Source organism: Strix aluco, chromosome 1 (genome assembly GCF_031877795.1).
Source record: "Strix aluco isolate bStrAlu1 chromosome 1, bStrAlu1.hap1, whole genome shotgun sequence".
In the NCBI taxonomy this organism is placed as follows: Eukaryota; Metazoa; Chordata; class Aves; order Strigiformes; family Strigidae; genus Strix; species Strix aluco.
The window spans coordinates 8,348,919-8,493,097 of NC_133931.1; the positions used below are offsets into that span (position 1 = coordinate 8,348,919).

General features: G+C 43.6%; 1 protein-coding gene across 14 annotated transcripts; it reads left to right on the top strand.

Annotated features, from left to right (window-relative positions):
* The first annotated feature begins 26,431 nt into the window (after nt 1-26,431).
* ST3GAL1 (ST3 beta-galactoside alpha-2,3-sialyltransferase 1) lies at nt 26,432-111,136 on the top strand. 14 transcript variants are annotated; one of them, XM_074835083.1, is made up of 10 exons: nt 26,432-26,932; nt 47,748-48,008; nt 50,777-50,876; nt 52,826-60,563; nt 85,090-85,921; nt 94,860-95,056; nt 98,468-98,647; nt 103,283-103,328; nt 105,626-105,745; nt 107,589-111,136. In XM_074835083.1, exons 5-10 carry the CDS (start codon nt 85,610-85,612, stop codon nt 107,760-107,762), a joined length of 1,029 nt encoding a protein of 342 aa, XP_074691184.1. In that variant the 5' UTR covers nt 26,432-26,932; nt 47,748-48,008; nt 50,777-50,876; nt 52,826-60,563; nt 85,090-85,609; the 3' UTR covers nt 107,763-111,136. The 14 variants fall into 14 exon arrangements, with proteins under 14 accessions (XP_074691184.1, XP_074691348.1, XP_074691433.1 ...); XM_074835247.1 differs by lacking the exon at nt 47,748-48,008 and having other exon boundaries at nt 52,826-52,993; nt 53,276-60,563; XM_074835332.1 differs by lacking the exon at nt 47,748-48,008 and having other exon boundaries at nt 52,826-52,993; nt 53,360-60,563.
* Nucleotides 111,137-144,179: the final 33,043 nt, after the last annotated feature.

Genomic DNA, 144,179 nt, shown 5'->3' on the forward strand with positions numbered 1-144,179 from the left:
CCATTTACTCTGTAGTTCAGCTACCAAGAAAAGGAAGCCCATCAGGTCCTTGCCAAAGGGCACAATAGTTGCCTCTTTCTCATGATTCAGTATGGATCCTTTGCCCTGCATGAAGTCAGACACCAGAGCAGCAGTTTCCTTGGGATTCCTTTCCCCCCCCCCCCCTCCCCAAAGATGCAGAAAAAGAGCTGCATTCTAACAAGTGGTTGGTTGGTTTTTTCCCCCTCAGTAGTTCATCTGAGGTGGCTGGAAATAAAAATAGTCCTAGAATAGCAATCTAAGACTGGCTGATAGCTCTAGATTGGAAACAGGACTAGTAGTGGATCTCAAATTAGACACTGTAAGACACTTCTGTTCCTAGGGGATTCATAAATTCCTAGAAGATTCCCTAATTTTGCTAGTCACCTTGAACTTTCCATACCATAATGTAGACTTTAGAGGGATAAGGCTTAGGGTTGTAAACTGAGTACAACCAGGAGAGAATAAAGACGATGCAGTCTATAGAATTGAATTTTGCTAGAAAATGTTGATTTGAAATATCCATGGAAATGTATCAGTTGCAGCAATCTTTCATTAAACTGTAAACTTGCATGGTACCTTTGAGTTTGGAAACCACAGGAGGTCCCAGGGTCTCTACTGTATTAGGGGGTACTAAGGTCTTTACTCAAGTATCAGTTCCTAAGCAGTCCCAAATCCTTAAAAACTTCATCATCCAGTGAGACACTGGCACAGGTTGCCCAGAGAAGCTGCGGCTGCCCCCTCCCTGGCAGTGTTCAAGGCCAGGTTGGACGGGACTTTGAGCAGCCTGGTCTAGTGGAAGGTGTCCCTGCCCATGGCAGGGGGGTTGGGACTAGATGATCTTGAAGGTCCATTCTAACCCAAACTGTTATATGATTCTATGATTCATCTTGAATTTTGTCATCACTCCCAAGTCTACTGTAAAAGTTTGGAAAACTTGAGAGACCCAGGTTGACATGGGATTTTCATACCTTCTATGCTATCTGAGGTTGATGGAGGAATCTGGAGATTAAGAGACAAGATTCTGATGCTAGGAGCTCTGGAGAAAAAACGTCAGGTGTCCTTGTATAAGTGACATTAATTCTTCCCATGTTGCCTGACTTCAGGTTGAGACTTCCAGAAGCAGAGAAGGCCCATGTCCCCAGGCAGCCTGGGAGGATGAACTGCCCAAGGGTCACAAATGAACCTGACTGAAACTCATATGCTGGTCAGATCTGACCGGCTGACCATGGAAGATCTTCTCTTTCCAATACACCACCTGCCAGAGCTTTTGAAATTAAAATTTAGTAATATCAAAGCAATTAGAAATTCAGTTTCAACCAGAAGTATTTTTGACCTCACTTATGTTGAGAGAGTTATTCCTAACATTATGATTGGGGAATGATCAGCAACAAAATCCAATTAGGTTGGAGTTGATTAAGCTGAGTATTACCATGATAATTATATTTATTATGTAGCATAACATTGCTGAACCCTTATACTGGATTGCTAAATCCATCCTGTACATAAATTGGAGATATCAACAGTTTATTTTCATTTAGTAACAATATCTTTACTATGTTTCTAGTATGACTTTATGGGAGAAGATGCTGACAGGACAGTAAATGTCTGGTTGTAGAGGGAAAAGCAACAGATGTGACTCAGCAGGCTGCTGATCCCTTTTTCCACTCCTTGTTATCTTGCTCATGTCTCACAGCTCAGCAAAGGAGTCCCACACAGACAGGATGAAGCAGAATTTTACTGATGGCCAAACCTCTCTTATGCAGTGAAGAGGACTCAGAGACAGCTTTTTAAAGCCATGTTTTTCAGTGTGAGTTTAGTATCTAAACATCCTGAAAAAAATTGCCCTAAGTATTATTACCAAGCTAGTGTGAAAAATGAGTCTCGGTGAACCCAAGTGTTAACTCTGTCTTGTTGGAGCATATAAGAGGATAGTGTAGTCTCTAAATGCCAAATAATTTTAAAAGAAACAGTACTGCAGTCCCCAAACTTCATCTCTGCTCACGGTGTCCTCATTACTCCTGGGTTTCCCATTCTACTCATTTTCATGAATGATTTTCTCCATTCACTTCACAGCAGCAACACTTGCAAGCAGGATGGGAGGAAGCGTGTTTGCAACAGGCAACTCAGCACTGTAAAGGTAGACTTGAAAGCTGTTGTCATTTAAGATCAAATGAAAGTGTGGAAGCTGAACGGATTTGGGCTGTCAGACCCTTCCCTAAAGCCCTAATGCTTCATGCAAAAATTAAAAAACAGTGTGCAAGTATGATTTTTTTTGTCCCAGTTCAGGATAGATTACTTCAGCTTGGCTTTACCATTACAGTGACCCCTGAACTATTTAGAACTATCATTCAGGCTCACCCTATTCACTCCCTCTTCCACCCCCTCTTCATAATTGTTACATGACAAAAAGCTCATCTCCACACACACAAAGGAGCCCAGAGGCATGTGGGAAGTGGAGGAGCCCCATTACCCCAGTCAGAGACATGATCCCCTGCCTCAACACCTGCCAGGGCTGCCCAAGAGGAGTTCTGGCTCCATGGGATGAGGGTGGCACCCACCCTATGGGACAATGCGAGCAGCTCTCTGGGTCCCCTCACCAACTGAGAAGGGTCTCTGCCTGCGGTATGGGACACTGTGGGATGCAGGAGAAGAGCATCTTTCGATTGTACAAGGCTTATTAAGGGATGGTTAGGGGACTAACCAAAGGCAGGGAAAGGAAAGCATTAGCAAGGACTGGGGAGGAGAAAGCGTGGGAAAATAGAGGGATATGGGGATAAAGTGGCTGGTCAAGTGTAAACAGGTTGCTGGACAGTATGCTTGCCTGGCCATGGCCTGTGCCTCATGAGTGCTATCTGTCCTGTATTCTCATTAAACCCCATTTTAAACCTAATTTAAGCCCTTTTTTCCTGGATGAGAGATTCTCTGTGTGTCTACGGGGTAGGGGCTCTAAGTGCAGCAACTGACGTGGGACCAAAAGTCATGGGGCCCATGTGTCTGTGGTGCAGCAGCTGGAGTGAGTGGGGGTGTAGGAGTGAGCCTGTGATCTCTAGTGAAGATCAAGCTGGAACAGACAGCGAGAAGGTGACATGGCCTAGGAGCAAGTGGGTGGGTGAGTCTCTGAGGGCAAGACCAAAGGAGACTTGGAGAGATCAGGGGAGTCCCAGACAGCTTTCTGTGTGAGTGAGATGGTCTGTAATACCAACTGGGACTGTGACCTCAGGGGCTTGTGTCTCCAAGTGCCAGCAACTGGAGAGACTGGGATCCAGGGGCAGCTACTGGGCAGATGGAGTGTCTGAGCCCAGCTGTCGAAGAGATCCAAGTTGTGTATATATGCCTGTGTACATATTCCCACTAACTGACCGTTGTCCCGCTCAGACAGAGAGGGGAGCAGGATCAGGCCACTGGTGTTTTCTGTGTTTGATGAGTTCTCTGTGTGTCTGTAATCTGTGTGGCCAGCCATGTATGTATGTATATATGTGGTGCGTAGGTGTGCTCTGTGCATCTGTGCCTGCAGGGAACACAGGCTCAGCCTGGCTACTGGTGGGACCTGGGCCAGGGAGCTGCCCCAGTCTCACCTCCCTGGGGCTGCTGGATCCAGCCTCCCCTAACAGCAAGTGTCACCACTGACATGACAACATCTCTAGGTACAGATGGGAGCTGCTTGCCATCTCTGGCAGTCCAACGTCACTGCCCCAGAAGAAAAGGCCAAGGAAAGAATGAAAGGGAAATCACAGATATAAAACTCAAGCTGAGATAGCAGCTGCATCTCTCAGCCATGTGCCCATCTGATCTGTGGGTTTCATAGCCCCTCTTCCCTTCCTTTCTCCTCCATCTGCATCCTAGAAAGCTCCTGTCTTCATAAAGGAAAATGTGTAATTACTCCTCAAATCTAGCCAACACTTTACTCCCTCCCTTTTCCCTGCCTTCTCAAACCTAATCTGTGATCAAATCCACCCACCAAAGTCAGATGTCTTTCCAGGGATGAACTTTCACACAGTCTTGGAAGCAATTTTCTAGTTCTGTGGTTGGTGAGAATAAAAAATTAATGCGGCTTGTTCCGTGTAGAAGCATCGGTCACGCATTGTGTGTACACTAGATTCACAGGGTCATAGAAATTAGAGATTGGAAAGCCCAGGGGAGAGAGCTGCTCCAGCTAAGGAGCTGTGCAAAATTGTTCTCTGCATCGCATTAAAGCGAGGAAGGGCTTTGGGCATTCCTGAACTGTCATGTCATCCTTGTTTTCTTGTCACCTTCTTCCTGAAACATAGGTGTGGGTATTGTCTTCCCCAGAGAAAGTAGCTTATTAATTTTAATGAGCAAGCAAGATGTGTGCTGTTGAGGAGCAAGCTCGAATTAAAACATTATTATTACGTAATCAAACATGGGCCTTACACAGTGACATTTAAAGAGCCATGTCCTTATTTTTGGTTAAAACCTGCGTGGAGCTGGCTTAAAATCCATCAACATATTCTTGACCCAGGTTATATATATTTAATTCAATTCTCAGGTTATTATATACTCTTTCATTACAGATCTAGTCTTAATGCCAATCAAATGGTATTGGAAAAGCTCCAAATGGCTTCAGCTGAATAGAGCTGGGCCCGTTCAGACCATGTGCTTAAGGTTGGTGTCTTCTCCCAGGTATAAATCCAGTAGAGTGTCACTGAAATCAATTGAGATATAGCTGATTTATAAAGATGACATTGGCAGCAGCAATTGACTCACTGTAAGAATCTGTCTGTGGCCTCAACTCAGCCCAGAGCTCTTGGGATACTCACACAGGTGCTGAAATCAATGCACAACAGGACTTGTCTAGTCATCTTCTGACTCTTGATTGAGTTCTTTTTGGTTTAATTTTCTAATTTTCTAACAAAACAACCATTGGATGCACTGATTCTGGAGTGGAACATCATGATGTAACTAAAAAGCATCATGTTTGCTGTAAAATTATAGCCATATATTTGCCTAGCCCCGTGCAAGCAGCCAGCAGCAGGAAGAAAGTGTCCTCCTTCACTTTGTTTTCCCAGCCAAGGGTCAGTCAAAACACCTTTTCTGCATGAAAACCAAGACTTGCCTCGTGGCATGGCTGTGCTGTCCCCACCAACTCACACCCTCGTTTGCTCTTTTCAGAGATACCTCTGCATGACGCCTCCTCCAGACTTCCCAGTGTGGGGTAGGACCTTGCTGCTCACCTTGTTCATGTCCTGTATTCAGTCCCCCTTCGTGGAATTAAAAATTCAGCAAAGGGGCAGTCCCATGCAAGGATATAGAGGGTTTCTAAGCTGCTGCTGCAAAAAATCTTTCACTCCCACTCTATGTAGTGGAGGGCTGGACATGAGAAGAAATCTACAAGGAGCAAGAAAAAAACATATTCATTAGCAGTGACTTGCTGGTGATGTGATTTCTCTGTCAAAACCTGTAACCTGAATTATCACCACCTGTGCTGCCATAAGGATTATTGGAAAATGGATAGCTTTGCAAGGAAAAAAAATCAGACTGATGGGCAAAGCATTTATTAAAATAAAAGGAAAAAAACCACTACCTTATATTGCACATAAGCAAAGAGGACATGATCAGAACATCCTTAATGGTGGATCAGGCTGCAGAGTGCATCTGGTCCATGTGAACCACAGGTCAGGGATGCTGCAAACTGCCTTCATGCCCTCCTCAACTAAAGCCCTGAAAAATGCATTCCCCAACCTGCAGTTATTTGGATGCAGCTCTAGTTTCCAATAAGATGAAAAAAAAAACCTAAAACAAAAACAAAGAAGTGTCATAGTTGAGGGTTGTCTTCAGACCGTCTCCCATCTTTTCTGATCATTCTTCCAGTGGAGTTCTGTGGAGGTCTAAGGCTGGTGGCAGCCTGGAGTCCTCACTCAGATGATGTTTCTGAGTCACTGCTGAAATACCGGGTGTGGAGGAGCTTCTGCAGCAGCTGTGAGCATGACAGCCTGTGTCTTGCCCCACTTCTGGATGGATGCATTTTTAGGAGGACAGTTAACAGGCTCAGCCACACAATCCCGGGGGTCATCTGGAGGACAGACTTGGGTGACCTGCCAGTCCCATGGTATAAAAGCCATTTAAATCAGACCTGGAGAGCACCTTTGCAACCAGCAGCATAATTATCACTAATGCCGATTCTTCTGTTCATCATCATCTTCCTTCTTTTTAATGCTTTGCTTTTCTTCCTTCTGACACCAAAGTTTCTGGATTAGTCAGACTCTCCTTTTCTGACAATTCTTCAAACTTCTGACTAAAGGGGAAGTCAACATGCTGCCAGACATCAATACGTTTTGGGAATTAGAGTGACCAACGAGCCATGTGCTTGCCTGCTCTCCTCCCAGGAAGGCTACCTTTAAGTCAGCTCAGATGAACCAGAATTTCGTACCTCTTTTTGTCCCTGGTGAGTGCATTTGTTTCATTTTTTAAAGAAAAAAGGGTGGGCTTTTGGCAACGGCAACAGAATGAGGATCCCAGATCATCTTAGCTAGCTTCTTGTTTTCCCTGTAAAGAACAATTCAACTTGTCTTTATCAGTGTGTAAAAGATGCTAAGCAAACCTCACCAGTGAGAAGGGGAATTCTAAAACCTGCTAAATTCTTCTATCACAACCACAGTTTTTGAAAATCTGCCCAGTACTGTAGAGGCTTTTTCATACTTCTGATTGGTCTCAGTGCAGTGCTGTGCAGATATACCCAAGCCATATCTGAACACACCAGCTCAGGTATTGAAAGCAGGCTAACCATGTTAATGAAGTCTTCCAGCCAGGCAATTAGCCCTCCTGAAAAGCAGGATAAACCAGACAGGAAAGCCTGGCTGTATCATTCAGAACTGTTGCTGTTTCTTTATGTGCTGTTGCACTGCTCTGTGTAGATAGCCTTTGACTTACAAGCTTCATTTATTTTGCTGAAATTAATGCAATAGCATGCAGTTACTATGGTGATGTGGGCTACCTAACTATCTTAGGCTACATCCATACCCATGTGTGAGATAGTTCTTGCTGTGCCTGAAGTTTGCTGGCTTCTGACTACAAGCAGACTGCAAGCCAACATGTAAGAATGGCTGGATGATCAGAAAATTTGAGTATAGCTTAAACAGACATTTGCTCTTCATAGCTATGGACTTGTTTGGGTGTCTCTATGTACCTGTTTGCTCCATGTACATATAGGGGACAAGCACGAATGAGCTGTGATCTTTATGAAGAAAGCAGTGACACAACACTTGTCTCCCAGCCTCTTTGCTTGTGCACCAGTGTATGCTGCTTTCATTTTGCCAGGCTCCTGCCTTAAACACAGGAGATAAGGGTACTTCTGAGTTATTCTCTTGACTAGAAAAGGCAAGACTTCAGAGTAGGTGTAATGCACAAAGTGGCAAGATCCTCAAAGTCTTTGACATACCTTAGATGCTGGAACACCTTCTATCTCCAGGGCTTCAGGGGATTTAACAGATACACAGTACTTACATTGGTCTTCTACATAAAGGGCTCAATTTGTAATTACCATAAGCAAGTAGAGGATTCCCAAGAGCTTTAACAATTTGTCTGTGGCTAGGAAAAGGGTGAACTTAATCAAAACCATGATTTGCTGTGAGTTACCCACTCAGCTGTTGATGGTGTCTGGCTTTACCCTGTTGCTTGTTCATAATCTCTGGAGCCTCAGATACCTGAACATTGCCATGGCGATTTTATCTCACTCAGGCTTTTCTTCAGAAATAAATCTTTGCGTCCACTGATGTCTCAGTCAGCAGATTCACTTGCCTGGTCTAGCTCACCATGGCACACAAAGTTGTGCTGTAACCTATTATGAAAAAGAACAAAGTTGTTCTGATATACTGTAACAAGGATGTTCTCCCTCCTAAGGTGGCACAGAAATATTTACTCTGTTACAGAAATGAGAGAACATCTGTAGAGCTTTCTGCTGATAGGAGTGTGTTGCTTCACAGCAGGCTGTTTGCAGAAACACTTTATCATTACCCAAACTTCTCTGTCTGCAGCTGTGTGGTGCCCAGAGGAGGAAAGAGAGGTGGGGCCCATTGCATGGTTGCTATTGCAAAAAAGCAAAATAGGGTAAGTTCTGGGCAATGGTAGTGGTGATGGGGAGATGTTGAGTGTTCCTAGCAGATCTGCTTCGGATTTACCTGATGCTTGGAGCACTAATTAGTGTCAGACCAATACAGACTACCAGTCTGGAAACATATTTATGGGTAGATTTTGAAAAGTGACTGTAGATGCAGAAATTTTGCCAAAATTAGGAAAAAAAAAAAAAAAAAAAAAAAAAGGAAAGCAGGGGGATAATGGAAGTTGGATGCCTAAGTGGTAGGGGATCTTAAAAATCCCACTTTCTTTTTACATTTGTAGGTATTAAATAACTTTGAAAACCACAGCTGAGGTTTATGCATATATTTAAGGATTATATCTATGAAGAGTTTTATCTTTGGGTGTTCTTCCAGATCCCAATGAGTCTGAAGGTCTTCAGGTGCCCTCCGACACCCAGCACAGAGAATGCAGGGGGCTGTGAGCTGCAGAGACAGTTCTCCATGGAGACCTGTGAGGGTGACAGAATGCTCATCCTTGGTTATGGGAGGAAGAGGAATTAATGGCTTGAGATGTTTCAAAGATGTTTCCTGGAGATGCAACAGGGGTGAGAAAGGAGAAAGCCTGTGGAGAGGAGAGGCTTCAACACATCAAGTTCTCTAACAACATCAAGCCAGCAACTTTAGGATAAATTCACAGATTGTTTTAACCAGTCTAAAGAAGCGCAATGATCATGCAACAACAAGCCCGCTAGGACATGCACTGATGTAGTTGAGCTTTCAGCTCTGTCACACCTCTGCGTTTCAAAGTGAACCGTCTCCCATGAAACCTCCCCTTGCACAGGATGGAACAGACCCAGTTGGTTAATGCGCTGTGCTCCCTCACACAGGCTTTCCTCTTATTTTTCTTTGTTTTGTTTCTCCTTCAATGAAAGAATTTATTTGAATGCCATTTAAGCTGAAGGAGCCTGGTGGCTGTTGCTGTGCACTGTAAATCTGCTGCCCTCCCAGCACAGCACAGCCCTCCCCCACCCATGGCAGCAAAAGAAACTGAGAAGGAGGTGGGAATGAGATCTGAGCTACACTAGGAGGTGATTATTTTAAAAAAGCTTATTGAGCAGTCCATTTGGCAGTACAGGTGTCACCTGTCATTAAACCAGGAAAGGAATTTGTTCTTTTCTCTAGCACACAGCAGTGATTTTTGTCTCACTGAAATGTAATACAGGTAACTGCCCAGTTCGGGATGTACTTGCCTGCTTCCAACACTGCAGATTGGGAGTTACTGCCATATTTAACTGCTTAGGCAAAGAAAGATCAAAAAATGTTCCCCAAAATAAATAAGAAGCAGAAGACTGGACCTCCAGGCAAAAAACCATCCTGTGGCAAAAAACCACGCAATGCTTCTCCCCTTATCTCTGTATGTCTACATTATCTCAGTTTGAGTTGCACAATCACCAGTTCACATCACCAATGCAGCAAATTAGGTAGCTGTGACTCTTCATGTACACTGAACAGTCCAATCTACCCATGTCAGAGAAGAAACAAAGTGAGGGTTTGGTTCTTCAAAACACTTTATAGTCATGAGACCCTGAACTTAAATGGAAATGCTTATTTTTGAGGTGCAGGAACTAGGCTACAGCTAGAAGGCAAAGTATTTAAAACCCAGATCCAAACAGTCCTAAAGCTTTCTCAAGACTGATAGGACTGCGATGCTTGAGAAACCAAGAAGTTCTGAGAAGCCCCAAGTCAGTGAAAGCTTAGCTGGTAGTAAGCATTATGTAGGCAAAAGAGGAATAATAGTGGCGGAAAGGCCAGCAAGAGTCATCATAGTCATCTTTGCTGAACTTCTGAATAATGTTCACCCATGTCTCACCAATGCTTGCCACATCAAGCCCATGGCCCATGACTGAGCATGAGTCTCTTTAGGATGGCACAGAGCCAGCCTAAACTCTAAGCCTTGGGTAAAGATGTCAAGTGATGGATAACACCCCACTGCCCTCAGGAAGGAGATGTTAGAGGCTGGGCTTGGCTTTGGCCTAGAAAACCTCTCAACCCACTTCTCATGTCCTAACTAGGACTAACCACCTCTTGGCACAAAAATCAAAGCCATTCCTGTCTCAGAGGGAAGATGGTAGGCCTTGAACTTGTTGAGAAGTTATACTGTTAGTTGATGTCTCAGCCAAGAGAAAAGACTTCAAGTATATAATGCACCCCAACCCTAAGGAGTTAATCCTCCTTGAGGATGATGTTTCAGAGCAGAGGAACGAAGGGAAGTGAGGTCTCCATCCATCAGCCTTGCTAAGGGGCAGTAGCTAATGGCACTCTAACACGGCTGCTTGTTGCTGAGCGTTTGTGTGAGTCACTGTCCATATCAATGGTGGAACAAAACATTCTTGGTGACTACTTTGACTTCTTGGTGAGCCATTGTTCTCCTTTTTCTGAAGAATTTCCAAGTCTCACTAGGGCAAGATGGAACTATAACCAGCTTCAAAGATGATTAAACACTGAGTGACATGAGTCAGGATTCAGCCTCTGTCCCAAAGGCAGGTCTAGCTAGCAGCACACCTCCCTGATTTGTGCTACTTATTAGCCTTGTTGTGACAAACTTTCACCTTATTTATGTTCTAAATATGTTTACATTCACTTTCCAGACACTGGCCCTCACTGGGTACAGTGAAGTTGGGGTTGTACACGTGACGTATAAGGCAAGCTGTGACTCCAAAATGTACACCCATACTTCCATAAGGAGTGGTGCAAAAAGGGTGAGTTAAGGTGAATTCAAGAGTTCCAAGGCAAAATCTGGTTTGGCTGGCAGGATGCGTGCGCTACACAGAGCCCTGGACTTTGTCTGACATGGTTTCTGCTTCTCAACTGCAAGCTGAGCATCTAAAGTCTCTGCTTAGACCCTCGACGTGCTGTAATCTGCAGGCACAGAGCACTTCCCACTCCACATGAACTTTCTGCAGCACTGTGCGAGGCTACCAATCCGTCCACATGTCTTCAAAGCAGTAGAAAGGTTTGGGAATCAACCTGCACTGGGGCAGTCTTGCTGTGGGATGGGGAGGTAGCTTTCCTGTGTGTTGGTTTTTCTCTTGGGTTTAGTGTAGCCAAATACACTCAAGAGATTCTCACTGATTTCCACAATAATGCTAAATTCCAAACAGGTGAATTAAGTCATCCCAAAATCTCCAAATCAATGTTAAAATAACTCTGCATTCAATATTATAATAAATATCGGAGAGTTTTGGTTTGCCTTCTGTTTTTTGAACCTTCAGGGAACATTCAGTACGTGTTCTTATCAAAACTAGAAACAGCATATATAAATAAAAATACAATTAAAATACTTATATTATCTATAAGTATTATTATATAAATATAAAAAAATAGATGCATGAATATTAAGATAACTCATCAAAGCTAGAAATATTATTTTTCTAAATTATAAGGTATTTCCCTGTACTGATTTTTGCTGCGATAGTGTTAATTTTCTTCATAGCAGCTCATATGGTGCTGTGCTTTGGATTTGTGACCAAAACAGTTGATAACTCAGGGATGTTTTAGTTATCACTGAGCAGTGCTTAAACAGTGTCAAAGGCTTTTCTGCCTCTCACACTGTCCCACCAGTGAGTAGGCTGGGGGTGCACAAGCAGTTGGGAGGAGACACTGCTGGGACAGCTGACCCCAGCTGACCCAAGGGATGTTCCATACCATATGACGTCATGCACAGCAATAAAAGCTGGGGGAAGAAGGTGATGGGGGGACATTTGGAGTTACTGCATTTGTCTTCCCAAGGAAAGAGTGATGAAGCCCGTCTTTCCTGGAGATAGCTGCCCACTGATGGGAAGTAGTGACTGAATTTCTTATTTTACTTTGCTTGCATGCACAGCTTTTGCTTTACCTATTAAACTGTTCTTTACTCAACCCATGAGTTTTCTCACTTTTACCCTTCCAATTCTCTCCCTCATCCCACTGTGAGGGGCTGAGCTGCCTACCAGGGTTAAACCACAACACCCCCAAATCAGCTATTTGCAGAAATGGGGGATTTCAATGAAACATTGATGAGAAGCCCAAGATAGGCAGCAGTTCTATGCACTGTGTTTGCTCAAATACTGGCAGTGATTTTTCTCCCCTTCAGTTTTTGTTATATATGAAGCCATAGCACAGACCAGTTCTAAAACTGCCACACAAATATTGCATGTTACATCAGTAATTTAAATGCTGGGTATTCAGGAATGACAATTCAGCTTTCCTAAGCTGAGCATTAAAAAGTAAAAGCTATTTCCAAAAGTCCAGGCATAACTGATATATGCAATGACATTCACAAATCCAGTGTCAGAGTTAAAATTTGAACTCCATAGTTTTTAATTTGCAGAAACACACTCAGCCTCTGCATAGGCTACCTTGGGAGATGAAGATCCATCTGAAAATGTCTATAAATTTGAAAAATAACTCTCATAAAAACTAATGTGATTTATGTAAGCACATTAAGGGGAAAATACCCTGAACAGTAGGTTTAAGTGCTTAGACTTCCTAAACTTAATATTTCCATATGGCTACATTGTAATTTTAGATTTTTAGTGGCTTCGTATCCTTCTTTGTTAAATTTGAGAAACAAATCAAGGTACTGGCACAAAGAAATTAAGGAACAAAGATGCCTGCAATGAGTGTTTGATTGTTCCCACATGAAGCAATGATTCTTTCTACAAATTCCCCTAATCCTTTAGGAAACATTATTCTAATTGTCACAGGGTTGTTTGTGTGATGTTGTGAACAGATGATTATAAAAATCTTCTGATATAAGCAGCAGAAAAATAAGAGAAGAAATGAACACTCTACTTTTTTTTTTTTTTTTTTTTTTTTTTAATGCAGGATTATATTAACTAAGTAAAGATTAGTTTCAAAATACCAGACACGGTTTGAATTCTTACTGAATTATTTCATGCCTCTAACACTTTCACATTTATCCCACAAGATTTTCACTTTTGCCTAGTCTTTAAGCAAAAGTGCCCTGCGATGAACCACCACTAAAAATGTTTGTTTTATCTGTAGCTCTCAAACTGGTTTATGTGCCATTTTTTAACTAAAGGTACCAAACATTTTGAAAATGTTTTTTTAAACAGCACAACCCTTTGTGTGAATCTTCTCAAATCAGTGGAAGTCCACATTATATTGATTTAACTTAAGTTGATTCCTACCAACTAAAATAAATGGATACAAATCACTTTTAGAGGGAGCTGCAGGGGGGTTTTGTGGTCTCACCTGAATTGCCTCAGCCCACTGACCACAATAGTGTGCAGCAAAATTTAACAAGAAAAATCAATTCTTTGGAGGAATCACTTCTCCACCATTATTCATTCTTGCTTTCCCAAAAAGAAAGCCATGGTATGACCATGTGAGAAGGTAACATCATAAACAGTCAGTACAATCTGACTTCATTATCTGCATTGGACCAGTTTATAGGTAAAGATGAGGTCCATGTGAGATGATACAGCAAGTGTTGGCTGAAACTTGGTTGTCTAACATGGCCTGTACGTCTGTAGGAACACAGTCAGAGGTAAGAAAAAGTGGCAACACTTGTCCAAAAATGCTGTCCATTTCCTGAAGGCATCTGCAGTCAGAGCTAGTGATGAAGTGAGGAAGACAGGGATGGAGAGAGAGTGGGCAAGACAGAGGGGATAGAGGGACAGGCAGAGATAAGGCACGCCTGAGCTGTTCCTGCAGTTTGTGGTAGAAAACCCCCAAAGGGAATGGCAGGACTCTGATGGGAAAACTCCTTCTCATTTCTCCCAGCCAGAAAGACATGCAAGTTCCTACTCAGCCATGCCTGCTGCCCAGTCGATTAAGGAATATATAAATATATTATACTGATCATATTTATCACATGAGAGCATTACAACAAGCCATGTTTAAAACAGGGATAAGGTGTTGGGCAAGAGAAAGGGTTTTCATTACACTTCTTTGCTTCAGACCTAATAAACCACTATGGAGTGATGGTAAATACACCAACACTTAAACACATTTTGTATCAATTAAAGGGAACCTGCCCAGATATGTGAATCCTTTGTCTTTTGTTGCAGATTGTGTAATTCTTAGCTTGTCTTCTTCAAGTGGCAGACAAAAAAAAAAAAGCCATCAAGAATGGATTCATTGCTCTCTGCTTTATAACTTGACAGATGTAAGTATTTATTTAAAAATAAAACATCTGGCAGCTGTCTGGCTGGGCTAGTGGCTGAGCCTGGTACGATTAGATACAGCTGAATGGCTAATGCTGGAAACCAAGCTGTATGGAAGGAGCTGAAGTCTGTGATGCTGCAGGGGTTGTTAGTATCAGAAAAATGGAAAACAGATATGGAACAAAAATATCAAGATTGATAGTTACATAACCTGGTCTTTTTCCAAGGGGACCATTGCTTTTAAGGCATTTTCCCATCAGTGCCACATGCATCTCATTAAAAAGGTACAATCAATAGAAAGGACAGGCTATGGACAACATACATATTGAAATCCTGCTATATCTCCCTAACCATATTTTCAGTGAACTGCCCCAATGTGCACTCCCAGCACTTAAGAGCGAGGCCTCTTCATACACTAACATTAATGTCATGCATCTGCTGGAGATGCTGCAAAGTCTCATCAATGTGATGTGCAGAGGAGAAAGTCAAGGAAATGATTCAAAGCTGGGAAAATGACTTAGTCAAAGAGTCAAATTCATCTTGCCCAAATACAGAGGTCTATAATACAGGCAGTGACATGAGATGTAGTCAGGACAGGCTTCCTTGATTGTTGCTAGAGAGAAATAGGAATGCTGCGAGGAACATTTATCTGGTCTGTTTTAAACATCCACTTTAAGATGAGATGAACTTCACCCTGGAATGGCTTATTTCTCTGTGCTGACTCCAAAGGGATGGTGACTCGTGCTGTATAGCCATCTGTTGGGTAGAAGTTCACATCTGGTCAGTTATATCACATGAGAGATTGAAAAAGCTCAATCTACTTAATTCATCAGAAGCAGATCACAGTGCTAACTTCATTATAGCATGGGGGACCTTCGAACAAAGACAATTCTGTTTCCAACGGGCATTGTTATCCAGCAGAGAGAAACAAGAATTAACAGCCGTAGGCTGAAGTCAGATACATGTGAAGAAAATAGAGTGAGGTTTTTTGTACAATATGTGAGACAAACCATTGTCAAACAGCAGCAAGAGAAGAGGTGGCTTCTTGGTCTCTGGGACCCCCTGATGTCTTTCTAAACATCTGTTCAGACCAATGCTCCTTGTTCCACTTAATAAGCGTTAACTAAATAAACCCCTGTGGACTGTGTCATTCCAGAAATCAGATCAGATGACTTGTCCAGATCTTCTGGCTGATCCCTGTCTTAAAGTTATCTTAAAGCTTGAATACTTTTCTATACCTAAAAGTCCACATTATCCTCTGTTCTGCAGTGGAAATAAACAAATAAATAAATGTTGTTTACTAAAAAAGAGAGCTAATCCTTTTTGAACATAACTACATTCTACATAGTCATGGGAATGAGCACAAGGATTTGGTCTGCACAGATAGGAACAATTTTGCAAGCAAAATAGGATAAGTCTTCTTAGTTGCTGCCCTTGGAAGCAATGGATCTTCAGTCTTATACTCCTTCAAGTAACAAATGAAGATTAGAGAGATTGAGTTTGTTCAGCCCCTTTCAGGTGGTACCAGTGTCTATAACCTTATAGCTTCTGAGATAAAGAGAAATATTTGCCCTGAGCTCTGCATTTCAGGCTAAATTCAGATCTTAGAGAATTCAGTAGAACATGTTCTACTGCCTCATGTGAACTGCTGCCAACCAGCTCTTCTGACTCCTTTGTGGAGCAGAGTTAATCATGAGGGCAGCTGGAAGGTGATGTATGTGCTGTGTGCTCTGTCCTTGTGTCTTTAACATATTGTTTCCCTCTTTGCTCATTTTCCTTGGTGTAAAACAAGAAATAATTTTGCAGGAAGCTGCATCTCTCTTCTCAGTGCTCAGAGACATAAGAGCACCCCGTAAGGATGGTACCTCAGCTCCTAATTCAACTGCTCTTTGGGGAGGAGTGGCTGGAGTATAAGCCAGTTTCAGTAGGAAACGTGGGTTTGTACTAAATAGGTCCTTGACCCTTGATGGGGACTGCTAGGAATGATGACAGTGTAACTGATACAGATATCATCCAATGATGACAATACATAAGCTTTAATACACTATAGAGAAGGGAAGTGGGACAACAGAGAAACAGTATTTTATATGCATTAGGGTGGGTGTATTACTGAAGTAAAGAGAGGCAGAGTATATCACTGAGAAGATCTATGAAGATACCATGGGAAAAAAGGGAATGTAACAGCCCAGTGTTTTATTTCTTAGACAACTGTATATTTTCAGTTCCTAGTCTACAATCTATGTTCCTATGATGTATACTTTACATAGGGTTAATACTTGGAGGGAACTTTTAATGATGTGAATGGTAGAAGAAGGGAAGACATAATGAGTGTCCTACAAAATAAAAGGTGAAGGTAGATCCCTGGATGAAACAAATCATCATAGATGTATGGAAGGTGCCAAAACGCAGATTTATACTAGCTGAGTATGGAGCCCTTGTGTCTGAACTTATCGATAGATCAAGTTTCAATGCTCAGGCACACCATGTGGGAGAGTTTTCAACCAGGGAAAGATGTCCTCTTGAAGAAATAGTAGAAGACTGGGACAATTGCAAAGGCATTGCAACCTTGTATGCATTCATGAAGCTTACTTTGAAATGCGCCCTATTTAATTAACAGTGATGAAAACGGAATGTCAGGCTGTTTCATAGTATCTTTTTTCCCCCCTGTATCTTGATCAAACCTTATTCTGACTTCTTAAACAGCTCAAAGTACAATGTAAGTAAGGAAAAAGATAAAAAGTACATTTGATGACACATACTAGCAGTAGTGGAGGAAATGGAACAGTAGCCCATGTTATGCTGTGGAAACGCTACTGTTCTGTACCAGCTAGCTTATTTTTTTTAAAATGAAAAATCCTTCCTCCACCCAAAAGCAAACCCTAGAAACTGCATTTTGCAACAATTTATCTGTAGGAAACTTTAACGTTGTATAGCATGTGACTGCATGAACATAACAATATCAGATCTCAACAGCACTTCCTATGACAAGCAGCTCCCTATTTTCAGCCTTCCTTAGGCTGGTCACAACCTCAGTATTCCTGTAGGAGCAAATCAGGCATCCCTTTGTCCGTCAGAGAGCTTAGGAATGTGTCCTGGATGGTGGCCTTTGCTAGGACCGACAGAATCTCTGCCAGGCTGTTTAATGTCTTTTGTTTCTTACTCCTTTTAGCACAATATAACTGGTGCCACTTGCTAGTGATGTATACCTTTGAGCATATGCAAAATCAAGCTACATTTCCTTATATAAGGGGGTGTAGGTCTTATTCATTAAGGTAGGTTGTTTTCTTATACGGGAAACCATATAAAATATTCCCCAGCAATGCATCAAGCCCCACATGTAAACTTCAGAGAATTTGTTCTCCCTTCTCCACTGAAAGCTTTCTTACATCTTTTTGTCTTTTTGTATGATAGTTAGCAACATTATTTTAATTTACAGCCTGAATACATCCACCTGCAGCTGGTACTCATTCCTCCTTTAGCTGCTATACATTCCCCCCTTCCCTGACATTTACTTCCCAAGCAATTCACAGCAATAGGATTCCCCCTCAGCTTTCAGTTTGCAAGGCTGAGCAAATCTCATTTGCCCATTTCACAGCTTCATCCTGCTGGCAGCTGAGAGTAATCTTGTACACCACAATCTCTCCTCTCATTAACTGGAAGAAAGTAAAGAGCTCTTACCTCAAGGCAGATGGTTTTATTCATTCCTAAGGGTGAGGTTCACCTCACTTACCTTGGTCTAAAGTGCACCTTGACAACTCCCTCAAATTTGCTGACTGCTTTCTAGCCGTGAAGTAGGTAACCCTCCATCCCAGGTAACTCTTCCTACACACCCAAGTGCTTTAAGCTGCCTACCTCCTCTTCCTGAGTCATAGACTTATCTTTTAGCTTGACTTGGATGACAAGACACCCTTCTGCCTCTGTGATAGCATGGAGATGTGTTATGCAGCATTTTAAACTACACTGGACATAAACCCTGCTCCACAGCTTGGGAAGAGACCTGTTTCTGTACCCTGCAGCATGCAGAGCCTTCTAGATCAGTTGAGCTGCTCAGCGGTGAAGGCAAGCACCTCAACACCAGGCAGAACTGGCACATCCAATGAGATGGTAGGAGATTGGGAAAAATGCAAAAGTTGACATATCTCCTTAAGAAGCTATTTTGAATTCACTTTTACATAAATCACCAAAGGGTCTGTCCGTAACTTCTAATAGTTCATGCTCAGCACACATGGACTTTGGACCACCAATCTTGTTCCACCCTCAGCTTCCAAGAAAACAGCCAACTCTCTGAGTAGCATCATTTCATCTCTTTCATCAAAGACCAGTAAACACAATTTACAACATTAATCTTTTCCTGAGAATCATTTCTTGTCTTAAATAATCTTACAAATTAATCTTGTTTAACCTCTCTCTGTTAAACACAGGTTTGTCTTTTATTCCATTTTGTATTTATCTCCAGATCTTAAATTAATTTTTCCTTCTAAACTTACTCTAAGACTTAAATGACACTGTATTAAGCTTAGATTAATTATTATGACTTTTTTTTTTTTTTTCAATTTCTTAGATGTACTTAGATGGACTTGCTACTCACAAATTGAGAAAACCTGCTTTGTAATATCTTGGTTAGAGATAACCTTGGCTTCAGTGATCACAATATTGTAGAGTTTGAGAACCTGCTGAGCACACTGAAGGTTAGTACTAAGACAAAGGTTTTAGATTTTAGAAGAGCAAACTTCAGCTCACTCAGAGTTCACTTGGGAGGGATTCCATGGGAAGCTTCCATGGAGGATAAAGGAGTTAGCGAGTGCTGGAAGTTTTTCAAGAACACTCTTCTGGAAGAACAAAAACAGCTCATCCCCTTTAAAGGTAAGGGAAGTAGGCAGAGCAAGAGACCCCTTTGGCTTAACTGCAAGTTTCTGAATCTGCCCAAAACCAAAAGCGAAGTGTACTGGAGATGGAAAAGCAGATGAATACCCATTGAGAACTACAAGGGCAGTGCTGGGGCATGCAGAGATGCAGTTAGAAAAGCAAAAGTTCAACTCAAATTGAAATTGGCCAGGGATGTCAAAAACTACAAGAAAGGGTTCTTCGGGTACGTATCCAACAAGCAGAAAGAGAAGGAAACCTGGTATTCTGTGATTCTATGATTATGATTCTATGTTGGTTATGTTCTGAATGTAGCACCTGACTGGTTTACATAAATACCATTTTCAAGTCTTTGAAATCTTTTGTCCAGCCCTTGTCTCTAATCATTAAAGCAACTCCTTAGTTCACCCAACTTTGCTCTTCTGCAGTTGGGGAATTATATTTGTAGTCTTGTTTTTGTTTATCTTACCATGCAACTTAAGTGGAAAAAAGTCATGATCAATTACTCCAAAGCCGTCAGTGATGACAAGCTCTTCTCTAATTGCCGATTTGTTAATATCAGATCTAAAACAGCATTGCAGCTGACTTAGTGCTGCTTTAGCAAAGAATTCTGCTAGCTTTTGCACACAGAAATAATGCCACCTTGGTATTTTCCAGTCTACATCTGAGAAATTTATTTCTAGACCTATTTTTATCTCTAGTAACATCTCAGATACTCTGCCCTAGACTGAGCTCCAAGCTGTGGGTTAACGGCAGATCTTCAGCACTACTCACCTCCCACCCTGGAGGGACTACCTACTACTGATTCTGACCATACCATTTCTCCCTGCCAAGCCCATCCCACCAGCTGGAAAGAACTGTCAAATGTTATTTTAACATATATATCTGGCAAGAAAAAATCTTTCCTACCCTATCTAGCTTATTATATTCCTTTTCTACCATTCAACATAAATGCCTTTCCATACTAAATTAAGCTATGTGACTAACATCTGCCAGGTGTGTTTTATTGTTTTACTCATAATATTCCCAAGGGATGACTTCTGCATGCAATTAGTGTTTTGTTTTGTTAGTGTGTTTAACTTGATGCAGCATGTACAACCGTTGGTATGTGTGCGATGTCCTTTGAGGAAAAACATTTATCTTGAAAACTGCACAGTGGCACAGCTTGCGTGCTTCTGTGACATTCAAGAGAGATGAAACGGTTAGCTGGTGCTGATCAGACAAGCACATAAGCCTGACTTTGAAAAGGTTCTTCTGGGTTACTATATTTATTTTGTTTGAGCCACAGAAAAATGCATTTTTGTCAAAATGTGTTTTTAACAGGCTTTACTTGCTATTCTTCTTATGGGTTGAAAACTCAACCACAAGCCTAATAGACACTTCAACCTAATCAACAACATTTAGTTTCTGAGTCTAATTTCACCTTCCGGTTTATTCCTGACTATTCTGGAGGATAGCTGAAAAAATATAAAATGGAATGATGCTAAAAACTTCTCAATCAGTTAATGCACACATTTTCAAGTCTTTGCTTGGGAAAAGCTGAAGATTTTCGGCTGAAGCGGCTGGGAATAGATGGTACTCAAGACACTGTTAGATCAAGATGCACAAAGGTAAATCAGGTGAATTTTACAGAATCACAGAATCATCTAGGTTGGAAAAGACCTTGAAGATCATCCAGTCCAACCATTCACCTAACATTGACAGTTCTCAACTACACCATATCCCTCAGCGCTATGTCAACCCGACTCTTAAACACCTCCAGGGATGGGGACTCCACCACTGCCCTGGGCAGCCCATTCCAACGCCTAACAACCCGTTCTGTAAAGAAATGCTTCCTAATATCTAGTCTAAACCTTCCCTGGCACAACTTGAGGCCATTACCTCTTGTCTTATCACTTATTACTTGGTTGAAGAGACTCATCCCCAGTTCTCTGCAACCTCTTTACTGTTGGCCTGAATTAGAAAGAAGGGTCATTTATGTTGGGGAGATTGAACATGATACAGGTGTATGAAACACCTGAAAAGTATACCATATCTGTCTCTCTTTACCATATAGTTACTTAACTTTATCCTCATTTTATGTGCTTATGATATTCGTTTGTTCTGCAGTAAATTATTGATGGCCGATGAATGTTCCTACATGAGTTTAACTTCCTGTATCCTGACAGAGGTACTATGGTTTTATCTATTTTAATATCCTCACAGTGTTTTATTCTTATTTAGTGTTTATTATTCCTCTCAGGCTTTATATTGTCCTTATAGCAAAAATTGCATTTATCTAAGAGTACAAAAGCAAGGAAGTATGTCATAGCTCGGATTGTTTTTTATGTGAGTTTGCTTGAGCTCCAGATTTGCTGAATATTTCTGCACATCAAGCTTTTGGTGTTTACTGTGTGTTTTTATGTGCTGCAATACTGAAAGGTTTTTCTAACTTTCTCAGATATTTATTGAGAGCAGGTTGTGCCATATCACAACCTTCACCCACAGCCAACGCTTCCGTGTACAGCACTAATGAGTCCTAGAAGGTAAAAACATGTCTTTGTGCAATAGTTTGGCCTCAAAAGAAATCCCGCTCTGATGTCAAAGCTATCTCAGACACGGTCCTGCACCTAGGTGCTGCAAAGCAGATGCTGAGAGCACCAGCCATATGGCAGTACCACTGAGCTCTTGCAGCTCCTCACCGTTTGAACTCCAAGAGCAAGCACGAAAGGATGTTGGATGCTTTTTTGGTTTTTTTTTTTTTTCCTTTTTTTTTCTCTTTGCTTTTAATGCACCTCAATGCCAGAGTCTGATTCTGTGAAGTATGGAGGCTCAGGATGTGATCTAAAAGCCTGTTTTAAACCTCTGAGCTCTTACCAGTTGCTTTAGTAGGCTTTGGATCAGGGGACACTCTCACAGTTCTGTGACATCTGTCAGAAGTTCGGGGTGTTGTTTGCCAAAAAAAAGAAAGCGAAGACAACCAAACTGGCTGAAATAAACCTGACTATCAACTTTGGCAAATCAATTGCCACCAGACAGCATTAGAAATTTTGTTCTCACTACTGTAGCAAGTAATGCAAAATAAGGGCAGCGCCTCTTATACATTCAAATACAGAACATTTTATCCCTTCAGTGGAGATAAGATATATGTAGACCATCTGTCTCTCTTACCAATCAGAATAAACAAATTGTGTAGAGTCCATTTGTGGTCAATATTCTTAGCTTCACATTTATAAAGTTTCGTTGGAAGTATTTAATCTCACAGCTAGTCGAGCCAATCAATAGATGTGTGTCTGTACAACACATAATAAACATGAATGATTAGCTACATAAAAATATATAGATTTACCAGTAAATCACTTTGCCCTGTGAAAGGATCCACCTGCATGGAGCTTGGTCTTGGACTGGGGACATAACTGGCAAGGTCAGTAATCACACCTGCTATGTTAATGGAGACAGCAATTATCCAACACATTTTGGCCTGTGTGAAGAATGGTCCCCTTCAACAAAACTAGTGGGGGAAGCTGGGGATGGGGCATTAGTTGGCCACACTCCTGGATTCTCTCCTCTTGCCTCCCACTGGGGGCACGGTGCAGCGTTAGCACTTTGCACATCTTTTAGAGCAAGCCAACCATTTCTGAATGACAATTTATTTACACAGGCGAGGAGAAATAGCTTCTTGGCAACCGCGTACACACCAAATGCCGATTTTCTATTTTAACTTCTTCTTGGCCTAGACACAATGGCAATTGGCTTGTTTGAAAGATGACAGATTACCTACTGAAGGGAGAGCAAATGAAGGGAGAGCAAAGACAAGCCCAAATCTGCACTCTCCCAGTGTGGTGCCTAACCTTATGTCTTGCTGAAATACTTGAAATTGGTTTGGGGCCCAAAGAGCTTTTAAAATAATCAAAATTATTTCTTTTTAATTGCAAATCTGGAGTAACTATAAAATAGAAATGAAAAGCTGTACAATCCAGGAAAACAGGAAGAGTGTGGAAACTAGTCCATAAGGCTGAAACCTGGGCTGAATTTGAGCATCCTCAGAGTAGGTGCCTCCTCCCTCTGCTGTTGCAAGGAGTTAGGAAAGGACAAGAACTGAAATCCATAAAAGGTGAATCACTGGTTATTTACCAGCAATTAGCACTGCCTATTTAAACTGCCAAGAGTGACTAAGCTGGTGTTCCTAGCACTACATTGTTTAGGAAGTTAACAGGAGATCGGCAAAAAAATACTCCAGCCAACCTTCAAAAAATAGCCAAAAGCCAACATGTTGTGAGCATCACAGTCTCACGCTGCCTCCTCCGACACCACCTGGGTCCAACCCTTTTGTAGTTTTAGGTTAAACTAATTACAGCTCCTCTGTTTCTACCTTGGGATGAGGCTTTCTGAGATGGGAAAGCTACAGTTCTGCCCACACCTGGTTTACTGGTGTGTGTAAGAGGAAAAAGCGGTGAAATTGCTTCATTCCTCCTCTTTTCTGATCAGTGCTGGTGATAATGATTTCCTTGTTATGGCTTGTAGACTTCAGCACGCTGCTGTGTCAATGCATAGGAGGCCTCAAATCTGAGTCTTAAATAAAAAAGGATTTTGGTTCCAGCACAGCATGTTTGTAAAATATCTACTGACAAGACAAAAAAAACCTGTTCTACATGGCCTGTAAAACATATGTTAAAAATTCTGCATCATAGACCAGCTTTAAATTATTCATTTTTAATTCCTTCAGCCTTGAAGGGCCTTTAAACATTGACTACGGGAAACAATCCTACCACTGAGGGAACAGCCATAAAATAAAATACTGGTTACTTAAAAATATAGAGAAAAATGCTTTACTTAGACACAGTTTCTGAATTTTAAAATATGAATAATGGGTTGGATCCCCACTTGGTGAAAGCTGATATAGCTCCTTTGATGTCTCCCCCGTCAGCAGCTGAAAGCCCTGGCCCAGAGTTTAGAATAGATATCGTTTCTCTACATAAGAAGGCAAGAGAGATTTGCATGGTTAGTTCAAACTATTTCATATTCACTGAGCTGTTGAGGAAATACTGTCTGTGAAACAAATCCTGGATTCTTTCCCAAAACCAGCTAAATGACACTTGCTAGGGAAATGCTACAGTATAAAGGGGAGCTGTAATTACTGTGGCATTATCGGTGAGCACTTGCTACCTGCATGCTCATTGGGGTGCATCAGTGAAGTTGAGAGCATCCAAAGGAGTTAACTGAGTGTAACACTGACATAACAAAGAGAAATAGGTTCCACACTTGCTGTTTCAGGAGAATTTGGTCTTGTTCTCTGCTCTTGGCTCAGCCAGGCACTAGCAGAGACCTGAGCCACTTCTCCATACTCCAGCCATATTGCGGTGTTGTGCCTCCCTGAGGCACTCCTAGGGCAAGCACTCTCCTTTTCTGCCTTGCTCTACAGAAAGGAGCTTTTCTGACCAAAATCAGCCACTGCACAGCTCGTTTCCATATCTCCTCCTTGAAACTTGTAGCCAAGGCTGGTGTGGCTGGAGGGGTGCAGCATATCTTACCCCTTATGTACTTCAGAGAAACGGTGCAGGGATAGGACTGAAAATGCAGAAAAAACTTCATATTATTTGATGCTGCCTTTCTTCAGTCATAGAATCATAGAATCATAGAATGGTTTGGGTTGGAAGAGACCTTAAAGATCATCTGGTTCCAACCCCCCTGCCATGGGCAGGGACACTTTCCACTAGACCAGGTTACTCAAAGCCCCGTCCAACCTGGCCTTGAACACTGCCAGGGAGGGGGCAGCCACAGCTTCTCTGGGCAACTTATGCCAGTGTCATCTTGATTAACTATCATTAATTAGGACGCTCTTTACTGCAGGGCTCCTTCCTTGATACAACCTGTAGACACACTAATAAAACTTTATATACTGTATGATGAGAAATCACTTGTTTACTAGAACCATTCTTTTTCTCTGTCAAACTCATGGACAGACCAGATGTGGTACAACAGGGAGAGAAATGCAGAGTGCTCAGACTCTTCCTTCCCCAGGCACTGTTGCTTTCACAGGATATTCTTCAGAGCCCTCATCACCCTCTCACTCCATCACCTCGAAAAAGCTTGGGAGAGATCTCCAAACCTGACGCACAGCCTTTTTGCTGGTGAGCTGTTCCCCAGCGATTTTATCATAAACAGAACCGCTCACCCACAATCATCAGGAAGGAAATGAAGCAGCAAATTCAACTAGTTTGCCGGAAGGTATGAGAGTATCGAGTCGAGAGGGTTACAGAGACTGTCACAGGTGATCAAATCGGAGCTCCTCAAGGGCCCTATCCCACCTTCAACAAAGTGGCAAGCAGCTCCTGGGAAAAAGCAGTGAAAAGCTGTTTAATACACTGTTTCCCCACACAGTAATTCCTTGTCTTGATATATTCCCTGTAAAAGACGACTAGGTTTTTTTTACCCTCATTACTTTAGATTAAATCCCTTTCAAGCCCTGTTTATGAAGGATATAATACTATGTTGCTCTGCAGTACCCAGAGGCAGGATTCAGCGATGGGGTGAGCCCGGTGAAGGTTTTGTAGGGGTTTATGCTCCTAAGCAGAAAGCTCAGGTACTCACACCCGAATGCAAATATCTGCACAGCGCGGTACGCGATGTGACACCGGTCTAAATTCACACTTAAGCTTTTACTAATATAACTCTATGGAAACAAGCTCAGTGATGATTGATGACTTACAGCTCCTACATAGCACGTTACAATTTCCAATGGAAGTATGTTGTGCTGGATGTAATAAACCAACAACGTGGGCAGTTTCAGTAAGTAGATTAATAACCTACAAACTCATCCGCTTCACAAAGGGAGTTATGCACTGACTGTCCAGCGCTAAGGAACATATTTTCAGAGCTCAGGAACACGTTCACCCCTCTGACATGTGCTGTGGCTGTTCATTGTGCATGTTACACTGCCTATGGGGGGGGGGGGGAGGGGACTGGAGAGAAGACCAGAGAGATCATTTGCTTCTTTGGAGGTGCTATCACCTCCCCACTTCTCTGTCTTGGCTCCAGTCTTTACACATCGACAAGAAAAAAGCCAGCATTATGTTGTTAAATAGTTTTAGCAGACACTTTATCAGTTGAATGTCTCTGGGGGATTCTTTAATGATGCTGTATCCTTTTTAATTCTACGGCGTTTTATAGTCACCTTAAAAATGTCTGATGCTGGACCGAAAGAAGGTATTATTTACTATGTGCTAGTTTTTATTATTATTAACGATGTAACGTACGTTTTCTCCTCTGAGAAGCATGGAATTTCTCTCCGCTTTCCCTGCCGTGATCACCTTTGGGACCCACACAGCACAGGACTTGGGGGGGGGGGGGGGGGGGGGGGAGAATACAGGTATTTCTGGGTGGTGACCCCTGAGGGAGGTCACGTTGGGAGCAGGGAGCTCACCCCGGCGCCGCTCAGGGGGAAGTTTGCACTGGCGACCCTGAGCCCCCGCCAGCCCCGACGGGCGCGGCGCGGACCTCTCCGCCCCGCGGGCGCGCAGCCCCGCTCCGCGGCCCGGTGGGAGGGGGGGGACGGAAGGGAGGGGAGGGGAGGAGGGGAGGGAAGGGGAGGAGAGGAGGAGGGGGAGGCCGCCCCGTTACCGCCTTGCCCCGCGAGGAGGAGCCCCCCCCCCGCCGTCCACGTGGCTGGGGGCGCGTTGTATGAGCGGGTAGGAAGCCCTAGCGGGGGGGAAAGGGGAGGGACGGGGCGCCCGGAGAGGCTCCGCGGGCAGCGCAGGCAGACAGACAGACAGCGAGGCGGCGGCAGCAGCAGCAGCAGCAGCGACCGCCCCCCCGCCCTTCCCTGGCCATGGGGCTCGGCGGCCCGCCGGCTCCCCACGCCCCGCCGTGAGTACCGCGGGACCCCCCACCCGCCTCCTCCGCGTTCCTCCCCGCTTACCTGCGAATCCCCCCGCTCCCCCCTGCTGCAAAAGGCGCGGCGGGAACCTCCCCCTCCCTTCCAGCTCCTCGTTCGGCTGTTAAGTTGTTTTGGTTTTTAACTGTTATTCTTATTGAGAAGCAGGGGCTGTCCCCGGCGCTGGCGGAGCTTGCGGCATCCTCCGGCGGGTGCCCCGGCCGACCGGAGCGGGGAGGCTTCGCCCCATCCAGCCGGGATTCCCCCGCTGGAGAGGGGGGGGCAGAGGGGAGGCTGCGGGGGCCGAGCTGGGCTCCGGAGCGAGGCGATGCCCGTGGGGGGGCCGGCAGCGGGCAGCGGCGGCGGGGGGACGCCCCCCGCTCCTCCCCCACGCTGCCCCCCGGCATCCCCCGGTCCCCGGGGGACCGGTCCTGCCCCGTGCCCCGCGCGGAGCCGCTCTGCTGCAGGGTGGGCGCTGGCAGGCGGGGAGCAGCGGGAGGGAGCAGCCTGGCGGAGTCCTACACCCTGATTATTTTTTTTATCGTATTTGGTTTTCTTTTTTTTTTTTTTTTTTTTTTTTTCCCCTTGGGTAGGCTGTGCAGCGAGAGAGGAAAGCCGGTGTGACTCCGTTAGAGGGGAAAAAAAGCAGACTGGCTGTCTTAGGTACCCAGTCGCACATCTCTGCTTGCAGAATTAATTTCCAGTGGAGTATAAATAACTAATCTTCGAGGTCAGCAGTTTGGTTGTTAGGTGTGTTTTTATTGTACTTGGTATATTTATCTGTATAGCAACCATACATCCCAGGTCCTTACTGTGATTGCTTTTAGTCTTGGCATAAATGAAAACAAACAAAAAAAAATATGCCTTGATATTTACTCGTTTGAGACACAAGATTTTTTCAACTCTTTGTAACGGTTGGGCTTGTATGTATCCAATACACTGAAATAACTCATTGTATATGTAATTGTAAGTCTGAATTATATATTTGCCTGCTGGGCACACATGTTAAAGGAAAAACCTCCCTAATTATGGATCTTTCAGAGAGATTGGAAGGGTGACAAAGCCCTTGTAATCTTTTGGGTCAATTTTCATAAGCTCCAAAAGCTCTCTTTGGAAAGGAAATTAAATTTCAGTGTGGAAAAGGGACAGGAAATTCAAGGATATAAAAAAGAAAGTCCCTACTCTACTTTGATCCTGTCCTCAGGAGTTCATTTACGTTAGTGCTCTCCAGTGACATAAGTTAAAATGAAGAATTGCCTTTAACTGGAGTCTTCCTGCCTCTTGGCAGTTCAGAAGATACTCAAATAGCAGCATGCTCCTCCTGTATATTATTTACATGGTTTTACCTGGAGGGGGGGGCTCTGTGTGAAGCATATGCTTTGAAATATTTGGATCACTACATTCATAGTGTCCCATGCGACCCATGCCAGCCTGTGCCTTCCACTGCCAGTACGTTCACCCCTCAGTTTTTACAGCTCGATCCAAAGCCAGCAGTGCTCTGCCTACTGTTCATAATGTCTCCACAGAGCTGCTCTTATGTTAGGAAAAAGTTGGGGTTGACCTCGAGTCCTCTTTCCTGCTTTCGGCAACAGCACGATGGTTATCTGCAGAGCACAGCTGTACTTGAGCTTTCTGGGCTCATCTGGGAACCTGACAGTTTTTAATCTGTTTGAGCACATGTTCAGGCAGTGGCTGGAGGTGGAGGAGGGAATGGTTGGATGTGAATAAAAAAGGTGGATTTGTTTATTAAAGGCACTTGTTGTCTTGATTATCCTGGAAACAACAAAACCCCAGCGTAGGTCTACGGTGAACTTGGTGCTCTGTTCCTCTGCCAGTTTCTCACTTCATTTACTCTACTTTGGTGCTGCTGTAAGGTAACATTTCAGTGGCAGCAGGTTTAAATCCTGCGCCTCAACAAAGTCCCAGAGTATGGTCCTGCCAAACCAGCTTTAAAGCTATCACTAGATTTTTAAAGTACACTTCTGTCTAATACACATTTCTTTTACCTTTCTGCTCGTAGCATGTAAGAGCATATAGTCCCTGAAAGAGCAAAAGACGAGAAACATCCAATTCCTTATTCTTTTGGCTCACTCACTTGGTGCACAGTCTGACTGTGCAGTGGAGACAGCAAGTTGCCCTATTCCTATGAATTTTTCGCACATCCCAGCCAGAAAGGAACTTGTAGCCTTGTTTGCAGTTTTTCTTCCAAATTTGATGATATTAATAATGGTGATGGCATCTCGATTGACGAAGGTAGCTTTTAAAACTAAACATGATTTTATTATAGGACTTTGTATCTGCTTATCAGTTTACCTTTTTTTAAATGTAAAACTGGGAGTAAGTTGAGGGGAAATTAGGGTCGTGCAGATGGCGGTTCCATCTTCTGTGTTATAACAGCATCTTTTATGCCAAGTGCATTGCTGCTGTTAAATGATAGTAGTAATACGTTTTTATTAGGAGCTGCTTTTAGAACTATTTTCAAAAGTGTGGTGAAGCAGAAATGTGCTTTTAAAATCAAAGGGGTAAGAGCAAATCCAGCTCCATAGCATATTTCAAGTGCTGTTAATCCCACCACCTGGTGGAGCTTTTCATGGCACCGGCTGAGGGAACTCTGAATAGGATGCATTTTTTGTCTTGTTTCAACACTGGCAGACGCTACATGTAGAGTTTCTTTAACTTTTTTTTTTCTCATACCAGACTTAATTATTTTTCTGTATCTTCTATATATTCTATACTTTGCAGAAGGCAGCATAGCACTATCAATGCCTCATCTGAAACAGCACTCCTCTGTAGATAGATGAATCAGTGAAGTAGGAGATAAATTTCTTCCTTCCTGTCCTTGTCTTTCCCTTGCAGTGCACTTTTTTCTCTTTTTTTTTTTTTTTTTTTCAAAGGCAATACGATGCTGGCATAGAACATGACTGTAACCTGGGCATCCAGAAGCTATTTGTTTTCACCTAGGAGCACTTATTAAGCGAAAGAATTCTTTCTAATAGCCAGCCCCTCTTCCAAGATACTTTGAGGCATTTCAGTGCAAGTCCAGTTAGCTTTGTACTAGTAATTTTGATACAAATATTGCTATAAAATACTTGCTAAACAGCCTGTGTACAATCAAGCTTGCAAGGAGTAGAGAAGCAGCTGCATTTTTGACTGATCTGAGATTACTGATATAGTTTAAAACATGGGTGTAAATTCCACTGAATAAGGCAAAGTCTGGCAGAGATACCTTTGCCCCTCTCTGAAGTATGTAGTCCTGCCTAACTACATCAAAGCCTGTCTGTCATGGTCATGTTATGCCTGATAACTGCTAAATGAAAATCAGAGTAAGTCAGAGGTATGCAAGTTAAAAATAACTCTAGGACTAATCTGTCAGCTCACACCTCATAGTTGTCATGGTTTAACCCCAGCTGGCAACTAAGCCCCACACAGCTGCTCACTCACTCCCCACTGCTGGGATGGGGGAGAGAATTGGAAGAGTAAAAGTGAGAAAACTCGTGGGTTAAAATAAAGACAGTTTAACAGGTAAAGCAAAAGCTGAGCATGCACAAGCAAAGCAAAATAAGGAATTCATTCACCACTTCCCATCGGCAGGCAGGTGCTCAGCCACCTCCAGGAAAGCAGGGCTCCATCACGCGTAACGGTGACTTAGGAAGACAAACACCATAACTCCGAACATCCCCCACTTCATTCTTCTTCCCTCAACTTTATATGCTGAGCATGACATCATATGGTATGGAACATCCCTTTGGTCAGTTGGGGTCAGCTGTCCTGGCTGAGTACCCTCCCAACTTCTTGTGCACCCCCAGCTACTCACTGCTGGGGTGGTGTGAGGAGCAGAAAAGGCCTTGACGCTGTGTAAGCACTGCTCAGCAGTAACGAAAACATCCCTGAATTACCAACACTGTTTTCAGTACAAATCAAAAACATAGCCCCATACTAGCTACTATGAAGAAAATTAATTCTACCCCAGCCAAAACCAGCACAGAGTGGAATTACTTACAACAGTGAGAAATTTCCTTGTCCCATACAGATGTTTCCTGAGCATGACTAATGCAAGAAATGCAGACTTGCAGACAAATTGTTGTTGTAAATGTTGTGTAATGTTTGTAAATATTGCTCTTACTGCATAGCACCTGTGTCAGCAAACAACAGACTAACAGAGGCTTGAGCTAGCCTAGGAAGGTGGTAGCTCCCGTCTGCCTCTTGAGTCGTGGTAGGCATGACACGCCTGGTCCCACCGGTGAGATGGATAAATGCCTTTGCAGCCCATCCAGAGCAGGTCTGCATCCCTCTCTGGGCTAGGCTGCTGTTTGAAGATTGATTCAACTCATCACCCTGTAGGTATCTGCTCTGTATCGCCCAACAGGTTATCTGCTTCAGGGAGCTGTGAATCACATACTAGGCTTCAAGGATCTTTGCTTCTTAACCGTAATCACTTAGTGCCATTTGAACTGACCTGAACTATCTGTCCTGGTCTTCTGGAGCTGGGCCAGAAAGACGTGAGACTGACTCCTTGTGTCATATTTGAGATCCTAGGAAGGTGGCTTTGATATATCGGGTGTCTTCAGTGGCATCTGAAATCTGTGTTTGGCAGCTGAATTGACCCTGTAGGAGCCAGGTGTGCTTTCTGGTCACTAACCTTTAACTTATGAAATAGATAATGTTATCAATAAAATGGCTTCTATTTAGGAGGTAAGTTCATTAGAGAGGAGTTGACTCCTACCTCATATGACTCCTCTTGCTCTGATAAGGGCTCTGCACCACCCTGGCACTCATTAACAGCAGCCACAGAGGAACTACCATCACCCTTCTGGTCACCTTTTCCACCCTTACTCCAATCTCCTCTTTTCACTGGTTCTGAGCATCCTGTGCTCTGGTTTGTGACTCAAGTCACTTTGTGGAAAATGTCCTATAAGGCTTTAAAAGCTCTTGTAAGTCAAGGCTGCACAACACCCACAGCTGTGAAATAGCCGTGGAGTGTGGAAAACGTGGGGCCTTGGGGGACAGGGAGCTCTTTTTAAAAGAAACTCCCAATAACATCAGTAGAAGCTTGCTCTGAAGTGTAAATTGAGATTAGGGATGTTGTCAACTGTAAAGACTGTAGTAATTGTTGAAATGCAATTCTGGGGGGAAAGGAGGGTGAAAAGCAATTCGTTCCTGGATCTGCTGTGCTTTGAAGTGCTCTTGATTAAGTTGCTTCATCTGGACTGACATCCTTCCTCTGGGAGAAGAAGACTTGTGCCCTGTGTATGACATGACAAAGCCTTTGGGCAGAGAGGGGGTGTTTTATTTCAGGAAATCTGTAAACCTCATAAAACTCTTTCTGTTGGCCAATCTCAAGGTTTCACAGAGAGCAAAAGAGGCACAATGTAAATGGTTGTACCCTGCGTCTGGTGACAAATGTTTGAAGTGTAGCTTTTTTGCTCTGAGGACATCATCTCAATAGAGCCGTTGTTTTTTGTAGTAGCTTTTCCATTTCTTTGGAAGTCCTTTGTTCCAGCAGTAGTTTTCAATGCAGGCTCAGCCCTCCATAGCCTTCTGCCCCAAAGGGTTTGAGTGAACGAGGAGTGAGTGGCTGTGGTCAGATCCCACAGGGTCCAAATGTGACCTTCCCCGTCTTGCTGGTCCCTGACACAGGACTGCTGCTGGCATGGAGGTGACCACGCATACTCTGGGTATCCCTAAAACTCCCCTGAGTTGGATCAGTCCTTATCCATCCCTTTGGAGGATTGTTCTGCAGAGCAAAAACTGGCACAGTGAAGCTGAGGTATTAAATTTGATGCGGTTTTAAGTCTCTGGACTAGATAATTGCTACTGACATTTTCTCAAGATCAGTGGATTTTTTAAATTTTTTTCTTTTATTTTTTTTTAGCTGTGGTACATGAAGACAAAACAAAGGTTGTTCCTTTTAAAGGACACTATATTATTTCTAGAGGCTGGATCTTCAATCAATGACTTAATCTTACTTATCTGAAATGCTGTGTGTGCTGACACATCAGTGCTGTACCAGCTCGACAAAGAAATCTAATTCTATCAAATCTGCCAGCTCAGTTAATATGACCCTGCCAGGGAAGCATAAGGCGTCACCTCCAGGTTTTTTTAGGTATGAATCAGGTTCCCTATCTCCAGCTCAAATTCAATACATAACACATGTGGCCAGATTTGGATTTCTTTTTTAAGGTACCTGCTTGCATCCTGGCATACAAAACCGTAGATCAAACCGGAAGATGTCGTCTGAATATTTGGGTTGAAATATATCAGTTTGAGTCCTACTGACAGTCCTTTGGGGTTAGTCTTGAAGCAGAGACATATGTTACTTCATCGTGAGACTTCTACAAAGTCGTACTTAAAGAACGTGGTGTAGGGCTACCTGCAACTTTAATTGGATCTGACCTTACAGTATTTGTCTCTTTTATGACACCCTGTGTGCATCCAAAGCTGTCAGGGTGCAATAGGGGCATCCATGTTTATATCTTAAATTCCTTTATTCCGATGGGATATGGTGATGCCTTTTATGTGACCTGCCCTTGGGCAGGTATAGAGGCTGCAGCCTGCATTAGTGCGAGACTTTAGCTGCTAAGACTATTGCTCCATACGTCTAATGTTTTCTCTTATTAGACCTTGATTTAAATCAGTTTGTGTGGATATCTGACTTAGATTTTTTTTTTTTAGTGGCAAAACTGAGAAAAATATTGGTTTACACTGAATCAAAGCAAATCTTAATTAAACAAAGGCAGGTTAAGATAATCATCGTTTTGAGTGATTCTTGCTTTTTGGTTTACTTAATCTTAATTCCAGGTCCACTTCAAACTCTCAGGTAGTCAAAATTACTCATTTTGAAAAAGCCAAGAAGAAAGTTTGCTTTCAGAAATGTCAGAATGATTCCTCTGAATTTAATGTGACCTCCATTGACACAGTTTATGTTGGCCGATGGCAATACTGATATTATACCTGAATTTGGGTTTTTGTTTCTTGTCTCTTTGAAACTATTTTTGTATTGAAGTTGTTATTCTTCAAAAGGTTCACTCAGCTTTTCTCTTCAGGGGCAATTCTGTGCATTTCAAGTAAAGAAATGATCTCTCCTGCTTCTTGGCCTAATGCTTATTAGAAGAATTAGAAATCTTCCTTCTTGATCTCTCTCTTCTCTTTCCCTCTCCCACATCCTCAGATAAAATTTATTCTTGTTGAGAAGCAATGACTGCATGATCAGGTCTCCTGTGGCTTCACTGGATCTTACAAACAGACTTGCTACTCTTCCCAAACTGTTGGCTAAATTCTAGCCTAAAAATTCACCCTGAAAAGTAAAAATGAACTTTTGCTTGCCCTGTATCCCATTAACAAAAGTTCAGCATCAAACTTCAAATGTTAGTGCTGAGGGCTACTTAATATCTCTAGGTGATCGAGTAGTAGCACAGGTAGAAACACAAAGCAGGTAGATACGAAGTTTGCAGACAGGACATGGTGACACATATAGTTCAGCAGCTGAGAATGCCATAACCTTTGCAATGAAGCTATGCAAGTTATGATGAAGTTATCTCACATGCTCTGGAGATTATGCTGTAATGGTAACACAGAAATGCTTATCCTAAGTTAAGGATTTTTCAGTTTCCCATGCTCTGCCAGCGAGCAGGTGCACAAGAAGCTGGGAGGGAGCACGGCCAGGAGAGCTGACCTGAACTAGCCAAAGGGCTATTCCATACCATAGGACGTCATGCTCAGTTATAAACTGGGGGGAGTTGGCTGCGAGGGGCAGATCGCTGCTCAGGGACTGGCTGGGCACTGGTCAGTGAGTGGTGAGCAATTGCATTCTGCATCACTTTTCTTGGATTTTCTCTCTCTCTTTTTTTTACATTCCTTTTCATTATTATTATTATTATTATTATATTTTTCATTATTATTGTTATTTTATTTCATTCACCATCTGGGGTTAAACCAGGACACCTTTCTAAAAAGTTAGAAGTTAAACAGACCCTTGCAAAAACTTCTCTTGCTTAGGAAGGCGAGATTCAAATGTAAACTGGCTCTTATAAAATATCATATGGAAATCAAAGTCCTCTTTTATGGTGCTAAGAGGAGGAAAACAGTGTGAAAGGGTAGTGTGGGAGTGTTTTATAAACTCGGCAGAAGGCAGCTCTTTTCTTTTGGGCTGCCAGAAATGCCTGTGGTGTGACTTGCCCATGTACCTGGGGACTCGTAATGGGTTCACGGGGAGCGCCTAGGCAGGAGCTGCAGCTGTGGGGCCAAAGGATACAGCTTTGCTTCAACATCTCATCTCCAGACTTATCTCCACTGACGTTATTCTGATGGCTGCAATGTGGTGATGTGACGTGCCCACAGAAATACAAAACGTGTGTGAGATACTGAGAGCTTCTTCAGAGCTTCAGGGAGAGATTTCCTAGTTTTATCTCCATTCTCTCCTTCCTGAGTAGACACCAAAATGTCCTTCAGCCCTGCTGTTCTGGTACCCTTCTGTGGTTTTTGTCTCTTTTGCATGTGTTCTTCGTCTCATCAGCCCCGTTTCCACAACTGCTCCTTGCTAGAGGAGAACAGACTGTTTCAGTGGCTCCCACCACTCCCCTTCCTCTTCTTTGTTCTCTGCGGCCAAGGTCAGAGCAAACCAAGACATCAGGAGAGCCGGGGACACTTAAACTTTGCATCTGAGGACAAGTGCGTGGTGGTGGGAGGACACACTTGTGGCTGAGAACCTGGAGTCGGCTTGGAGAGCCAAACCCTGTCCTGTCTCAGTTCTCTGCTCCAGCCTTGCCAGCTGTAAACAACAGCAATTTGCTTTCCTGGAGGTTGAGTTCAGCCTGTAAAATGTCTAGAGACTCCAGTAAAGATATAAATGTTTCCCTTTTGACCAACAGCTTGATGTTGAATCAGGAAAGTAAAAGGAAATCTTCAACTGCATGGACAAAAGGGCTTTAGACATCAGATGCTGGCTTTAGCAATTCACTGTCTGCCAGTCTGTTGAGTAGTGCAATCATCAGAGATGTGCAAAAGCACTGCCGATGCAACAAAATTGTCTACTACAATGAGGTTATCATTGTAATACTGCAAGGATCATGCAGTTTGGTGCTTTTTCCATGTGGCTGTTGGTGCACTGCTTTAGCTTGCCTGGTTCCTAAGACCTTACATAGGAATGTAAAGTGTCATTGACTCATTGTGGCTGTCACAGCAGATTTTCTGTAAATATTGCAAAAATATGCAAAAATACATATGCAAAATTAAAAACTGCTTCAGACCAGAAATGATAAAGGAAAAGCCTCTATCGTGGTAGCAGGATGTGTGAAATAGCAGCAACTACACAAATCTGATAAAACTGTGGGGACGCTGGAGCATAGCTGTCCTGCCATCTCAAATGGCCGCTTCATTAGCTTGCTAGGGCAGGGAGATGTTTGTGTCATCTGGCAGACAACCTAATAAAGCAAACCCTTTAGAAAGCATACTGATTACAGACAAAGTTTGTGCCAGGCCACCAGATTAGGTTTGATAGGAGTTGTTTGACTGTATACATAGTTCTGTGAAATACTCAGGTGCTTTTGGGACCCTTTGTGAAACTGGAAGTGTTTCATTCACCTGTAGGATATGTTGCACTGTAAAACATTTGAGGACACTGGAGAACTGTGATATATATTCCAGACTGAGGAAAAATGGGGTGATTTAGGTCTCTTACAAGGGGGAATTTTACTTAAGTTACAGGAAATAAATGTGGTAGAAATTGAGACGCCTACTTCTATTTTTTTAATGGTCCTTTAAAATCATGGAAGTTTTCAGAAAAAAAAACCAAAAGATCATTATATATATTGGTCCTCCAAGTGTTGCTGTGATTTGACGTAATGCTCACAATTCAGACAGTTAAATTGCACCAACAAGAGTTGGGTGTAAGTGCCCAGTTAAGACACTGATTTGTGCCCTACCTAAGTTTCTCCAAAAGCACTGTAACTCTGCCGTGTAAAATGGCCAATGCTTCAAATAGAAATAAGCCTCGAGCAGCTACCTAAGTGGTTGTGAGGCCAAAGAGCGAAGGAGCAGGAGATGGATGCTGGCTGTTGAAAAAGTACAAGGTGGTTGAAAAATAAAGGTGATACAGTAATGGCAGAAGTGGCTAAAACATTTAATGAAACAAAGGGGTTTAGAGTAAGTTGCCTGTCTGCAAGCCGAGAAGCTCCTGTCAATACTGAGTTGAGTCTAAGTATTGGCAGAAGATGTTGCTATGTAATTGCAGTTCATTTTTGGATTTTTTTTTTAATGGGGACAAACTGGATGTTTGGATGGAAAAGAGTTGATAGGTTAGAATTACCATCTCAGCTCGTTCAGAGGGGGATGGCTGTTTCACCGGGCACCAGAAGAAGAGGCTTCTTGTTTCTTCCTCTGCTGCCATCTGACCTGCTGCTGGTGTAGGAGAGGGGCTTATTTGTTGTGCTTTTGTTTCTACTGGCTTAAAAGGAGGACACACACTTCCTTTACCTGTAAAAGCTCTGGATGAAGAATGCTATATAAAGCTGAAATTTTACCAGATTAAGCCAGAAATGCTCAGTGCAGTCACTGCCTCTATTAATAGTTTCTTGGAGAAGAGCTTCCCCCCACCCCAGTTTAGACAGTAGCCCTTTGTCCCTGTGGCTTAAAATACCCAAGTCCTGTCAGTGGGGACTGTCATCACACTAATTGACAAACAATCCTAAGAAGTTTGCCCCATTTAAAGTTATTATTTTGGAAAAAGGACAGTTGTCCTGTGAGAACAAGCCTGACCAAGATGTTAGTGCAGCAGAAAGCAGTCCTTAGATTCTCCTCAGGCGAGCTGTCAGGGTCTCACACATTCAACTTTTCTTCTTTTGCGTGTGTATGTGTGTGAATTCTTAAGGATGCTTTGCTCAAAATGTCATTTCCCTGATTTATCTTACCACACGCAAACTTGGAGGTTCTCTGTATTTTATGAAAAAAACCAAGCACAGCTTCATTTTGGAAAATGACATTTCATCAAGGAGTAACTCTCCCCTGAGGTTGTTCTCAGAACCACTAACCACACTTTTGGCATGTCTCTGAATTTGGAAAATAATATTCTGAGTCTGGCTGTTGTCTGCCAGTAAACATTTTATGCCCTTACTGTCTTAGTCGGAAATTTACTGGCTGTGATATGCAGAAGGTATCGGTGTGTGTCCTCAGTGAGGAGCTTCTGATGGAGCAGACTGGAGATGGAACAAGAGACCCTGAGGCAACCTGCTGTGCTTCCTATGGGAGTTTCAGGCTTGCTTGGCAGAGGAACACACACTGAGGGTGGGCTTACCAGGGTGGCGTGTAACCTTTCCCATTCTTGGAAGAAGCCAGCTGGCTTTGCAGGACAGCTCTTCTGTAGGGTGAAACTTGGTGCCGTTGAAATTGGTCCCACCTGCTCCTGCGCTGCTGGCATCCTTCTCTCTTAAATGGTGAAATGTGGCATTCTGCCATGGGTGCCTGAGGGTCAAGGTAAGGGTAAAACTAGGCAAGACTTGCTCGTTTTGAAAAGCACCTCCTTCACAGGCCCTCACTTCTACAAAGGGAACCATTCTGAATTTGTCAAAGCCCGGCTGCCTTTTTACTTTGTATCTAATCAGGTTTCATTTGACAAGTGTAGCTCCTAGAGACGGAAATTCTGTTATTAGGGTACTGACACTTTTCTGAATATTAAAAACCCTCTTGCTTTTATAGCTGTCAGAATCAATCTTTCAGATCTCCCTTTCCAGCTGCCATACTCTCTTCTGAGCTGATTGCTATTCCTGAGCAGGTATATGGCAGCATCGCTTTGGCTGGCACCAACAATATTGACTTCCAAGGAAATTAAGGTGTTTCCACATCTCAGACCAAGCGCTGTGTTTTGTTTTTAATCCTCTCTTCAAGTAACAAATGCTGCATGACGGTTTCACCTTTCTCCAAGAGAGAATAGGGTCGTGCACAGTAACCTTGAGTATAGACTTGTCATATCTAATGAGCTCATTAGGGCTTGATCTGCTCATTACCCAGAGCCTGTTGAAGGCAAGACCAAAATATCTCATGGAGACAGAGTGGGTAGCATGCTTCCCTCTGAGTCAGCACAGGGATGTTGCTCAGCACGTGTGTTCAGATTGATTGCTGAAGCTGTCATCTGCTTAATGAGACTTACAAAGCTTATGACTTCTCATAATCTTTAAAACACATGGCACTTGTATGAACAGGCTTGTTGATGATGGTTTCCTTACCCAAAGCCAACAGAACTCTTCAATCTGCATAGCAGAGTACTTTTCTTAGAGCCCTCGGTCATCACTGTCCAAGAATACAGCTGAAGGTAACTAAAGATAAAATTTTCTTCCTTACAGAGTTACCCTCCCCTTCCCAAAGGAAATTTTTGTGGGTGTGACAGCCCTTAACAGTCCACTTATAGCTCCTATTGAATTTCAACTTCCTGTTCAAAGTTGTTGGGACATGTGATTGTTACAAGACTTTTTTTCTTCCTCAAAGGCCATGGGATAAAAGATCTTTGTCAACAGTCCATGGTAAAAGATTTCAAACCTGATGAGTGATCTTAAAGGCATGTGGCAGGAACCTGCAGAGTGACTTGGGTGTGGGGAAAGTTAAAATTGTTTTTTTTTTTCAGGAGGTGCAGAGCAAAACAGCACAACTGGCATCTAGAATTAAAGGTGTCCTTCAGTCTGCTCAGTAGGCTATTTTGGGAGGCATAAATGATGTAAGCATCAAAGCATCATGTCAGAGAGACAAAACTACTCCACACCAAAAGAGAGTAGTAGTATTTATGCAGGCTCATGCTATCCCTCTCAGCGGGTAACTTCTGGTTCTGCGTCACTTCTGAGATTTGTATCTTGATCTAAATAGGATGGAGACTTATATCTTGGCCTCTTTCAGCAGGATTCTCTAGGTACACGCTCAGACTGGTATGTTAGCATGTATGTACCACAAGCACAATGAATGGCAAAAGTTATATCTTTTTGGTATAGTTGCACAGTGATGCTCAGTTTCATCAAGGTGGTGACTTGGTTTTTGATCTTACCTGAAAATAAGCAAGGTATTCACTGACTTGTTTGTCTTTTTATTGCCTGACCTTTCAAAGGAGACAGTGGCAGGGGAAGGACACAAATGACTTTCAGATGACATTGCATTCCTTTGTAACAATACCGGAATTCCTGCTGAGATGCTTCCTAAGGATGTTACATGCATCTGGCAAAAGCTGTGCTTATGTTTTCCTTAGATATATACCCAGAACCAGAGACAGATTCTGTAAGTCAAAATAATTGTGTTGGTTTCTTGTAAAAGATGATTCCTGTAGTTCATTTCATGGTTTGGGGATCAGGAAGCATTGTTAAACAAAACTTTGCTCTTCCTGTGTGATTTGAAGGGGTTTTTTTCATGTTTTGTTTGTTTGTTTGTTTTTTGTTTCTTTTTTTGCAAGGCTTATTAAATAGCTTTGTAGGCAAAAGTATTTTGCAATGACAAATGTCTTCTGTTGGGTGTTATCAGCAGCACTTCCTTTGCTCCTCATCTCACAGTGCTTTAGACAGGATGGGAGAGGGACATACTGAAGGAGAACTGCTTTGTATTTAGCAGAATTAGAATAAGCCCAGCAAGCACATGGTTTGTGCTTAATTCCAAGAGCCTGAATCTGATCTCGCTCCTACTAATCTCTAAACGGATTATTCCTGATTTACACCATGCTGAATGAAATCAGAATCTGGCCCTGAAAGCCTGTTTGTACTTCAGACGTTGTCTCAAGGCAGCTGACCTGCAAATATGAAAAAGAAGCTTGGCTTCCCACAGGTTAATTGTTTAAATTTGTCAAGCTAAGTGGACTATAGCTTGTTTAGCAGGGTTTATTTTAAACTAAAGACTCTTTATCCAGGAAGCTGCATTGCAAAAACTCAGACTGGAATCCATTTACCTCTATTGGACTAATAAGAGATAGTAAGCAGTGGACCCTCTTTGGTACAACACAGTGCTCTTTATTTGCGTAGTGCCTTTTGTCTGAGGATATTAAATAATTACTTCATTGCAATTCTGAAAGCTGTTCAGCCAGACAAGTCTCCTTAATGACCTGCAGTGACTCTAGTTGCTAGCAGTGAAGTAAAAATGAGCTACTACACTAGGGCCCTGGTCATGAGTGGCATCTGTAAGAACAGGTCTGCATCCTAGAACGGGGTGAAGCTGTTAGCTGGAATAAAGGCTGTGGCATACCTATCTGCTGTGAAGGAAATTGATCTTTATTAGCACAAGTTAAGCTAGTGTTCACTGAGAGAAGTACTGAAGGCAAACACAGTTTGCCTTTACATTGTCATGGCCAACTCCTTTACAGCCCCAAATTTATATACTTTTTGCTTACGTTTTGACTGTCTACATGCTCATTTTTAAAGGCTGTGTTTATATCGTATTTGTCTGTATCATGATAAAAGGAAAGTGGAATACCCCTTTTCATAGGGCTGCTCTAAAGGAAACTGGTATGTTATTATATACCCATGCATATTCTCAAATGAAAAAGTCACATTTGTCATGGCTGTAAAGCACAATTTTGGTGTAGTGACACACCTGCACAGTGTTTGAACTACTTAAATGCAGCCATATAATGTCAGGGAGCAAGACGGGTGGCCTCATGAAATGGACCACCCTATTCCCTTTGAAAATTTTATTATTGAATTCTGTTGTCAGCTTTGATTTCCCAATAACTGTCTCTTTGCCAAGACTGTTTGAGATGCTCCAAGCTTTAAACTACAGTAGTGTTATATAGCAACCAGGGTCGTTAATATTTATAAACACTAAAAGCATGGGGACATGAGTGACTGAATCAAATGTCTTAATTACTGTCTTTGAGAAGAGATGGTAGATGGCTGCCTCAGCAGACTAGCAGGGTGTATTCACAAAGGGAAGTGACAAGGCACATACAAGGTTGTTTAGATGACTACAGAGGATCCTGTGTTTATGGACCGTAGGATACCTACAGTCCATAATTCACCCGGTGTAGTGAAAAAACTGAATTCTGGGACACTGGTCAAAAAGGCATAGTACAGGAAGATTTTGCTCACGTTGGTTCAGTTATCCCAGATAAACATCTCCTATTGTGGAGCTGAGCCACCTTTTTCTGGCTGAAAGAGTGGCTACGACATTAAATATATTGAATCAAATTTGACATGCACAGCCGTTTGTCTGGAGAATACCCTTAATTTTCTTTACAATGAGTAAGGAAGTCTGCTACTTCATCAAAGGCGTAATTTAGCTTTATTGCTAGTTGCTCCAAGTTGTTAGCCATGACTAATGTAAGCCCTGCCTGTCTGTCAGCAGAGGCTGGAGGACCTAATGACTGTATTCCTGGAGAACAGACTTCATTGATTCAAACTGAAATAGCTGGTGAGCGATGCTCTGAGGAGCTTGCATTAAGAATAAAAACCCCAGATGGCATTGTGTCTATGGTTTTTATAAGGAACTCAGAAAACTGTAGTGAGCTCTCTGTATTTTTCTGTTTTCCACCAAAAAAAATCATTCTCCTCCTCCTCTCAGGTCCATACCTCTTTGCTTTTCTGTATTCTCTTGATATAAATCAGAATAAGTGGCCCAGCCACGTAAGCAAATGTACAATTTAGTGGGGGAATGAAAGCCCTTGCTAACCCTGCAGTGCTCAGCAAAGCTCTCCCCTCCTGCGTCCTCTCCTCTGCGTCCACGTGTGCACCAACCTGGGCCTGCTTCATCAAAAAGGAGCAGTGCTGGAGCTTCCTTTGGAGCTTTTGCTATTTGATTGAATCAAATTGCTCTAAAAATTCTCTCCATCTCTATCCCCACTGTAGGGTAAGAGACATTTTTTCCCTGTCTCTGCTCTCAGCTGGTCCCACTAAGGCTGTTGCCACAGCAGATGTAGAGGTGGAGAAACTTCCAAATACACCATGTGCCAGCTATAAACTATACTGCCTTACCGAACTGGTTAATGTTGTTTAGCTGATATTTCTGTAATGTTAGGAAAAGTTGAATATTATTGGCCAAGCACTTCATAATTTTCTGGTATTTCTAAAATGGATGCCAGCACTTGGAAATACTGAGTAATTTTTAATTGAAGGGATATGATCAGTAGGTGATTAGTTTATGAAGTGCCTTGGATGTATGCTGCATTGTAGAGACAAGCCATCTGGAGCGAGCCTGTGGTTTAGCTTCTGTAATGAGTACCCATGGACTGCAATGCCAAAATGACCAGCTTTATTACGTCGATGAAGATCTTGAGTAATTCATTTCATTTTCACAGATCTAAATGAACTAAAATGGGAACATAATTTGGCCCAAAGTTTAAGTTTGATGCTCTTAATTATTAAACCAGGATCCTCAATGCATTTTCCAGTATGCTTAATAAAACCAGCTACTGTAAATCAACTATTGAGTTCCTTTCTCTGTCTGAAGAGAAATTTTATCGAATTTGCTGTGGCCAGGATTTCACCCCATTTTGCCTGGAAGAGCAGCATGGTTCCTCTAGGTGTTTCTTGTATTTGCTGCTCCTCTAACCTGCAAGCATAGTCCTCTGCCTCTGATCTTGGGGGTAGGCTGGCAGGGTAGAATAATCACAGAATCATAGAATGGTTTGGGTTGGAAGGGACCTTTAAAGGTCATCTAGTCCAACCCCCCTGCATGGGCAGGGACACCTTCCACTAGACCAGGTTGCTCTGAGCCCCATCCAACCTGGCCTTGAATGTTTCCAGGGAGGGGGTATCTACCACCTCTCTGGGCAACCTGTTGCAGTAATACTGTTTCACTGGTGGGGGTTACTGGGCAGAGGAGTCCCATCATAAATCTGTCCTAGTTACAAAGCCCGTAGCTTGCACTGCTGCAGGGTACCTGGGCGGTACTGTTAGTGGGTTCCTTCAGCAGTAGTATCTGTGTTGCCAGTCTTGTAGCCGCTGCAATTAATTACTCTAAAATGAAGATTGATTTGCAGTATCACACCAAAATTAATCCTCCCTCTTTCTGAAATTATCGTTATAGTCTTTTTGCTGAAGTCTGATCAATCATGGTGATGTACAGCGTTAAAACTTAAAATCCTTAGTGCTGCCCTGTATCTGATATATCAAGGGGTGTAGGAAGGAGTGAAGGTGACTGAAAGTGGCTGAAAAACAAGTCCTTGAGAATGCTTTGATCTGAAGTTGAATATCTGTGCACCGACGGGGGCGGGGGGAGTGTACTTTTAGGAGAAGAGCACAGTCTGCATGTAAGTAGATGTATTCTGTTTGATGTGCTGAGATCAAGGTGTCAGAGCCTTTAACTGCTCATCTGGCCATCTTGTCTTGCATTTTCCCTCTTAATTTTTCCCTTGTGTTTGAGAATCGTTTTTCCCTCTTGTTCTAGGAAACATTCTTATGCAAAACCAAATCTCCTGCAACTCAAGCAAGCTGTTTGTAGCACAAAAGCAAAGAGGTACAGGAGTTTTGCCTTTGCATAAAAAACACATCACTTATTTTTCTTTTTTTTCTTTCTTTTTTTTTTTCTCCCCAAACTTGTTATTAAGTGAGCAGTACTTTAATGAAGCATTTCGTGGAGGAAAAAAAATATGCAACTGCTATATCCTTTAGATTGTTCCCAGATCCCTGAAGGAAAGACTATTTACAGATTAAAGCCCTTACTGTTTCCTGTGGCATTGCAAAGCAAATAATGAGCAGGACTTGAAAAGCTCTAGTATCTTCTGGTTTGGAGTACCAGCCCCTCTCAGAACATCAAACAACCATGCCAGCACTTTTTCATGGTACCAGATGACTAAATTTCATAGCAGATTCTCCCCCAATTTAATACTGCTAATGATTATGTGAATGAGACTTAAAATGTAGGCACAAGTTTAAAATCTCAGATTCAGTATTTGAACTTAAACAGATGTCTACAAGAAGAATCTGTTGGGAAGGGAAGCATCAGTTTAAAATTGTCAAGTATTCCAGTTTTTATTGTGATTTCCCCAAAGCCATGCAATCCATGGCAGACCCAGGAATAAATTGCAGGAATCAGGTTCTTGCTGTAAGCACGGACAAGTGGCATGTTCTGAACACTGGCATGTGATGGACAAGCTAGCAGTCTCTCTCTCAGCAAGAGGTGAGTCACTTGGGTAATTCCTTTTTTAAACAGCAAAACTGGATTTATGCTTCAAGCCGCCTCAGACAGCTGAAGAGGAATAAACTTCAGATTAAAACCTTGTGTTTCGTGTCATTACCACCTTCTTCCTTTTTCCCCTGCAGTGACAATGTGTCAGTGGATAACAACGGGAAGGGGAAGTATGCCACATGTGGGAATAATAAAAACTAGCAAGGTCTATATCGTGAGGTCCCAAACTACAACAAGAAAAATGGGAGCACCTCTCTTGCCTTCTAATGTACAGGAAAGAAAAATAGAGGCAAGGAGATGGAGCATTTGGGCAAGTTAAGCGCAGATGTTCCCTACACAAGGTACTTCTTGGAGAAGGTGTGAAGATAGAGGGAGAAAGAGAGTGAGAGAGAGAGATATGCACACACAACTATCTATCAATCCATCCTTGATCAAGGAAAACCACTTCTGGCTGACTGAAGTCTGTTTTTTATGAAAAATCCAGAATATGTCTGTAATGCATTCTGCTGATACAAGCCTGAATCACTACTCTCCCAACTGCACTTTCTGACAACATCTGGTAACACTTGGCCCTTCGATGTGCAGTGCTGCTATAGGCACTGCTTTGAAAAGATGGACTTCAGTGACAATATTGATCTGAGCTTATTCTTAACTACTGTATAATCACAGGCTGAGCACTGGTGACCTACAGTTTCAGGGAAACAAGATAACATTTATTTTTGTTCCAAAAAAAGTAGGTGATACGATCTCTGATTCCAGCCTTTGAAGGGGTCCTGTTTGTAGACATTAGGTAAATAGACACTCAGTTAATTTTTAAAGTGAGCAGAAGGGGATAGACTTTGGATAGGACACTGGATTGAAGACAAGGTTTCATTTCTATCTCTGCTGTAGAAGAGCTGGGAACTCCACTTTGGTGTGGTTTTGCCAGCTATAGACTGTAGCTGCTACTTTGCACCTCTTTCAGAGGTTGTCTGGTTTTAATTAATATTTATTCTCTATCCCTTTTTTAAATGTGCCATTACACTAAAAATTTTTGGAACAGAGCTGGATGGGTCTGCACAGTATACTGAAGTATTGACAATCCTTAGGCATCTACCACTGAAGAGATGAAATGCAGATGGCTTATTCCGTGGGGAAGTCACAGATGCCAAAAGTTTAAAGTAATGAAGACATATGGGGAACCTTTGAATTTGCAGTATAAGGAGACTCTGGTAGGATAAATAACACTATGGGCTTTTTTTCTCTTTAAGGGTTCTCCATATCCCACGTTGTGCAAACATGACTGATGAGATGTTAAAATGTGCTAGAGTAATATTCCTAGAGACTCTACTGTTTTGGATGGGGAAAGGAGAGTTTAATGCTTACTTGATCCTAAATATACCTATTTATAAAAAAAAAAAAAAAAAAAAAGTGTGCTTCCTTTTGCTGTACAGGTAGTTTATGATACCTGAGCGCTCAGTATATGAAAGTCTTAACTAAATGGTTTTGGTTTTGTAAGCTACAACCTTGTAACCCTTAATATACTAGATGAGAAGAATGAGTATGACTCACTTACTGCGAGGGTGGTGAGACACTGGCACAGATTGCCCAGAGAAACTGTGGCTGCCCCCTCCCTGGCAGTGTTCAAGGCCAGGTTGGACGGGGCTTTGAGCAACCTGGTCTAGTGGAAGGTGTCCCTGCCCATGTCGGGGGGGTTGGGACTAGATGATCTTTAAGGTCCCTTCCAACCCAAACCATTCCATGATTCTATGATTATTAGCTCTTGATAGGTAGCAGACATGGTGGCAACTGACAACATGTGGTTGTCAGTGTGTTGAGAGTAGGTGTGCCTCAGCAGGATTTGGTGGCCTTGCTTGGCAAAGAGGTGGAACATCCTTGGAGAGGCTATCAAAGTGGGATGCTGCTGGCTGCCTGCCCATGAAAGCAGAGGTGAAATCCAGCTATGATGACCCTTCAGCAGTGAAGGTTGCATGCGTATAAGAATGAATCTGTCCAGGTGCACAATAGTGCCCCATGGGACTGTAGTTGGGAGGGCTGCCAGGCCCAAAGTAGCTGCAAAGGTGTCAACCTTTCAAGCAGAAAACCTTGGTGGGCGCAGGAATTACTCATGCTCAGGCAACTCCGTAGTCTGAGGTGCCATATGGACTGCAATTACTCTGGTACCTACTCAGAGATGTTACTCTCATGCTTCTCTTGACATGCAGTGATGGAGAGTGGAAGGAGCTGCTACCACAACACTCATCTCTCTTTGGCAGGATGAAACCTGGAACAATGTTATCTCTGTCTCCTCTTGGTCACAGCGCTAGGAAGGGGGATGGAGATATGGTGACTGTACTCATGCCGGGGAAGGTGGTTTTGGGTTCACAGGGCTTCCCCACTGTGGCAGCTCCAGTACATTTTTTTTCCCAGACATGTCTTTATTCTTCATTTCTGTGGCTTTTCAGGTGAGGAAGTGCTAAGAGCGCTGTCCTCCTGGGTATCCTGGGCTGGCGGTGAGGACAGAAATGGGCAAGGGAAAGACGTCAAACAAAGTCAGTGCTCAGAGGAGCCGAGAAAACAAACAGCTAGGGAAAAAAGCCTGGCTTCTGGGACTCATTTCCTTAGGAAGTACAATGTGGAGCATAAACATGTGGGATGACTAAGATATGAAGGAAAACCACGTTCATGTTTGGCAATAAGCCCTGCCTTTCAGCACTGAGGGTAGGGCTTAGTTTCTATGTCTCTCTCCAGGTCTCACACATGTGTGGCTCTCACGGGGAAGACTCCCATTCCACGTGTCCCCTCCCAGTGCTGCCGGCTGACAGAGCTACAATCGATACTGGGAATAATATGCTGCTGTGACTTCATAATTTAAAAACAACCTTGCAGAAGGGAGTATGTTCTCTGGTGTTGCCAAGGGAATTGGAGCTTCATTTTCTTTTAAGAATATTCCGGTTTCTTTTAATTGGAAGAAAACTGCTGACCTTATGAAATGGAGTGCATGGAGGACAGGTATGGGGAGGGGGGAAGCAGTTTGTCCTCCTTCTGGAGCAGGGAGCATTTTCCTGTGCTGGGAATTTGCTTAGAGTGCAGGAGATCAGGGTGGGATTCATCCAACCAAGTACAAGCATCTGCAACGCATGCACTGCTGTCAGAGCTGGTTATCTGTCCTCCTTTTATAGACCGTAAAGAGAAATAGGTACTTTAGCATGTGATTCGTCACATTTTAGAGGAAACACCAAAAAAATAGGCTCTGGAGGTGGGAACATCCCTGTGACAGTTAAAGAAGCCTTGATGACTTGCTCAGGTGTTGAGGTGTGACAGATCAGATGGGTCTTTCCCCAGCATGGCTAAGAGTGACATCCCATTAACCTCTTTGCTAGGGATGCAAGTACCAGAGGGTAAAGGCTGGGGCATCTAAACTGAGGGAGCTAATACTGGTTTTGTGGTTTTCTTCTTCTGTGGAGAATTGAAGCCCTATGGCTGTGTCTGTCGAGTAAGTTGATGGGAGGCTTTCAGAGCCCAAACAGCACTGAGTTGTCTGCAACTTACTGAAAGTCAGTCAGAGCTGTGCCTACCTGCTTCTTTTATGCTGTTTAAAAAAACCAACCATACAAAACAAAACACAGTATTTTGGTGTCATCTATTGAAAAAAACATCCAGCACATAGGTGTTGTTCCTATGGAAGAGTGTGAAAGAGATGGAGAAGCTTCTTTATGGTCCAAAATTAACAGGATACGCTCCTCTTTCCATAGGAAGGAAAAAATTATTACTGGCCTGATTGACTCAGAGCTGCCCTGCAGACCCCAGCACCCAGACTCTTTTTCATAAAAGCTTATTATATATATTCAGACTCAAATCCCAAATAATCAATCATGCTAAGATGCATGGCTTAGCTGAACACTAACTCAGCTGGTGTCTTCTGCCTGCCTATACCACCTGTACCCTCTCATAGATGAGAGATCCAGACTGACCTGACCACAGGTACCCGCACATGCAGTGAGTGGAACCTTTTGCAAAGTGTTTGTTTATCACATGAGAAAACAACTTACGCAAGTATTTAATACTTGGCCTTGTCCGCTGCTTGAAAGGATGCTGTGAGCCCTCAGCCACAGGGCAAAGGTTAGCATTCTGTTTCTGAAATGAAGGAACAGCAACATTTAAGTTCCGGTGAGGCCCTGCTTTGTCAAAGTCTAGCTGACCCTGAAACTTGCCACTGGGCTGCAAGCCAGAAAAGCACAGTTTCTGATGTGCCAGATACTGTATCTCATGCTTTGGGCTGTATTGCTGTCTCCAAAAGGTTGAGGAGGTGATGGCTTTTCCTCTCTTAAAGAGCCTTTCACAACTTTCTGGTGGTCTTCTGAAGCACCAGTTGCTGGCAATAACCTGGGGATGGAATTTCTCCTGCGCAAATGTCTGATCAGTTGTAATTTGTCTGGCAATTTCCCTTTGTTCACACTGTTCAGATGATTTTGCCTCCTGTTTTGCAGCAGAGGATTCATGAGACCTATCTTCACTAGGGTAGCTCTGCTGTGTATGCAAGTCACTGTTGATATTATAACACATGTTTGCCTTTAATTTGATAGTCCATTGCTCTTACACGTATTCACTGTCACTGCAAAAAAAGTGGTTTTGTTGGCTTTTGTTAGGAAGGGATGAGGGAATGCAGAAGTGAAATTTCTTAGTAGAGAAATATAATTTCTGTTCTCTGCTAATAACTAAATATGTAAAAGAATAAAGCTAAAAATATCGGTCATTCTGTAGAGAAGTAAAAGGGCCACTGCCTTGCAAATGCAGCTGTGGGATGTGAAAACATGATCTTCATTCAGAAGATTTTGGATTGTAATTCTGCATCACACCTCTGCCCTTGGTGCTCCACTCTGTGTGTCTCTCTGTGTGTTCAACTCATATTTTGAGTATTTGTGACTAGCTGGACAGCTATCACCTTAGATATGATGTGATCTAAAATCCTCTGAGACACTGAAATACTTGGAGGCAAGGAAAAATGTTGCTTAAGAGCACATGATGTAACTGGAAAGTCTGACCACAGAAAGCCCAAATGTCTGCTAGAGGCACTATTTCCTTAATTACCTAATTTTGGACATTTAAGGAACTATGTTAAAAAAAAAAACAACTAAGTGTGGGCAGTTCTTTTGAGGTCTAAAATAACTGTGATGGATGATCCTTAGACTTTCACAATACAGATGATTCCAGAAAAACAAACGAACAAACCTTTACTGATTTTTAAAAATCAACAGGCTGATTTTTTAATTGTTTTTTAGATTTCGGTAGCTTTTAAATCAAAAGTTTCATTTCAGGTTGCTGGGAATGCCAAGTCTGCTTCACAGTGATACTTTCCTTATATCTAAGGTTTGTGCTGAACCATTCATGAATATCTGGTTTCGCACAGTCCCCCAAATTACTGTCTTCCCGTATGCAGCTTTGCACTGGGATGTCTCTCCGGTGCTCTGGCTGCTGCTGTTTCTCAATCCCGGACCTCAGGGAGTGACAGCTTCCCAGCACAAAGCACTTGCCCTGCAGCCCTGCTTTCGCATTGTCATATTCCAAATTTTTTTTCTCTTCTGACCTGCTGCTGCTGACCATGCTGAACTTGTGTCCTGATATGTATCTTATGCTACCCTGAAATCTCATGCACAGGAAGCATCTGGATGTTCCCCTGCTATATGGGGCATTCTTTCAGGGTTTATCTCAGTTTCATTCTGCTTCATTCTGGCACAAAGCCCTGAAAAAGTAATCTGACTAAGCCAAGCTCTCTGCAGATTCAGATCACCCATCTCTCGCCACTCTTGAGAAGCAAGTGATTCCGGCTGCGTCCACCTGCTCGGAGTTGGTTGTCTTGGGGACGTGCGCGTTTGTCAGGTTTGGTTTTCCCCCTTCTCTTTGCTTTATCATTCATATCCCCTAGAAGAGGAACTGCAATTACTAGGAGAAGGTGAATCAAAATATACTCAACTTCAGGAAGTGGAGTTTGGGATGGGGATGGGATTTTTAAACATTCACTTTAAGTATTCACAGTGTGGGGAGTGGTTTTCTCCCAAAGCTCTGCATTTGCAGGTTTTCCATTGAGAGAAAAGAGAAGTTAGCTTTGGTTTTGCAGGTGTAAGAGAAAATAAGTGTCTGTGTCTTCCTTCCGATTTCACACTGGCTTTTTTTTTTTCTCCAGTTCGCCTCAGCTGCTCTGTGCAGACTTGGCAGGTACTCAGCCCTGGGTGCTTTCTTTTGTTGAGTGAACAATAAATCCAACCAGAGGAGAACAGCTTAATGGTCTATAGTAATCATCTAGCCAAAATCCTGGCTAAAATATGCATCCCTCCAACCTGTGTAGCTCCTGGGTTTGCCTCCTTTCATCCTATTTATGTGTGTGCTGGGGTATTGGAGGCTCCTTGTGAGCAACCTGGTCTAGTGGAAGGTGTCCCTGCCCATGGCAGGGAGGTGGGAACTAGATGATCTTCCAACCCAAACCATTCTATGATTCTGTGATTCTATGCCATGAGTAGGGCAGGTGCTGTTGGTGAAGCAAGAAGTGACCAGGACCCCTGGGATCCCCACATCCCTGATAAAATACATGCCTAACATGGTCCCTCTAGGAGAATCAGGAGAGCCTTCAGTTGTGGTGTAGTACTTTTTCCCAAGGTAAAAAATAATCTAAGTTCCAGACAAATGGGTTTCACTTTGACATTGGAGATGCAGGTTTTAGTCTTGTGGATTATTGCTGTGTTGATAAGATTCATGATATTGTCATGGTTATCTTAATGGTGTTTCACCAAAACACCATTATGGGGAATGTGGGAATCTCTCGCTTCATGTTTTAAGTTGTTTTCTAACTTTCCTATTAGCAGGAGAATCTTTGAGGTGTGATTCCCAGTGCTGAGACCAAAAGGTCTATTCAAAGAATTCAAAATCTCATGATTTCCAAGGCCCAAGTGAAGGGTATTTAATGGTTGGGGCTGCTTGACATGCACCAAACCCCTCAGAGTATACCTGCAAGGAACACAAGCCTGTGAGAGACATACTTACTCATTACTGTGTACGCTCATACATTATAAAGCTTAATGTTTGCTTGAAGCCTGGGTGATAAGGACTCCATTTATGCTGTGTTTGGCTCTTAATCATTATGATGATTTATTATACATCATGTCTAAAAGGTAGATTAAGTCCAAGCATGACAAAACCTCCTACTGAGTTGCTGCTGAGATCTGCCCAATAAAACCAGCTTTGGGTTTATTTTAATTGTTTTGAAGCAAAATTCTTATTTACCTATTACCAAACCATGCAATTATTTAAAGACATTTTTCTGCTCAGTGATGAAATAAGCCCCGAAGTCATATCAGTGAGGTCACCCAGATACCTGCAAATAGGTCTCTGAGCTTAGCAGTGGTTTGCTAATTACTGTTGATACAGTGCCCTGTAAGCAGCAATCATTAGCAAGATGCTGTTTGGCTGCTGGCAGTTTCCAGGCTGGATGCACAGCACAGTGGTGGCTGTGTTGTTCTCAGCATCACGGAAATCCTGAAGTAAGTGATAACCCTGCCGTCAGCATGGGCGAGCATAAGCAGAGCGGACATCCTGATGGAGGCCAGGCAGCACTGCTCTAGTTCACAGTGCAATCTTTTCAAAGTGCAAGAATTTATTTTCCCGTTTGGGGCCCCTGGGCTTGACTTTCAAAATGAGAACCATATTCTGAGCTTTTTGTTCCAGCAGAAAATCAGTTTGCTTTTTTACGCTGAAGCTCTCCTGGTGCTGTGAAGGTATAAAAAGAAAGGTTCTGGCTCACAGCTTAAAGTTTTTTTTTTTTTTGCATTTCCCAGATCGGCTCTTTTGGTTAGCTCTGTGTTTCCTGTATGGGCTGTGGCTGTACAGGGAAGATCCCACGGTATTAGCACATGCTGCCAAATGCAGATCCGCTCCTCGTGTGCGGCTGCTCTCGCTGCCTACAACTGTTTCAGCTCTCTTTGTGTGAGATGTCTCTCTTCCAAGTGAGTAAACCACAGATGCGACTTCCCGCATGATTACCAACTTTTATGGAAAGCTTATGGCTCCCTATGAGGTCTCCTCCTCCGCTCCCACTGTGCTGCTGCTTTTCTGAAGGCAAATTAAACAGATCTATTCCTATCTGACTGAAGCCATTGAGTTACTTAAACAGATTGACCTGACTTAGTCTTATCAATTTCTTTAATGAGGTGTCCTTTGCAACTTCTGCTTGGCTTTTTGCCATCCTTCTCATTAAAAAAGTTTATTTTGGATTCTCTTTGTTCCAGGTGGAGTCATTGCCAGCTAGTTGGCTGGGTATATGCCTGACCCTTAGCCCCTAATAATGCTTCAATTTTCATTTTTAAATCTAGCAAAGACACTGAGAAATTACCTTGCTTATATTTGGAGAGCATGTTAACACTACCCAAGGAGCAGCAGTGGAGAGGGTGTTTCTTACCTCTGGCTCCATGGAAATAATCCTGCAGAACAGAAAGAGTTTCAAGATTAAGATGCCATTTCTTGCAGCCTGGGTGAGATGCCTTCTCACAATCGCCTTTTAAAATGACAACAGTGACAGATTCCACCCAGGCTGGAGGATAACCACCTCCCACTGCAACTTCTTTACAAAGTTGAACCTTCAGGATCAAATGGTGGGGATCTGTGAAGGGCTTACCCAAAGTGAAGGAAAAAATCATTATCCATGCATAGACAAACTGGTGTATTTCTCTGGGATGAGTATGCACAAAAAATGGCTGAATGTATCAGAGTAAATCTGGATTAAACTCTGCTCTGCCCTGGAGAATCTCTCCATGGCTCCATCTTTCCTGATGCTGATAGTCTATCTCCTAAAGCTATTAAATTGGCTAATATTAGGGGGCTGTTTTGATTTTTTTCCTTCACCCACTAAGTATCATTTATGTATTGTACATTAGTCAGGGCCAGACCCTCCATAGGACCCGTATGTGCATGAAGTCATGCCTTTTTGAAGGCCTTATTCAAGGCTACAAGGAGGCTACTTTTCTTGTGCTCCACTATCCTTCACCTTGAACCTTCACCCAGAAGTATCTCCCAAGCTCTTCCTGCCCTCCAAATAGTACTGTCTGTCTTCTTTCAGGCCACAGATTATTAATTGTGCAGATGAGATCCTGAGCAGAGCATTCAGTGGTGGGAAGGGAGGATGTCCCTCAGTATCCTCAGCAAAACTGATGCTTGTGGCTGACTTTTCTGCAAAAGCCCATATTGTCCACGTGTGTTGGGCACAACACATATGATGTGGAGACCCCAAGGGAGCACAGGCAGAGGAATGTCTGATTCTTGGGTGCTTGTTGCATGCAGCGATAAGATAGATGGCAAATACTCACTCCTGACAAGATGTGATGTGCAGGGACATCACCCAGGTACCTCTGGGAACTTTATTATTATTACTACTACTACTATTATTATTATTACATTTTTTTCCTTTAAGGCAAAGTCCTTGCAGAGTTTAGGTGCCAGTGTGGGAAGAGGGCTGCTAACCAGGAGTTAGATATGCAAGTTTGCACTCAGGCAAACAGAGAGGCTCTTCTTATCTCTCTGACTCTTTCCTAGAACAGAGTCTATCAGAGCTGACCAGCTTTAGCAGAGACCAGTTTTGCCTTCATCTTTGGCGTGCTTCATACTGTTAGTGGGGGCAGGTTCCCAACTTCAGTGAAGCCTCAGTTTGCTCTTTAATCCTGATAGAAATAAAACCAATTTAATAGAAAGCTGCTGCAGGAGAAAATCCTTCTGGTCTGGCAAATAAACCACCTCTGCTTCTGCCCCTCCTGCTTCAGACACCCAGCCCAGGCGCTGACAGTATTTTCATCTCGAATGCACAGTTAGAAGAGAGGGGCAGGGAAACCCAAGATAAATCTTGCATAATAGATAACTTCTATTTAGAGACATGTCTTATTCCCAGACAGAGAGAGGAGGAGGAGTGTGTGTGTGGCTCTTGGCCCAGGGAATAGAGGGGAATGTGGGGAAACGGAGGCAATCCCACAGCACTAGCAAGGACACTGCATTACGGATCTCAGCAGTGCACTCCAACCTCCTGGCTTCAGAGCAGAGATTGCTCTTGTATGTCACAGTATTTATTACTGACTGCTGTTGGATTTTTATAAGCCTGATTCAGCAGAGCATTTGCATCTGCATTATTTAAGTGAGTGGGAAACCCACTCTGTCTTTATAAAGTTCGATGTGTGCTTAAGTGTCTTGCTGAGCTGGGATTAATTTAGAGAAAATAAATAGCTGCTTCCTGGCTTGGATAGCAAGCAGTCTGGGGCCAGTGTTTGCAACCTGATTAGATTTAGGATGTTTCAGTTCTGAGTGCCTAACTTGAGATACCTCAGCACACAAGTTTATCAAAAAATACAAGCACCCTTGAGAAAAGCAGAACCTTAACCACATTGGACCACATTCAGCAGCCCGAACACTAATTTACAGAGTGTTTTCCAAAGTGTGTGGTCCTAATGAATGTAAAGCTGTCCAGAGGGCTGTGTATATTGGATTTGCAGACCGTATTATTGAGTTGTGGTCAAACTGACCACAGATAGACCTGTTCTGACTCAAATAATCAGGTATCAGTCTGTGTGTGAGCCACAACAGTTTGGAGAAGGTGTTTCTTGTGTCTTTGTGTGTGCCTGGTGGGCCTGAGCCTGCATTCCTGTACTGGCCTCTGAGAAATTGCCCATTAAAATGGAAGTGGTTTTTGAGTGAATAAGGAGTTCATACTATCACTGTGGATTTTAGTTCCTTCCATTCATTTTCTTTTGATTATTAGTACAACACTTTATTTTTGCACAGTGTAATATTTTATTAAAGGCACATTTGTAGCTAATAACATTTATGAAGAGGCAGCTTTGACTGAAACTGCATCTGAATGTCACTTAAATAATGAATGGAAATGCCATATATTCATTAAAATTTGAACAATGATAACTGTATGTCTGTTAGAGTCCCCTTTTTGATGGATATGGCCAGCAGCCATTAAAATACAGTGGGAATTCTTGTTCACAGGCTCACAATGTCTGATAATAACACTCTTGATAAGTATTTGCAGCTCAAGACACTGAATTTACAAAAGGGATTCATCGTAGCTAACAGTGGCTCTGAAGATTGAAATGTTACCATCATTCAGCTCTACTTTTTCTTGGGTTTGTTTTTTTTTTTTTTAAGTCTCATATGTGCAAAGAAATGATTTCACTTCCCTGTTAGTCTGTAAAGTTGGTTTTCTGCTAGCCTCTATGAGAAGCTACTCACTTTTTGAATTTAAATTATTAGCCAGTATCCCCAACTGGTGCAGACTGGTCCCAGCTCCACAATGGGAGAGGTGGTGTGTCAGTGTGATGAAGGTATGCACCTTTTGTAGGTTTTTCTGCCCTCCTTCCTTTCACAGGAAACCATGCGTAGACAGAAGAAAAGACAGCATGTAGGTTACATTGGGATGTTTCAAATGACTTGGCACCTGATTTCCAACCACTGTGACTAACATAGAATCATAAAATCACAGAATCGTTTAGGCTGGAAAAGATCTTTAAGATCATCAAGTCCAACCATTACCCTAGCACTGCCAAGTCCACCACTAAACCATGTCCTCAGGCATCACATCCACACATCTTTTAAATACCTCCAGGGATGGTGACTCCACCACTTCCCTGGGCAGCCTGTTCCAGTGTTTATGACCCTTTCTGTGAAGCAATTTTTCCTAATATCCAATCAAAACATACCCTGGTGCAACTTGAGGCTGTTTCCTCTCATCTTATCACTTGGTATCTGGGAGAAGAGACCAACACCCACCTTGCTACAACCTCTTTCAGGTAGTTGTAGAGCAAGAAATAAGGTCTCCCCCTCCAGCAGAACCTCCTTTTCTCCAGACTAAACAACCCAGTTTCCTCAGCTGCTCTTTGTAAGAGTTGTGCTCTAGACCCTTCACCAGCTTCGTTGCTCTCCTTTGGACATGATCTTTAATATAAAGCTGTCCAAGAGATCTTTAAAACATGCCCATCCTTGCCCTGAGGACAAGGCAGTGTTTAGCACCCTGTCCAGGACGCATTCTTTCTGCACAGGCAGAGCATATATAGTCATTTGTGACCCTCTAATTACTTGTGACCTTCTCAACCTATAACATAGCACTAATTTAAAGAAAAAAAAAATCTACTTTTCATCCTAATTTTAACCTAGAGGGTTTGTAGAATTTAGAAATGGAAGTGACGTACTGGGTTATCTAGTCCATTTTCTCCACCCCTCTGCTCTTTCTTCTAAGCTTTCATGTTTCAGGGCTTTTTAATGTTTACAGATGTATTGCTGCTGCCACTGTTTCCCCAGCTCAGTGATGTGGATGTCACTTGTCTCTAACAAGGACACTCACATGGTACTTTGAAGTCGGAGGAAAATATGGAAAAATCCTCTTAATAACATCTATCCCAGAAAGTGACTTTGCTTAGCTTACAGTAAAGATGATGTGCTTCAGAAAATTTATTAAGCACAGAGTCTTGTAACTCTTTGCTTAGACCTACAAAGCTGACCCAACAGAGGCAGTGTAGTACAGTGGCCAACTGACAGATTTATATTCTTCATTTTGACCTTGCAAAAATCACTTAATAGAGATTCTCCTTTCCACCCTTGTCCATTCTGCAGGGCAAGGTTTATCTGAGCAAAAAGTGCTTACTAAGCATCAGTAGAGCACTTCCTGTGCCAGGACCCTGAGCTTTATCTCTCAAGCCTGGTCAAATAAAAAATAATAAATTGGTCTTCTGAAGAAATAGATCTTTGAAAGAATCTTTTAGGGTGGGTTTTCAACTGGCACAAAGTGCTGGAGTTCTGAAAGATTTGGCAAGCTGTTTGAGTTTAGTTTTTCTTCTGTCATCAAGGATATAGTCTGTTGACTTTGTTGAATCTTTCCCCCATTCCTGTGTTCAGTTCTGATCTGGCAGCAGGAGCTGGAAGGCTCACATCCTTGTGCATTAAACAGGATGTAGTGCCTAATTATTATCTTGATTAAATTTTGTGATTAAGTGGTCTGTAATTGTCCGTAGGCTCAGACTTTCCAAGATATTACTCAGAGCTGTGTTGACTGATCATCTGGTCAGGGTTGAGGTGGCACTGTGTTGATTAAATCTTACTTTAAGGGGAAATGGCACACATCTCTGCATGCACTGAAGCTCTGTGGAATTTTGTTATATTTCTCTTTCCTAAGCAATATGTAAAAGTTTATCCAGTGCAAGGCTAGATAGGTAATAAATGTCAAGAAAGTATCTATAGAGGGATATATGTTTAAAATATATTAATGACTCCTTGTTTAATTTCAGAAGACAGAAAAATACCAGATTCCTGATAAATTTCCAAAGTATGTACAAAAACCAGAGAAAATAAGTATATGATAGCATCACAACTTCCCCTTGATGACTAAAGCTACAGCATTTTTCAAGCTAGGGAAGAAGCAATTTTAGGGTTGATTAAATTGAAATCTCTGTCTTTCCCTGTCCTCTCAGGAAAAAAAAAACCATCCATGCATTTTAAATTTTACTCCTTTAATGTGCTATGGCATATTGATAAATAATAATAATAATAATATGCTTCTTTTTAACAACAAAAGGCCAATCTGGTAGTCAAAGGTTGTTTTGCAAGCTCAGTGCAACTTGGACTTGAATATCACCCAGTAATAAGAGTGTGGAGATGAAATCCACTTGGATAAAAAATATAGAGCAATGCAACTTGACAGGCTGAGTCCTAAAGGACAGCAGTCTTGGATCCAATAGTCTCTCTCATTTTGAATAATTGCTGTGCAACACGGAATCAAACATTTATTGCTGAGTACAGGCACATTTGCTCTCCCTGGTGACCCTCTATAAGCAAATGTGCAATACGATTTTATTACCAGGAATGCATTTCACACAAACTGTTTGCTTTACAGAATTAAATAAACCCGGACAAAGGACAGTCAATACTATTGTTTTGCCTTCTTGCATTTAAATGCTGTCTCCTAGACAGTTCAATAGCAAGCCAGAAGAGAGAACGGTTCTGTCTAAATGATTCACATAGAGAAATTCACCTTTGAGGAAAAGCTCACAAGAGCACTAAAATCAAGGGGTTACTTCTCTGTAGACAGAGCATTCAGACTATTGCCTACATCTGAGCAGACCATTGCAATTGATGCTAGTGGGAATTAGGTTGACTGGAGAAATCTTAGCCAAAAAAATTGTTTCCAAACTGGAACGGCTGAGCAGTGGTGAATCTTTGATTTTGCTGCCAATGCAGCATTTGAAGAGTGAAACCATATTTGTGGCTGTGACTGAAAGAGCTTCTGGGAGACATTTGAACCCATGCCATGAATTTATGAACCAGAAACATTTTTCAGTGTTCAGGAAAAGGACATCTCAGAGCAGCATTTGCCTGGGGAGGGGCTGTGACCAGTCTTGCCTTTGGGCAGAGCCTGCAATGATGAGACCGGTATCTCTTCAGTGCAATTAAAAATAAAGGCATCTGGTGCCTGGCTTGTCATGATGACAGCACATTGCACTGTTGTGGAGGGACATTAGGAGCCACTTAAAGTGCCAACTAGTGCCTTATTTGTTGTGCTAATGTATTCCTGCAGTGTTGACTCTCCCTTGCTAGGGCAAAACTAGACTAAGCAGAGTCAGAAAGGTTAATGTGTTTGGTCTTTTTCTTTCTATCAGTTATCTGAGCACAAGAGGGCTAAGGCATCCCAAGGCATGGAGCAGGGGCTTTGTTGTCTTCATAAAAACTTGAGAACTCCATTCAGAGATACAGATCCAGCACAACACAACTCTGAAAACTTGTGATTGTTCATATTCAGGTACATGCTAGTGTTGTTCTCCACCCACAACACTATGCTTTGTACAATGATGTTAAGTCAAAGGGAAGTCTATTGGGTTTGCATGGAAAGGTTTTGGTAGGGAGTGGGGGGGCTACAGGAGTGGCTTCTGGGAGAAAATGCCAGAAGTTTCCTCTATGTCCAACAGAGCCAACGCCAGCCAGTTCCAAAACAGACCCACCGCTGGCCAAGGCCGAGCCCATCAGTGATGGTGGTAGCACCTCTGTGATAACATATTTAAGAAGGGGAGACGGTGTCAAAAATGGCAATTGCAGGCAGAGAGAGGAGTGAGAATATGTGAGAGAGAAAGCCCCGTAGACATCAAGGTCGATGAAGGAGGGGCAGGAGGTGCTTCAGGCTCCAGAGCAGAGACTCCCCTGCAGCCCATGGTGCAGCCCATGGTGAGGCAGCTGTGCCCTGCACCCATGGAGGTCCATGGTGAAGCACATCTCCACCTGCAGCCCGTGGAGGACCCTATGCCAGAGCAGGGGTATGCCTGAAGGAGGCTGTGACCCCGTGGGAAGCCCATGCTGGAGCAGGCTCCTGGCAGGACCTGTGGCCCCGTGGAGAGAGGAGCCCACGCTGGAGCAGGTTTGCTGGCAGGACTTGTGACCCCATGGGGGACCCACCCTGGAGCAGTCTGTGCCTGAAGAACAGCAGCCTGTGGGAGGGACCCACACTGGAGCAGGGGAAGAGTATGAGGAGTCCTCCCCCTGAGGAGGAAGGTACGACAGAGGCAATGTGTGATGAACTGACCACAACCCCTATTCCCTGTTCCCCTGTGCTGCTGGAGTGGAGGAGGTAGAGAAACTGAGAATAAATTTGAGCCTGCAAAAAAGGGAGGGATGAGGGGAAGGTGTTTTAAGATTTGGTTTTATTTCTCATTATCCTACTCTGATTTGATTGGTAATAAATTAAACTAATTTCCCCAAGTTGAGTCTCATTTGCCCATGATGGTAATTGGTGCGTGATCTCTCCCTGTCCTTATCTCAACCTACAAGCCTTTCGTTATATTTTCTCTCCCTTGTCCAGCTGAGGAGGGGAGTGCCAGAGCAGCTTTGGTGGGCACCTGGCATCCAGCCCGGGGTCAGCCCACCACAGGAAACACTATAAAATATATATTGGATGTGATTGATAGCACTGCATGGAAGCAAGAATAAATTCTGAAATGCTGATTTATCATTCCAAGACCAGCAATTGGGCTTTTTATGAGACTTGAACTAAGGAATATAAACACTGGATGACAGGCACAGTGGGACTGGCTATTCAGACTATACCACCGGTCTATCCCGTTATTGAGAGCCAGAACACAACAGCAGAGAGAAGCCATCAAAACGTTGCAGGAAGTCCTCAACTGTTGCAGATCTGTGGACAGTGCAGGAATGAGATGTCCTGGGGCCCAAGCCTATTCAAGGTATTCTGGGGGGTTCATCCTCTGCATGATCCAGGATCAAACAAACCTCCAGCTCCAGGGATCAGAACTGGCAGAGGGTGCAGGATGAATGCCATCATGGGCCATTTTCTGAGAGTCTAACCGGGCCTGGGTTTGGAGCAATAGGTCTTGTCCTGAGCAAAGAAAGGTGGGAGGAGTTGTGTCATCTCAGCACTCTGAGTGTGTGATCTGGCAGGAGTCCTCACCAAAATTTTTTTATAATAATTTGTGAGATAAATACACTGCAAGCATCACACACAGCCAAATGAAATGGAAGTTGTGGCAGAGCTGGTCAAGGGGATTTTTTAAGTCAAGAGACTTCATCTTTCAAAAAATTGTGTAATTGGTGACCCAGGCTTTCGGGATTTAATTTTTGGCAAGTGATTTTGATCTGAAAAAATTCTCTTATTCACTCAAAAGCTCCTGCCTCTTGCCAACTCAGTAATGTGCTGTTGGGACAGGTAGAAAGGGCTGCTTTCCAAAAATAAGCAGATATTATGCAATAAGCTTAGTTATGTTAATAACTAGAAGACAGATGTACTATTTATTATCTGCTTTCAAATCCAAGTAGGCAGTCATACTGATGATTGCTGATTTTTTTTCCTCTTATAAAGGGAAATGTGTGGGGAAGGGCAGAACTCGGTGTTTAGCATTCGACTTTTGATTCTACATTGCAGCTTGGTAATTGATGAAAGATCCTGGCACATGTTGCTTTGTGCTTTGACCCATGTCTGATAAGCCACATCAGGAGTCCTTCACAGGACCCTTACTCTAGCTAGAGTAAGATCCTTCTTGGAGGACATGCTTCTAGAATTCTCATTGAAGTGAATGGAGCAGATCTGGATAGAAATTGCCTGTCCCTGTTCCATTACTTTCCATCTTTTTGTCCTGATTCTGTTATGTGTAGGAGCTGTCCTACATGTAATGTCCACTGTTGTAAACAGGAGCAATCTTAAAATTCATCCTGGATTTTGAAAAAAGGAACTTTGGATAAAATGGCTGGTGGAAATAATTTGGAAGACTCAGCTGGCTTTGCATGAACTTGGAGCAGACTTAAAATACACTGACAAGTCCAGCAGTGAAAAAAATCTGTGTTTGTTGTCAGCTAATGTATCCTTCCCCTTCACTCTGGGTTATTCACGCTGCTTCTCCTTAGGCACTTAATTTTGATGTCTAAATTAGGAGCCCAGTAAATGGGAAGGCAAGGCTCCCCAGTTGCCAATGGAAGGGGTGAGCCCCAGCGCCATGGTTGCTCAGTAAAGGAATTTAACTTCAAAATTACCAGTGTGAGTTAAAAGTGTGAGATTGAGACGTGTGTCCCAGCACCAGGCTGGAGCTGCATGTCCTGGCTCTCATCTCAGCTGTTCGTGGGGAGTGACCCAAGAGCTTATCCACCTCCATTCACCTATTCCATCATCCACAAGTGACTAATACTACCCTCTGCAGGAGCACTACTGTCTGCGTAAGGAACTTGTGGGTAATATCACACTAAGCACCAGATTCACATCTCTGCCACCTCAGTGACCTAAAAGGGGTTGTGCAAATGTGAGTAGATGCATGTCTTCTCTGCCCCATAGAAAGGCAATGTGTAAAATTTGGGCTTGTATGCCTACAGGGAGATACATAGCTGGAAAACAAACAAATAAAAACCTTGAGTTGATAGTATTTACCCATGTCACACTCAAAAATGCTCTTGAATAGGGTGGGTGACAATAGCACGGTGTCTCCTACATGCAGGTGGAGGCAGCAGATAACCATGGTGGCTGGTGCCGGGCAAACCGTCTCGTGCTGCTGGGACCCAGCCTGGGACCCTGTGGCTCCTTTGCAGGCATCGCCGAGGGTCGCTGAATCGCAGCCAGCGAGCCAGCTGGTAGCGCTCGCTCTGTCTGCAGTTTACTTTATCCCATAAAGTGTTTCAAATGCTTTTTCCGCCCCCCTCCTCTCTCCTTGCTTTTTAACAGATGGCATTGAAGGACTTTTACCTTTTTTTTCCCTAGTCTTTTTTAGGCTCTCCCTGCCTCTCGTCATGTCACGGGTGATGCCCCTGACAGCTGACCGCTGACTTTTGCGCCAGCAAGCTTTTTTCTTGTCCAGAAACCAATCTGTTACAAGGCTGCCTAATAACCCCCTCCTCCTGCTGCAGGCACGAAGCCCTCAACCTGCCCCGAGCGGCTGCTCCATCCTTCTGCCGGCAGCACCAGGGATGGGGCACATAAAGGCCCTGGGAGCAGCAATCCCTGCCTCCCCACTCAGCTCTTGCAATGCTGCCTTTGCCAAGCAGCATGGCAATCTGGGCTAAATTACCGAAGAAAAGCCAGCTGAAGCGGTGCAATGTTACCCTCTTTGGAGACCGGCTGCTCTCACCTGGCATCTCACAGCTAATCATATTGACAGGAGCCATTGTTTATTTTCCTCCGTCCTTGTCTTCCTTGTTTTATGGTAAATTAGAGCAGGCAGGCAAGCCATCCATCAGCCTATAAATGCTGCAGAGTATTTTGGCTTTGTGCTAAATAATTGTGCATTTTATTACTATTTACACATTCATTTTCCTAGGCAATAAAATGCAAACTGCAGTCCCCAATACTTTTTATATTTTGTATCTGTATCGTGGCAGCCACACAGGCTTCAGCAGCAGCATGCAGCCTACTGCCGTAAATACACTCTTATTTTAGTAGGTCTAACATTTATTTATAATTAATGTCAGGGACCTTACACAGTAATACCAATTATTGATTTTATTTTTTTTTTTTTAGGAAAAAGAAATTACTTTTTTTCTTATTACTGCCATAGCAACACAATCAAGTTTCAGTGGCTAATCTTGTCCAGAACAGTGGAAGAAAAGGCTCTTAAAAACTGATTTGGTGGTAAAGTTATAAAAAGCAGCATGTGACCCCCTTACCTCTAGGGTTTGTATAGATGGCGATTATCCTATGCGGGGGTAGGGGACAGTAACTCAAATTAGCATCTCTGTTTGTGTCAGCAAAGGCGGGTGGTAATGGGAAAGCTCTGTAGCACGACCAGTTGTAGCCACTGCAAAATGGGCGCCTTTGGAAGTGGCAATATGGCTTAATGTCCCAGCACAGCTGGGGATGGGGGGTGCACAGGCTCTCTGGTGGATCCCCAAACTCCCATCATTAATGGCGGAGGAGTGACCACTGTGACTGCAGGTTGTGCAATGCTGGCAGAGCCCAATGGATTGCAACACTCCCTGTACAATGAATGTAAATGAAACTGAGCTTGACTCACTAAAAACACATGCACAAGGATGTGAATTGGACCAAATAAGACTTAAAATACTTTTTTATACTTTAAATCTCCTATTACCTTCTTGGTGTTAAGATGGCTAACCATGCATTTGTAAACTAAATTGCCCTTATCATAGAAACACAGAATACCAGGTTGGAAGGGACCTCAAGGATCATCTGGTCCAACCTTTCTTGGCAAAAGCACGGTCTAGACAAGATGGCCCAGCACCCTGTCCAGCTGAATCTTAAAAATGTCCAATGTTGGGCAATCCCACCACTGCCTTGGGGAGGCTATTCCAGTGGCCAATTGTTCTCATTGTGAAAAATTTTCCTTTTGTGTCCAATCAGAACCTCCCCAGGAGTAACTTGTACCCATTACCCCTCATCTTTTCCATGTGACTCCTTCTAAAAAGGGAGTCTCCGTGTTCTTTATAGCCACCCTTCAAATACTGGAACATCGTGATAAGGTCTCCCCTAATCCTTCTCTTCTCAAGGCTGAACAAACCTGGTTCTCTCAATCCTTCCTCATACGTCAGGCTTCCCAGTCCCTTGATCATCTTTGTGGCCCTGCTCTGGACCCTCTCCAGCCTGTCCACATCTTTTTTTTATAGCAGGGACCAAAACTGAACACAGTATTCCAGGTGTGGCCTGACAAGCACTGAGTAGAGTGGGATGATGACTTCTTTATCTCTGCTGGCCATGCCCTTGTTGATGTAGCCCAGCATCCCATTGGCTTTCTTTGTCACAGCAGCACCCTGTTTACTCACGTTGAGCTTGATCTGGCCAGGACCCCCAGGTCCCTTTCCACAGAGCTGCTTCCCAGCTGGGTAGATCCCAGTTTGTCCTGCACTCCTGGATTACGTTTTCCCAGGTGCAAGACCTTACACTTGTACTTGCTGACCTTCATAAGGTTCTTGTTATCCACTCTTCCAGCCTATCCGGGTCTTCCTCCAGGGTGGCTCTCCCTTCCAAAGTGTCTACTTCCCCACTCAGTTTGGTATCCTCAGCAAAATTCATCAAGGTACACTTGATCCCATCATCCAGATCACTTATGAAGATAGTAAACAGTGTTGGGCCCAATATCGATCCATGGGGGACCCCACTTGTGATAGGTTACCAGTTTGAAAAAGAGTTATTTGCCACCGCCCCTGGGTGCGGCCTGTCAGCCAGTTCCCCACCCACCACACAGACCACTTGTCTAGACCATAACACACCAGTTTCTCTAGGAGGAGACTGTGGGGAACCATACTGAAAGCCTTGGAGAAATCCAGGTAGACAACCTCCACCACTCACCCCACATCAACCGAGCAGGTTACTTTGTCATAGAAGGTGATCAGGTTTGCCAAGCACAATTTACCCTGTGCTGGCTTTTCCCAGTCATGTTCATTTGGCTTGTGATATTCCCCAGGAGGATGAATTCCAACTTTCCCAGGGGTTGAAGTAAGACTGATGGGCCTATAATTTCCTGGATCCTCCTTTAAGCCCTTCTTGTAGATGGAGGTGACATTAGCCTTCTTCCATTCTTTTGGGATGTTCCCTGATCTCCATGACACATTAGTCTTCTTCTAGTCTTCAATAGCCCTTACATGGTTTGTGCTTCTTTTTCAGTATGTATGTGGCCCATTGTGCCAGAAAATTTACTGAGGGCCACATCAGACTTGGCAAAGACCGATGCTAACAGCAGCCAACTCCATCTTAAACTAATTTTTACCCCTTAGAGGAACAGCTGCCCAACAAGTGCTTGGAGGACCTAGGCTGAAATATAGCCCTGAAAAAGCTGCGGGTGGAGGCATGAAGGGGGCTGCAGAGAACAAAGCAACATTTCTGTTACTGCTGCAGCTTCCCACTCCTAACGATTTACCTTTGAGATGGTGAGCAGCACTGGGAAAGGGAAGGAGCGGAGTCAGGAGCAGAGTTAGGACCCAGGGATGGATGTTGCATTTCTGCCTCAAGCTCTGCAAGGGTGAGAATAAGATGGAAGCCTACAGGCTCATTCATCCCTTCCCCATCTGTAAGTCAGAGCTGGCAGCAGCATGTCTTGTGCATGGCGTTATTTGGAGGAATCACAAAAAAAAAAAAAAGTGTTATCATGGGGGTTGAATAACTGGCTTGTTGTGTGCCACTTCCCCCTCCGAGAGTTTAGCCCCAGGTTAATTTTCCCATAGCAAACCAGCCTCAGTGGGTCAGGAGATGAAAACAGAGATGGTAAGTCTTTTTTGTAATACCTTTCCAATGTGCTTTGAAACTGGTAGCAAAGCCCTTTCTCAGCTAGGCTGTGTGTGATGCCTGTGTATGAGCGTGGGAGGAGATGCTGTCAGACCAAAGCTGGATTTTGCTGAAAACAGGGGTAAATTGGGGGTTTCTCAGTTTGAGGAACAGCAGTCCTGAGGGATTCTGTTCTGGCTTCTTGGGGGTGGTGAGTGGCTAAAATTGTGGAAGCCAGTGAGATGTGGATGCTCAGCATCTCTGGAAACTCAGCCCCCAAACATCTCAAGTGGACTACTCCAAATTAAATCAGTGAGTGCTTTGGCCATTACTTGTCATCATGTAGCCACAAATGCCACTCGGATTTTGTCACTTTAAGTCTGGCATTGCCAGGGATTTTATTTTTATTTTATTTTCTAGGACTATTTGGATTTTTCTTTTTTCATTTGCTCATCAGGAAGGCAGCTCTATTTTAATTTCTTAATTAGCTTGGCATTTCTACATTCCTTTAAAGATGTCTGGCCAACTTGAAGTAACGTGCAACACCTGTCAAGCCAAGGGCTTTACATATCAGGGCTAGATAGCCTGGAGTTAGGAGAACATGTACATCCTACGTGCTCTCACAAAGCCATGTTGTCTGGGCTTGGGGCAGGCATTGCCCGCAGGAACCTCACCTGCATGCAGGGGAACATTGCTGATGGGCATCTGGGCAGCAAAGGGGCTTTATTCCTCCCCAGTAGCACCGGTGGGGGCTGCAAAAACCTCTTCATTCCCTCCATCTGCTGTGACAATGCTGTGAATCCCAGTCACCAAACATGCAGCTCACCCCCATGGCTTTTGTAAAGCTGTTTTTGAAAGCAAATTCCATTTTTATCCTGCCTGTGTTGAGCTGTAAATCATATTTCATCCCGTGGATTCTCTGCAGCCCCAGCCCGGCTTTGCAGAGGATGAGTGGGACAGGGTACCAGCAGTACCCTAGGGCCTGTAGCAATAGGACAAGACATAATGGTTTTAAACTAAAAGAAGGGTGTTTCAAACTAGATATAAGGAAGAAACTTTTTATGATGAGGGTAGTGAAACATTGGAACAGGTTTCCCAGAGAGGTGGTAGATGTCCCATCCCTGGAAACATTCAAGGTCAGATTGGATGGGGCTTTGAGCAACCTGATCTAGTAGAAGATCATAGAATCATAGAAGGTTTGGGTTGGAAGGGACCTTCAAGATCATCTAGTTCCAACCCCCCCTGCCATGGGCAGGGACACCTTCCACTAGACCAGGTTGCTCAAAGCCCCGTCCAACCTGGCCTTAACACTTCCAGGGAGGAGGCATCCACCGCCTCTTTGGGCAACCTGTTCCACCTTCATAGTAAAGAATTTCCTCCTTATATCTAACCTAATTCTACCTTCTTTCAGTTTAAAACCCTTACCCCTCATCCTATCACTACACTCTCTGATAAAGAGTCCCTCCCCATCTTTCCTGTAGCCCCCTTTAAGTACTGGAAGGCTGCTATGAGGTCTTCTTGAGGTGTTCTCTTCTCTAGGCTGAACAACTCCAATGGCCTCAGCCTGTCTTCATAGGAGAGGTGCTCCAGTCCTCCAATCTTCTTCATGGCCTCCTCTGGACTCGCTCAAGCAGGTCTATGTCCTTCTTATGTTGGGGGTCCCAGAGCTGGACACAGCACTGCAGGTGGGGTCTCACGAGAGCAGAGTAGAGGGCAAGAATCACCTCCCTTGACCTGCTGGCCACACTTCTCTTGATGTAGCCCAGGACACAGTTGACTTTCTGGGCTGCGAGTACACATTGCTGGCTCACAGTCAGTTTTCCATCCATCAATACCCCCATGTCCTCCTCAGGACTGCTATCAATCCACTCATCACCCAGCCTGTATTTGCACTTGGAATTGCCTTGACCCACGTGCAGGACCTTGCGCTTGGCCTTTTTGAACTTCATGAGGTTTGCACAGGTCCACCTCTCAAGCCTGTCCAGGTTCCTCTGGATGCCATCCATTTCCTCCAACATGTCAACTGCACCACACAGCTTGGTGTCGTCGGCAAACTTGCTGAGGGTGCACTCAATCCCACTGTCCATGTTGCCAACAAAGATGTTAGTGTCAGTCCCAACACTGACCCCTGAGGAACACCACTCGTCATTGCTCTGCACTTGGACATTGAGCCATTGACCACAACTCTTTGAGTGCGACCATCCAGCCAATTTCTTATCCGCCAAGTGGTCCATCCCTCAAGTCCATGTCTCTCCTATTTAGAGACAAGGGTCAGTGGGACAGTGTCAAATGCTTTGCACAAGTCCAGGTAGATGCCATCCCTGTTCATTGCAGGGTGTTAGACTTGATGAGCTTTGAAGGTCCCAACCCAAACCATCCTATGATTCTTTGACTCTAGTACAAGGGGTGATGTCCCTCTCATTTGGTTCAGTCCTTGCTGTAGAAGAGGCTTTTTATCACGGTGGGAGGATGGTTTTGTTCAGACCACCAGAAATTTGGACAGTAGCTAGATCCTTGCATGCCCCACATCCTCCTTGCACACAGTTGTAGTACCTGTATAAAGGTTAATTACAGCTGTAAGCCCTGTCAGCCGGGCAGTAAACTCCCAGACCCTTCCTGCTCTTAGCTAATTCAGGCAAATCCTCTTTCCTTGTACCTTCTCCTTTTTCTTCCACTACCTTGGGGTAAAAAGGTGAGGACAAAGAAAAGTTATGGAAGCACACTTTAACCATTTTGGTATGTACGTGAGAGCAGTCAGTCTCCTCCAGGTACAGTGTAGCCCCCATTATGGGCTTGTCGCGGATGAAAGTATTGACACGGTAATGATTTAGTAAGGAGTCTAGGTTTATTAATAACTAACAGCAATTTATTATTACAAAATAATTCAGAAATGCTGAAAGAAAGAAAAGCGACTTATTCACAGATTCTAAAATGACAAGATTCACACTAGCTTACTTGACGATACCTTAATTTATACATATATACATGTGCATACACAAAATGGACATACACATACACAGAAACAAAGGTGTTTGGATTCAGTAGAATGAACACAAAATGGACAAACACACACAGAAACAAGGGTACGTACCCCCCCCCCACACACACACACCCCCCAATAAACAGAGAAAGAACAGGTGAAAGAAGCTAGCTTAAAGAAAATTTCCCTCTCGAGTTTAGAGCAAATACTCACAATGCCTCGGCATTCCTCAATGCGTGATAATTGAGACTCGAGCGGGTGGACTTTGCCCTGGCCTTCCGAGCAGACGACACCTTAAGGGTTTGGTACCTGAGAGGCGTCCCAGCTCAGGGGAGATGCTGGTCACAGGCCCACTGCGATCCAGAAGAGCTCAAAGGGTCTCCCTGGTGGTCGCAGTTTATAGGGTCCAAGATAACTGACTTTTGTCAAATACCTTCTGGTGCCTTCCAGCAATTACACAAGAACTTGATGAATGTGCAACTCTGTTATTGTTCCCATTTGACCATATGCCAGGCACAGGTGTGCCAGGCCGTTAGGAGATGATGGGCCATTATAACCCTTTCTGAGCAATCAGGAGGGGCAGGAGCCAGGCTCGTTAACGTTTCAGTTAACCTTATCAGTCCTTATCTCCACAGATGGTGTATAGCTCACGACATGTGGGTGGAATCACAGGTAGCACCAAGCAGCCCAACAAGGAGGGGCGGGGAGGGGTAAGAATTGCACCACCACAGAGCTGCTTTCATATGGCTTTGTACAGTCTGCTCAGCCTAGATGGTCCTCCCCAGCTGGCCATCTGTCCCACAGCATCCCAGGATTTTTCCTATTGTTCCCAGCATAGTGTCATGTCCTGTAAGTGAGGGATGAGATCACAGGCTGAAGCTGTTTCCCAGGATGCCTGTATCTGGAAGCACGGGGACATTCCTCCTAGGGCTGTTTAGTCTGTAGAAAAGGAGGCTGAAGGGAGACCTTATCTCTCTCTACAACTACCTGAAAGAGGTTGTAGCAAGGTGGGTGTTGGTCTCTTCTCCCAGATACCAAGTGACAAGATGAGAGGAAACAGCCTCAAGTTGCACCAGGGGATGTTTTGATTGGGTATTAGGAAAAATTTCTTCACAGAAAGGGTTGTCAAGCTCAGGCTGCCCAGGGAAGTGGTGGAGTCACCATCCCTGGAGATATTTCAAAGATGTGTAGGTGTGGCACTTAGGGACATGGTTTAGTGGAGGGCTTGGCAGTGTTAAGTTTATGGTTGGACTAGATGATCTTAAAGGTTTTTTCCAACCTAAATGATGCTATGATTCTTGCCCCCCAGCATTGCTGTCCAAGTCAGGGTCAGCAGCAGGTGGATACTCACAGATGCTATAGGGTGATGCTCTGAGGTGTTCCCAAAGATTGTGGTTTTGAGTCAGGTCTGAAAGGTTCACAGTGTAGTGTTTCGTCTGAAGTCTGGACTTCTTTCCATTTCTTTCTTTAAGACTGTTAACTCAAATGGGAGTTGGGGAAGGCTTTTTTTGCTGTTTGAGCCAGGGATGGTTTTGTACTGATAACAAATTGCTTGGAAGGCAGGAGATAGTCCTCTACTGGCTGTTTTCAGAAGGTGTTAGAGAAACTTCTATTAAAATAGTTACGTGTAACTGATTGGTGCTGCCTTTGCACAGGGGGAAACCTCTCAGCACCTCACCCAGCTGAGCCTCCTACAAGTCTATGAATGAATGTCCAGAATTAAAGCCGAACTGTCTCAGTTCCAGGTGTCAGCCAGGAGCTGCACCTCACTGAGTGGCTGCAAGGAGTAAGCAGTCCCCTCCTCGGCTGCCTTTCTGGATGATAGCCCTGTAAACAGAAATGGCTGCATATATTTGTAAAACTCAGACAAGATCGTTTTCCCTTCATATGCCATGTGCTGTCGCTGTGAATCCCATTGCCGTCTGTCTCCCAACACTTTCCTTGCTGATTCTCATACAAATCAGCGGTGCACCAAATCTGCCGTGCACATAAATCAGAGCAAGGTCAGTGAAACTCATAAGTAAGAAATACAGGAGGCTGTAAAATGAGAACAATTTCCATCAGCTGCAAGTTTGGAAACATCTCTGCAGCAGCGATGCTGGTCACTGGAAACTTTATCTTTTAAACAAAGATCTAGGAACAATCCAGCAACCTGTTGAGGCACAGGATCCCCTGGTATCCACTGTCTTTTCCTAAGGATGGGAACACCCCAGCAACAACATCTACCACGTACTGGATCAACACCTTGTAGCTGAGTGTGACAGCGCTTCTGGAGCTGGGGACTCTTGGACCCTTTTAGAGTAACTTGAAAACAATGATGCCCTTCAACCGATGCTACATCTCCTCCAGAAGAAATCATAGGTCAGTTCTCCTCTGGGAACACTTAAGCTCTATTCGTAATGACTTCCCTTTGGATGCAGTCATTATTTTTCAGCATTCACTTTTTTTTTTTGAACAGGAGAGACGCAATAAAAGAGATTAAAAACTCATCCTGTTTAAAACCAAGCCAAGCAGAAAAGCATATTTTCAAGAGTTTCTTGGTATACAGTTCCCAGCAAATCCTTGAGAGGTTTTAATTAAAGGTGAAATGACTTTTCTTTTTCCTTTGCTTAATAAAGGCAAAACACAAATAAAAATCCTCTAGCTCCCACTTGCAATGCAAACTTTTTGACACAAATCGGTGGCTCATTTAAAAGAAAACTCAAAGCCCCAGGGCTCTGCTGCCTGTGCTCACTGGGGACTGTTAGTTTTTAACACTGTGCCCATTAAAACTTGCTGGGAGCTTTATTGCTAGAGCAAGTGGTGATATTTTGTAAGCTCCATTTTAAAAGTTAACATGAAACTTTTCATCAGAGTGAGAATGAGATGCCACATTCATTGCAATAGTAATATTCACAAAAGCTTGCAACAGAAAGAAGAAAACTTCCCTGTGCCACCAAAAACAGATGGATGTTTTAGATTAGGAAAGGGTATTCCAATGAATGTGGGATCCCGTTGTTGGTGTTTGAATGGGAGATGTGATCTTGAACCCAAAGACAGGATTTAGGTTTAGCTGTTGCTCCTCTGTGGTGTTTGTGCTGACATAGTGCTGATACGGTTATGGTCACTTAAGGGTAGTGATCCTAAGGCTGAAACTGGGGTTTCTGACCAGCACCAAACTAGCCTGTGTAGGACTGGTGTTTATCTTTTGTTGATGCAGGAGAAAAAGTTCTTGGTTTTCTAATGCACCACCAACTGGGATGATGTTGGAAATGGTTGTTGGGGAAAAGTAAGCAGCAGGGGCTTCCCCATCCTGGTTCAATAATCAGAGCCCAAGGACAGAGTCTCCTCTCTTCCACTCTTTCTCATAGGTAAAAGAGTAAATCCAGGCTGATGTTTCCAGCATTTGGCCTGCTATGGCTTGATCTCTAGGTATGATGTGGTTTGTAGCACTGAAGAGGGCACGGCCAAAGCAATATTGAATTGATCACGACTTTCTTATGTTAAAATTTCTGCCTTTAAAAAATCGATGGATCATAGTATGATGCCATTTTATAATTTAAGATTTTAATACTAAATAAATTAAATCTTCCTCTGCTAATTATTTCTGTATGGATAAGTGATACTTTGAATTTCTCTTTGAACCAGAAAGGCCTTAAATCTTCAAGGATTGGTGGCTACCTTAGCAGATTCCTTTTTTATACTTTAACCATCTCAGTAAGACAAGTGGAAAGGATGCCATAGCTTTGTGCATGTCTGTGTGTGTTTCTCCAGCATTCAACTATCAGCATCCACATAATTCAGTATTAACATTTTGAATGCACTTCAGGATGCCCAGTCGAGCGGCTGTATGTGCAGCTCTGATGTATGCAAATCCATTTTGCATGCAGTTCTTGACATATTTTCATATTCAGGATTATGGGAAGCCTTTTCTGTGCCACTCTGATGTATGCTAATCTTTATTTCTCTAAAAACACTTTAAAAGTCCAGACAAAAAGACAAAATTTCTTCTTCACTGAAATCCTCTGTTTTTTCTGTACCCAGGCTACCACATAGCAAAGCTTCCACCAGTGGAGCACCAAAGGGCCATGTTCATATTGGCTGCTCTGAGCAGCTACTTCTATTCATCATGTATTAGAGACAACCTAAGATCTGGCAGTCCTCTGGGTAAAAGTCAGTCTGAATCATTCACTTCTTTCTTGACTATCAACACCATTGTAGATGTATGGCAAAAGCTGGAATGGGAACATCACCATATTCACAGAAGCTGGATGATGTCTGGGCTGGGAGCAAGAGCTCACAGTGCTTTTGGATCCAAATAGGTCAAGTAGTCTTATTAGGGATATATAAATGATCAATCAATTAAAGTAGCTGCCTAACGGCTTTGTAATTCTGGCTTGTAACACAGTATATTAATTATCAAATGTGTTAATTATATCTGTGATATATTTTTACTGTATTATTTATTGACTCCTTACTGTGGCTGCCAAACTCTCAAAAGTGTGCACAGTAAATGGAAAACTCAAAGTATTATTTTGTACTTGCTCCATAGCTTGCACTGACTGCCAGATCCAGACTATGCACAGATGCTAAAACACCTCTGAATTTAATTGTGGGCAGTTTGACACCTTCGTAGCACAAGAAAGGCTCGTAAATCCCAGGTTAATGAAGGAGAAAATCCCTGTGGTATCATTAAACCTTCTCCATAGTGAATTCAGTCTGTCTGATGAATTAATGTTTAATGCAGAATCGTATCGGTTGGTGTCATCGATTGTAAGAGAAACGCTGTTGGTTTAATGAGGATCCCATCAGTGTGATCATGGGTTAACAACTTCACAGTGCCAACAACTGCTTAGTATTGCTTCAAGGCAGGAATCCCAGTGAAGAGAGTCAGAAATGCTCACATTAGCATGGAAACATGTTTCCTAGATTTTAGGGATTATTGACAATACTGTCAATATTATCATTATCATCTAATCTTTCTCTGTATTTAGAATTATAACGCCATGAAGGGTCCCTGCAGTGTGTTAATCACTCTTTTGAGATCAGAAATCAGGGTTACTCACAACATATTCTTTGAAGTCTGTTCCATGTGAACAACTGTATTTATGGTCACATACATCTCCCCACAGTTTTGACCAAGAAATAGATTGGTGAATATTTTTGAGCTGGATACTCATAGTCTAGCAAAACACCTGCTGTCAATATGATTGAGTTCCACCTTTAGTTTAGAGTATCCTATAATCTGATATAATCCTGTATCCTTGCCTGTAATCCTATAAAACTAAAACTAATGCATGTATAGGAATTCACTTCTACAATACTTTTAGCTTGACTCTATTTCTACTACTGCTGTTGCCATTGTCAACCATCGAAAAGCCAAACAGAAGAGGTGATAATTTTTTTCACCCTTCTTCTAGCTTGACTGAAAATAGAGCTTTTTTTTTCATTTTTGAACTTTTAAATGTTTTCCTTTAATTACCATAAATTATACATTTTCTAAAATAAGTTTATTTGCAAAATTAAAACCAGAATTTTTCATTTAAAATGTCAAAGAGCCTTCTTTTTTGAAAGTTTCTTGAAACAGAAAATCAAGATAGAAAATAATTTTATCTGCAGAAAGATTCCATTTTGACAAACTGATCAAAAAAACCCCAACCCAAATCCAAAACTGCTTGAAAAACATGTTGGACCTTCTTCTTACCAACAGGGAGGGGCTGGTGGGGAATGTGAAACTCAAGGGTAGCCTTTGCTGCAGTGACCATGAAATGGTGGAGTTCAGGATCCTTAGGGCAATGAGGAGGGTGCACAGCAAGCTCACTACCCTGGACTTCAGGAGAGCAGACTTCAGCCTCTTCTTGGTGGAGTAACATGGGATAAAGACCTGGAGGGAAGAGGGGCCCAAGAAAGCTGGTTAATATATTCAAGGATCACCTCCTCCAAGCTCAGGACTGATGCATCCTGACAAAGAGGAAATCAGGCAAAAATGCCAGGAGGCCTGCATGGATGAACAAGGGCCTCCTGGACAAGCTCAAACACAAAAAGGAAGCCTACAGAGGGTGGAAGCAAGGACAGGTAGCCTGGGAAGAATACAGAGAAATTGTCCAAGCAGCCAGGCATCAGGTTAGGAAGGCTGAAGCCCTGATAGAATTAAATCTGGCCAGGGACATCAAGAGCAACAAGAGAAGTTTCTACAGATACATTGGTGATAAAAGGAAGAGTAGGGACAATGTGGGCCTTCTCTGGAAGGAAACAGGAGACCTGGTTACCCAGGATATGAAGAAGGCTGAGGTACTCAATGACGTTTTTGCCTTAGTCTTCACTGTTGAGGTCTCCAGCCACACCACCAAAATCACAGAAGGGAAACTCAGAGACTGGGAGAATGAAGACCCACTCACTGAAGAAGATCAGGTTCGAGACCATCTAAGGAACTTGAAGGTGCACAAATCCACGGGACCTGATGAGATGCATCCATGGCTCCTGAGGGAACTGGTGGATGAAGTGGCTAAGCCACTATCCATCATATTTGAGAAGTCATGGCAGTCCAGTGAAGTTCCTGCTGACTGGAAAAGGGGAAGCATAGCCCCCATTTTTAAAAAGAGAAAAAAGGAAGAGCTGGGGAACTACAGGCCAGTCAGTCTCACTTGGCACGTGCCTGTCAAGATCATGGAGCAGACCCTCCTGGAAACCATGCCAGGGCACATGGAAAATAAGGAGGTGATTGGTGGCAGACAACATGGCTTCACTAAGGGCAAATCATGCCTGATAAATCTGGTGGCCTTCTATGACAGGGTTATAGTGCTGGTGGATAAGGGAAGAGCAACTGATGTCATCTACCTGGACTTGTGCAAAGCATTTGACGCTGTCCCACATGATATCCTGGTCTCTAAAATGGAGAGACATGGATTTGACAGATGGACCATTCGGTGGATAAGGGATTGGCTGGATGGTCGCACTCAAAGACTTGCGGTCAACAGCTCCATGTCCAAGGGGAGAGCAGTGACAAGTGGCGTTCCTCAGGGGTCGGTGTTAGGACTGGTGCTGTTTAACATCTGTGTTGGTGACATGGACAGTGGGATTGAGTTCACCCTCAGCAAGTTTGGTGATGACACCAAACTCTATGGTGAGGTTGGCACGCTGGAGGGAAGCAATGCCATCCAGAGGGATCTGGACAGGCTGGAGAGGTGGGACTGTGCAAACCTCATGAAGTTCAACAAGGCCAAGCGCAAGGTCCTGTACATGGGTCAGGGCAATCCCAAGTACAAATACAGGCTGGGTGATGAGTGGGTTGAGAGCAGTCCTGAGGAGGACTTGGGGTTCTTGTGCACTCACAGTCCAGAAAGCCAACCGTATCCTGGACTTCATCAAAAGAAGCGTGACCAGCAGGTCAAGGAAGGCGATTCCCCCTCCCCCCCCTCTGCTCTGCACTCATGAGACCCCACCTGGAGCACTGTGTCCAGCTCTGGGACCCCCAACATAAGAAGAACATGGACCTGTTGGAGCAAGTCCAGATGCGAGCCATGAAGATGATCACAGGGCTGGAGCTCCTCTCCTATGGAGACAGGCTGAGGGAATTGGAGTTGTTCATACTGGAGAGGGAAGCTCTGGGGAGACCTTATAACAGCCTTCCGGTACCTAAAGGGGTCCTACAAGAAAGCTGAAGAGGGACTTTCTTCAAAGTCACGTAGTGATAGGACAAGGGGTAATGATTTTAAACTGAAAGAGGGTAGATTTAGATTAGATGTAGGGAAGAGTTCTTCACTGTGAGGGTGGTTGCCCAGAGAAGCTGTGGCTGCCCCCTCCCTGGCAGTGTTCAAGGCCAGGTTGGACGGGGCTTTGAGCAACCTGATCTAGTGGAAGGTGTCCCTGCCCATGGCAGGGGGGTTGTGACTAGGTGATCTTTAAGGTCCCTTCCAACCCAAACCTTCTATGATTCTGTGATTATCAGTGGGCTTTTTCACCAAGCCTGGCATGATACCAAGCCTGGCTGCAGTAACGAAGGGCTATTATATAAACAGTGATTTATTTACATTACACCTCTCACGGGAAAAAAATTGATCATGAATTGATCTCCACAGTCACAGTTATCCATGTGTATCCCAGTGATAAGTGGTTTCCAGGTGAATGTCGTCCTTTTATAGCTGGTGCCACCAAGGCGGGGACCTGCGCTCCCCACAGCCTTGCCCTTCACTCCAAACCCAGTTTTGCTCCTCTCTGAAGGCTGAAGATCAGGTGCTGTATGAAGAGCTGGCAGTAGGGGACACAGTGTTTATCAAAAAGGTGCCAGTTTGATTTGGATCCTGGGATGAATTTGCAGCATCAACAATTTTTGTTCGTAGAATCATAGAATAGTTTCTCAAAGAGCAGAGTGAACTTGTCCTCTAGCCCCACAGGTGGTTGGAGCATCTGCCTTTCTCCATACTCATAGACATGGTGGACAGGCGAGGGCAGAGATTTTGGAGCCAGACCATCTTTCATGGCACTTCCAGCCCCATTCCAAAGCAAAATCTCCCATTTGGCCTGAAGACATGAATAGTAGCCCATGGAGAACAGCACAATTAATCCTGGATATTAAGACTGATTTCTCTAGGCCAAACACCCCTTGCAGGAATTGACTGTTAATATGCAGGGGAGGAGGAAGCTTTGGCTGCTGCAAACTCCTCCTCAGCAGTGGAGGACAAAACATCTTCACCCCGGTGGGAGGAGGCAGGGATGGCAGCTCTCATCACCCAAGGGTATGAGCAGGCTCGTGACCCTTTCCAAGCCAGAGCCTCCAGCCCTTTCCTCAAGCATTGCAAGGGAGTTTTCATTTCCAGACCGCTCAGCAACATGCCTGATAAAGTCTGCCAAGATAAAGATTTATTTTGAGGCAACAGAATGCAAATTCCCCACCCAAGTTTCTGTTAATCTTGTACACATCTTGCACAAAAAGCTGTTTGCTTACCCTAACTGCACAGACCTGTTATGCATGTAGGCAGGGCAGGCTGTGTGAGGGTACCAGGGAGATCTATCTATCCGGCCAGACCAAGCCTGACAGCAAACCTGCTCACTGATAAGACACAAGTAGATAATGATTTTTTTTTTCAGATGGCTGGTACCTAAAATGCCGTGCAGTTATGCTCCATAAACCACCTTCAGTTTTTCTTCTATTCACTGTGATGGATGAAACGCTGCCCAGTATCTGGCTTCAAATTCAAGAAGCATGGAGTAGCTGCTGCCTTCAAATTTGTCTAAAGCTACTTTTTCTCATGGCTTAAATGTTCCTAAATGGTTTTGTTTTCTAGGCAGTGTTGACATGATTAGTTGGAGTTGCTTGGGGTTAGCATTTTAATAAATCCAAGAGCCATATACCAACTGGCTTGCCCGACTTCAATGCTACAACCCTGTTTGACAGTGGCAGTCAAACAGATTTATGCCTCGCAGCATGGTCAGAGATGGGGCAGAAGAGTTACAGGTCATTTTCTCCCTGATTAAATGGCAGGAGAGGCTTGGGGCTGTTTTTCCATGGCTGTGGGCACACAGGACAGCAGCACCTATGTCATCCCTGTGAGGATGTAATGATGGACAGGAGAGAGGAGCCAGTTAGCTCTGAGAAACAAAACACAGTCTGATTTTAATCAGGTTATGGATGGAAAAGGGGAAAGTCATGTGGCTGGTGCTTTTCCAGAATTGCATCCTGTGGTGGCTTTTGATGTCTGAGAAGGATGGGGCTCACCTTTGCCTGCCAGTGCCGTGGGGCCAGTGGCACGTGAGAAGTCACACCATGAACAGGCTGAAGTTATAGAGGTTGTGCTGGGGCACAGGCAGCACCCCCTCGTGTCTCCAGCCCTCGTGTGGCCTTCAGTGCTTGGTGAGATTGATCTTCTGGAGCTGGAGGAGACAGACCAGAGGTCTTGCACAGGCTCCTAGCATCATCTGGTTAAGGGAGATTCATGTTTCTGCCATGTGTTTAACTCTGATGGGCTGCCTGGCTGTCTCGTAATTGCACAATTCATCTCACGTAGCAAAAGCCTCATGCTCAGAGGTCTCTGGCAAGGTGTCAGACCAATGAAGTGTTTATTTCTAAATGTCAGCCAGCTCTGGGCAGTGGGAGGCAGCCAGCGATGAGCCGGGGCAGGGCAGACGAGCCTGTGGTTTGGAGTGAAACAGTCCCTTCCGTTGTTCCTCTCCAGGCCTAAGCACAGACCTGGGGCAGAAATTTATGTGTATTCTTCCAGGGATGGGCTTTTTGCTGCCCTGGGATGACATCTTCCAAGACTGCTCTGGGCCTTTGTGATTGCAGTAAAGCAAGATTTAACCTTCCATACTCTTCTCTTTGAGACTGACAGTTGCTCAAGTAGTTACTCACGAAAAGTGTGGATGGGAAGAAAGTCCCCAAACAGCAGGAAGGATGCTTGAGGACATACTGTTTGTGTTGCCAAAAGGCTTTATAACAATATAGCTGTCAGTGGCTTAGCTGGGAAACTAATTCATCTTTGGAGGTTTTACCGGGCGGGGATCTGAGCTGTGCTTCTGAAAATGGGCACTTGTAGTTCTGCTGCCAAGACCTTTCTGGCATAGCACAGTCTCTTGAAGTCGAATTGCAGCAAATCCTACTCCTTGAAGTATACAGTACTGTGGGTCATAGAAGGGTTGTGTGATGGCCACCATCAGTCATGAGAGAGCTGCAGCAAGTCGTGTTGTCCTTCCCCAGCTTGTGTCGGGGCAGGTGAGTATGTGGGTTTTGAGTCTAAAGGACTTTGAGACCTTTGAACTATTCAAACAGTGAACAGAAAACTGGAAATATCTCTGTACAGGGATGCTGTTCCCTGTTGCCTTTGTGCTGTTCTGCCTGACATGCTGTGTCTGGAAAAGGCTGGCAACTTCAAACTAGAGAAGTGCGTTTCACACTGGGGTTTTAAGGTAAGTTATGGACCAGAAGGCAAAAGCTGAATCCTGAACCATCAACATCTAATGCAAAGCTCTCCTCAGAGTGATGCTGGTACTAAGTACTTCTTTGCTAGCAAAGTAGGCATCAAGAAGAGGTCAATCTCTTAGTGTAAGAGAGTGTAAGAGATTTTATTTTTATACATTTACAACCGGGGGGATGAGAAGTGCGATGATTTTTTTTCTCAATGTTTTTTCATTATTATTTCCTACATGCTTTTTGTTTAAGACCCATGTTTAAAAAAAAAAAAAAAATCAAGAAATGAAGCATTCTGCTAATACCATGTAGCCAATCACACAGATCTTGTGCAATCCCCAAATGCTTTTCCCCCTCACCCCATAAAGTGTCCCATGCCCCCAGGCAGCAATCCATCTCAGTCCCAAAGGTGCTCTGATGTTGACTCATACGAGTGAGTTTCATGCCTGGGGCTGAGGCTGTCCCCTGGGAGGGGCCTGGGAGGGACCCAGACAGCATGTCCCTTCTTCTGAGTCCTTATTTCAGGTTCTCACCTGCCTTTGTGCTCCTGTGCTCCTCTGGGCTGGTGCAGAAGGGCCTTTGATGGGCTGATGGCTCCTGGTATGGGCCTGAGAGCCTTTAGGGAAGGGTGTTATTTGGGGTCCCCCTTCTGCTATTGTCTCTCTGTGTTCCTTTGTGGGTGTGTAGATGAGCTTTTATTACATAACCTAACAAGTGCAGTGAGAATACATTGCATCTGTAGGTGGATTTGGCAAAAAAAAAATTCCTGAAGGTGTTAAGAATTGTTTTATATTGGTCCTTGTCAGTTAATTGCCAAATTGGCAAGGGACCAGGGACATTCTTCAGATTGTGAGTTTACAATACAAAAAAGATCTACCCCAGGGGGAAAAAAAAAAAAAAAAAAGAGAAAAATAACAAAAAGAAAAAAACCACCTCTTTCTGTTCTTTCTAAAATGCGAGAAGACAATGAAAAGAAACAATCACAATTAATTGATCCCAGTAAATTTTATAATATGAAATGTAGACAAAAGATTAAGCTCTGCTCTCATTTATGAACATTTAATCACACTGGGCCCACTTGTACTCTCAGGACAGAGTTTGGAGGAACCTGCTCCCTCTTCTGAACCTGCCCCTCTCTGCTCTTGCCAGGGACATGTCATTTCATATTTTCCCTGCATTGCATGTCACTGGGTGTTGGCAGCGTAAATAAGCTATCCCGGGATGTACAAGGGTGCTTACATGGGGACATGGGTATATGTAGGAAGGAGGAGGAGGTGCCAAGGTAGTAGGAGAAATCCAGACCACAGGTAAGACCTTAAGCACCCAGTCACTTAAGGTAGCTTTAACCTGCCGGTTTCTTGAGCTGAGCTGGGATAGGTGCTTGCACAAACTGTACTTAAACTCTGGTTAACTCTCAGGGGACCATAGCTGGGACGAGGGCTGGGCACATAATTTAGATCTCCGTAGCTGAAGTCCCCAGATACTGTTTCTGGGTCTGAGGCCAAGTTAGCCTGTTCACAGATGTACTGATGCCAAGGTCACGCTGAGGTCTGTTGACAAGGACCGTGGCTGGCATCATGCTACTTACTTGTAATGGCTTAAATTAACTATTGCAAATAATGTCAGGAGGTAAAACATTCCCAACAGCTGGGGTTGGCAGCCCTGCATGGTTTCCTACACCAGCTGCTGCTTCGGCATTCTCCCTGCCCTTCCTGCTTCCCAGCACCTTGGTGAATCGTATGGAAACCCTTTTGTGAAGATTTATGAATATATGTGAGCAGAGGGAGATGCAGGGATGGTCTAAGATGTGGTGCAAGATGCTGGGAAGAGTGAAAGTACTGTTGTCTACGTTGGATCTAACATGTTTTTTAAGAAAGGAAAAGAAATGGTCCTAGTCCAAGTCACAGTGAATTCAACAAAAGCGTTTTCCATTCATTTCAGCCTTCAGCCTCAGGCTCTAAATCACATTTATAGTCCCCAGAGCCTTTCTGTCAGGTTATATATATATTTTTTTTCTATCATGAGTATCCATAAGAAACATGAGTATTCATAGGAAACTATAAGTAGTGAGAATTAAAATAGAGTAGCCAGTGTTTATTTCCACACTGGAAAAGGTATTTGGGAGTTCTTTTGGTTTCTCACCTTTCCATCACGTGCTATAAAAGACGGGATGATTAGGAGTTTGAAGACACTGCAGTCCACTGCATAAACACTGGTTTGGGCTTTTTTTTTTCAAATTCTAAATATAAGTTTAAACTTAGCTCAGTTACAAAAAAAAAAAAAAAAAAAAGGTCTGGTGAAATGACTGTTTGTTTTGGAGGCCAGAACTGTTTCTTTTATGAACAATACTCCATTTCACAGGCTTTTCCAAGAAAGGCTGGATAATCCCCCTCCCTCCTCCACTTAAAAAAAAATAATAGAAGAGCAGGAATTGTGTTTACAAATACTGAATTGGCCCAGCATTAACAGCAGTAGGGGTTCGACCCACCAGCATCGCAGCTCTTGAATTATCTGCTCCATAAATGGAGAATCAGTCTGCTTCTGGGATTTGGCATATTTGTGGGGGGTGGGGGGGGTGGGGGTGTTAGAGGCTGTGTTTTTGTTTAGACTAACAACTACATCCAGGCTAGTGAAGCAAATGTGATGGGGCTGCTCTCCGGCACAGAGGCCAGCTGCTGCGGATGGGGCCGTACACAGGGGCTGTGCTCTTAAGCTCCTTTTCTAACTCTCCAAGGCACAATGGCAGCATCCCCACCACCTTTTGGGTTACAATTCCTGATTTGTACCCAGGAATAGTTTGGAAAGTTTCTGATTGGCTCCAAAATTTTCCTCTAAAAACTTAAAGGGAGAGCAGGATTGTTCCCTGGTGCTGTTTAATTTACTGGTGCAGGCGAGCCTGAGCAGCCCGGGGTTAATAAAGCCTTTTGTTATCCAGCCTGACCCACTTGTCATCCCTTGAGCTCCTGTAAATGCATTTGTAGGGGCCAGACTTAAAATAAATCTCGAGGTATTTGGCAAACAGCAGCTAATTGTATGGCACACACTACCCATCACGTGCTGCAGATGAGAAACCTGAAGCAGAGCAAAGACTTAAGACCAGGGTCTGAGGCTCCTGCCTTCAGATTAGTCTTTACAGGACTTGGTAAATATTTACACACTGCCTCTAAAAACCAGGCCTGTGCTGTCTCTAAGACACTGTATCAAACCCCTTGGAAAAGCGGCTTGGCCTTGGGCAGCTCCTCGTGGATCCCCAGGAGAAAAGCCAGCAAGCAGCAAAGCTGGGGATGCTGTGCCCAGCCCTGACCTGTGGCCACCAGATGCACTTCCTCCATGTCTGGATAATCACTGGATTTGGGTGATGAAACGAGGGGGATCCTGCATCAATGTGGCACACAGGATGGGTTAAAATGGTGGGGTTTAATCGTAACAGTTGCAGTTTTGCTCTGTTTGCTGGCCTGAAGCCTACAGCTGAGCACTGAATGAAACTTCTTTTGGAGTTTTGCTTGTTCATAAATTGCACATAATCTGACACAGTTCCTTCTCTGACTTTTTTTCTTTTCTCCTTTTTTTTTTTTTTTTTTTTAGTTTTAATCAAAAGAGTGTTGTTTAAGCAATGGCACTTTTGGGGCTTTTTGCAAACATCCGAAGTTTTAAAAACCACAATACGTTTTTCTTCTCACAAAACAATTGCATTGTGGGAGGAAGGGTTCCATTTTTTGACTTTTAAAAACTTGTTTAAATCACTGCTGCCAGGCAGGGGACACCAGGAGAGGAACAGAGAGCAGCTCTGGGTCCCTTTGTATCCCCCAACTCACTGAGGCAAAGCAGCTCCCTGCCTCCTCTGCCTGTCTTGGGGTCTCATGGGAACTCTCTGAGATCACAGGCTGCCCTCACCTACCCTTCCTTGGCAAGAAAAATAGCAATAATCTGCTTGAAACAAAAGGCCATTTATACTTTGATTTCCCCTGTCTGTCCCAGGATGTATGAGCTGTTCTTGCTTGGTTTTCTCTGGATCACGAGTCCAGCCCTGATCCTTAAGAAATTAAGCCAGTTGTGGGGCAGGAAGAGAAAGGAACCGATTCCTCTTCCTCCCTGTCCTGCTCCTCCCTCCTTTGCCGAGTGCTTTTTGTTCAGCTGCTTTGAGTTATGAAAATGTCGCTGTGTATCTTGTGGCTATCAAGGTCAGCCTAAGGGAAGGAGGTGAGTCATTGCCATTCAAAGGGCTACAGACTGTAATTCAAATAAGGCCTGAACACCGGGGTTGATTCAATACAAAGGGGACTCAATGTCCACAGGTCGATGCTCTGTCCTTTTGGTAATTTCAGCCTGAAACTTCTCAGTTTGCAAATACAGCAGCAGAAATTGCAGCTGGTCCTGCTGTGTTGAGGGCTATGAGCTGATCAGAAGTTTTAGGATGGGCAGAGAAAAGCAGAGAAATTATGTTGGGAGGAATACAAAAAACTTTCTGACGATTTTTCTTTCTTTCTATGTGTGTGTGTGTCTCCAGGCTGCAAACTGCTCCTCACGGCTTAAATGGACATCATAGCACATCTCTCTGCTGGAATGTGCATCCCCAGATAATCTGATCCTTTGTGAACTAACTTCCAAGAAAAAAAACCCACACTCTTCTTTCTACAACTTGGTTTCTTTACTTTATGGCTTGCTCTCACACAGAAAACCTACATTTTAATGCTGATATTGCTCCGCTCTAAATCTTCTGTTACGTGGAAGGATAAGGGCCTGTCTTCATTGAACTTTCATCGGGAGGCGTTAACAGCAGGTCACCGAGAGGTGGGAATAGACTTAGAAACACTGCGAGAAGGTGAAAGGAAACACCCAGCTTTGCCTTTTTTAAGCCCATGTGGAGGAAACAAAGCTTCTTCCTTTACGGATGGAGGTAGTGGAGTCGGTATGTTCAGCCTAAGCCCAAGGTGGTAACTGGGAGGCGCCTGCAGCACCCTTTTTGCCTTACATTGGACCCTACATTCTACTTGGTCAGCAGTGACGGCAGAACCTCAGCGGGAAACATGGTTGTCGTAAGGAGGAGGAATGTGAAAGTGTTTACCTTCGCCTTTTTGCTCATCACAGTAACGTCGTTTCTGCTGAACTACACGCACCAGGTGACCACGACCACCTGGGATCTGAGACATCTCATCATGCAGTTTTCAGAGCAAGTCCAAAAACTCTTCAAGTACCCCGGGAGACCATGCAGCTGTCGCACGTGCATTTCTGAGCTGGGACATTCCCTCTGGTTCGATCAGAGATTTAATTCAACTATGCAACCTTTCCTGACCTCACAAAATGCCTTGATCCCAGAAGAGAGCTACAAGTGGTGGCTGGTAAGTGGGAGGTGTGGATACAGCCTGGCGTTCGTGCAACGGATGTGGTGTGAGGCTTCGAGCGATGCCAGGCAGATAGCGAGAGACGGTTTGCCGTCTCAGCTGACAAGGCAGAGGTGGAAGAAAGTGGGTGTTTGTGCTGCTGTTTAGCTCGCAGGCTCTCAGAGAGCACGTTCACTTGCACCAAGCTAGAAAAGTCCCTGGCGGAGTTAGGCAGCAAATCCAGAATTTGCAAATGTCTACATTGCCTTTGGAAGACTAGACTTTCATAAGCCGGCTTGTTTCATTTCAGATGGTTAAAAGGGCTTTTGCCGCTGGAGGTAGTAAAGCAAACTCGTGGTGAAGTGTGTAATTACCCAGGGGCTGTCCCTACCGTAAAACATATAAATCATGAGCAGGATTAAATGGAAAATGATTAACAGCCTCCGTTGTGGCCAATGATATAAAACGGGTCTGTAAAGCACACGGGCGGCCACGGGTCACTGGGAAGGAGCAGCCCCTGCGTATCCTTGAGCAGGGTGGTCCAGTGAGCCCAATCCAAGCATCACGGAAGCTAGCAGATACAGGGAAGAAGGTGTATCCTAATGTTTTGCCAAATTAAAGCCCCTTTTGTGTTCTTTTGAAACAAGGCATTGATTAAACGAATTGCTCACAGGCCGCAGAGCTGCTAAAGAACAGCCACCCCAGTAAAATAGCAGTTTCATTATAAGTGGCTTTGCCCGTCTTCAGAAAAGTAAGTCTCCCTGTGCCTTTTTTTGAACACACAACAGCCTGCAACTTGGTGTCCTGCCGTGAGCACAACCCTTGATGTTGGATTCGGGGCTTTTAGCCATTTCTTGGCACCCTGGGGAGGCCCCTCAGGCAGGCACCCACTTTGGAAGTGGGGGCATTTAGCTTCTGGAAGAGGCGTCAAGTGCTGTGGGAATGAGGCTGTATCTGATTTATCACTTCTCACTCCACTGGCTTTTGCATTTACTGGTGAAAAAGATGCCACTGAACTTCAACATCTTTTACTGTTGCATAAATGATTTCCTCATTTTATGATGAAACCCTCCTTTTTGCTATGAGTCTCACATACTCCAGGTGTTGCATCCTTTCACCTGCCCTTTGGCCATGACTCAGATTTCCCATTGTTAACTGTAAAAGCAAGACAGAAGAAAAGTGTTAGCAAGACGTTTTGGCTTACACCATCACTTTTTTTTTTTTTTTCCTTGCAGCCTTCCCTCTGGTCCCCACATTTCCTAGCTGGGCTTTGCTAGAGCCATGAGAAGGAAAGATGGGCAAGCTCAGGTCCTAGTTCTTGCCCTGGGGAGAGGTTTCACCAGGGAGCTGAGCTGATCTAAGGGCTGGCAGTTTTTGGGGGAGGGAGGATACCCCAAATCGAGGTCAATAAATGAGAGGATGAGGTTGTTCACGGACACCATGAGTGTTGAGGCTTGTTGTGAAGTGCCTCCTGATTGCCTCTGAATACAGGAACCAGGAGGTGCCGAGGAGAGGGTGGGATGATCAATCTTAAATCCTGTCCTCGGTGCAGGGGCTGCACTCCTGCATCAGCTGGGCTAAGACAAGGCTGAGTGGACAGGGTGCCTCTGCTAAGAGGGCTCTGCCTCCAAAGACTTGCACATCGCCCCCGAGGAAAGACACCCTGCATTCTGCACTCAGACCCCACTCTGATTTAAACGTGAGGTTTGAATACATTCTCTCTTTAAAAAAAAAAAAAAAATAAAGGAAGAAAAAGCTTGGGACTTTCAGTACAGAAGTCTGAATTTCTGACTCTCCATCTTGTAGTGAAACTGGAAAAAAAAAAGCGCACAAGTGTCTCACTTCAGCCCAACCTGAAACAGATTGGGGGGGGAGGATTGTTTCTTTTTCAGTTAAATCAAAAACAGTGACTTTCAGGACAGCCAAAAGTCTTCTTTTTCTTCCCTGCCAAGCCCAAATAATAGCTGTCCCTTAATTTTCGGGGCTGTGTAACCCTATTTTTAGTGTTTTCATTCAATACACCACTTCACAACACAAAATCAAAGCAGTTTTTTCTTAGATGGCAAAAATAAATCTTCTAATATTTCTATAGTTTTTCCACCATATTTTTTTTCAGCCAGAAGTTATCTTCAGCCAGAAGGTGTGAAATATTTTGGTGATCCCCAAAACTGCATTGTGTATTGGAAATTGGTTACCTCCTGAAAATACTTGTCCTAATCTGTGATAGATGGAGAAGGTGCCCTGACTACTCTGAAACATGCTTCTGGGTAAATCCAGGCATGATGTGGCCTCAGCTCCTCATTGCAACCTATTTCCTATACACGTTACTTTGGGTAAGCCTTTCCGAGACAGTCAGTGTCATTTCTACAGTAATTCATTCCCAGGTGCATCCTGACTGTGCTCCCTTTTTGCTGTTCATTTTTAAGCTCATCTTCAAAGTGATTCTGAGACTTCAGCTAGTCTTGAAGAAAACATTGCTCATGGCCATGTTTTACTCTCTCTTGCTTTGCCAAATCAATAATTTGTGACTTTTTACTATATTAGTACTTAAAAGATGAGGCATGAGGAGACCTGAGATTGCTTAAACTTAATTTCAGGGGATAAATGACTGTGCGTTCGCTCTCAGGAACTGACTTCAGACAACATGGTGGTTTCGTTATGCCGTAACTGAGACGATAACTGCACAGGAGTTATTTGTTACAAGGCTGTGACTTTCCTGTCACGGGGAGACCCATGTGATGTGCTTGGACTAAACACAGGCAGAGCCCTTGCCGGAGAGCTGTCTGTCTACCAAGCTCAGTCTGCCCTCCCTTCCCATTAACCCTGTGCTGTATATGTGAATAAGGATTATTCATCCAAATAGTCCTGTAGCATTAGTATCCCTCCACTTCTAGGAAAGCAAGGACTGATTTCAGAGCCTAATGACCAGTATTCGAGATGAGGTGACATCTGGGGCCAAAGGGTGGGGTGATTTCACTTGCTTGCAGCTCTTCACATGGCTGCCAGGCTGTTTCATGGTTTATTTGGAGAATATATTGTTTAAGTTCTTCCAGCTTGGTAGGATGTGGCCTTTTGGAAGGAAATATTCATGGCTGCTGTGAATAAAATTACATTGTACATACTGGAGTTAGCAGTACCACCCATGTGGGTGTGAAGACGCAGGGAACAAAAGGTCAGTGCCATGGTGCCTGCAGTGGCTTATCTTGCTTCACTGGGCAGGGCTGTTTCCGGAGAAGGCACCTGAAAATGTACCTGGCTGTTTCTGTGATCACAGAAACAAGGGAGCTGTTGTCAGGGCTGTTAATGACTCTTCATTTGCTTAAATCTACCCAGCTGATAAACTCTTCTTTGGTTACTTTAATCTGGTAAGAAATGATGGCCCAAATTTTCCTCCTGGGTACACCCCTGCAGCTGCTCTGTACTTTTTGTGACTTAAAGGTGAACTGGAGTCCTCTCTCAGAGATGATCTGGGCATTAACAATACTCCAGACTGTAACCAGCTTGTTAGAAATTCCTCTCCCTCTCCGCCTTCCCTCTTCTTACACTCAGGGACTGAGAGTCTCAGTGTTTTGGAATGTGGCACCTTATGTTACGTGATGCATTTCTTTCTGTTTATATTTTCTTACCCACCTTCCTGAGCTGGTTCACCTGCAAGGTTTTCATTGTTGTTCTATGACACAAATGCTGTGGACATTTCCACTAAATTTAGTAACCTGTATGTAAGGAAACAGGGCAAGAATTATATGCTGTAACACAGCATAGCATTTATTTATAGTTTTCTTGTTTTATTCTCGGGGGTTTTTGGCATTGTTTTTTGTGGTCAGAAAGTATCAAAAATATGCGATCAGAACCTGCTGTTCTAAATCCAAAATAACCCTGTTGAGGTTGATGGATTAAAGCTGTGATAAGTAAAATCAGGCTCAGAGTTCCCTGGCAATCTTATCTGTAGCACATTGTTCATAAACTACCATGTTATAACAATTTTTATCTTGAGTCTTATGATATTTGAGGGTTTTGCTTTCTTTTTTTTTCAGAAGAAAGCTCAGCTCTTGGGGCCATGTGATTAACATATCTAAAAGAAAATGTTAGCTTTTAGTCATTATGTTTGTAGGAAAAAACGTAATATATGGCTTAAAGATTTGCTAACCAGATGACAAACAAAAGGGCATCCCCAACACATGCACTGGGGAAGTCATGGAAGCTTCACTTATTTTTAAGACAGCAGCAGAGCTGTCTTGGCACCTGAGTCATGCATTTTGAATGCTCTTTGTAGAAAATTTGCCCAAATACTTTGATCACCAGAAGTCATCTTTCAAACTGGGACGCTGTCTGTGATTCTTTGAAAGCAATACAAAGAGCTCAGTGCTTTGAAGGTAGAGCGTTCACAGCAAAAGGTGGTACCAAATCCAGCCCAGGTCCCTGGCTTTAGTCCCTGTGCCTGCTAGATGCCCAGTCCCACCTGGTGTTGCACTGCTTGGATGCAAGCACAAGATCTGGACCAGACTTGGACATACTAGGAGAACCTGATGCTGGGCTACATCTGGCAGCCCCCACGTACATGCAGCTGGGCTGCAGCTCCAGCGAGCACAGATGGATCTGAAGGTGGTCCAAGCTCATGGGTCCCTCTAAGCATTGCAGTGCTCTCTGCCAAGTTGCAAGCATCCTGCAGCCAGAAATGAGGGCACACAGAGCTGGCAGAGGCAGGGTCTTTGCTCCTTAGAGTAGCATGGAGGTGACCTGTACCAGCCACGGAAGTCAGAAATAATACAATTTGGCATATGCATATTACTGTGTGTTATTTGCATAATATATGCACATTACAGTTATATTTGAGAATGCATATATTTGACAGACACAAATCATTAAACAAAGCCCGAACTCTTGAAAGCCCCTATGTTCTTCCCCTTAATCTCTTTGATGCATAGTAATTGCAGGACATTAAATATAACAATAATAATGCCATATTTTCCAGACCAAGGAGGCATTTTTCAAATTGATGGTTCCCTTTTAACCTCTCCTTCAGTCTGCAAAATGGAGATTACCTGGATTTGCCCCATCAGGCTGTTGCTAGGATTAATCTTTGTACAGTGTCTTATAGCTGGGAAGCGTTGCATGAGTATTAATGCCTCCGAACTGCTGCAGCTAGGCAATTAGTAGCCGTGCAAAAGAGATTCTCATGGGGCTTTATTCCCTCATTATCTTTTAAAAACAGTTTAAAAAAAATTAGAAAAGCCACAAAACCCAGCATTGCTACACCAACTTCCCCAGGCTGCCTGGCTGTGTGCTTGCAGAGCTGCCCCAGCAGTGCTGGCTGGTGCCAGACCCACAGTTATACCTGCCTGTCCACCACGAGGGTCGTATCTGGGTCCATGCTCCATCTGCATCCACATCACACCAATGATTACTGGTTAAGCAGGATATTTTCTACCTGCTAGTAAGTTGGAATTTTGAAGGTATGTTTAAAACACTGCCAAACTTGTCCATGGATGCAGGATGCACAGGCACCAGGAGAGCTTTCCTTTGAGGCTCTCCTGACTGTAGCTGTGTCCTCACCCCTCCAAGCTATTAGCTCTGAGCAGCCTTGGCTGAATTCACACCTCCCTTTGCATCCCCTTAGCTGAGTTTTGGGTATTGCTACTGGAGAGCCCAGGGAAGCCTTCCTAGAAGTTTATAACAGCGAAGTCCCTTGTCATCCTTAATAGAGGTGTGCATGCAGTAATGAAAGGAAGAGCAACAGGCTCTTCCTTGGAAAGCCATTCATGGATAAAGAAAGGAAGCACATAAACTTTGAGGGCTCTTTTTTCTTGTTTTTTTTTTTTTTTCCCTTGCTTTTTTTAAATAAGATCATGCAAAACTAGCTAGTAAACTTCTGTATGTGAAGTGGGGAGTTTCTAAGGCTAGGAGGACAGAGTAGTTTGTCTTCCCTGCGAAGGTGATTAGGAAACTTCTCAATCTGGACCCCCAATTGTAGTTTTTAACAACCTAAGGTGAAGAATTGACTCTCAAGTGCTAGACAAATATTTTATGGAGGGGAGCTGGAGTTTTAAGTGATCTAGTGATAATTTATATGTGGACACAAGGTGGGTTAAGATGCTTTTTGGACTTGGGCAACAGGTTAAGCTGCATCATTAGATACAGCTGTTGTTTGCATAGACTTCTGAGAAAAGCAGCCACTTCACTCAGGACACATGGGTCAGGTATTTCAGTGTATTTAGGCCCACTTCTAGCAGCTGTATCCATACACATATTCCTGGCACACATCTATGGCACTTGGAGGGAGAATGCTGTCCCAACAGAGGCATGTGGCACTGCTATGGGCCTGCCTTGCATGTCATGGACAGACTTTCACCCAGTGCTTCTGTTGATTTATGGGAAAGGCCAGACTGGTGGGAGTTTGTTAAAAAAAAAGACACTCAAAAAAAAGGACAAAAATTTGGTGTGGGAAAGTGAACTATAATTGGCTTGTAATTGTAATGCTATTAAAATTATCTTTTTCAAGAAGTCAAGTAAACATAGTACAGTAAGGAACTGGCTGCAGATTAAGTCTTGAACTTTTAAAAACTATCTGCCTTGAAGTTAATCAGTTTCATTGCCCGCTCTGCTCTGTTTTGCTGAAATGTCAAAGACTAACCAGTGCTGATTGAAGATTAGGCCTGAAAAGTATAGTCCGACCACATAATCACTGAGGAAATTAAAACAGAGCCATTTTAATGATGAATGTCTTATTTTATAGATGTTCAGCACATAGTGCAATAAGGTCATCATCCTATTTGAGGTCACTGAGGGAATCTAACATAAGTAATAATGTCTGCTGTAGAAGTTGTGTACAACTGAGGGATCGTAGGATGGTGGTGTCCTGCTTTCAGGCTGGTGTTGGTGACCATGTTTTAACTTAGTGGCAATAGAGTTACTCTAGACCAATAGCAGCATAACAGAAAGAAAAGGCAGATCCCTGTTCTGTGTAAATGAAAGTGTCTATCCACGATAATGTTTCTACCATTTTAATGCATCAAACAGAAGTCAATATTCCATGTCCTTTCCTTTCCTGATGCTATCATTCTGGCTGAAAAGGCAATTTACCTTAATAAGGGGGCTCAGGCACTTAGAATTTTCTGAAAATTACATTCCTCATATGAATTTTCTTAGGCAAAATCAGTTCAAGAACAGGTTTTTTGGTTTGTGTTTTTTTTTTCCCCAGAATAACTATATTCTTAAAAATGTTTTAGTAGTGCATGTTTGGTGGTTTTCCCTTTCATTTCTTAAAGACAGTTAAAGTCAGCTCACCTTTACAGAGAGACAGTATAAATGGGTGTATGCCCATACATGTTTAAATAACTCAAAATAAGTTCCTTTTTAAAGGAACACCTGATACTACACTCTAAGACATCTATGAGGTCTCCATTTATCTTGAAAGCTTTGGGCTTTCTAATATTAAGTGTTTTTCAAATATTTAGAGTAAAAACAGGTTTAGACTGGATTCATAAAGAATATACAAGAGTTTAGATATGTGACCATGTGTTCGTAGCATCAAATTTAGAAGAAGATAAGCTTTTTCACTTAAATAATTGAGCCATCCACTGAATAGTGACATATGTGGTAATAATGACGGTGCTTGTCTGGACATCCTAACTACCTTACATCCTAATAATCTTGTACCATCCATATATGAGTATATAGGCTAACAAGGATTAGCAGGAACATTAAGTCTATGTATGCAACATTTCTTTGTTTCAAGTTATTGGCCCCAATGTTATCTTGTAGCCTTTGAGCTCCACAGACTGTTGTTCAGTTCAGTGCAAATAAGGTTGCTTTACATAGTTCTGCAAACAAACAGCACAAAATTTAAACAAAAATTATAGTGATATAACTGTTTGTGTGTGAGAGAGAGAGAGAGATAGCAGGACAAATTAACAGTTCCTGGTTCAGTGGAGGGAAACGCATCAGAAACTAAGGCCAAATTGCCCCAGGCCGTTGCTGGGAGTCCTGGGAAAAGGTGTTTCTCCTCTCTCCCTCCCTGTCTCTCCTTGCCCTGGGCTGGCAGAGCAAGGGCAGAGCCTTTTGGCAGATTTTGTGTTAGGAGCCATTCTTCCTTTGTTAACTTGCAAGCAAGTGACACTACAAGGGTGGGCGATGATTTTTGTGAGCCTGCCAGCACTCCCAACCTCCTGGTAGCACTCAGAGAACAGAGCCCCAGAAAGGGAGTGTCTGACCATCACCTGCCCTTCACCTTGCCTGTACCTTCCCAATCTAGCCATTGTTTCCACCATGCACCACAGAGCTGCTACAAAAGAGTTTCCCTCCATGGCAACAGACACAATGACCAAGGTCCGGGTGGTTTTCTTCATCCTGGAGAATTTTTTAGATGATTTTACATCCTCAACCCTCAGGGCTAAATCTACTTTACTGTAGTTTCCTATTGCATTAGCAGCTGGTTCCTCCAGTTTAGAACAGCAGCAATAAGATCTCTCATTCTCACGTCTGTCATATGCCAAAATTTGTGGAGGAGTGTCAGCCACTTCTGTGCTCCTTAAGGTTCCCTGAGACTTCTGTCCTTCCTAGAAGGGTTAAAAGAAATCTTATACATGTCCTAACAGAAGATATCTGGCCCAAGGTGGGATTAAGTTTATAGATACCAGAGGAACATTCATTCTGCTAAGGTCAGCCTTGGGGAGAACACATAATCTGTTCCACCATGGCTAGATAGAGACTGAGGAGGTGTGGGGAACCAAGGAGAAGGAGAGGAAAAGGGGAAACAGGTTAAAAAAGTTAATGGAAAGTATTTATTACTTTTCTTTTTTCCACACTTCTGCTCCCAACCTGAAGCCTTGTAACGCATCCTGCAGGAGACAGTGTCTGCAGGTAGATGTAAGATTGGTCTTTGAGAAGACCAAGCTGTGTCTTGCTCGCAGAAAGACTAGCTGTATTGGTAACCTGGAGCGATTTTTCTCCCTGACAGAAATTACAAGGAGAGAAAACTCCGAAGAATATTAATGCTACTCTCAAGGAGTTTTTTGGGATCATTCCTGGGGTTGGGGATCCGCTGCAGGAGCGAGACACTTACACATGCAGACGATGTGCCGTCGTGGGCAACTCTGGGAACCTTCGGCAGTCTCAGTATGGCCAAGATATTGACTCCCATGACTTTGTACTCAGGTGAGTAGGCACCACCTCGGCTCCAGATGTCTCTGTTGTTTAAGATTCACTTGTCATTTTTGGGGACAAGTGAGCAAACAAGATTTCAGGGGCTATCTAGTGAAATCTGGTACTTAGGTCAAATCTAAGTTTCAGGGAAGTAAACTATGTGTGTTGGAGATATGATGTCATGTTTTATCTTGGGAAAAAAACGTGAATAGGTATTGATACCGTAGCTTATTCTGCACTATCCATAATTGCCTGTGTTAAAAAATATAGCTGAAAAAAATGCAGTTTTAAGTAAAAGTTATTTCTGCAGCTAGTACTCACAAGCGATCCTTTTCACACTTAATTGACTGTATCAGATTTGACATTCTTGCACCCAGCAACGGTGGGGTGGAAAACACAAAGTCACTTTGCAATGGACAGAAGACAACTGGTCGCATTGCCTCTTCCTTTCAAGGCAATGAAGGTTGGCAATTTTCTCCCACTGAAACACAAATGGGAACTAGGTAAGCAGAGCTAATCACCCAGAGGGCAGCCAAGATATCTGGGCTGACTAAGTTAATCTCCAGCATGTTGTCCAGCTTTCACACTGCAGCTGCAAGTACAGCACAATTTGGGAGGCAAAATAGGGCAGGTCAGAGGGCCTGGAAGGGAGGGACTGCTATTGAAAATACCACATGTGGGATTATACTCTCAGAAATAGCATAACTTTTAGTAGGAAGCTGTGCACTGAAGTCAATAGTGAATCAGCAGAAGATCACAGAATCACAGAATCATCTAGGTTGGAAGGGACCTTGAAGATCATCTAGTCCAACCATTAACCTAGCACTGACAGATCCCAACTACACCATGTCCCTAAGCGCTATGTCAGCCCTCCTCTCGAACACCTCCAGGGATGGGGACTCCACCACTGCCCTGGGCAGCCCATTCCAACACCTAACAACCCATTCCGTAAAGAAATACTTCCTAATATCTAGTCTAAACCTTCCCTGGTGCAACTTGAGGCCATTACCTCTTGTCCTAAACGCTATTACTAAAACCACTATTTGAACTGTTAAGCCACCTTAGGCCACTTCACTTCCAATGTCGCTTGGACATGTTGTAGAGTCTTCAGATGACATCTAAATGTGCATGGTAAATCATTTCAGGAGTTGCTTCCTTCAGTTGTGTATCTTGCCCTCTGCCAAAAGTAGCTCCGCAAAGGCAGAGGCAGCCAACCTGGTCTTCAGATCCATGAAGGGAAGTAAAGAGCCCTCAACGTTAGTCCTGCAGGTTGCAAATGTGAGGCAGTTGAGGTGCCTTTATGCTTAATTCCATGTTCCTCACTAGGAGACAGCCCCATTCCTGTGTGGACTTTCTTATCTTGTCTGGCCTGTGTCTCCAGATTCATGCAGAAAAGGCTTTGCTAGACTCAAAAGCTATTTTTTGGAGTAGTAACTAAAAAGTAACACACTCAGATACATGTTTCTGCTTTTAGGCCTTGCCCTTCTCCTAGCCGTGCATCCCTGGTAAGGGAGAAACTCTCTGTGACTTGGAATTGAACCTTCCAACCTCAGATTTATATTTGAGCAATCTCAAGCCAGATGTGAGGGTATGGCACAAGGTTTTAGGATTCACCATGGAAATTTGTGCAGAGAAGGTGACCCCTCTGTGTGTTAATCCAAAAAAATCTGATGACCTGGTATTCACTTGCAAATGCTCCAGCAATACAGCCAAGTGCAGGGAAGAGCCAGGGAATCTGAGGGGACATCTTTGCTCTCAAACACTGTTCCATCTCACTTTTATTTGTTTAACTGTCTACTTTCATGACAGAAGGAAATCGTTGCTCAGTCCTTCCTGCTGAGTCTGGGTGTGAATGCTGCCTTCTGCCATGTCACACAAGGCAGCCCCACCACAGATGGTGGGGAAAATACATAGACCTGAGGGCAGCTTGTGAGTAAGATAACTAAGATGCCACCCTTGGCTTTGTCCTGATGGAAAGAAAACCTCATATTTATACCTTAGACTGACTAATCTCATAGTAAACATAGTAAGTCTCATGCTTTATTAGTATTTCTACACAGTACAATGTGGGTCGCTGGCAGGGAAGAGGCTAACTCAGTAAGTCCACACAGGCTGACAGGCTGTTCTGCCTATGCTAATAACTCCCTTTGAGGGAGTTAGAAGAAACTTAACTAATTCACCTGGGGGAGCACTGCAGTAACACAGCCTGTCATAGACTTGTTAAACAGATTTTACCTCCCCCATTATTGATGACGGGGCAGCATGTTTTCTGGCAATATACGATGCTTCTCATCACTTCATCAGCCTCATCCTTCCTTGTCCTCCCTGCACTTCTGCCAGGAGCTGAGCTAATGTCTCTGCAGAAGACTCCACTGGACTTCAGAGAAACCCCATTCTCCTCAGAGCCAGCTTAGGGGTTTTTTCCATGGTGTTGCACAGCACTATGGATTCATGCAAGGTCAGTCAGAGCCACTTTGGGGATCTCTAATTTGTGTTATGCTGCACCACAGAAACATTCAAATCTCTACCAGTGGGGAGCTAATTTATCAGGGAAGGAATTACTGATGTGTCCCCAGATTTGCTTTCAGAAGTAAACACAAGTGTAGATGTATTTCTGCAATCCTGAGCTCAGAAACCCCCACTCTGTTCCCAGGTACACCCAACACAAGGTAACCCTGTTTGGCCAACATGTTTTGACTGAGCCCTGGTGGCCCCTGGACAGATCTCCATGCACTGACCCCAGAGTTACCTAAAGCACACCACGGTGTGCGGAGTGACCTAAGTAGATGTACTGAAATTGGAGGACATACTACGAAGTAAGGTTTGAGTAAATGATGTGTCAGCCACAGGTCACTGTGGCTTTGGCGCATTTTCATGGGAGGACCATAAAAAATATTTGCTGCTTCTTATCACACATAACATGATTTTGTTACCTTGACCCTAGACATTCAAATGCACCTGTACAGATGGGGGAGAATGAAACTGCAAGAAGTCAAGCTGATGGACTTCAGGGCAATGTTTTTCTCACCTACTGGAGGCTGCAGCTTTAGGATGAAAGGAGATGTGTTCCCATGGACTCACCACTTTTTTGACCAGCTCTCTGCTGACTGTAAAGGAAATGCAGGGATGTGCTCAGAGATACACCTGCTTGGTAGACACTCACATTCAGTCCAAGGAATACCACACTAAAGCTGAGCTTTCATTTACTGCTAGTTTATCCACATGGGTGGTGGACATTTCAGCCTGTTTGAGGACCCCTACACCCTGTCAAGGCTATCTGAAGAGCCTGCATGCAGCACTCAGATATGGGAGCATTTTCCTGCCACCTCAAGCAAATGATTTGGGGAAGATTTACATGTGTTTGTACCTACCTAATTCGTCTCCTTCTTCTTCACTCTCTTACTTCTTACATTTGGGCTGCAGAATGAACCGTGCCCCCACCGCTGGCTATGAATCAGATGTTGGGAGCAAGACCACTCACCACTTCATTTACCCCGAGAGCTACAAAGACCTGGAAGAAAATGTGAGCATGATCCTGATCCCCTTCAAAACCCTGGACCTGCGCTGGGTTGTCACTGCTCTCACCACAGGCACCATCAACTTGTGAGTAAGGGCAGGCTGAAGGGGTGGGAGCTCCTGCATCTCATGTTGCTGTAGGAGATAAAAGCCTATGCTGGGCAAATAATCCCTGCTTCTGATAAGGCCTGGGGAGGTTTACGGACCCTCTCAGGTCAGAGTTCAGTCCTGAACACTTGCTTTCTAGGAAAAGCTTAATGTTATGGTGCAGTGTTTGAGGCGAAGATCCAGCTCTTCACAGCCCCACACAGTGGTCTCAGAGAAATGAAAAAGGGAGTTTTTGCTGCTGGAGACAGCCAGTTTGAGCAGTGGTTTCCTGGGCTTTGGGGTTCAGTGCCTCATTTTGGGCTTCTGCTTATCCTTCCTCCTCTGTGGTCCCTTGGGAGTACAGTGAGCGCAGCCAGCATGCCTGTACCCAGGTGTACCCATCAGAAAGCCATCTGCAGAATCAGGTGTTTGGTGGTCCTAGACACCTGGATTAAACTACCTGAGACACTTGGGTGGCCAAGTAGTCCTCCAACATATGTTATCCCACTTGCAGAAGAGGACAAGGAGGCAGAGGGATGTGCGGGTTGCACACACAAGGCAGTGAGAGCAGAAACAGACTGCAGCATTTAGTGCCCCATCCACAGCATCATCCCCTGGACAGGTCAGTCAGGAGTTTGGTCTGTCTTTCCTGGTGGAATGTGATCAAGAGTCGTGCAGAAGAGACAGTATTGGTTTGTGAGTCACCTGTGTGCCTTAGCCTTAAATTCACGTGTCAATAATGTGCCATGCTGGTATTTATTCTCCATTTCATCTTTATAAGTGCTTTCAGAAGTAAATGTTGTCCAGCTTAATACATTTATGGCAGCACTAGAATTAGAAATGTGAACAAAACGCATGTTTCTTCTGGATGCCTGCTAGCAGATTTTCTCCCTTCCTTTAAGCTGGCTTTTCCTAATCCAGAGAATGAAATACGTGACATTTGTACCGTGTGTGAGGTTATCTACTAGATGTAAAACCACAGCCTTCTGGGATTGCTCAGTGGCACTCTGTTACACACAGACAACAAGAGTAGATCGGATTACTTTATTCCAGAGAGAAATATTTCAAGACTTTTCAACTTTTTTCCCAATTTCAGAGTCTCAGAAGATTAAAAATTTGGAAAAGTATGTCCCAGATAACTGGGCATAAGATCCACTTTGCATTTTTAAGGAAAATGTTTTGATGGGTCAACAAATGGAGTTTTATTTCTTCTTTTCTTTTTCTTTTCTCTCTTTACAAATGTGTTTTAGATTCTTTTCATTTCTTATTAAGATTCTCTTAACTTGTAACAAATCTGGTTTCATGTCTTTTTACCTTTTTTGCCACCAGCACTTAGTATATACAGTCATAAATTGTCTTGAAAAAATCCATCTTCAGGACACACTCGTAACTTGGAAAAATCATCCCACTTAGAAAACTGGCTAAAAAATATCACCTTTTTTGCAAGGCTTAGTTTTTTTCCTTTTAGAAGCTGTATTGATAAAAAAGGTTGAGAACCTCTGCCTTTAAGCCTGGATCCAAATCCTATCATAAGTGATGGAAAGCTCCCAGCTGCCCTCAATGTCATTTGAATGAAGCCCCTTGCTGCATCTTTGTTCTATGCGTGCCTGCACTAGGAAGAGGAGCCCACAGAGAGCCAGTTGCTGCTGTTGTCACCCATCTGTGTTTCTATCACTGTCACTGCTCTGTGCCCAGATTGCAAAGCTGTTTACTACTTTTCGTTGAGTATTTACCTTCAGAAGTGGCAGCAAGTGGGTTGCCACAGCAGAATGAGCCTTTAGCCTATCAAGGAGATAACTGGCTGACTACGAGGCAGTCACAGCACTGGAAAAGGAAAAACATCTTTGCTTAATAAATTACAGGATATATTATATATTTATAATTAGATTGTATACATGGGCTTGGTAAGCATCTGGTATAAATTAGCGTGTCAGTATTTCACCACATGGAAGAAATACCAGTATTTTAAGATTTTTTGCCATACTCAAAGCAGGGAAATTGCATAATTAATAAGCTGGTACATTCTGGAATAATAAACCCAGAAAATCATAAGCACACAAATCATAACAATATATGTAACATAATTTTTGGCTAGCAGAATAAACCTATGAGCACGCATTAAACACAATGTCAGATACAGCCTGGAAGGAAATTGTTGAGTGTACATTTGTAAAGGGGAGAAGGCATGAAATAAAAATAAAGCCTATCTGAAATTTGGAATTTTAGAAGAGAAGAAATACTCACCTTCTTACCCCGACCTGTGTGGCCATCGTGCCTTGTGCACAGGCTGCATAGTATCAACCGAGGTTAGGTTAACAAGAACCTAAGTGCACTCATGATTAAAAAAGATAAGCATCCTGTATTGGTTAGATTTTTACACAATGTTTAATTTTCTGTATCCCATTCAAATGAAGTAATAATCTCCTAAAACTCAAAACCTGTGAATTCATCATATTCTCCTCCCAGTAGTAGAATAATTCAAGCAATTTTTACAGTTCAAAACAAAAGCCAAACTACAGATGGCCTTAATATTAGATTGAATTGATAGCTGAATGATTCTCTCAGACATGTCCCATTTGACTGATGGATGTCCCATTTCAAAGTTGCTCTCTGAGACTGAGCATTATCCCGGAAAAGACCAAGAAAAGCCTTCTAGGACAGAAAACCTTCAGGCCCTCATCAGTCATATATATATAGCCTAGTTGCCTTAACTTACCTTCTGCAAGTCTTCTAGGAATCTCTGTAGTAAAAAAAAGCTCCATGTACCTCCACTTGGTTTGGCAAAGAACAATTTTTGTATTCCTTAAAGGTTCCACATCTTCCACTTGGGTCAAGGGTACAGTAAATATCCTGTACAAGGTCGCCAGTAATGATGGCAGACTTCACTAGAGCTCTGAAAAGTGGCTTATAGAAGATGTTTTCCAAATTGTATGTATTCCACCTGTAGCCACCTTCATGACAGGCTTCACTCTTTGTCCTGCTCCAGTGTGGTACTTACTCAGTCACTAACTCCCTGGCTGCTCTGTAGCCCAGGTTTTACATGATCATAACGGCATAGGTCTCCATTTGGTCTTAATCAGTGTGCAGTACTTTCTGTGCAGTTGTATGAAATTCTGCAGCCAAGTGACATCAGGACTTGGGTATTGCTTCTAAAAAAATGAAATATCTCATGATTAAAATGACTGTCATCTGACAAGAGCTACAGTAGTCTCCTGGTTGGATCAGAGTTGTCTGCAAATACTGTCTTGAACATTGCATACCATTCTCTTTGGTTTATTACTGTGCCTAGCTAGATGTCCATGTAATATGGTGCCCTTCTTTCCTCCACATCGCCTTTTTAGAAAAGATTGGCTGTTTATTTATATAATAATGAGATTTTACCAGCAAAGAAGCCGTTTTTGTCTTCATAACCACAAAAAGGACATGGGTTCACTGAGCCTGCCTCTACTGACTTTGCTAATCAAGGTGAGGTGTGGGAAGGAGATGCAAGGGCAGATTTGCTGAGAGCAGATTAAGAAGTCTGCATGGGTATCCCCTTCCCCATTAGCATCTTGTGTCACATCTCGGGAGGGCTGGAGCACACCCATCATCTCTCCCACTGCATCCAGCCCAGAGCAGGGATTGCAGGTCAGGGATGGCCAGAAGTACCTAAGGAGATGAGGACGTTGCTAGGTCACCACTGCTTTGGGAAGACTTAATGCTTCAAAGTGCTGATGATCCATGGTTCAAAGAGAAATGAAACCTTAATGACAGGAACCTTATTGTTACTAAAAATCAAGCAAAAACATTTAGATTGAACTAATGGAAATCTTTGGTGATTTACCACAACCCATCTAAAAAGTATGCAGGGTATGTTTTGGGATATACTCCAATTACAAGGCCAGTTCACTAGAATTTTTTACTTGAAACAAACTCAGAGGTTTTTTCTTACAGCACTCATGATGAGCTGTGCAATGCCAGCATGCACTGTGCATGAGATACAGGGAAGAAAAGATGGTTTTTGTTTTCCAGACATGACTCGTGATTTTGACCCAGTCATAAGGTATGACTTGGAAGTTTGATACTGGGAACTGCAAGAAGCCTTCAGCGTTCCCCTGGGGAGGAGGGGAATAGCTTGCTGGCAAGGGGCTGTGTACTAGGAATGCCCGAGTTGCATGTAACCACAGAAACGATGAACTCCACTACCACCTACTCTGAACGTCACGCAGTACCTACAAGTATTAGGAGGGAAAAAGTCTCCCCCTAGTGGGAAAAGATTTTTCTGCCATGAAATTAAAATGGAAAGACTGCAACAGTCATGATCCAAGAATCAGAAGTCATGGGCTCCACGTAATATTGGCTCTACAGTATATTGTCAACTAAATTTTTGGTGTCCTACTGTCAAAAATTAACTTGAAAACTTAAAAATGTAATGGCTTGCTATGAAGTTGCTTTGGTGACAGCTCAGTTCTTTTCATGCCGTATTACTTAATTGCAGCCTCATTTTACAACAACTTCAATTTATTACTTTCAAATAATTTGCATTTATTAGTGTATATGAAGAATAGTCTTTCTTTCTTTGGAAATACATTCAAATATTAGTATGTTGGGCTTTTATTAATCTTGGTGTTGTGGGTTTTTTTGTTCTTTTAACAGCACATATGTTCCAGTTCCACGGAAAATCAAAGTCAAAAAAGAAAAGGTGAGCAATGCTGGTTTGTGAATTTGTTCTGCTAATCTGCTGGTAGGTCTTTTGCCTCTTTGGGAGATGGCAAGAACCCAGGGAACCCCTTGACATTCATAAAAACTGCAACCAAAACACACACATTTTACAAGGCTCAAGTAAACTAAAGGTTTAGCTACTGTGTGCCATTCAGGCCATAAATCAACAACTAAATAACTGAGGTTGGAAAGAAACTGCTCTTGTGACTATGCCATTGCATTCCTGCTGTTCTGAGGTTGCATTGCTTCCTCTGGTACTGCTTAGGGAGATTTAAGGTGCACCGTTGGGCAACGGTGCTCACTCTCCACAGCAGCTGCTCTGTTCCCACACATTGCGGTCATCTGGATGTAACAACAATCTGAGCTATAAAGAGTCTGGAGGTTTTTTTAAATAACTTGACTGCTTGAACACCACGGATGTTTCTCACTCCCTGATCAGTTCCTTGTAATAAGGAGCTAAGTGAACTCTGAACAAATAAAGCTGTATGTTTGCTGAGCAATGTGGACATGATCTGTGCCATGCCACTCCCTCAAGAGTAACAAAATATCTCTGACGTTTTTATTTCATAGTGTGAATGTGTAGAAGGCAGTCAGTCAGGACCTCACTTCTCTGAGAAAGTCAAAGGAAGGTGGATAAACCTGGTGCCCACCCTACAACAGTCAGAATAGAGTGCATCCCATGCATACTGACTCATTGCCCAAGTATGCTGTGGTTTAATAGACATGTCCTACTGCTGGAGGCAGGATTTCCCATGGGACAGGGTGGTCATTCCCATGTTGGACCTTTAGCCACCATGCGAAGACTTTTGTTGTTGTAGCTGCATGGTTTGAGGACATAAGCAAGGCAGGTTATGTAGGGAGAGAAAAAAATACTTCCTCTTCCATAGACCTTCCAGGAAAATAAAAGTCTCATTCTCTCAGCCTTTGGAGAGGCTGATTTTCAAAGAAGCTCAGGCTCCTAATGTCTGAAGGGCTGGTAAAATATGATGTTAGCCCCAGAGCCCCAAATTACAGATTAAAGTACATGTCCTTCATTCAGGAGGCCAGGTTTTGCCAAAGCCTTCACATGAGACCTTTAACTAGTATCAGTTTATATCCCTGTGCTTCAAATGGTGGACCTCTAGGGGGTATTAAATAATCACTTAGCTCATCCCGACCTGTTGTGAGGAACATAATAACCTCTGCAAAACCCTTGTAAGATGCACTACAGCAATTTGTTAAACTCATGTCACAGTTGAGTAACACCAGCCCAGGGTACGGCTGGCGATATGCAGCAGCTTCCTGAGGAGCAGGGAGATGAGAAGCTTGTATTTCTTCCCACACCATGCAATGCAAAACACACTGTGTGAAGCGATTACACACAGATACAATATCAGCAATTAACCTCTGACTTTGTAAAAGGAAAAGCCCTGCAGCTAACCAGATAGCACTCAAATGCTGTCACTCTAATTACAAACACAGCATGGAGGGAAAAGCCTCTCTTCGCCTGATTCAGGGAAGGGGGTTGAAACCAAGGGCTCCCACCAGTTCTTGGATTGACTGTACACTCAGGTCTGATCTTAAGTTCTCTGTCTCTATTACATGGCCTCATAATTTCCCCAGGAGATAACCAAATGCAATTTATGTCTTATAAAAGAAAAAAAAAAAAAGAAAAAGTATAGAAAAATAACATGTTTGGGAAACAGGAGAAATGCAGCTAATGCAACGTGATAGGCTTCCTGACCCCTGGCTTCCTTAGATCTGTACCTAAGGAGTTACCAGGACATGGTTGGCAGAGAAGATGCAGTCGATCCTGCATTTCCACACAAATTACAGTTGGGCTTGACAATCTTAAGGGTCTTTTCCAACCTAAATGATTCTATGAAATCTGGCATGGTATCATATGCTTGCCTTGCTCAGGCCTCCAAGTTCCCAGAGCTCACCTGCATTACAGCAGAATGCTGCAGGGAGAGTTGAATGCCTAATTTTCTTCTCATCTGTGCCATTTCATACCCATTGGTTTCAGTAGAATTCACCAAGGATTTACATTAGTGTAAGCAGATGGGCTATCATGACCAAGGAAGGAATATTCATGTGTAATTACATATGAGAAATATTCTTGAATGCACTTAACTATGGGACTTTATTTTTCCCTTTCACCTGCCCCCCCTCAGGGAATAACTATTATTCTTTTATCCCCCACTCCCCACCCAAGTGACCTTTGGAGGATGACATGCTACTATTGCTTTTTTTCCCAGGGTATTTTACTAATGAGTCTTTCTCTCCAATTTTGCCTAGATCCTGGTTTATAATCCAGCTTTTATGAAATATGTCTACGAAAACTGGCTTCAGCATCATGGGAGATATCCCTCCACAGGCCTTCTGTCTTTGATGCTGGCACTCCATGTATGTGACGAGGTAATGTCTGGCTGTGTTTGGGAATATGGATAAAAAATAAGGAAGTGCCAGGAACATGCCCTGACTACTCTCTCAGCCTTTATTTCCCACCTCCATCTTCTCTGCTGTTTGCTTCTTCAGACAGATGCAGAGTCCTCAGTAACATGCAGATATGCTCAACTGACAGTGATGGATTTTTTTTGATGTCAGCAGCTGATAAGGTTTAAGATGCATTTGAGGGGAATATAATTAAACACAAATAGTGGGCTTACACTTGCTATCAAGACATCTAAATATGGTGTCTGTGCCCATCTTATTAGTGGAAGTCCCAATTATATTTTGTGTCACTCTTAAGGCACCAAGAGCCAATGGTGTTGCCCTGGGCATGCCCTCTGCCTCCACCTGCCAGGCCAGAAAAGTATGAATCTCTTGGCCTTGTGTGACATCTTCCTGCCTTAAGTAGATGTATTGAGTACTAAAGGACATCTCAAATGGCACTTATGTTTGGGCAACTGCACTGAGGTCTTATCTGTCTAATCAGTGGAGCCAAGAGGCTGATTCAGCAAATCAGCCTCCTGGTAAGACATTAGGGGAGCAGGATCACTGCCTGGTTTCCAGTGACTGTGCTTTCTGGATCACCACTGACTGTAATGGATGCTCAGGCACCTCCATTTGGATATATAAATCTTAAACGTAATCTCACCTGAAGAACTACGATGACCACCTCTTACATATGCCAATTTGGGGAATGCAAATGGTCTATTTTCAAACCCAAGCTTGTGGGTTTATACAGTAGATTATGATAAATGCTGCTGCTCCAGCAGTTACTTGAGGAAATTCCCTGGCTTGAGTGATGTGAAGTGCTCCTAGGTGATCGGAAACTTAGCTAGTTAGTGTAAGTCCAGGTCAGCTCTACAAAATCCTTCAAGAATGGGCTTGTCAGCATGGGGGATGAAAATCACTATGCTGTCAAAATCCCTGGCCTGGACACAGATCTGCTGATGAAAGACAGCTTTTGTCACCTAGGTCTGTGTTGAGTGGAGATGTGATGGAACTGCTCCTAATGATGCTGGCAGAAAGAGTGGGCAGCTTGGGTAGAGCCTGTTTTCCAGTAAGCAGTCAATGAGCAAGTCTCTGACATTACCAAAAATCATATAAAACCATCTCATATTTGGGCGGGTCTAGGTGCAGGTGGGTTAAGGAGCTGGTTTTGTGGGCTATGACCCATTCAAACCCAGCCATATTGCCACTCTCAGTTTAAGTAAATCAGCTGTGATGTTTGGACTTTTACCACCAGAGGAGACAGGCATACCATCAATGAATGAGCCTTTGGGAGAGGAAAAACCATAGGTGTATACACACACAAAGAACATAATGGCCATCTGCCTCTGGAGTGCTTGCGAATGTCATATAATTAAGCATATATGTGGGGGTTGACATGGATCATTATTTGGAAGACTAAGAACAAAACCAAAATTTGTCCACTCTTTGTGGCCTTAATCAGCTAAAGTGGAGATTCCCATCCCAAGCCACTGACCTCCTGAGGTCAAACATCAAGCTTAGGGGACAGGAGTGTGTTTTCCATATTGCTAAATAAGAATTCATGGATAGAAAATTCCTTTTCTGTCTGAGTTCAGGTATGATGGTGGTCTCAGCAATAGCTTAGGATCTGATGTCCCTTGAGTAGGCCTTGGGACGGACGTTATTCCGTGGTTGCATCATCTCATGCAGCAGAATAGCTTGGGACACCACTGAAGTCCTCAGGTGCTGCTGCCCATTTTTGAATCAAGAGAGTTTATTCAACATTTTGTATGAAGACCAATTGCTTTCCAGGCCATAACACTAGTTCTCTCTTACTTCCTAGGTGAATGTGTACGGTTTTGGAGCAGACAGCAAAGGACACTGGCATCATTACTGGGAGAACAACGCTTCAGCTGGGGCTTTCCGGAAGACAGGTGTCCATGACGGGGATTTTGAGTTCAATGTAACTTTGACTCTTGCCTCCATTGAAAAAATAAATTTTTTCAAGGGCAGATGACCCTGGCCATGGGGAGGAGTAAGGGCTGCAATTTCCAACATGCAGCAGAACAAAGCTCAGTGAAGATTGTCTGGGCGCCAGTCAGGTTTGAATGCGTGAATCTGCGGTGGATCCAGAGTGTCTCACTGCAGTGCTCACTGCAGGGAACTCGGCCAAGGACCGGCTTCCACGCTGCACGTGATTTCCTATCTACAGATAGCTGGGAACTACCAATCCGTTGTGGGAATAAATGAATCTCTGCTTAGGCTCTATGGCTTGATTCTTGAATTACTGATGAATGATCTCCCTGTTGCAATTAGGGGAAACCTGGGCACAGGAACTGCTGTTTATGTGTCAGTTCTTTCCTCAGGTAAGGCAGGAGATCCTCGAAGAAGAGTGAAAACAACTTCTGGGACTTGAGACCCACTAGGGCAGCTCTGAACATCATAGTAAGGATTACCTCAAAGAAATGAATTCACTTCTGCTGTTGATCTTTTTGAACTGTTTCTTCTGTTTCCTCTATTACTTCTGGTTTCATGCTGTATTAAGGAAAAACATGATGAAGTTGCCTGGAGTAGTAAATATTTCAACCATTGCCTCATTCTGAATTGATAGTGTCTAGAAAATATGGATCAAATCATCTCTGACATATATTATTTAATATTGCTTCTTACACAGCCATAATGAGATAGAAAACAATACTGAAAACTCCAGCAAAAAAAATGGCCTTTTTAGCCACTTGTTTGTTTGTCTTGTTTGGTTATATATAATTTTTATTTCTTTTTTTTTTTTGGTGGAAAATACTCTGGAATGCTCATTTTTATTTAATCAGTTTAAGGTTGGAAAGTGGACTTTTTTCTTTCAGTCATTTATATGTGCCTTTTACAATTGTGGAACAGATGTGATTTTTTTTTTAAGATGACAAACCCTAAATTAAACTTTTTTATAAAAGGGGGAAAAATTAACCAAAGTTTAGCCTCCATGTGGTATACTTTTGTAGTCAAAAACAATAGTAACAGCTCCTATATTGTATTTGAGCAAACACAAACAAGAATTTTTAAAGGTAGCTTTTACCTTTTTTTATGGGAAAATATCCAAACGTTGCAAGGAAACTTTTCTTATTTTTTTACAAAGTTAGAAAGTGGTATCTCTTTACAAGGTCTCTATCTGAAATGGAAGAAATATCATGGGTTGGGATATCAGCTAGTAATACAATAGGAATCTTTTGCCCTGTAACAGCATCTACAAGGACACAATCTACGCAAGCTGATGCTACAGTGTAAGCCAGACTTCAAAATTATGTGCATCTCTGGAGGAATGAGTGAATTAATGTCAGTACCTCTAGGCAGTGAGAGGAGGGAAGTGACACTGGAAATTTTATGGCCACAAATCTTTGCTGGAATCAACGTGTTTAATCCTCAAGGACAGATAAAGTACGAATTTAAGAATGAAGTTCAGGTAGTGAAGAATGGAGAACAATGGCTTTTTCTTCCCAATATTATGAAAATAGAATTCATGGATTATTGATCCATTCTCAGCTCTTGGAAAGGCAATGGAGTTCTTGCCACAGACTTCAAGGGACTTTAGATCAGGCTTGGAAAAAATGTCATATTTAATTTTTAATGGATTACGATGGTTGGAGTTTGTGGCAATTTAGAAACCATCATCTAAATGACTCGTCTTTCATGCACCAGTCATGGCAGCATGTCCAAGCGGATGAGTATTTGAGCTCGGTGAAAGCCTAGCACTTTGACCAGTGATATGCTCCAGTCCAAGATTTATCCCCTTGTCTTTCTGTGCTGGTTGTTAACAGTGAGCTCCCCTCCGAGACAGAAATTCATGGCACAATGACATTGTCAGATGGAATATCCCTATTTGGGCCACAGCACCGCTCACCAACATGAACTCCTTTACCCACATGAGTGTCACTGGACTCACAGTGTATAAAGAGATGAGGATGCCAAACATCTTTGCAGGGAACTGAGCTCCCTTCGCTGTACACGCATGACCCTTCAGTTTAGCAATAAGAAAAGGGCAGGATTTTCAAATCCTTGTGTTGAGACCTGTTCATGATCCTCATGTCAAGAAGCCCTTTCCCAGCATTGTGGCCAGCAGAACTCACCTGCATGTCACGGGCACATCAAATTCAATGGGTTTACTGTCTTCTACATGTCCTTTGTAAAAGAATCAAACATTGCTACCTGAACTGTGTTTTGTTTTAAGCATTCCCACTGTTTAAATTGTTAATATGCTTCTGGTGAGATGTCACAGCAATACAAGCAAAACATCTTCAAGAGGAAGAAGATTCCATGAAACACCCTAATGGTATCTTCACCCTATGGCTGGATTTTGGAGATACTTTTTTCATCATAAGCTTCAAATATTTTAATTTTTTTTTCTCATGGACAGATGTCAGTAATTCAGAAACGCTTCACTGCTGTTTCAGTCATTTTTAGAAAGACTTGGAAGAAAACTCATGGTTGTTTGGTACCCAAATGCCATTGATTTTTTTTTTTTTAATCACAGATGGCAGTTTGGGATCAAAGAAAGTGGTAAAAAAAATCAGCTATCTTCTAGCTTATGTTGTTCTGAAAGTTTCCTTTTGCTGTCCAAATTAAATTTCCAGTTTCCCCCTGAATATTCTGCCTCTGACAGCACATATGAAACATTGTGGCTCATACTGTCATGGATAGATTTAGTATCGTAATCATGGAACAAGCTGAAAATCCCATTTAATTTTCTTGCCAACAGCAAGCAGTAACTGTGTACCACCGATGTCCATTTTTCAGAGCATGAGGAGAGCAGAGAGTGGACTTCTCCAGCTGTAGGATGAGGGATAGTCTGTGCCATCACATTTCTATTCCAGAGGAACTTTTTCTAGAGTCCTTTAAGCAACTGACTGTTGTGTTAGATCTTTGTCTCAGTTTCTCCACAAATTTGCTCCTCTTTCAAATGCCTTCAGAATAAGGAGATACCAACAGATGATGCTGAGGGAAGAATTAATTCCCTAATTCACTAATGCGGATGTTGAAGACTGTGTTCCTGCTAGAAACATTGTGAGTTTATTTTGTTTAAGAGAACAACAAAGGAAAACATTTAGCAACATGTCAAGGCTTCAAACTCTTGAACTGTATTTGCCACCACTGCAAAGTCTCTGAAGCACTCCTTGAGTGTGTTATGTTTCTTACCAAAGCCAAATCTCTTCTTAAGCACTTTTTTTTCTCCCATGACCAGATCTTCTTCCTATTTTTATTTGAGTTATACAATCAATTATGATAAGAATTTTGCTTTTTGCTCTGATGGTGGAGAGTCTCAATTATTCTTTGACATTTTATTTATTTAATTTTTCAGTATGATATGAATCAAAATAAATTTTTTATTGTAATCAAATCAAAGGTGTTTCTCTCTGTGCACACTACTTCTTCTCACGATATTTCCCTTAGCTCCTAGAACCTCCTCTGTCACATAACAGTATAATGAAGCCTTACTCCACTTCCCTCCCACCCATCCCTCAGGTGACATCAGCCGAGGAATGCGTGCTTCAGACTGCTGGAAAGCTTGTGGTGGTGGGTATCACACTGCTTAGCTTATGGCAGCTCTAGACCTCTCCAGACAAAAAACTTAAACTTTATACGTCTTTGGTCTCGTGATGGATCTGAGCTGTGTTTAGGTGATATATAAGAGAAATTAAGGCAGGGTCAGAAAGAAGTGACTTGAAAAGAGATTCAACTCACCTGTTCTCTGGGACTGACAGACCTGGCTCCCTTCATAGGACTGATGCTGAGAATCCACCCCAGGTCTAATTTAGCTGCTATGATCACACAAGCAGTTTAGTCATGGATAGTTTAGGCTGTCCATTAGAAGATAGACATCATCCTGGCGAAACTGACTGCTCGTGGCTTGGATGGGCATACGCTTCGCTGGGTAAAAATCTGGCTGGATGGCCAGTCCCAAAGAGTGGTGGTGAACGGAGTTAAATCCAGTTGGCGGCTGGTCACAAGTGGTGTCCCCCAGGGCTCGGTTTTGGGGCCACTCCTGTTTAACATCTTTATTGATGACCTAGGTGAGGGGATCGAGTGCACCCTCAGTAAGTTTGCAGATGACACCAAGTTGGGTGGGAGTGTTGATCTGCTCAGTAAGTTTGCAGATGACACCAAGTTGGGTGGGAGTGTTGATCTGCTCGAGGGTAGGGAGGCTCTGCAGAGAGACCTGGACAGGCTGGAGCGATGGGCTAAGGCCAACTGTAGGAGTTTCAATAAGGCCAAATGCCGGGTGCTGCACTTGGGTCACAACAACCCCCAGCAGCGCTACAGGCTTGGGGAGGAGTGGCTGGAGAGCTGCCAGTCAGAGAGGGACCTGGGGGTGTTGATTGACAGCCGGCTGAACATGAGCCAGCAGTGTGCCCAGGTGGCCAAGAAGGCCAATGGCATCCTGGCCTGTATCAGAAATAGTGTGGCCAGCAGGGACAGGGAAGGGATCTTACCCCTGTACTCAGCGCTGGTGAGGCCGCACCTCGATGACTGTGTTCAGTTTTGGGCCCCTCACTACAAAAAGGACATTGAATGACTCGAGTGTGTGCAGAGAAGGGCAACGAAGCTGGTGCAGGGTCTGGAGCACATGTCGTACGAGGAGCGGCTGAGGGAACTGGGGGTGTTTAGTCTGGAGAAGAGGGGGCTGAGGGGAGACCTCATCGCCCTCTACAACTACCTGAAAGGGGGTTGCAGAGAGCTGGGGATGAGTCTCTTTAACCAAGTAATAAGCGATAGGACAAGAGGTAATGGCCTCAAGTTGCGCCAGGGAAGGTTTAGACTAGATATTAGGAAGCATTTCTTTACAGAACAGGTTGTTAGGCGTTGGAATGGGCTGCCCAGGGAGGTGGTGGAGTCCCCATCCCTGGAGGTGTTTAAGTCGGGTTGACATAGCACGGAGGGTTATGGTGGAGTTGAGAACTGTCAGTGTTAGGTTAATGGTTGGACTAGATGATTTTCAAGGTCTTTTCCAACCTAGATGATTCTGTGATTCTGTGATGTTACAAATGCTGGTGTCAGCAGGTGTCACTTCAGCATGCCACACCACCTTATCTGCGTGACCATGGCTTTACTTGGGGACACTCCACCTTAACTATTTCTTGTGGACCTCATAAGCGGCTCAGTTTCCATATGTGCCATTTCCATTCATTATTTAAGGGAGTAGGGTACACAGACTAGCAATGATGCAAATTTCCTACTGAAACACAACCAAGCTTGTTGTTGCTTGGTGGTAGAAGCTCAAGAAGTCATCACAGGGCAGCTCAGGAAACTCCTGTTCAGATACAGTCAATGTTCTGATGGTCATAGTAACAGCTGCTCTCCAGTGGGACTTTCAGAGGACCAGGTTCTTGGGAGCTGCTTCACACTTTGCTTTTCAACCCAGGCTCTACACAAGCTGAATGAGTGAGATATTAACTACCACTAATGGATACAGCCCAGTCAGTATCACACTTGCTGAAAATGAATGCGAAGTGGAGGAACAGAGGTCTGAGGAGCTATCTCAGTCACACCAGGTCCCCAAGCCTGGTTTCTGCCCAGAACTTCTATAACCAGACTGGTCACAGAACTGTTACAAACAAAGAAAGTAGGAGTACTAACCTGGGATGGCCATGGAACTGGCCTGTGCTTTACAGTTGGCTCTGTACCTTCATACTTGCCACTGTGCAGAAGAGATGCAAAGCATTTGCTCCTCTGTCATCCTCAACAAAGCAAAATAACACTGGGGAACAGCTTGCTGTTTAAAATAATTTTGCATTTTGCTTCATGTCCACTCATAAGAAGTGCACTGAAATGCAGCTTCCAGGTCTTAAATTATTTTGTCAGGAAATTAATTTGCATAAAACCCCAATCTAAAGACCCCCTGGGACCAGTAAGACATGCAGCAGCAACAACAGCAACATCCAGACAGATGGACTGACCACAGGAGTTGGACAAAGGACTTCGCTTGTACCATCAAATGAGAAAAGAAAGTACCCACAGGGGAACAATATGGCTTCCATTCGTGTCATGGGTTCCTTTGATGGCTTACATTCAGGATAGCAATTAAACCCAACAGATGAAAAGGCAAGGGAGTCCATTGCCACCTTTAAAATCTCTGTTTTCACCTGTCTTTCCTACAGTCTTTCAGGGAGCAGATCACATTACATTTTGTTATCTTCAGGCAATGTGTAATAAAATGTTGTTCACACAGTGAAAAGTTCTCCAAGGTTAGGTACTTTTATGCAGAGGTAAATCTCTGTGTTTTCAGTTTAATTTTCTCCTATAGGAAATGTAGCATGTTGCTTCACTCCTTAATTTCTAAGGTAACTTGTGGCTGGCAGAATATAAATATATCCATATGGGAATTTGTCTGTATCTGTGACATTAACACTCCTACTAAGACAGGACATTTCCCACAATAGTTACTTTTTTCACATAATCAGAGACTCCAGAGTTACGTGGCAAATACCAGCTGCCTCTGTCCACCCAGACACTAAATCAGTAAGAAAAGCATCCTGGCCTATGCCTCTAACTCTGCATCCTGCAACACCTGATGTTCCTCCAAGGATGCTCCAACCAAGCCTCCAAATCTACATTGTTACATCAAGAAGCCCCTTACAGTGGTTTCTCCCAACATGGATTTTTGTGTTCCCCTCCTTTCTCTCCTGGAGCTGGCCCCATAGTGCTGTCAACATCCAGGGGAGCTGCACATTGCTCCCCTAGCCCCAGCCCAAGCCTGCAGTCTAGGTCTGGCTGTTTGAATGAACTGGCCATACCTGAGCTGCTCTTTGAAACACGTCCAGTTTGCAGCCACATCATGTGTTCAGCCTGCGCATATGTGTGAGTGGGTTTCATATGGTAGAAAATAATGGAAAGTGATTTCTACTCCTATTTGTCCTTTGAGTGTTGGAGGATTTTGTGTAACATATCCTCATGTTCAGATATTAGAGGGTGGGTACGTGTGAGCAAGTTCCCCAAGACACTGATGAGGCACCGACCTTCTTCCTGCAGTGGTGATGTCACAGGTAGAGTCATGGGAGCAACTGATGTTGCTGTTCATCACTGCTCGTTGCTGGGGACATCAAAGAGCTGGCTGTGGGCAGAAGTTCTGCAAGCTGACAGGCTCTGTCATTTGAAGGTTTGATTTGAATAGGTAGGTAAGGAAATAGAAATAAACAGAAGTAAAGGTCAAGATAGGCTCAATAAAAATAAAGTCAATAGAGCTTCTATAAAATCTTTGGAAAAAAGTAGTGTTTTAACCATGTTTGGTGCATCAAAGTTAGCAGGCCAGGAGTGAATTAGGATGGTTATGTTTTTGGGCAACACATGCTGTGACTTGACCCCAGCAAGCAGCCAAGCACCCGCACAGCCACTCACTTCCCCACCACCACCCCCCACTCCCCTCCGTGGGATGGGAGAGAGAATAGGAAGAGCAAAAGCAAGAAAAATTGTGAGTCAAGACACAGTTTAATCAGAAAAGGAAGAATAAAACTCAAGCTATGTAAAGGCAATCAATCACTCACCACCTCCCATCAGCAGACCAATGCCAGTATCTGAGCAACTACTCTCCATCTCCTTCTCCCTCAATACCAGTTCATTGCCAAGGTTGATGTTACATGGGATGGAATAACCCTCTGGGCACTTCAGGTCAGCTGTCCTGGCTGTGTCCCCTCGCAACCTCTTCCTCACCCCAACCAAGTTGCTGGGGGGGTAGAATGAGAAACAGAGAAGGCCTTTACACTGTGCAAACACTGTTCAGCAGCAGCCAAAACTCTGTTGTGTTATCAACAGTGTTTTACCTACCAATCCAAACCACAGCACTGTATGGGCTGCTATGAAGAAAGTTAACTCCATTCCAGCCAGACTAAAATAAACTAGAGACTATGGATTCAAGGGGTGCTAAGACCTTTCCTGAACTGTGAGAGCAAGTAATGCCAACAACACCTGACATATTTACATGAAACTACCTCAGTTACTAGTTGTTCCCAACTACTCACCCATCCCACAGATAACCCACCAGACTCAGGTGAGATTACTACTCACCACAAGCAGGAATGACATGATCCCTGTAATCTGCACTGGTGAGGCCACACCTTGAGTATTGTGTCCAGTTTTGGGCACCTCAATGCGAGAGAGATATCGAGGTGCTGGAGCGAGTGCAGAGGAGGGCAACGAAGCTGGTGAAGGGCCTGGAGAACAGATCCTATGAGGAGCAATTGAAGGAGCTGGGACTGTTCAGTTTGAGGAAGAGAAGGCTGAGGGGAGACCTCATCACTCTCTACAACTACCTGACAGGACATTGTAGAGAGGTTGGTGCTGGTCTCTTCTCACAGGTGATTAGTGACAGAACAAGGGGGAACGGCTTTAAACTGCAACAGGGAAGGTTTAGACTGGATATTAGGAAAAAATTTTTCACAGAAAGAGTGGTCAGACAGTGGAATGGGCTGCCCAGGGAGGGGGTGGAGTCGCCATCCCTGGATGTGTTTAAGGGTCATTTAGATGAGATGCTGGGGGATATGGTGTAGGGGAGAACTTTGTAGAGTAGGGCTGATGGTTGGAGTTGATGATCCCAAGGGTCTTTCCCAACCTGAATGATTCTGTGATTCTGTGATCCAAACTGAAAAAGCTAGGAGCTGCTTCAGGAGTGCAAGCCAGGGGCACTAGTGGCAGTTCAATTCTTGTTACTGTAGGAGCTGGAATAATATTTCAAACCAACAGACAGGGGCAATGAGAAATCACTGTTTTATATGGCTGTGTGCATGATGTTTGCTTCCCTCCCTGGGCCAGCACAACACTTCCTTCCTGAAGGTGTGTGCCATTCCACCAGTGATAGTTCTTTCTGTGGTGGCTTTCTGGGGGGCCAAGGGAACTTTGCTGCTTGTCACCAGATGCAAGTCTGGCCCACAGCTACGTGACTTTACAGCTTATCAGAGAGATCCAGCAGATGCAAGTAAATGAAGCTGGAACAATATTTTTATTTCCTTTAATGGCAAAGGAATGGGAAACATCAGCATGCACGCAGATTAATGGGTCTCTGAGGAGTGAGATGTGATTAACTCATTTCAGTCAGCACTGGGGATCTCAGCACCTCATTAGCTTTTTCATTAATGGTTACAACTAATAACTGATTAGTGTCTTTGTTTCACCAGTAATGAGTTCTCCTTCTTAATGGAGATGGGAGTTTTCCAAAGGGTGCCAGTGAAAGGGAGAGAGAGGGAAGGAGCCCTCTAATTACTGTGCTATGGGGCACCTCGCCATCACCATCACTGACCCAGCTGTCCTCCCTGCACCCTTGTAACTGGTCCTGCCACATTGGCACAGGCACACGTGCAATGTGCCAAGCACACTCAGCAAGCCAGGAGAGGACTCAGTTCTGGTTCCTGAAAAAGAAATCAGCCAAAGCTGCATGACAGTAGGTGGGATGGCCTTGGAGGTACTGTCCCCCTCCCTGGGTTAATGGGTATGAGGGGCAACAAGTGGCTGGAGATGCACAGGGAAGGGAGAAGAAATCATGGATAGAGATAGGAAACAACAGCTGCTTTCACATGGAGCACTCAGTGCCGTGTTTTGTTTTCTAATAGATTTTAATGATTTCCCCACTAGAGCGTGCTGTTTTCCTGTTCCCATGAGTTATCTGGTGGCTTCTGAAGCACACAGCTCTCTCATACCAGTGTGTGTCACATCACAGGCTCAGAGCTTGTTCCCTCCTGATGCTACTATTTTCACAGCTATAAGGCTTGTGATTTATTTACTATCTATTTTGGCCTCTGAATGAGAACTAAATGCTGGCCATGAAAGGGATGAGGGAGCATGAGATGGAAGAAGTCCTGCGAGGCTTCAAACGCTGAGGGTTTACATCAGTGCTGTTATCCATGCAGGCTTTCTTTCCTGCTTTGAGAGGGGATGACACTTCCAGCTATGCATGTATTGTCTTTGTACTGATCCATTAGAAATGGTCATAATTGAAAAAAAAAAAAAAAAAAATTATTCTTTCTTTGAAACTTAATTCCCTGACCAGGGGCAAATATCTGGGACTCCTGGCTATGTAGTAATGCTCAAATCTTTTTAGCTGGGATGTAAAAGGCTTTAATCACAGCAAATCAAAATGTCCTTTGTGGACCATAAAGGCAACTCAGTTGTTTCTAACAAGACTTGAATGTTATGCTACCAATAAAATCAACTTGTGTAGTTTTAGATTTATTTGTTCTCAGTCGTAGTACCCAGATGTTAAATGAGGGGCAGATATATTGTAAAAAGCAATCAATGTTGCAAATTAATTAGCTGGGTTCAATGAAAGCAGAAGCCCTATCTGGCTGCTGACTGCCAGCAGTGCGTATGCTCATGCGTCAGCCATACCCCGGTGCCAAGGCAGAGGGGAACACCCGTGGCGAGCAGTGGGGACCACTTGGCAGAGCACTGGGCAGGGACCCTGGGGTCCTGGATCCTGCCTCGGGCTCCAGGACAGCTCTGCTGGCTGAGCACACCAAGTCCCATTGCCTTCCACTGCGGGGGGAAGCGCACTCATCCTGGGCACTCCTGGGGATGGCTCTGGCTGGGGCAAATGGCATCAGCCATCATCCCCCCACACGGATGCAGGGCTGCCTCCTACCCACCTCATGGGAGGAGATTCTTGTGCCAAGCTCGAGAGACCAACAAAAGAGGCTGACCCAGTGCAGCACACTCAGCCTGCATAGGAAAGATGTACCTCCCATGGCAATGCTGGGCCCTTCCCAGCAGTAAGTTCCACTGTTTAAAATTGTGCTATTTGAACAGGTACTGCCTTCAGTTTTAAATTTCCTATCCAAATACTTCATTAAGCTCCCGGGTTTTCAATATTGTGATATCAGTACAGTGAACAATTGTTCCACCTCAGTTCTTCTGCTGAATACTTCCACAGCTCACTCCTTTCAAGCTGAAGCGTTTCTATTTGTTATCCTTATTCTTTGTCCATCTCTGAGATGGGTGTGAGGTCCTCCACCAAGCCCGGTAACTCCCATCTCATTGGCCAGATCCTCACAAGTGACCACGGGTGATGCAAGGTTACAACCCAGGGCAAAATTCAGCAGCCTGGCTTGCAGATGCTCTAGCCACTATCGCTTTGCTCAGCTTTTAGTTGTTTTCAGTGGTGTGGTAGCTTGTCCTTACTCATAGCCCATGAGTAGCAAAACCCCAGAGCAGGTAGGGAAAGGATGCACTGAGGTTTGTAATGGGACTTTTCCTTCCTGAGTGTATACCTCATTGAGAATAACCCTGCCTCGGGTCACCTGCATTTAGAGGCAGCTAGGATGCATTATGGTGACCATGATGACCTGCATTTGCAAGAGTAAGGCTGAGCTGTTCAGCCAATGCTTCCTTCATGATAATGGAAAGCACAGTAAGGCTCAACTCACCAATTCTAGACAACTTTCCATGAACAACCCACTATTCATTCCTGTGGCTACATCAGCACTGCTCATAGAACATCTCCTGGAGGTGATCTCACCCACACTGCTGCAGACTAGTTGTCTCCATCTGACTAACCATATTTGTGCTGCTTAGTACCTAACCCTGCATCTCTTGTATGCCCCAAGTACTGTCCCTGTGACCTAAAAAATAATTTATACTAAAGCATATACACATTTTAAGTAAATTATGTAAAATAATGTGAGAGTACTGCAGCAGCACCATCAGGGTGGGATTCCTATGACAAAAAGCTGAATGTTTATGTTGTGTCCCCAGAGGTGGCATGAAGGGAGTGCTGAAGAATGCAAAGCATGAGCTGGCAGCTGGCGTTCAAGAGTACACATTTTGGGAGATGTTATAAATGTAAAAATATGATATAATAAAATAGGTCAAGTCCCATTCTTGTGAAAGAGGCCACAGATATACCATGCCTGTACAGCGAAACCTCTGTGTCTTAAAAATACTGGATGGCTTCATCTCTACTGTCTTTTAGGAACAGTCCTTGGGTCATGCTGTGCCCCAGGCTGAGCCTGGGCATTCTCTGGGAGGGGATGAGAAGCCATGAGCTATAATGGTGCCAGGGAACAGACTACGGACTAAACAGTATACATGATCTCAGGACACAGCTTGGTTCTAGTTAGTCCCTAGCCTGCATGTATACCCTGTGCCTTCTTTTCTACCATAAGAGCAAGCAATGTACAAAGATGCTGAGAAGTACTGTCTGGCTTTGATGTCCTTGCCCTTGTGCTAAGGAGAGGTGAAATGTCTGAGTTAAGTTCATGTCAGTAACATCAAATGGCAGTAGAAGCAACAATGGCCATGCTCTGCAGCTTGGGATGTTCAGACTGGACATTAGGGAAAGTGTCTTTCTCACTAGGAGGATGAGAAGGTAATAGGTCAGCCAAGAGGAGCAATGGGATCTCTGTCCTTGGAAGATATCAAGACTTGGCTAGGCAAAGCCGTGACTGATCTGATCCAGTGCTGGGGCTTCCCACTTGGATTAGAGACCTTTAGAGAGCCCTTTCAGACAAAGCTTCTAGGAATCTCTGGTGCACTGCAGATCTGCAGCATTTTTTCTGTTGATTTGCAAGGCTGGGGTTCTGTCTGAGCAGCGTGTCTCTCTGGGAGTGGAATGGCTCTGGTGAACCAGCTGAAATTGCAGAGTTTTGAGAAGAAGACAGGAAGATTTCTTTAAAGTCATCAGCAAAGTTTCCCTGGCATCTAGCTGTTTTGGGAGAGGCTGTATTTTACAGGAAAGACAGAAATGTTACTGTCCTTACAACAGCAAGGGTTGCTTCACGGCTGGTATAGAACAGCTTTAGCTCTTTCTGTTTCAGGTCTTCGCTTCCTTTGGCAACAGTGTCCTTCAGACCCTCCTCTCCTGTGCAAGCATACAGCACACCTAAACCAGTCCCCTAAACGAAACAAACACATCAGTTCTGCAAACCTGCTTGGTGCAGAGCTCAAGGCAGCATGTTACTACTTGGTCATGTTCACACTGGATGTAGATCAGCTCCACTTCCCAGAGGTCAAAGCTATATCAATTTACACCAGTCAGAAGGATTTTCCATTACATCACAGAAGAAAAAGAAAAGAAAAAAAATTGCCATTTTTTGGTCATCACCTGAACACTTTCTCTGTGAATTTAACTTTCTGGATCTTATGTTTTGAATTTATGGAAGTGCCATATGGCATTTATAGATATGCCATACCCTGGCATACTTTTCCCTCAACTCTTTGTGGTTGCCTTTTGTCACACTTCTGTGCAGTGCTTAGCACAGGAGGTTCTGGGCCTTGATCAGAGTGTTTTGATCTGCTCAGTAGTCACAAAAATATTGCCCAGCAAAATCCTGTCTGCCAGTCAACATGTTCCTAAACATGCACCTCAACATGTTCCTAAAAATCATATCACTTAATGGCATGCAGCAGGGTCAAAAGTTGCCACTAAAATGACAGTGACATGATGAGTCCTTGTTGCTGTAGCACAAGTGTCCAGGAGCTTCAGTAATGTAGTGTCTGTCCTCAGTACCCAGAGATGTACAAACTCAGAACAAAAATTATTCCTATCCCCAAGACATACAAGCTAGGTAAGTATTTAATATGTCCACTGTGCTACCAAGAATAATCAAAAAGAGGCATTTAGGACAAGATAATTTTCAAAATTATCTTACACCTAATGTATATATATAGAGAGAGAGAGTAAGACATAGACATATACATGTATTTACATGTCTTGATTTGTCAAATGTCCTCCTACCCTTTGGGCTTGAATTTTAATTCCTTTTACACGTTGTCCCAATCTTTTTTGCCCCCTTCCAAATTTTTAGGAGTTGTGGAAGTTGTGGAATTTTGAAAGTTGCAGAAAAATAAAAAGCAACTGCTTTTATAACATAGCTAAAAACACTGGAGCAAAGTGAAAATTTTCCTTGGAAAAATTAATGATTTATGAAGTCCCATTCCTTTTTGAAAGAATCCTCATCTGTGGAGGGAGAGCACACCAAGGCTGCTTTAAGCATGGAGTTAACAGATTTCACGCTACAATAATTTATTGTTGCTCTGTAGGTCAGTCATTAACCCTTACCCAGGCCATATTTCTAAAACTTACCTTGACTGGACTGTGTCGTGCTCACAGTCATAAATTCATAGACTTGACATAACACGTGCAGACTTGGCTTTCAGGAAGCCCTCACCCCACAATGCTAACCCCACTATTGAAAATTTGTATCAACAGCTCCACTGACATCAGTCTAAAGCTGCTTATGTGAAGTTGGTCTGATCCCGTGTTGGCCTGAATTCAGTTTAGGACATGACACCGATACTACTGAAGCCACCAGGAGATCTCTCCATTTTCTTTAGTGGATTTGGATTAGGACTGCAGGTCATGGTCCATGCCAGAGAACAGAAGTCACAGACCTTTCCCAGCCGTTGGTGCTACGAGATAGCAGAGCCCACATCCACCCAGACATCTGCCTTTAGACCCATGTACAAGGTGCTGCCTTGTGGGAATGGCCCCCCAAAACAGGCCAGCAAATGTGCAAGCAACTAAGCAGAAGGGACAGCTGTGGAACAGGGTTTCAGTCTGTGCTTTGTTTTATTTATCAGTATGGGCCCAACCTGAGGCAGATCAAACCCAAATCCCGCCTATGTACTCCTGAGCAGTGGGAAAGGCCACTCTGCCAGGGGCAGTTAGAGCCTCCCCCGTGTTCTTTGCCATCATCATCACCGTTCCACCCCACTGCAGAGCAGGTGTTGGCCATCTACTGCTAGCTTTGGCTCAGAGACCAGGTTTTGCATTTCTCCTATACTAGTGAGAGAGATGAAAATCAAAGCCCATGCATGTTTTCTTTTCCACTGGGTGGTTGGACTGGAACAATGGAAAGCAATTTATGCTGGAAAATAGTTGTAGAAAGAAAAAGATACCATGAATGCAGTCCTTACCAAAATGGGAATGGGTAAGGGAAGGGAGTTCACAGTACACAGATTAGTAAAGTAGCTTTTCTGGGTTAAAAGATTAGTTGAGGTTTGGGTCCTGATGCTGTATTAAAGGACAGGAATGTCATTTCATGGCTTCATTCACCCTTTCCTATGGAAAGGACTACTTCTCTCGGAAAATTTTCTGTTCATTTCATAGCACATTTAGCTGTGGTAAGCCACCTGTGAACTGGCCTGGGGAAGGGGGAGAGAGAGGTCAAGTTCCCCATCCTACCCATGACCCTATCCCCAATTAAGTCCATGGCTGATGTCATCCCCTCTGTGTATCTTCTCTTCCCCATTGTCTCCACTGTGGTCAGCTCAACCTGGCAGACCCACAGGGTTGCTGTCAAGCTCAGAGGGGAGCAGGCAGGAACCCCAGCGGGAGGTCCCTGCTGAGTCAGCTCTTGGCTGTGCCTGATTTTGGGTTGTTACTGACCTTGGCCAGATAGGAGGTAGTGAACTGAAAGCTGGAAAGCCCCCTGTTCCATTCTTCATCCCCTGCTTCATGCAGTAGCCTCAGGAAAGGCTCTTGCTCGTCAGTTTGTTATTGATCCACATCACTTAGAGCAGTTGTAACTGCAGGGATGGGAGCTGCAATTAGAGCAGTGAGAACAGCATAACCTGTTATCCTGAGTGGTGGTTACCAGAAGAGGCACATCTGCCATGACGGAGTGGGCAGAGGTGGTCCAGAGACAGCATGGTCAAAAGCAGCATACTTGGCCTCTGATTTCCACTTTGCAAACCATGCCTGGACAGAGGCCACCCCATTTTCCTCACCCCATACCTCATCACATGGGTGTCCCACCTCATTTCTCCTGGCCTGCAAAGAAGAAAGAGAACCTTTGAACTCCCAAGGACTGACTGAAAGCCTGGAAGGCTGGACTGAGCATCTCTGACAGCCACATAACATTTGGACAAGAAGATCCTGCTAGCACAAGAAGACTATGTCACACAGCACACCTCATTAACACTGAGATGAGGTGGGTAGTCCATGTGTCCTGCTGCTCTGTGCTGGATAAGAAAGCATACTAAGATCCTCCCTTTTAAGGGATAAAGAAGCAGGTTTTAAGTCAGAACAGTTTTACTGAAGAACAGTCTAGAAAATTCACTGTTAAAAGGTAAAGAACCAGGTTTTAACTCAGAAATCTTACTGAACAAAAACCTATTTTTTTTTTACAGAAGCTGGTAGAGCCCAGACCACACTGATGATTATTTTTTCCCCTTTGCATCCAAGCAGAGGCAGAGTTGGTGCAAGAGAGCAGGACTGCACTGCTGCAACTACAGGCAGGGAAGGAGGAAAGGTGAAAAGAGGAGGAGCAAGACCTGCCCCCTTCAGCAGCCAAGAGATGCCAGACTGGATCTCCCATTGTATGTAACTTCACCCTAATAGCATGGAAGAGGCTGTGCAGCTACACAACCACATCATTCGACACAAGGGCAAACAGCAGCTGCTACTGCTCATGAGGACCCCAAATCTCCTTTTTTTTCCCCTGGTAAATCCATACCAGTGCTACTGCTGCTCTGGAGTGGCCATCCCACACAGCTATAGGGGCCAGCAGTAACTAAACTGGAGTATGGTCACAAACATAATTAACAGATTACGTTGTCCTGCTTCTGGCACAGAAACCTCTCCAGCTCTTTATGGTCTTCTCCCAGAAGGGTAAACAAGGACACATGACATATGTACAGCTTCATTTATCCTGTCCCTGACCTGCATTTTGGTCCTAATTCTAGTCTCTTCTCTGCTAACAGCTAATGAAATCCCAGCGTGTGCTTGTTCTGGTTTTCCCGCTCCTCCCCTTGCTCCCATTTCTGATTTCTGAGATGTCCTGAAAATAATTTTGTTAGCAGGAAAATAAACAGGACATTACTCTTGATGGCTTTCAATTGTATTTTCTCTTTCCCTGATGTCAGCCCCTGGCAGAGGGGGGTAAAGAGGAACTCAGGGCCATCAGAGAAGCTTTTCTGGCACAGAGAAGGAACCTGCATGCTGCCAAACTCTTCACTATTGTTCAGCGTGCACCCTGCTGTTTGTTTGGGACCTGGAAAATAGAACCTTACTGTGAAATTGTTAAAGAAAAAAATTAAAGCTGAGCATAACAAAGGCAGGTCAAGGAGCAGAATGAGCTGGTCTCAGCAACTGGGCATTTTTGCCTTCTGTGACAGCTGACGGTGATGAACAAGGGGTGGTATTTTTAATGGTTGTTGGTTTTGGCTTAGTAATGATGGGTATTATTAGAGACTGAGCAGAAGTAAGACAAAACCTAAACAAGACTTGCATCCTTTCAGGCTCCATTCACAGGGCAGCCTTTATCCCCAGAGACACAGCCAGGCCCTCCTTGGCTTAGCTCACCATGGTCTATCATCCACTTCCAGTCTGCTGGGCCCCTGGCTTTCACCAGAACTGGGCATCCTGCTCATCCAGCGAGTCCATCCATACTGAAGGTGCTGAGTTCTTCTGCTCATTTCTTCAAAATGAGTGAAGCAAAGATTGGGGTGTTGCAGGATCAGTTCCTCGCCAGAGCAACTTTGCTTAAGCACAAGCTATATTAGTTAAAAGCACAGTTATTAAACGTTGTAAGGATTTCCTCTGCACCATAGGGCAGAGCTGTCCCTCTTCAGAGACACACATCTTCAAGGGTTTCCTCCCATCCCTGCAAGAGCTCAGCCATCAGAAGGGAGAACCATCTTCTGAGGTGGCTCAGCTGAACCCCTAATTGCACTGATTATTGCCACCTTACTTCTTAGTCTTTCCTGCAGATGGCAACCAGCATGTTCTCAGTTAAAGAAAATGACAGGCTGCAATAAGAAGTGACAACATCAAGAATGACAGTGAGGAAGAGATATTGCTTGAGGCAAAACTCCAGACTGGATGGAGCTGGCTGGGTGCAGGAGGGCAAGCAAGCCATTCCAGATGGAAGAAGTTGAAGAAGACATCTGAAATCACCCTCTTCTTACTCACAGATAAGCATCAGCCTATTTTCCATCCTGTTAAGCGTGCTGCATTGCTTTCACTAACTCTGATTTCTCCTGAAACGTCAAAGTCCCCCCTTTCCCTTCCAGTCCAGATTTTACACTGAGACCATAAACCTGGCCATAGTGTATTGGCCCAAAGGCTCAGCTGTCCTGGCATCCCATTTGGAGATGACACTTGAGGACGTGCACACAGAGCAAGTCCATTATTCCTTCTCTTCTCTCTCAACCTCTTGGTAGTCAACACACCAAGGAAGCAGTTATATTTTAATCCCTCCTGTCCTACATGGATTTCTCTTTCTTTTTTGACTCTATAATTCAATGTGGCAGGTATTGAAACAGGTCTGAATTCATCCCATCAATAGAGGGCAGTGCTGTCCTCACTGTCACAGCCCAGGGACACATGTTGCAAAGAGAGATAAAGTGTAATATTTGTTATTAAAGGTTGAGGCCTTTTTGGCACAGCTCTGTGTTTTGGTCTCCTAGTAAACCAACTTAAGAACTGCTGGGGCTACAAAAGCCAGGAGTTAATCAGTAACTCAGATGTTTATCACCTGCATGTTTAACTATTTATTCCCCCCTTGCAATACCTGTCTGGTTTGTTTTTTGTTTGGTTTTGTTTTTTTTTTTTTTTTTAATCTGCATTTAATGAGTAACTACTGGGAATGGAATTAAATACATCTGTTCTCTCAATATAGCTGGACTTTTCAGTGGTGGCCATTTTGACTGTAAGTAGCTGTATCCCACATTCATTGACACATAGAAAGGAAAATTCAAGCATTTCTAGAGAAAAAGAATTCAGCTCCTTTGGTACAGATTGGTCCCTCCCACAGCCTCGTCTGGCATGTTCCCAGCTTCAGCGCTGTGCTGCAGGCCTGTGTTTCCATGCACACCCTGGTATGACTTTCCCCCTTGTATACTCTCTCAACAGCTCCTGTTGCCCTTTCCTTCCCACCTGTTCACACAGAACCACAGAAAACTTTGGAGCAGAATGATCTCTGGGAGGTTATCTGGTCCATGTATCTTCCCTCTGCTCTATGTCAGTGTTTCCATTTACTGGGAGAGGAGCAAGGAGTTGAATAAATCTTGTTGTAGAGTGAATTTTGGATTAGGTACTTTCTATAGGGGAGGACTCAGGACTGTTGTTTCCAGTTTTGTCATTGCTACCTGTGTGAATGTGGGTAAGTCAACAGCTCTGCCTGTTCACATGTAACCTGAAAGAATGAAGACTGTGAGCACTGCAATGGTAAATCAGCTGAGTATGAAGTTTTTGGACATCTATAAAAGAGTGTTATTAAGGCAATATAAAGTATTATTATCTTTTTATGAAATTTCTCCCGTACAAGGGATGTGCTGTCCTCTCCATGTTGCTTTCCACCCTATTGCTCTTATTCCTTCTTGTGTTTCATTTCCCCCCCAGTCCTTACTGTGTTTGATTGTTTTTCTCTGTCTTTATTCAAAATACAGTTCTTAAAGCAACTGTTAAAAAACTTCACGGTGTCAAAGCTCTGTGCATATTCATAATCCACTCTTCTCGATACTGATAATGACATGCTTTACCAGGTTTAACTCCTTTCTGCCCAGCAGAAGTGCTACAGCTGCTCCCTTTAACTTAACTTCCATCTTCCTGGTTAGAGCTGTCCTTGCCCCAAAGCCCCTACTCAGCTGCATCACCTCCAGTAGAGAAGTAGGCGGTGAACATGGGTCTGAGTACACTCAAAATAAAAGCCAGGGACATAAAAGTAAATGAGGGCAACAACGCTTCTGCACTCTTTACTCCTGGTGATGTTGGCTGAGCCTGAAAGCACACAGCTGGATGCCAACAGCTCAGGCAGAGTTTAAAGCAGTGGTACTGGGAAAGGAAGGATGGATTGACCAACTTATTCTTCCTGTAAACCGAAAAACTGAAAAACTGACCACAGACAACGAGAAACAACAAATCTGGAACTCTGCAGGGCAAATTTCATGGTTGCTTTTGAGAGAAGAAATCTTGACTTGGAAATGATGCTATTAGCTTCCTAGCATTGATTCTCAAATTCCCCTCTCTCTTTCCAGCCTAAATGAAACACTAATTAAAGTCACCTATTGCAAAAACAGTCCTAGGTTCATAGTACTATTTATTAAGCTGCCTGCAAAGCCCCAGCTCCTTAGTGAGACAAGAGGGAACAATATTTTTATATCTTATAATTTTTTTATTAACTCTGTCAGTTATATGCAGTGAGGTGAAGGAGACAAAAGAAAAGAGTAACCAAGAGGGAGACATCCCACCAGAAAAGGGGGTCAGTCATTTTCCATTTGTCATTTGTTGGAGGCAGAGTAGTGTTTTGGTCACAGACAACAGAACAATAAATAATAAGCAAAGCTCCATGCTCTGCAGCATGAACAGAAATCAGGCTCCACAGAACGTGCAAGAAAACCTGTGACCACAGTGAGAGGTTAATGGTGTTGCATGGATTGGTCTTCCTTAGCATGTCTCCTGCTGAGCACCCATATGCCATACAAAGTCACTGGTCAGGCTGAAGAGCTTTGGTCTTAGAAAAAACAAGCTTCATGTGAAAGCCAGTCATCCCTGCATGCAAAGTTTTCTTCAGCAGTTTCTATTAGGCTTCAGGCAATCAAGGGAACCAGCCTTCTGCAGGTGCAAAGCACAAAACTATAAAATACTGTATTCTCTGCCAAGGCATTGTCCAAGTGTAAAATGCTGTATGGGCTCTCTGGAGTGCTAAACCTTAAAAACTTTGCTACTTCTGCTTCACATGTAAACATCAAATTTGAATTTATTGTGGTAAGAGACAACAGTGAGTGCTTGCACATTTATCTGAAGTGTAGTATTTTGTATGCCATTGTCAGCACCACAAAGTTTCTTATATAGCTCAAATATGTTTTCTAATTATACAACCAGGTGGCACCTCACCAAACTGAGGCATCCAAGCATGAATTTGCAATTATCTTATTGTTTGCATGTGCCCAAAGTCACACTGAAAGGCAGATCTCTTGCCTTACCATAGTGGTGCAAGTAACTGCCTGCTGCTTTGGGCTGGTCCCTGGAAAATGAGGCAAGGCAAACACAACACAGGACCTAAGGTTAACAAGCACTCCTGGGAGTAGGGTGGGAGGTAGCACACTGACCTGTTTGGGTCAGTCACCTCATTCCTGCGACAACAGAAGTTGTTTGGTAGCAGAAGTTGAGGCTCTTGGCAAGTCACTGGTGCCTGCCTACACCCCAGCACAGACTGTTTGCAGCCCATATCCCAAGCGGCTGCTGCTGCTGGTGTGTTTACTGTGGAGGCTCCCAGGTCTGTCCTTCTTGCCAAAGCTAGAGATCACTGCAAGGAAATCTACAGAGCATCTGAAGAGAGGGTTATTGTGCACAAGCCACCCTCATGGCACTGACGTTTACTTTCTTCTCAGGGGCTTGGATGGAGAAGGGAAGGCTGCACTCCTGTGCAGGGATGGTGGAGAACTGATCACTCATTCTCCTTTCCCGTAGTAAAACCTGCAGAAGAAAATGAAAGGACCAGCAGTGAGGGGAGAACCTGGCCCCAGGGCACAGAGAAACTTCAAGTTGTAACTATAGGGACCCTTCAGGTGCCTAGACCTGGAGCATGTAGCATCAGCCTTCCTGATGTCTGGAAAAGGCCAGTGGTTAAACTACCAACATGTTGCCCTGTTCCATGATTGTTAACAAGCTAGTAATGACTTTGTACATTTCTATCTACATTCAGCTAGCACTCGTGCAACAGGTTAATCTTTTCTGCTCAATTGCTGATATGTCTTTACTTCTGGTGGGTACCTCCAGTCAAGTGATAGCAGGTGAGATAAGCACATACAGACCGTATGCTGTCAGTGGAGGCAGGAGAATGGCTGGATGGCTGCAACAGTCAAGGGTCAAGACAGTAAATTCCCTGTGTCTTAGTTCCCCATTAATTTCCCACTACGTTTTCCCAAACAGATGTCTTTACACTGTAACCTGTTCTGAAATCCTCTGATAAACAGTGTTCATGGCAGAACCAGGTGTTATGGGCACATATTATCTGCAAATCAGGAAAGTTAATTTGCTGTGTTTGGGAAGGGTTTCTTCATAGCTTGCCTTGCCTGAAGACAGGTACTCTTTTTATCTGCATTTCAAGAAAAGGCATTATCTTCCAGGAACATATCAATATGTTCACATGGAAACAAATCACACCCAGACCTGTAGTCAACAGATATGAGCAGAAACACCTTTTATGGCCACAGACCTTAATTCTCAAAAACAATCAAGAAGGGAAGAGGGAGGATGAAAGAGAACAGTTCATCAGAGGCAATGACGTGCTCAGAGCTCATGCAGGTCAAAACATGCCAGGCAGCTTTGTTCTTCTTTTAGCACGGAACTCAGAAAAATCACATGAAAGGTGTGTGTCCCAGGAAAATGTATCACCCACTCCTCTGAGACATGATGGACGTGCTTGCAGGGATGTTTTAGATGGACCTGCTTGCAGCGATGTGATTTTAGAGAATCGGTTGCTGATTCACCACTGGGGTTTTTGTCTGGGTTAAAATTTTACTTTACTTTCCTAACACTATACAACTCAGCCTGGAGCTCACCAAACTTAGCAAGGTTTATAATCTGCTAACCTTCAACTTTGCCTGCACTTTTCTCCTTGATTCCTTTCCTGTGCTACTAATCATTGCTTTATTTCTGGAAAGCTGAAACTAGATGTGGGAAAAACCGATCAATCAAGCAACAAGTTTCCAGTTCTTGCTTATGCCAGATGCAGAACTTCCCAACTGTGCATTTACACCTACAAGGACTAGGAGTCCAAGAGCAGGAGTCTGGAGATGCCTGCTCCTGATAACCACCTGAAGGGCATTTCTAGGTCCAGTTTTCATCCTCTTGCCCAGATCAGACACTCACCAGATCCAAGGCATCCCTAAACTTCAGTTTGATTTCAGCCAAAGTGAATTCTCAGAGGAAACTTGGCACTGGCCAAGCTCTCAGACTGCACTGTACAGTCAGTATAGCTTTTACCACCATTGCTGTTCTGGAAGTGGCACAGGGGAATATGCAACACACACACACATGCACATGCACCAACACACAGGACTTTCGCACTAGGTTTCTGAATTAATCATTTCTCCTCATGTATCAGTATCATGAAACACACAAGCTGAGACCCAAAGGAAATAAAAAATTGGGGGATTCAGGTCATGTCCTCCATGACAGTTCTCTGAATTCCCAGATGCCTTTCACCTGCTCTAATATTAGTTCTTTGTCTTGATAAAACAATGTCCATCTCTTCCCCCTCCTGGTAAGTGGTTCCTATGAATCTCTGTAGGTTACTTCTCTCTTCTGTTTTAAAACTCCCTGTACTCCCCTGAACTCATGTGGGATATCTTTCACCCTCCAATCTGCCTTCCAGCACACAAGGAAATGAAAAGACATGTGATCACTTCACATTGCCTCGTGTGTGGGTAGAATGAAGTCATCACGTTTGATGACTCACCTTGCTCCCCTAGCCAAGGCGAGTCACTCTTTTGTCATCAAGGGTGGCTATGGAGAAAAATCTTGATTTTCACATCAGCTTCCTCATACCAGAACCATGCCTATAATCTATGTGGTGCACATGTACTGATACTCAAAACACGCACAGCATGCTGCAACTCAGAGCTAACCGATTAAGAGAGTTAGGATTATTCGACATAAACTCTTTTAAATCACTTCTGCAAATCCCTTCCTTGAAGTCTGCAGGCCTGGGGTCAGGCGAGAAAAAAACTCTGTCTGAGCACAGGACAAAGGAGAACAGAGGTGATGATCTTCTTAAGGGAATGAGTGTACACCAGGATATAGGCCTCTTAGCCACAATAGGGATTGTACAGGTGCCAGTAGGGAACAGACAGAATCACCCTTCACACGTAGACATAGCAGTACCATCTCCTCTTTTGATGCTATTTATAATTGTCCTGGTTTCAGCTGGGACAGAGTTAATTTTCTTCCTAGTAGCTGGTACAGTGCTGTGGTTTGGATTTAGTATGAGAATAATGTTGATAACACAGGGATGTTTCAGTTGTTGCTGAGCAGTGCTTATCCTAAGTTAAGGATTTTTCAGTTTCCCATGCTCTGCCAGCGAGCAGGTGCACAAGAAGCTGGGAGGGAGCATGGCCAGGAGAGCTGACCTGAACTAGCCAAAGGGCTATTCCATACCATAGGACGTCATGCTCAGTTATAAACTGGGGGAGTTGGCTGGGAGGGGCCTGGCTGGGAATCTGTCAGCAGGTGGTGAACAACTGTATTGTGCATCACTTGTCTTTTCTTGGGTTTAATTTCTCTCTCTTTTTGTTATACTACTATTATTACTAATATTATTATTATTATATTTTATTTTAGTCATTAAACTGTTCTTAATCCATGAGTTTTCCATTTCTTTCTGATTCTCCTCCCCATCCCACTGAGGAGTGAGCAAATGGCTGCATGGTGCTTAGTTGCTGGCTGGGGTTAAACCATGACAATAATATCTAAAAAAAATGAAAGAAAAGCTTGTCTTTAATGGCCTGAACGCTGTTGCTATTAGAAGCTATATTTAGACCTGCCCAGGACTTGAATGGGAAATCTCTGTTGTGGGTTCACAACAAAGAATTACAGTTGATCACTTCATAGAGAAAGAGTCGAGCAAAACTGAATAAACTGAAATGTTCTGTTTGACACCATCTTCACAGAACAGCAAAAAGAAAATAATGGTGAGGGAAGACATGAAACCCCCACCCAGACAGTGCTTCCTGATGGGTCACAACTAGGGGGAGGGTCTTGCTTTAGCAGCCCAGAGACTGAATATGGCAGAGAAGAAGAGGGATTTCTGAAGAGCCTGAGGAATTAGTAACACATCGTAGATTTGATTTTAGAATGAGTGGGGCTCTCTGAGTTTGGGGTAGATTAGCTGTGATTCCCCATCTCAAGAAAATATCTTTTTGGCTTGTCCAAGTCTTGAATATGCTCCAACCCCAAACAGAGCATAACAAAATTATTGACTCTCTGGACATGGAGCAAGAGGATGTGTCTGTTCTCACATCTCCAGCCCTACATCTTTGTATGCTGAAAGGAAAACAGATGTTCCTGGATGAAACTCATGTTATTACCACTCTTGCTGCTGGCCTGCACTAAGAATCTTTCTTACTGAACAGCAGAGATCCTCTGTGAGTTGGGATGGGACGTCTTGGCTTTGTGATCAGACTAGTTGAGTAACTGGATGTTACTGTAATTCAGAAATTACAATATAAAGCTGAATAGCAGTCAGTGAAAGCCCAGGTTTCCCCTTTGTTATACAAGTGCCCAAACACATAACTATAGCACCAACTCTGTTGAAGAAGAGCTAAACTCAGTAACACCCAAGGCAACAAATTGTATTAATTCAGCTATTGGCTGAAAACTTTTGTTTTAACAACTGATGTCTGAGGAGTTTATCAGTTGCCAAGTGTTTTCTTTCCTTTTGTTTCTTCAGTAAAGCACTGCAGGGCCCAGCTCAGACTGGCTCCCTGACCAGACAAACTCTACCAAAGGCTATAAATCAGCGCTTGCACTGGAAGCTGGTGTCAGAAAAGGCACTGTTATACAGCAGCTTGATTTCTTCTAAATATGCAAGTAGTTTCAGTCTAAATTATGCTTGAAAAAGGTTTGTTGGAGAGGAAAAGCACTTAACCAGGTTTTGGAGAGCATCACTCTGTGTCAGCATTGCCAACCCTGCTTCTGGATGCCAGATTTTCCCAAGACAGCTGCAGACTTAATACCACCTAGCTCCTCACAAAGTACGAACTCCTTCTACTCCGTTCTCCAGAAAGTCCTTTCAAGAGGACAGAGTTAGGAAGATCTCTCAGAGGATATCTAGCTGAGGTTTCTTTAATATATTCCATATTTCACTGACATGCATATGAGACATATACTCTTCATCTACAGCAGAATTCAGGAAATATTAGGATGCAAAGATCTATACATGTAGACTGGGATCCTTTAAAGGACCTATGAATATGGAGGAACAGATGCTTCAGGGAATTACCATATGAATCTACGGCATGCACAATACCATACAAAAAATGCTATTTATGATGATTATGTCATTTTTGTGGAAACAAAACCTGCAGCAAATGGGTTAGAATAGCACTATTCAAATCCTTCAGAAATGCAAAGTTTCCCCAGTGTTAGTTGTTAGAAGCCTGACCTTTTTGCAATGTAAATACTCTCTGGGAGGATGAAAGATATAAAGTATGGCCCCCAAGTCTCTCAGTTTGCACTGAGAGTCCCAACTAGGATTAATTAGCTTTCCTGTAAATTGGATTTCAGTGACAGAGAAAAGTTTAACCTTCAGTGTAAGGAAGGCTGCAGGTTACCTGCACTAGATGTTATCTAGCAAATAAATCTAGCCTTACAGCAGGCTGTCTCACAAGTTTTCTGGCAGCCATGCTGTTTTCATCCCTTCTAAGAGCTCCACCCAAAGAAACTGAAAAGCTGTGTCAGGAGAGGAAGAAATCCTTCTTTCCCAACATCCTCTGTAGGTTTGCCTTCCATCCAGGCTCTTGGGAGTCCCCCACATCTCAGTCCTACTCAGCAGGTCCTAGCACCCCTTCTAGCATGGAGCATCCTACCAAGCCCAGCTGTGACAGAACAAGTCACTTCTGTGGACACTGCATAGTGCACTAAAAATGATACTGTAATACAATATCCTGGATTTTTGCCCTCCCTGACAAAACTCCAACAGACTTCAAGAGCATTTGGTTCTCTGCAAGGCAAGAATGTAATACCTTATCCAGCTTTTTGTGAAATATATAGCAAGAAGTTAAATTCCTAGAAGACATTTCAAAACCTCCTTTCAGGTGTATAATTTTCCATCAGACCTTACAAGGTTAATTTGCCAAGAGCAATCCTTTGCAATTCAGTGCAATGTTTTCTTCAGGCTCCAGCATTTTGGCCTCCCACCCAGGGACTCTGGCTCAGGATTTTTCCCATTAAAAGCAGGTTGGGCCTCACCTGCTGAGGGTTGGGCTATTCCCTGCAGGATCCCAAGTGCATTCCTGAAATACTTGTTGGGTGGATCAAACTTATTCTGGGGTCCCTCCAGCTTGAATATGCAAAAGATTCCAGTGTTATCTGGTGTGGTATCTGCAGTGTAAGGGCCTATGCTCTCCTCCCATAACTTATCTGGGATTTCCTACTCTTTGAGAGAAGTCAGAAAGATGCTGTTGATTCCATGTTACTGAGGGTTACGTCTCCCTCCAGTGACTGCTCCCCATGAATCCCATTGGGGTGGGATGTGTCCACTAGCATAGACTCCTAATCCAGCCTACTGCAAGCAATCATAGAATCATAGAATGCTTTCACTGGAAGGGACCTTAAAGATCATCTAGTTCCAACCCTCCTTCCATGGGCAGGGACACCTTCCACTAGACCAGGTTGCTCAAAGCCCCGTCCAACCTGGCCTTGAACACTGCCAGGGAGGGGGCATCCACAATTTATCTGGGAAACCCATTCCAGTGCCTCGTCACCCTCACAGTGAAGAACTTCTCCCTTATATCTAATCTGAATCTACCCTCTTTCAGTTTAAAGCCACTACTTCTTGTCCTATCACTACATGCCCTTGTAAAAAGTCCCTCTCCAGCTTTCTTGTAGGCCCCTTTTAAGTACTGTAAGGCTGCTATAAGGTGTCCCTGGAGCCTTTTCTTCTCCAGGCTGAACAATCCCAACTCTCTCAGCCTGTCCTCATAGGGGAGGTGCTCCAGCAGTCTTAACATCTTCAAGGCCTTCCTCTAGACAGGGCCATGTGCTTCGTATGTTGGGGGCCCCAGAGCTGAACTCAGTACTCAGTCTACCAAGGACATGGCATTTAATGCCAGTCTACCAAGGACATGACATTAAATATTAATTGTTGTTAATTAATAAAAATTAATAATGATCTCTTTCTTTGCAGTCTATTGGAGAAATATTCTTTTTGGGGGGATGGTAGTGGAGAGGAGAGTGTGTGTGTGTGTTCTTTCCAGACAAACAAGGCAAAAGGGGTAATCCTCTGGGACCCAGGGATGACCCATCCATCTGCTGTCAGTGCAAGTGATAATTCTTCTTCTGGAGGAATGCAAAAGCTGAAAGATAGCTGTGGCTGCAGTTTTGCTGTCCTAGATTTAGGGGTGTTTTTAAGACACAATCATACAATCTGTCTAGCAAGTAAAACTTGTGACTTGCTTTCTCCCACTTGCCCTTACCAGAGCCAACAATGGATATAATAGTGTCCATTGTTTTGGTTAAAAATAACATGGGGGAAGTAATACTTCCCCTTAACTGAGGCAGCCTGAGGCAGATTTTGTAAAGAATGGTGAATCATGTTACAGGACATTTCAGCTTCTGAGAAATGCAGTGCAAGGTCTCAATAAATGTGTGTCCACTCCCAGCAGGCCTCTCAGCAAAGATCAGCGGGCAGACCGAGCATCTGTCTAAGGTTTCAAAATACTAGTGTCCTTCAGGAAAGGTTATCTTTGGTCAGACCCTGACAGTTTGAACAGGACAGTGGAGCCCCTGGAGGCAGCACTGTCCCAGTAAATGGTGCAGTTGGGCAGTTTGGTTGGGTAGGTAGTGCGGGCTTTCAACTACAGGATGATTATTTGTTTGCATTGTGGCAGGGACACTGACCGATGCGAACGTGGCTTCTGCTCAGATTAGAGTCCATCTGACCTTGTTTCCTCCCTCATCCCTTTCCAGCTCAGGTCCTGGAGTGATAGGTCCAAGTTGCAAAACCAGCAGTTGAATTGTGGCATTTTAAATCCATCCTGGAGTTTTATTTTTCTGCTGTCTTGTTCATCCCTCTCAGCGCTGCAGTTGCACAACTGTGTGTGTTTCAGCACTAAACTATGTGCTCCCTGCACACAACTCTATGCAGTAAGCTGGGTGGTTATTATGGCTGCTATTAAAACATAAAGGAGAGATAAAGACATATGTTTCAAAGCGACAAAGGAACAGGATGGCAGATGCACACAAACGGCTGAGTAGTTACCATGTATTTCTGAATAGGTCTTATTATCTGAAGTCATAATTTCATGTTTACATTTTGAACTCTACTAAATGCCTGCTGAGCAGAAAGCAAAGTACAATAAAGCAGTACTTAACTTCAGGATGGTGTTGACCGAGCTTTGCCATATCCCCAGGCAAATAGCATCGAGTGTACCCGAGAGCTCCCTTAGCACAGTAATCTATTACAAATGATAATGAGAATTTAATCAATAACTGATTTTCAGGGGGTTTTCAGCAGACATCACAAATCACCACTGATCTTTGCTCAAGCACATGACTGCTCTGAATAAACACATGCAAGAAAGTGAGTCCAAGTGTGCTAGTAAACAGTATCTCCTGAACAGTAGCAGGAACAGTAGTTTGTTTCCTGGTTGGTATCAAGATGGCAACTCTAATTTTGGAGATGTGCAAGGTGAAATCAGCAGATATTGGTCCCAAAAGGAGGACGCTCAAGTCTGTAGATATCATTGTCTCCTTCACAAGTTCACTCATGATCGCAGTCAACTCCTATTCCTTTTGCACAGGTCCTTTCAGTTGTGGCTACAAACACACATTTTGTGAAAGAGAAAATTTCCTCCCTTAGGTATGCATTGGGTACATTTATGGTCCATCCGTTCTGTTGATTTTCATCACTGGTGAAGGCCTGGCTGCTTGTGTTCCTTGTGTGGCATTTTTCCTATGACCCACCACTCTCCCCATGCTGCTACTCCGGGCTGTGATCACCATAAACAGGTAATGTTCAATCTGTCTCCATTTTCATCATGATACAGTGTACGAAGCACCAGGCTGGGGTCAAGGAGGCTCAGGGAGCTGCTGGAAGCAGCTTGAAGCTGTAACCATATGTGAAGGCCCCAGTGGCGGCTGCTGCTTGTGATGATGGAACTGTGGATTTGCAATAATGAGTGAAGCAACCAGAAAGGAGTGGAGAGACATTGTAGACCCCTCCCTGCAGTCTGTACTCTGGAGCCCTCGGTAGCATGGGAGTTTCTAGGCTCTTCCAGAACAAAAATAACCAATACCAAGTAAAAAAGTATTTAATCTTACATATGCTCAAAATAAAAGGGACTTCAGATATAAGTGAACTTTTGTCTCCAAAACCAATATATACTTCCATGATGCTGAAGTGATTTCTTCATTTCTTTACCTTGTATTAAAAAAATCAGGCAAGGTGTTATGTAAAGCACTTCTTGCATAAACTCTAGTGACTCACCATCTTGCTGCACACCACATTCCCAAATACTAGCCTCCAACAGCAGGAAGCCTGGTAAGCTGAATAAAATAATTTGCAGTAGTAGCTTGCTACTCCATTTAAAATATCTCTTGCATAACAGACTCTTTTGATGGGATCTTTACTTTGGAAAATAAAACAGATATATACATATATTCTGCTGAGAGGTTGTAGCATGTTGCTACTGGCTTTACCTGAGAGTTTTGGCCAAATGGTGGTGTGCTCTGTCACACTGATGATGGAACAAGCTATTCCTCAGAGGTGATCCTACGTATTGGAGTAAAAAGGAGTCAGAAAAGAAGGGGTGCAGACCCATGTTTGCATTTTCAGCCCAGCACTCTGCCCAAGAGCATCTGTGTCCTAAGTTTTCTTCAAGCCACTGTGTTTGGAGCTGTAGATTCACTTCTCTCTCATCTTTTCCAGACCTTTCTTTTGTTCTCATACAGCAGAGACAGGAGAACCTATGAGCACCTTTGTCCTGTACTGCACACATGCCAACGATGCAGACGGAGGTCCCCATTTCAGTTGTCTGAGGCCATAGGACAGCATGGTCCTCATGGGACTGCCTTGTCCTGATTTGTAAACTCATGGAAGAGGGTCAGCTCACAGGTTTCAGGGAGAAAATTGGGGATGTGTGAGCAAGGCTGGTTGCTATTTTCCAAATTTTTCTATTTGCACTAATACTTTTGGCCTTGAAAGGTCACTGGGAATGGCACTGACATGGCCTCAAGGCCTGGGGAAGGACCCCCCACCCACTTTCCTGTAGGAGTACAAACACTTCTTACCGCTATCTTGAATGTGCACTGCCCAGCCCATAACACTACAAATTACCTGACACACTGGGCCAGATCTTGCTCAATTCAAACACTCGGCATAACTCCTCATGTGAGTGGGAGTCCCCCATCAGTACCAAGGTCATTACTGAAGCTATTTAAATACTTTCCACTCCCTTCCTTCCACCTCCTCCTGCTCACCTCTCCACTATCCAAACCAAACAACTTCCCCTTCCCATGCTGTATTAACATCATATGCAGAAAATCCAATACATTATCTTCAGGACTAAGTATCATGAGCAGAGCATATTATCACGTTGCTGCTGTGTTTATATCAGGGAAACGTTTATGCTCTGCAGGCACTAAATGTTCTCGGCAATTCCCTGCGCAGGGAAGGTGGGTAGCATACCAAAGCCATGCATTTAGAAGCTGTGGAACAGTTTAACTAGAGATATATTAAGGAATTTGCCTCAGGAATGTAAACAGATCCAGAAGGTTTTGTGAGCCAAGGCAATTAATTTTAAGAGAGTTCTTTTGCATGCACACACGTGTACACACACATACCTGCTCACACCCTTCTGCCTGTACCCCTACGTAAATATACAACAAAAGCAATATTTCTGAGGCACTAATAATAGTAAATGCTCTTGCCACAGAGATGAAAACTTCATACTTATTTGGGGTGGAGTGGGAGGCTATTCACTGGTCAACCAAGGAGGTATCCATTCATGATACAGTATTAAAGGATGACCTGGGCTTAGCTGCAGTGCATGGAAAGTGTACATAAAATATATCTCTGAGGAGGTTAATATGGTTAAATGAATTTGCCAGAACAAAGAACAACTTGACCTCAGGAAAGAAAAATCAAATCTAATTTTGTCAGGCATTTATTGGAGCCTTGAGTCATCTTAATCTTCCAGTGCAAGTTGTTTATTGCCTGTATTTTTGTGCAGCTCTCAGACACTGAAATGAAATGTTTTTGCCTGCTCTGGTCAGTCAATTCTAGCATTAAACTCTGCTACACTGTCTTTTAGGCTTGGATTAAAACTACATCTAAAATTTTTGCATGACCCATTGGCAAAAAATGATCAAGGCATATAAGACACAAAGACTGGAGGAAGGAATTCCTGCAGGAGCAAAGGATGCAGTAACACCCTTGGTACAGGCTACTGGAATCCAAGGTGGGTCTAGATTGGTGGAACCAGTAAAAGTTGTTCTAAAATTTGGAACTAAATGGGTAAGGCAAAACCAGTATCCTATGAAGTGGGAAGCTAGAAAGGGGTTGGAAGAATTCATAATGAAATTTTTGAATTATGGATTATTGATAGAGTGTGAGTCAGAATATAACACCCCGATACTGCCAGTGAAAAAGCAAAATGGCAAGGAATATAGATGAGTTCAAGATTTAAGAGCCATGAATCAGATTGATCAGGACCTTCACCCAGTAGCAGCTAACCCATATACCCTTCTGACACCTTTGAAGGAAAAGCAGAAGTGGTTTCTTGTACCTGATCTCCAGGACACTTTCTTCTGTGTACCTCTAGGCAAAGACAGTCAGGCGATGTTTGCCTTTGAATGGGAAAGCCCCAGCACTGGACACAAAACATAACTTACCTGGATGGTGCCACCTCAGGGGTTTAAAAATAGTCCAACAATATTTGGCAACCGGTTGGCAATGGAACTCGAATAATGGAAAAAGGAAAACCCAGAAGGAATGATATCGCAATATGGATGCGATTTTGGATGAGATGTTGGGGGATATGGTGTAGGGAGAATTTTGTAGAGTAGGGCTGATGGTTGGACTCGATGATCCCAAGGGTATTTTCCAACCTGAATGATTCTGTGATACTGAAAATGTAGACGGTCAATTGTCCTTGAGTACCATGCAGTTAAACAGTGTATCGATCAGCTTCTGCACATACACTCAGCTGCCCTGGCCAAGAAATCAGGTACATTTTCCTCCACGTTCACTCAGTTTTGAAACTATGTTGGGCACGAGCTCAGTCCCCTGAGGGTCCTGTTCCATTTTCTGTGCCAGGGTAGGCTTCATTATCCTGGAAAAATCAGGCCACCCTCAAAATCAAAGCATGGTCACTCCTTTCAAAAGGTGATTACAGATGTTCTTGTTGTCCTCCTTTTACATAACACTCAATGGTTAAAGTATTTTCCCAAGAAATGGGGGCTCACAATCCTAACTGAGGTTTGACTTTCCATGGTTCAAACCAGCAAATGCCAAGACAACACGGGATAGTATATCGAGCCAGAGCCTTAGTGTCAAAGGACACAGTGACAGCCACACATCTAACTCCAGAGTGGTCAGGACACTCCTAACAGAAGGGATTATTCAGTGCTCTGGTCAATATGTAGAGACAACCCCCACCAAGAAGGGTAGCCCTGATTTTATTTGGTGGGACACTTGCTGCATTACATAAGCTCTGAGAGTGCCTAATGGACTGGCTCTTAAGGGCAACCCTCTGCTGAACTCCTGGATCCTGACAGCTTTAGGAAGGATGTAAACACTGACTGACTCAGCCTAGACATCTCTGGATAAGCACCTTGGCCACAGGAGGAGACTTAGGAGTGTACATAGCCAGGAGGGGAAGGATGGAGGATATGGCCTCAGCCATAACACCTAATTTCAGAATATTTGCTCTGATGTGGAGATTTCTCTATTGAAATAAGGAGTCAAAACAATTCCATTACATATAGATCTAAGATTTCAGTTCATGTCCATCTTAAATTTTAATTTGGCCATTTGAATTCTTACCATAATTTAATTTTACTCTTTTTTGCTAGTGGACTACATAGTCCTGTGTTTAATATACTTTAAATGAAACAAATTAGCTATTAAAACAAAATGTACTTAAAAGACTAAAGCTATTGTTAAAAAAAAATTGCTTTTTGATAACGATTATTTGCAGACTGTTCCTAAAACGTTACACGTCACAAATTACCAAACTGCCATTCTTTCTTGTTCATCATGTTAGAAGTATGAAGTTAAGAAAGTTCTTGTTTATTTACAACCTAAGATAAGATACAAGAATGACTTCCTCTGATTTTGTCCAGGTAAAGACTTACTATTTTTTAATCTTTCTTAAACTTTATTGACTTTATAAGTCATGTTGATTGTATTTTTTATAGGGGTGGCATCTAAGAAAGCCCTCATCTCAAGTATCCTTGCAAATACCATAGAGAGAGAGTGGGAGGGGAAGGGAATTCTGCACTCCCTGCAAAAAAGAGGGATGGAAAAATGAAGTCTGAAGGACTCTCAGCAGCCTAATTCTAGCCACTTATCTTGACGTGACTGTGGCAGAAGATTTCTTTAACAGGCACCTCCAAGGAGCCACTGCACTAAATTCTTGGCAGCCCTTCACACCTGGCCCCGCAGCAGCCATGAGCTCAGGTGTGCATGTGAGGTTGATACTTAGAGGCATATGAAGGTGTGAGCTGATGCTGCAACTCCAGCACCTCCCCAGCAACTAGAGGGAGACTTTTATCCCATGGTCAATACACAGAAGCTCATCTACTTTTTCCTGAGTGGTGGGCAGTATTGCACTTAAGAAAAGCAACCGAGATAGGCTTGGGTTTTTTGAGAGTAAAATTAAGTTTCCATGCAGAGGCACAAAAAATCCACACACCTCCCTGCTTCACAAAGACAAAACAGTCCAACTTCTGGCAGCCTCATTCAGGCAGATTCTGGTTTCTCCTGGCAGTAACAATACAGGCACAAACAAGTATTAGTATCATCACTGGGGCTTTTCTTTATTTTTCAAATTTTACGAAAGAGTTGCTTGGTTTCTTTATGAGATACTTGGAGCCCGTGGCTAATTGGCTCCTGATTTTTAATTTGTACTGAGGTCATGTCTTACAGCCCAGAATCTGGCTCTCCCAGTTGTGGTGACAATGCTGAAGGATGGCACCATTTGTCTGGCACAGAGTGGTTCTTCACCATGGACATGCAGAGCAGGACCTGGTGGGCTCCACTTTGTTCTCACCATGTGCTATGCTCAGACTTTTTAAGCCAGAGTAGGCGAAGGCTTTCCACATATCTCTTATAAAGTAGCTGCTACATCTCATTATAATATTTTCTCTCATAAAAGAGGTTCAGATTATCTCTCCCTGTAGTTCATGGAAGGACTTTCAAGGATGGGATTACCTAATTTTGCCTACCTAAACGTGTGATATCTAATGCAAACTAATCTTGTACTCTCCCTCTGTAATCAGTAGAGAAAGTAAACACATGGAAGGACAATTGAACCCTTCTTAGACACTCATTTAAGGATGGGATTGATTATCCTGCATAGGTGCTTCTGCATTGCCTGCCTCTTTGCAGAGATGAATTCTACTTTTAATCACACAGATGAGGTCCAAAAAAGACAATGCCCAGCTACTCTCGCTTCTCCCAACTCCGCACTGCAGCTCAGCTGTCTCAGCAGTATATGGGAAAAACATCTGACTCTGTGTCAGTTGTCAACGTTACAACTCCCCCACTGCCTCTGCCCTGGGAAGGGCTAAGTCCTTTGCCTTTGCGTGAAATTTTGCTGAGTGTATATTTATAGCTGTTATTCATTAAATAGATTCACCTGACCAGAGGGCTGCCACAAACAGTTCATTCCTGGTAGTGTTTTGTAAAGGGAGGGTTTATAGTTAGCAAAGCTGTTTGTTTCATCTACAACAAAAGCCTGCCTTCAGGATTGTGCAAACACAGTTTAGGGCGGCTACTGATATTTTTTAAAGCTTAGATGTCCTTTCAATTTATTAATTATAAACACAAGAGGAAACCACAGTCCGAGTGCCAAGAGACACTCAAAATCATTTTTCTGTGTCTGAAGACACCTAGAACTTCTGGCACTTTATGCTTTCCATGTTGTATCTGCTGTCCCATTTGAACTTCTGCTTAAAAGGAGCTTAGTGTAATTCAAACCTAAGCCCCATCAAGACCCACAATGTGGGCAACTCTTTGCTCTTCTCAGCTGCGGGGTTTGGCCATGCAGGAGACAGCCATACATCTGCAGGTTGCATTGGGACTTCCCCGACTGGGGTCCGGGCCTCTCTGTGGTTGATCCTGCTACTTTGCCCTGTGAGATTTTTGGAACATTACAGCTTCCTAGGGTTTGGCTCTGCCCCTTTCCTGATGTCCATTCCACTTCTTGCTACTCTATTTTGCTCTTCCCTCCCTCTCGTTTATTTACTCAGTTTGCTTTCCTTATAAAAAGCATGAATCATCACCTCGAAGTATCTCTCTCTCCTCTTTGGCTTGCTTAGACTCAATATCAGACTAAGAAGCTGGTCAAACACTGCTGAAATTAATCACATCCAAACTGTCATTGCTCTTTAACCAGAAGCCCATTGATTAGTGTGATCTAGTCTTGTGTCCCTGTTTTCTTCAGAAAAGTTCACCCCTGCCCAGAGAGTATTTTAATTAGTAGTCTACAGGATATTCCCTTGTACAACTGCTCCAATTATGTTTAACCAGTAACACTGTACATGCAATAATTAATTAACATTAAAACAGAGAGA

Coding starts and splice junctions, on each gene's coding strand:
- ST3GAL1 (XM_074835083.1), top strand. CDS start 85,610: ATGGTTGTCGTAAGGAGGAGGAATGTGAAAGTGTTTACCTTCGCCTTT. Junction 98,648..103,282: donor ACCACAGGCACCATCAACTT/GTGAGTAAGGGC, acceptor TTCTTTTAACAG/CACATATGTTCCAGTTCCAC. Junction 105,746..107,588: donor CACTCCATGTATGTGACGAG/GTAATGTCTGGC, acceptor CTTACTTCCTAG/GTGAATGTGTACGGTTTTGG.